This window comes from Xyrauchen texanus, chromosome 29, assembly GCF_025860055.1.
Source record: "Xyrauchen texanus isolate HMW12.3.18 chromosome 29, RBS_HiC_50CHRs, whole genome shotgun sequence".
Lineage (NCBI taxonomy): Eukaryota > Metazoa > Chordata > Actinopteri > Cypriniformes > Catostomidae > Xyrauchen > Xyrauchen texanus.
In genome coordinates this window covers 29163388-29285096 of record NC_068304.1, presented here as the reverse complement: position 1 = coordinate 29285096, position 121709 = coordinate 29163388, and the positions used below count along the sequence as shown (strand labels likewise).

At 37.5% G+C, this 121709-nt stretch overlaps 3 protein-coding genes across 3 annotated transcripts; 1 reads left to right on the top strand and 2 right to left on the bottom strand.

The window, feature by feature from the left end:
• Positions 1–12134: 12134 nt before the first annotated feature.
• LOC127623160 (rho guanine nucleotide exchange factor 26-like) lies at positions 12135–54460 on the top strand. Its single transcript, XM_052097448.1, has 15 exons — positions 12135–12320; positions 12684–13875; positions 15584–15635; positions 16125–16270; positions 18693–18749; positions 19419–19579; positions 28331–28483; positions 28729–28858; positions 32151–32213; positions 32307–32396; positions 34940–35094; positions 42387–42596; positions 50191–50261; positions 51620–51721; positions 53478–54460. The coding sequence occupies exons 2-15, from the start codon at positions 12727–12729 to the stop codon at positions 53618–53620; spliced, it is 2682 nt and encodes an 893-aa protein (XP_051953408.1). The 5' UTR covers positions 12135–12320; positions 12684–12726; the 3' UTR covers positions 53621–54460.
• Positions 54461–54579: 119 nt separating this feature from the next.
• Positions 54580–91664, bottom strand: LOC127623159 (ATP-dependent DNA/RNA helicase DHX36-like). The gene is made up of 25 exons (XM_052097446.1): positions 91085–91664; positions 90455–90594; positions 89654–89885; positions 89523–89561; positions 87513–87683; positions 86786–86865; positions 81246–81320; positions 80346–80512; positions 78202–78283; positions 77777–77917; positions 77037–77142; positions 73094–73181; positions 72560–72615; positions 72335–72399; positions 70623–70766; positions 67804–67921; positions 67046–67144; positions 66555–66728; positions 66318–66404; positions 65148–65231; positions 64522–64621; positions 62879–62969; positions 60278–60401; positions 54901–55053; positions 54580–54747 (listed from the first exon to the last, which is right to left on the bottom strand). Exons 1-25 carry the CDS (start codon positions 91370–91372, stop codon positions 54580–54582), a joined length of 3072 nt encoding a protein of 1023 aa, XP_051953406.1. The 5' UTR covers positions 91373–91664.
• A 14351-nt stretch (positions 91665–106015) lies between these two features.
• LOC127623046 (probable G-protein coupled receptor 149) lies at positions 106016–118756 on the bottom strand. The gene is made up of 4 exons (XM_052097253.1): positions 117851–118756; positions 117167–117350; positions 116515–116960; positions 106016–106727 (listed from the first exon to the last, which is right to left on the bottom strand). Exons 1-4 carry the CDS (start codon positions 118754–118756, stop codon positions 106137–106139), a joined length of 2127 nt encoding a protein of 708 aa, XP_051953213.1. The 3' UTR covers positions 106016–106136.
• Positions 118757–121709: the final 2953 nt, after the last annotated feature.

Genomic DNA, 121709 nt, shown 5'->3' with positions numbered 1-121709 from the left:
GGCATTTACCTTATTCTGATGACTTGCACTGAATGGAATCAGACAGTTTTGCATAATCAGGGCAGTAGCTGCTGGTAGCTAGTCTCAAACACTGCTAGCTTTGCAATTTCGCGCTCTGTTCTCAGAAGCCCTGAGGGGCGAACCTAGTTGTCATGGCAACTGAATAAACAAAAATCTGGCCTGGTCACAATTTACTCGTCAAGTCAGACAGAAACTAAAAGAAGGAAAGACATTATATTTATTTTTATTAAAATTTAACGAAAGCACATTTCAATTTTGTGCGATCTACCAGCATTGCCTTTACGATCAACTGGTAAGATCGCGATCGACGTATTGGGCACTCCTGCTCTAGGGTGAATGCATCCATGTCTGTCTGCGCTGCCTCGTTCTAAAAAGTGGCGCGAACAGCACTCTTGATATATTTTCAGCGATGTCGAAAACTATTCCGTAACAATAACAAATATAAAAAAGTTCCCCATTCTACAGAGTTGTCAACTAATTTATAATTCAGTAAGAAGTATCGCATAATCATGACCAGTCATCAGTTCAAATTACTCAAGTACTCCCATTATACTCGTGCCCATCAAAAAATATACATTTCTATATTAATTAATATGCAACCAGTCAGCTAATTTTACAGATATGAAGCGGGCAAAGACTAGTTTTTACAGAAATGCCTTCAAATAACACGTAGTGAATAACGTGTTTCTAAATTCTTAACATGAGCTAATACGTCACACAAAACAGCATGAAAACAACAAAGTGCAAAAATAAAACCTCTAACGATAATTAAGAGTATCAAACATATAAAGCAGAAAAAGAGTTTTAAATTAAAATATATTACCTTGCATTTACCGAAGAAGAGCGTCGAATCCTCAGTCCATGTGTGGGAGGGGAAATTGCCGCCCAGTGCGCATGCCTAACAGCACGTCTTGAACATTTAACTTAAATTACGTAAATATGGGAGAGCGTGTTCGGAAACAATTAACATTTTCTAGTAAACTCAACATTTTGGTTAAATTCAAGTAAACATACTAATATTTTTTAAGTAAGGAATACTATTACATTTTACAGTGTAACAATAACATTTATATTGCTACTGATATTTTGAATTTTGATAATTTACTGAATTGAAGCAACATGTGCTAACTCTTTTTGTACATTATTATTAGAATAATTGTGTTGAAAATTTGATACAACGGGGTTTTGAGGTATGTCTCTCTTAATCATCATTACATACATGCCAACCATAATAATAAAATAAAAATAAAATTATATATAGGCCTGTAGAGAGAGAGAGAGAGAGAGAGAGAGAGAGAGAGAGAGAGAGAGAGAGAGAGAGAGAGAGAGAGAGAGAGAGAGAGAGAGAGAGAGAGAGAGAGAGAGAGAGAGAGAGAGAACAAGCTTTGAAAATACTGACATAATTTTATAAGAAATATTTAAAGTGTGGAAATCTAGTTACTTTACACATGCAGTTTGTTCTGCCATAAAGATATCATGGTTTTATATCACAAGCTATTATGACATTATTATGCCATTTACTACAACCTCTTGAGACAGCAAATGTCGATATAGTTTTTGGTTTATAAAAACATAATAAACATAAAAAATAATATTGTTGTAAAGGGATTCATGGAAAGGAGGAGGCGAGAACCAGCTTAATAATATAAATAATAGTTTCATATAAAACTTATCCAAAAAACACAAACACACACACAGGTATCGGACAGCTGCCCGTAACTCTCTCTCTTTGTCGCACTGCCGTCACTGGTCGGCCTTTATCTCTCTTGGAGGCTTGATTAGCCTGATTAGGGTCTGTGTCCGGAATCAAGACCTGGCCCTGCCCTCCGCCCTGCCACAATTGTATTTGATGTGCTGAATTTTAATGTCATACATTTCTATAGAGCAAGGCGAGGAAATTATCATGGCCAAACTCACTAATATTTGGTATCACTGAAAATCCCAGGGTGTTCCCTAAACATACTATATCTGCATGTTTTCCCTATACTACAAATAAATAACTTGTCTTAGGTGGTTTGGAAAAATACATTTTTTGATTAAACTTTGATATGTAAAGTTTGTTGAGACAAATCTTGGTTTGAAAAATATATAAGAACCGCTAACATGGTATAGTGTCTCTTTAGGAACTGCGCCTGCTCAGCAAACTTGTTTCATTTGAGCATTTTTTTTTTTTTTTTTTTTACCACATCAGCCCTCTGTGATTAGAATTAATCTGACTGTAAATAACAGAAAGAGTATTGAAAGGGGACTTAAATCAATGAAAATGGATGGCGTGTATTTCAACTTTAAAATATAATTCAATCTAAAAGATAATTGGTCCGGGGCTAAAGAATATTGGACCCAGGGCCCTCACTAGTCATAATCCGCCCCTGGCTGCCAACTAAACTTCCTCATATAGGCTACTCAAATATTCATTAGATGAATTTAGGTAGGGAAGCATTTTCTGACTAATCATGAATAACTCTGGGAGTTTGAGGGAAAAATACTCTTACCTTTCTGAATTAAGAATATACTGCTGAACATGACAACCTGCAATTGTGACCTTAAGGAGCTATTATTCTTTTTACTTTTTTACGTTTATGATTTGCCTTGTTGATGTAACCTAATGTATTCATTCAGTTTGATTCAAATATTGTAAAATTTAGATTGTATGATATGAATCACATCTTTAAGTTAACATTTTTATTTTATTTCAGTGTACTTCAGCTTAATCCAGCATCCACACACACACACACACACACACACACACACACACACACACACACACACGTTGGTCTACCTATAACTTTCCATAGACATAATGATTTTTATACTGTACAAACTATAGATTCTATCCCCTAAACCTAACACAACCCCTAAACCTAACCCTCACATGTAGAAAACTTCCTGCATTTTTACATTTTTAATAAAACATAGTTTATTATATTTTTTAAGCTATTTATTTTATGGGGACACTAGAAATGTCCTCATAAACTACATTTATAACATAATGCCCTTGTAATTACCAGTTTGTAACCTAAAAAAATGTCCCGTAACCCACATAATCATGCACACACACACACACACACACACACACACACACACACACACACACACACACACACACACACACACACACACACACACACACACACACACACACACACACACACACACTTGTTTTTGTGGGGACTCTCCATATACTTCCATGTATTTTACCGATCTAATGATAATTTCTATCCCCTAAACCTAACCCTCACAGAGACCTTTTTGCATTTTTAAAAAAAAAGCATAGTTTATTATGTTTAATAAGCAATTTCCCTCGTGGGTGATCTCAGGTTTTACTATCCGTGTGGGGACATTTGGTCCCCACAGTGTAGGACAAACATTTACGCACACAAACACACACACACACACACACACACACATACACACACACACATACACGTACGCTCACTCTCTTGCTGTATGTTTCTGTCCTTCAATCACTGGCATGACTGAAGAACCCATTCAGTTAGCAGAAGGGGAATAATCAGGATTTCAGAACACCATTCTCTTTGAAATTATAAAAACAACTCCCCAATGAGGTGCAATGGAGTAATACAAAAATATCATATTAGTTAGAATAAGATTAGCAAAACAGCCTGATAATGAATGTCTTTATTTGGCTTTTCCCTCCAGAAGGCTCGACTTTGCAAAGTTGAGTTAATACACACATTTCCAAGCCCTAAAGGCCCAAGATGATAAGAATGAGAGAAAGCAAGAGAAAGAAACACACACAGAAAGAAAATTCAGACTCCAGTGTCAGACAAGGATTAAAAGCAGTGAACAACAATTCTTGCCCTAGGGATTAAATACAGAGTTTCATTAAGGAATGAAAAATAATACTAATTCATCTTCCTCCTATCTCGAATCCGGTAGTTATTATGCCTAGTTATTGGTATTCTCACTGAAAAGTAACACTCTCTAGTAATAATACAGATATAAAGTATCTAAGGATTACCAATTTATTAGGTAGGAAAGGTATTTTTAATGTCATCCTTCCTTTTTAAAATTGGTAGACATAAATAAATTAGCTGTAATCTTATTTGAGCATCTCACTGGTAAAAAAGAAGAAAAGAATATATATATATATATATATATATATATATATATATATATATATATATATATATATATATATATATATATATACACACGCTTAAAATTACATTTTAATAAATGTAATAAATAATAAATATTATGTTTGCTTAAGCATTCATGACATATTACACAGTCTAATTTGCTGTTTAATAGGCATAATACAATGCTTTAGCAGGACTGTGGTGCATTGCTTTAAAATAGTAATACAGTAACAATAAAACTATGGCTACAAGCAGCAATTTTGGGCAAAGCATTGAAGAGATAAGAAGTACATTACAAAACTAGAATAGTCCATGAGTGGCCTTATGCAGTATTCAAACCAGCAACCTTCCAAGCTCATATTTAGCCACTGTGCCACACTGCCACAACTTTGACAGTAAGGTGCCATAAATTAGTTGAGAGTAACCACACAAAATAATTGTTGATAAAACGTATTTTCTAATATTTCCAAATGAGTACAAACAATTAATAAAATAACTTAATAACTTCAGTCCAGCATAATCTGAGCCAAATTTGGAGAGTGGAGTACTGCTCAGGTCAGGTCCAGTGATTTACCATAGTTCTAGGGGCAGCCATAGAGACAGAGAGGAAAACTAACAAACACAATAGGTGCCTATGCTCCTTCAGTGTCCCTAATAATAATAAGAAAGAACACTAAAAAACACATAACTGTGCCTGCACACCTTAAGTGCATGGCCCCTTAAAACACTCACAAGTAAAGAGCGTGGTCATTATGTATTGTGTATGTATTGTATTAGTATCTGTGTGTGTGCATCACCCAACTAATTTCTGATATTGCCTTGAAAACTGCATCTGTTTATGTGTCTTTGTCCATAGTAATCAATGAGGACCAACTTAGTCATCTGCTTATAGTGTGGTTTTCAATACCAGTCTTGGGAACTCACAGCACTACACATTTTAGATGTCTCTTTTAATTAGCACTCTTTCAGCTCATCAGCTTGTCAGTAAAGGCTCAAAATGTGCAGTAATGTGGACCCCCAGGACTCGAATTGAAAACACTATTGTACACACGCAGGCTTGAGAATGTAAACAGACAGAATGTCCATTATATCCATTATTTATGTGAGGAAAATTAGGATGTGACTTCTCTTGGCTTGCATTGTTTTTTGTTTTTTTCTCCCCAATTTAGAATGCCCAATTCCCAGAGCGCTCTAAGTCCTCATGGTGGCATAGTGACTCGCCTCGATCAGAGTGGTGGAGGACGAATCTCAGTTGCCTCCACATCTGAGACCGTCAATCTGCACATCTTATCACGTTGCTTGTTGAGCGTGTTACCACAGAGACATAGCACGTGTGGAGGCTTCATGCTATTCTCCGTGACATCCATGCACAACTCACCACGCTCCTCACCAAGAGCGAACCACATTATAGTGACCACGAGGGGGTTACCCCATGTGACTCTACCCTCCCTAGCAACCGGGCCAATTTGGTTGCTTAGGAGACCTGGCTGGAGTCACTCAGCACGCCCTGGATTCGAACCCATGACTCCAGGGTCTTTATTCACTGAGCTTTTTTGTAATATATTATATATTTTAATATTTGCAGGGAACAGAGATGTATTGGATTGAAAGAATACTAAAACAGGATGACAAACAGTATTATCCCAATACCCTTTTTATGATGTTCCATAATTAGGAGGCATTTTTTTTTGTGATGGGATTTAGTGTCAAGAACAAAACCAAAATATTTGATAGCTTGGTTATGATACCCTTTCATCAGTGGCTCAACCTCATAGGAACTTCATCACCCCTTATAGACTACTCTTTGTGATGACATTTCTCATATTCATTGGTGCTTTTTAAGGCTTCCTTGCATATTGCTCAGGTAAACATTTTACACATTCATCAGATATGAAGATACAATATAATAAATAAAACAAGTTTATTTAAAATAGAGAGAAATATACACTGTTCAACAATTGCAGGGCAAAAATATTGCCAGATATTGTTGGTAAACCATCTAGGACTCTAAGTTTTCTTTATTTTTCCTACTCCTGTAATAATTTTTCTCTCTAACTTCTTTTCATTGTTCCACAGGGGAGGAAAGATACTTTGTCCTTTTTTTAAGCAGCTAGTCTTGAGTGTTTAACAATCTGTGCTTGTTCTCACAAAGTTTATCTTAATTGATGCCCTTTGTGAGTGTGTATGTAAAGACAAAGCAAGAGTGTATTTTAACAGTCCAGAAGAGGTTCAAACTACTGAGTGTAGGAGCAATATGCAAAAACCGGGGGTCCTATTTTACTGAGCGCCCTCCAAACCAAGACCTCTACTGGGCCACTGCTCAAACAGCTTCCAACAGTCCGAAGGGAAAAGACTGTTTAAACAATAATGACCTCTGCTCACCCTCAGACCACCAAAACCTTACTGTGTGAAATGAAGAAGCTAGTGTCTTCAAATGAGAAGAGCATACTCAGACCTCGGTGAAAACAGAGAATGACCGTAATAGGCACAGTATGTTCAAACGATCTAAAGATGGTGCAGCTCTATTTTGGGTAACTGTTGAGGGCTGAATTTAATTGAGACCTGTCAAGTATATTAGGGGATCTCAGAGGTGCTCTCACTTCAACTGTTTTCACATTTTCACAAACTGTCCACTCTTCCCACCTGTTCCTCAAAGTTTTGACCCACATAGAAAAGTGTGCTTAAGAATAAATGCCTCTGATTTCCCTGGCACTTTCCATCATTTACAGATCTGTTTCTATAACAACCATAAGAGCTCTATGAAGTGGTTGTGAAGCTCTGGGCTACTTTTAGGAATGAATGGGATGAAGAAACATGGAAATGTGTGATGGCACAGCCAATCAGTCTGATTTCCAAGTGGAAGTCAATATGATCTTCAATTGGTCAAAACATTCTACATTGTAAAAAGATTTTTAAGGCATCTTTTGGGGATCCTAAGATTCCACATTGTTGAATGTATCTGATGATCCTCTAGGCACCCTCTCTTCTGATAAACATACTCTTTATTTCCTTCAGTAATAAAGGAAAGGTTTTGAAGCACTGGAAAAATACAGAGGAGACCGTGGCTTGTTGTCATACTGGGAAGTTATAAGGGGTATATCTATATAACGATGAGATTTGGAGTCAGAATTCCAATTAGACAAAAGTATGTATTCTCTAGCAAAGGTTTTAAATGTGTTCTTAGGACAAAGGCAGCTCACCCTTTTTATTTTCTTTATTTTACAAAAGCACAAGGTTTTGTTGTTATTGTGAGTGTACACAAATAAAAGTAGATCCTTTATAGTCTCTAATGATGTCTTACACTTATCTGTATGCCCCAAAATGACAGAGAATTTTATGTTGTTTCCGCTGTAATGACGAGAAAATCCAGCAGGACACGCTGGTGTGTCTGTCGACCCCAGAGGGTTAAAGAAGGTCAGGTCAGGTATGTTGTCTAATTTTTTTCAGGGCAGGTTGTCACATAAATTGCCAATCCTTTTTTACGGAGTGTCTATTTGTATCTCGGTGTAAATAGCATCTGCCACACAGTGCAGCAATTTGCACCCCAATAGTCTGGTGGAACCACAGAAATATACAACAAAACAAGAGATGTCACTGCAGTGGCATTGGGTGTACAGATGGTGTGTGAATGTGTACTCTTGTCCTTGCGACTGCAGTCCTAATCCGCCTTTTCTCCCATTCTTTTTCCCATCCGATTTCCTGTTTCCACTCTTAATATTTCCTTTAATATTACTTAAAATAATAGATAAAAATTAACATGAATGTTGATTTCATCGCAGCGATTTGGTCACGGTGAATGTCGAGGAGTGCAGAGAAGGGTTTGATCCGGAGGTATGGTCTGTCGATTGCAGTCTTTCCCAGGCCTCTTCATCCCTTGTGTGTAGATTGCATCACTATATTACTAAAATTGTAGTAACCATGTTTTTGGCAGAAACCATAGTTTTAATGCCATTAATCATGGTGTTCGTATAGTAATTTAGTGGCAATATATTAATCATGGTTAATTTTGTGGTTAGTGTTAATTAAAAATAAATATCTGCCATTTTTTTTGCAATTATAATATTTGATGGGCAAACATATATTTTTTAAATATAGAAAAAAATATTTTTGCACGTAAACCTTTCCATTTTTGTTGCTTCATGAACCGCTTTATGCCTCATGATCATTTTAAATTAGAGTGTTTAATGCAGGTGTAGATTTACAGAGAGGCGTAGATTTTGTTTTGGTGGTGATGGGGTGATGGGAGAACATATCCCCCTCAATGTTCTCATGAAACCTGCGCCACTAGCTACTAACAGCCGGTTCCACTGTGACAACTTACCCCATATAGTGTGACAACATGCCCTGCTATCGAGACAAGTTGTCATCAAATGGTCAATGTGTGTTCAATGAACTGTATCTTTTTTCCTGGTCAATGATGGTGGAAATGTTCAACACTGTTTTGTAGCCAAGACTTTAAGGTACTACCGTAGCTATGCACAAATTTACTTTCAAAAACATACTCCATAAAAAGTGTGACAACTAGCCCTGGTTTCCCTTAGATATTGAAGTTCCTTATTGAGTACAGGATATTTGAGATTCCTCAAATGGTGCCAGGTTCTCCAGAGGGTACTACCAGTGCCACGCTTGCATTTGAGGAACCCCAAATTGTGCCTCAAGTATTGTTTTTATTTTTACAATGATAAAGAATAATTTCCTTTTTTAGCATCCATAGATAATTATCAATTAAAATGAGTCAGAAGATTTGATTGGCTTTGCAGCCTTAGCAATTATCTGCTGTAATCTCTGAATCCTGATGGGTTTTAAGGCAGGCAAAAAGCCTGATCGTCAAACTTATTTGCATCCACTTTGTCAGACGTTCAGCCCACGCTCAATTTAACTGCGACTGCATGATAAACACTCTTGGGAGAAACGCAATGTCAGTCCCTTATGAACACTGCTTAATGACTCATCAGCATCGCTGCAAGATGCATTTGCCAATTACATATTCTTTATTGTTCAAAACTGAAGTATATATGTAAGAGCCAAAATTACACTTTTATTTTGTAGGACTGTCTCTTAAACACAGACAGCTAAAACAGTACTGAGGAGGCAGGAAGAGCAAGGCAAAAAAGAGACCCATGTTTAAAGAGTAGCTTAAGATGACAGGATGAACAGAGAAAGCCTAGCAGGGGGTGATGTGTGGGCGTGCTTAGTTGTCTTTCCTCCAGGCATATGTGCCCTCTCTCCAAACACTACAAACACATATAGCCCACGCATGAAAAGAATGAGTGGGTCCTCGATATTTACAAGCCTGCAGTGCACACTGTGGACTATTTTTGCACAGAGTGGAAAAGATGAAGGAAGGAAAAGGAGATGGACTGACAATTGGCTATTAAGTTAGAGTGAACACTTCAGACGATTTCGAGGGGATTAAAATTATAAAGCAATTGTTGTCCTCATAAGGACCTTTAGTGAACCCGTGTGGTCTTATTTAACGCCTGGTTTGGTCAATAAAGTCATGTAATCTAAAAAAATAAAAACTGTAAGTATGTAGATGTCACTCTAATGAACTGAAGCAAACTATTTGTATTTATAGGTATATGTGGGTAGTAGACACATAACATGCAAATTGTTGGTTTAAACTTAGATGGCATAAGAGAAAGTGTATACATTTTGTCCTTTAACTATAGTCAAGTTTTTCCACAATTTTTTTTTGTGCCTTTTTTAAAAGAACACATATTCTATGTGGCCATTAGTACACTAATCCTGTCATTTTTACTCCAGAAAAATATTATTCCAGTAAATATTCAAAATATTACTCCAGTAACTCCAGTAAATTCAACTCCAGTATTACGCCAATAAAAGTTCAATGAATCCTTTAAATTAAAATTTTAGTAAAAGTACAAAAGTAGTTGCTTTCAAATGTACTTAATGAAGAGTAGAAAGTACTGGTTAGGGCTATTGTTTATTTATTTTTTTGCAATTTAACATGCTGTATTACAGCACTTATATATATTTAAGGAGAGCATGGTCTAATGTCACAGACACAGATAGTTCAGAGATTTTATTAAGAGAAACTGCCATTCACAGTAACACTGTGTGTTTGTGTAACAGTATATGTTTATATACATATACATCCATTATGCTTGAAAAAACTGACTGGCAAATTTTAAACATCAGAAATGAACAGGAGAACTAAGAAAACTGCAGCACACTATTTAAACAAAGTTGCACTTTCATAATTCAACTGCATTAGTTTTTTTTTAGTCCAGTTTTGCTCACCGTGGACTGAACAGAAGTCTAGCTGTGCTAAACAGCCTCTGAGGCAGCTGAGCAGGTAAGGCAGAATACACCCTCAGATATAATTTACACATTATAAAGTGACCTCCAACTGCCTAGCACTTTCCTGACTGTGTGTTTCATACTTGAGTAGTCTTCTTCATCAGATGTGTTGGAGGTATCTTCTGGTGCGGACCAGGATGTGATCTCTTCTCCCAGATGGTCTCTGATGTAGTCCTGACCTGAAATGGGACGATCTTTAATTGCTACTAATCCGTTCAAACTTGTTTGCAAACACACAATGCATTTTCCCACATTAAAAATGTAAAATGACACTGTACTGTACACTACAACAGTAGTAAGTATGGTTAAACTAATGCAACTTGATGTGAATGCACTGATACAGTATGCTTATTCCTTATAAAAGAAGATTGCATTTGTTTGCACTGCATTTTTACACACACACACACACACACACACACACACACACACACACACACACACACACACACACACACACACACACACACGTGCGCGCGCACACACACACATATATGCATACAAATGTATTTTATTTATTAAAGAAATTACAAAAATATTAATATTAAATAACTTCTATTTCTTAATACAATTACCATTTCACAGTCGAATAATTGGCGGTGACTGAGATTAGTTGTCACATAGGGAAGTTGTCACAAGGGCTATTGTATATCTCACTAACTATAAGTTGAGACAAATGTGTTTTATCTGTGTTTTTTGTACAGTATGTTGGTCTCAAACAACTCTCTTAATTTCTTTTGAATTCTATCCTCTAAAAACCACAATATAGTTATATTTATATGACTACATTATAAAGCTATAATTATAAATTATAGCAAGGGTCACCTAAAAAGAAGGCATTAACCAAAGGTTTACATGTGTTCTCAGGATGAATATTCTTCATAAATGTCAGTGCAGATTGTGTAATTAAATTTTTATATCTGAAAAAGAATGTCATTCACATCTGGGATGGCATGAATGTGAGTAAATTATATATATATATAATAATAATAATAATTTTTGGGTGAACTATCCCTATAACCTCCAGGTGCATGATAAACATTTCCAAAATAAACACAATATTCACCGTCATTCCTGTTAAATTCATTTGCCAAATGCATCTTCTTTGATGTAAAAAACAAACAAACAAACAAACAAACAAACAAACAAACAAACAAAAAACTACAACTGCTAGGGGCAAAATGGCAAAACAACAAAATATCACAAAGAATATATAATTGAGTACAGTGTACAGACCTCTATAAGTTAACAATGCACTTTTCTACAACAACAATAACAACAAAAATGCATCGATCTTGTCCACATTAGGAAAAAATTAGGCAAATTAGACTTTTAAATCCATTATTTGAATCCATTTGTATATAGAGTCAAACACCATAAGATGGCGCTAAGAAACTGCTGTTTTCCACACCCGCAGTTCACTCAATTCGCAGAATTGAAACATCGAATACCAATTTAAAAAAGAAAATAAGCTAAGACTAAAAAAAGGCAGACAAATTGAGTTTATTATTATCGTTAATATCTATCATTACGTATTACCTTTCCTCGAAATGCAACTTTTCTGTCTCAAAGTTTACTGTCACAGCTGACAGACCGAGAGCTCAATCCTCTACGAGTGCACGTGACGTCACATGAACTTGGGAACTCTTGTGCCCTCCCTTCCAAACATCACTCTGTCTGCACAACCACAGTCCCAATCTGACCACACAAGCGACAGAAGCAACACAAACGATACACTGCGATGAGAGGAAAACAACGCAGATTTTCTGGAGTTTAGAGCGCTTATGTTTTTAAAACATTGACTACACGAATTCTCCTTCACACGAGCGGGAAACAGGACTAAAGAGCTGGATTATAATTAATCTTCACACAGAGGTACTGTATTGTACGCTGCGTTTCTTTTATCCTGTTTGTGCGAGATAGAGTTTAGGTCCTACTATAACTGCGCGCGCCTCGTGAACAGTGCGATGATGACGTGAATCATATTGGACTATTTTCTCCTGATAAACACGTACAAAACCCTCATAAATCCTTCACTAAACTTAGCAGTGTTCATTTTAAGTCTTTTCCCATGCGAAAACCAGCCGAAATCTCACTTGTAATCTTAAAATTGTGGAGTTTGTCAGAAAGATTCGTTTAAACTTGTCACTTGAACTTTGTTAATAAGTGTTCAATAGATACTCTGAGGGCACAGTTCACTTTCCACTCATGCAAACTTTTCCCTCTTTTCCCGTTCAGGCAAGGGTCAGGATGATCGTTGAGTGATAGGAGTACACTCAAAATGGATTACGGTAACGAAGTGGATCTCTCCAATAACGATATCACTCCTCTCTGGAAGAGACGAGGCGCAAATGACACGAAGCCCAAGCCCAGACCTCTCAGTTACCAAATCGACGGAGTTCTCATGACAGACTTTCCTGTAGATGATAGGTGCACCATCACTCTCACCCAACCTGCCGAGAAGATCAGCATCGCTGCACCAAACACTGCAGTGCTGAAACACACTCTGAATAAACCCAGCAGAAAGACTCGGGTTGTTAGGAGTATTAGTATAGGACATTTGTCTAATGGACGTTTCTTGCTGTCAAAGTTCACTAAAACAGAGGATGCCAAGAATTCAAATGCTACAGCCCCCCCTAAGTCAGCAACCCTGCCAACCAAGAATGGGAATGGCCTCAGTGAATGGCATGATAAAAACATAAGAGAGCCCCTTAGGCGTCTCTCTAGTCAGTTTACGCTCACCTCTCAGAAGGATCAGATTGTTTTTGGGGATGCGTCTCCAACATCCGACACGGTTTCCCCAAAACCGAGTTTTTCCCCTCTGAACTCCAAACGTCAACTTTCACCATCATTCCAATCCCAGGATGTCAGTGGGTCACCTCTCAGCCTCCGTAGCTCCCCGTCTCACAGTTCCATCTCCAGCATACCTTCACTTTCCTCCTCAGACCCCCTGACCCCCTGCACCCCATCCCCTGCTGACAGTTTTGGGGTAGACCTGTTGCAACAACAGAGTTCAGGGTCTTCACAGGGCTCTGAAGGCAAGCAACCCTCTTCCCTAATTGTATTGAGCACCCACAGTGCCACAGCCCAGAAGATGGGCACCCAGCAGATCATACCAAGGGGTCTGGCCTCTGACACACGCTTCATCAAGCCCTCTCAGAACAATAAAAGTGCTTTCCGACCTCAAAGCATGTTTGAGACTGGGTCTTCTTTCTCCTCAAGAAAGGAGGATGAGCAAAATGGAGATGAGAGCACGGGATTACTCACAAGAGGCTTACGCTCCAAATCATATCGCCGGGCACAGGTCAGTGGCGTAGATGTGGATGTGCCATCTTCAGACCCAAAAGCCAAACGGCTGTCCCAGCCTGTACTGAAAGGAGTTGCAGAGGACAAGGAGAGTCCATCTAGTCCGAGTCCATCCAAGAGCAAGGTGAGCAGCTAAACACTGAATATTAACACAAATCGACGTCATAATAATATTAATTGAGATTTTTTTTTTCTGTGGTCTGTGTCCTGCAACGGATTGTTTTTTAATACAGTAGTCACACATGAGACAGTTGATTCTGTGAAATACTAAGGTGTATTGTTTTGTGATAGTGCAGGATTGTGCATTGAAGGAAAGGCAAGCAGAAAGTATAACTTTATGTAGTATAATGGAGATGATTGATTTGTTTGAGAAAACTCTTCAGCTTTGCCAAAAGTTATACTACTCTTATACTACTCTACCCATATTGTTGCACAAGAAGGGCAAACAATTTATTTTATCTTTATTTTCTTTTCGTGTGATCTAGCTTGACATTGAAAAACAAAGAACTGTAACAGATTTGTAGACTGCAACAATGAGGGGTATTTAGGTCTGTAACCATTCCCAAATATCACTGCTCTCAAATTAACCATGTTTAAGGCACAAAGGTCATCTTTACGATCAAAGAGGTAAAAGGCTGCTTGCAAGTAACAATAGGCTCCCATTACTTAAGTCCATCCTTCAGAATTTGACAGGCTTGTGTGAACAATGAGAGCACACTATGTTAGCTGACCTAACAGCTCAATAAAGTCTCCAGTTGATTGCCTTTAGGAATAGAGGAAGATGGGAAAGGATTGGACTTTGCAAGTGAATTTGCAGTATACTGTCATGTGATCTAGGCCTACACGGAATAAAAGCTCTTAAAGGAATAGTTCACCCAAACATGAAAATTCTCTTATCACATACTCACCCTCATGCCATCCAAGATGTATTTGACTTTTTTTTTTCTGCACAAACACAAGTATTTTTAGAAGAACATCTCAGCTCTTTAGGTCCATGTAATGCAAGTGAATGGTGACAAAAACTTTGAAGCTCCAAAAAGCACATAAAGGCAGCATAAAAGTAATCCATAAGATTCCAGTGGTTTAATCCATGTCTTCATAATCGTTACAATAATTTTTTTTTGACAACTGAATAAAATGTAACTCCTTTTTCACTATATATCATGACATCAGCAGTCTCCTTGGCGATCATGATTTCAGTGGCAATGTCAAGATGTACAGTGAAAAATTAGTTATATTGTTTTGTCTGTTCTCACCCAAAACTGTCTTGGAATCTTATGGATTACTCTTATGCTGCCTTTATGTGCTTAATGATCATCAAAGATTTGTTCACCATTCACTTGCATTGTATGGACCTGCAGAGCTGAGATGTTGTTCTAAATATCTCTGTTTGTGTTCTGCTTAAGAAAGAAAGTCATACACATCTGGGGTGGCATGATGCAAGATTTTTATTTTAGGGTGAACTGTCCCTTTAAGTGAATACAACGTTATTCTGCATTTATTTGTTTTCCCTTATAAGTGCTTTTGGAAGCAATGTTGAATAAATATTTGTTAATTAAAAGGCAATATTTCAATATTTGGCTAAATTTGATAAAGCTTTTAGCTACCAGCAAAAGTTACTTTCAGCTTTAATGCATTTTAATCTATTCCACAACAGTCCATTCACAGATTTCCCCCCACAATCTGTTCTGTTGTATTCTGATGAATACAAATATATATATCACTATTTATAACCTTTTATAACTACAACTTTGTTTTAAAATGAGGAACTGTGGTTCCTAAGAAATCCCATTTATCAAACTCAACTAATCAATCACCTGTGCTTCCTGCAGAATATGGAGAGGAAGAAAGGCCTGCCGACCCAGCGGACTTTTGACAGTGAGGGTAAGCATAGGTCATCCTGCAGACCTTTTTGTGGTGTTTATATAGTGCGCACTTAACTGAAACTAGGTTAACATCCTCCATCTTTGTGTACTCTTTAGTTCCTTTGTTAGGCATGATTGAACATTTTGATCTTTGGAGAATAGTAATTCTTCTACCATCTTATCAATAATATCACTTGCGAGTAAAGAACCTAGCATGAATACATTGAAAGCACAGTGATAAACAGCAGTACGTGTATTTAACAAAATATTTATTTTGCTTAAAGAACAAACATAAAATGCTGCACAGGGAAATTTTTTGAATTCCCTATGCATTGACTCGAAATAAATGTTAGCCATATGAATTTTAGAAATGAGACAAGCATGATAAAGTATTATTTATGCATATTAACCACAGGTATGTAAAACATTTCAAATGTGTGTTCAAACTTGCTAGTCAGATGATAATTTCTTTTCACAAAGTATTAATGTGTGTGCTTTGCTGTATCAGAGAATGAGGTTCTGTACCAGAACTACCAAGAGAAAGCTCTACACAATGATTCTGATGAGGACGCAGAGTACAAAGAACCCCAGCTAGATAAAGGCATTGTGGTCCAGTACAAACCCATCCGTACTTCCTGGAGTCAACTCAGTGTGGTGAGGAACCATGGAGACAAAAACACACACTGGCACACCTTTCAAAATTTTAGAGTTTTTAATGGATGCCTACAGTTATACATTGAACACAAAATATCATTTGTCTTTGAACTTTAACACAAACACCCTGGCAGTGTTCGGGAATGCTTGTATCCTAAGGAATGTCGTCTGGTCCTGTTGTGCCTGGTGGTTCAGCCCCAGCCTTGCTTCACAGACAGAGAGCGAGTAAGAGAGGGAAAGAAAGCTGGTGGTTTTTATCCAAACGTGGGAGGGAAAGAGAAGGAGAGTGGGCTGGGATAATCTGGGCCATTGGGACTTGGTCAGGCAAGATGCCAAATCCTTGGCAAATACTAGAGGATTCTTCCCCATGGAAATATGAAGAATATGTAGAGGGAAAGAATGGTGTGGTGACTCCAGTTATGGAATTATATCATCGAGTTTTAGAGGCTATAATACTATTTTTCAGTTAGACGTTATGTTTCCTTGTGTGTTTTTTCCCCAATATCTGGGAGTGTTAAGATTAAGAGTGTAGCAAACTGGATTAGTCATAATTAACACGAGTAAAGAACCAAAATCAGAAAGAACCAACCAGAGTGAATATACTCCCCCAAAACTAGTTTACTTCAGAAGACATGGATTAAACTACATCAATTGAATGGATTAACTTTATGCTGCCTTTATATACATTTTTGAGCTTAGAAGTGTTGGGCATTATTGACTTGCATTGTATAAATATATTTATATCAAATTTCCATCAAAACATTTTCATTTAATTCTGCAGAAGAAAAAAGAGTCACATGAGTTTGAGACAGCTTAAGGTTGAGAAAACGATTAAAGAATTAGCATTTGTGGGTGAACCATTCCTTCAAAATAAGAGAGGGAAATAGAGATTGGGGGTGTGGAGGCATACCAGAAATAAGAATCTAGGCAAACCATCTGAGAAATTGAAAGAGTGTAGCGTGATAAAAAAAGTGAGGACAAACTGTACAAAAGAAAGTATAAGCAATCTTAAAAACATTCATGTGCAGATGAGAATTTGCACTTCAACTCTAAAATGCTTTGCTCATGCTTGGTGCTTGCTAAATAAGTCAAGAATTACTAATGCTTTGCTCATGCTTGGGTTTAGGGATTAGGAAACACCCTAACCCTAAATAGGGACCTGAATATCGTTATATACCAAAATATATTAGCAATTACCAAGAACACTCTAGCAAGCTGCTTGCAAATACCCAGAACATCCTAGCAACCACATAGCAGTGCTCTGACCCCCACCCACAACCCTAGCATTGGGACGGCAAGTTTTGCGCACTAGTTAGGAGTTTCGAGACGGGAAGTTGTATTTACACATCTTGAGGTCATGTTACATCACATCATCTCTTTAGTGCTCCTCCTATTAGCCTTTGCATAGAAACCTGATAAAAGCTGAAGTTGTCTGGGTGGAGTTGTTATCAGACTTTTTAGACCACTCCCAGTTCTCTCACTGTTTGCCCTTCATGTTTGCTCTACAATCTCAAGATTACTTTCATTTTTCGAAATCTACTGCAGATAGACTATTTTATTTTTAGAAACTATGGCAGAAGGGATTGGAGGAATATTAGAGAGAAAAGGATGAGCAAAAATAAGCTGTTTACCTTTTGTTCGTGCAGGCTGGGTTTGGGATCCTAGATGGGCTTTGGTCATTTAAGCCAATTATAGGACCCGAGTCCCCAGCCTTATTTCCTCTGTTAGTGTAAATTTGATCCCAGCTATGGGTGTGTTGTGTTCTGTGTAAGAGGTTTTTCTTGAGAGTAGATTTACTTTTCCTTGGCCTGTATGTAACTGTGCCTTTATTACCTTGTTTTTCTGACCTGGGTAAAAATTATTAGAATGTGCCTCAGGTGTCTGCAGTCTTGGAGGAGGAAACACAATTAGGTCAATTGGTTTTACTCAAATTGACACACACAAGCTGCACACAATCACTAAGATTTATTTTCTTAGCATCATACCCTAATGCTACCCCAAGGCACACACACAGAAGACCTCACATGTAGTCATTAAGTAGTATTTCATTCATACCAATGATATATGAAAAAAAGAAAAAGTATACACGTTTATTTTAAGAGCTATGCCATTTTTCTTGCACACAGGACAAACACATCTAGTCTCTCTTCTTGAAAGAGTTCAGTTTGGGAAGGTAGTCACAGAATGAATGTTGACTGGTTGGAAAAGAGGTTATTTTTTAGAGTAGAGCGATACAGAGATTGAGAGTCTCTTTACTCCACCGCACACACACGCTCTGTCGGAAACAGCAGCTCCTTGTATTAAAACATCACAATCATACACAAAGATCTTCTGGAAGTGTGTCCTTAAATTTTATGCATAATCCAAATTCATTTCTAATCAGAGAGATGCTCATCCTTGACACATTTCCTCTCTATTCCAGGTTAAAAAAAGTGGAATGTGTGAGACATTAAGCCAAGAAGAACGAAAAAGACAAGAGGTAATGTTCCACATTATTTCTTATTCTGCATTCTCTTCCTTGCTTTCACAGTTTCGCTCAAATCAATTTTGAGCATATCTAATCTAGTAGTATCTATTAGGAGGGGCCTGATATTTGGATTCACATTAAAGACCAATTTTTTATGTCTCAATTAGTTTTTCTCTTCTCTGCATCCCTTGACCCCTTTGTCTGATTAAACTGTTAACATTTTGTCCATTCACAGATGAATCCGTGCATTCTTTTTCTCAGTATTATATTAAGTACACAAGCCATATTTACTCCAAAAACATTTGGCTGATTAAGGACTCTGAAAAAGAGGGAACTTGGACAGAAACACCCACTACATTAGACATTACTGATTAGTAAGCTTCAAATAGATCCTTATTTAAATAAATAAATAAGTCTGATGTAAGGGATGCTTTCTAAGTTTGGTAGTAGAGGAGCTTAAGGCAAATACATTCGAACAGATCATTGCTAATATTCCCAATGCCTTTTATATTAGTCAGATATGTTTGGTATGTTAATCAGTTCCTTTCAGCTCTGAATTGATTGTCAAATGTTATTATCCTGCTTTACATCAACTAACAGAGCATGGTATCTGTAAAGATTAAAACCACAATGACTAATGGATAAGAGGCTCTGTCAGACATCTGCATCTCTCTTTCTCAGGCCATATTTGAGGTCATCTCATCAGAGCACAGTTACTTACACAGTCTGGAGATCCTCATCCGGCTCTTCAAGAACTCAGTCGAGCTCAGCGAGACCATTAACAAAACAGACCATCACCATCTATTCTCCAACATCGCTGATGTCTGTGAGGCCAGCAAAAAGTAAGGACTCTTGTCTGACTAAAGCCTCACCTGAGATACATTGTGCAGTTTGCTGATAGACATCTCTGTTATCTCTGACAGTTTGCTGATATGTGCAAATATCTTACATTTCATTGCTTTTTATTGTTGCATAAAGACAGCAAGCAGTCACACTCTCAGGCTTGTTTCTGTTTGCACCAACCTTTAAGTGTATATTGTTCTAGCTCAATTTACAGCTTGCTAGACTTTGAGAAGTTTAGAAGTCTCAGTATGAAAACTTGAAACCTCTGTGAGCTGACATTAGGGCTGTACAACTAATCGAAAAATGTATTATGATTATGACTGCCACGATTATGTAATTGTGAAAACTGACAATTACAGCATTCAGTTTAAGTCTGCTCCTGTTACGTCAATGGTTTCTATTTAAAACGTGTTTTTGCAGCGGTTGAGTAATCTGACAACACACACATGTCCGTTGAGCAATGAAATGGCAATGGCCAATCAGAGACACTTAAATGAATCCTCTGTCCTCTCAGTAATCACAACTGATGCTAATGCGCAAGTTTTAAACAGTCTGATGCCCAGATGTTTGCTGTATGTTTCACCTCTGTTCACGGTGGCACACGAAATTGAAGAAACATCCCCTCACACTTGAAAAAAAGCTGTCGAACAAAAGCGAAAAGCACTTTGGAATTATTGTGGATTCACTGCATGTTGCGCAGCTCGCTTGCAATGATGAGCAATGCATCAATGCTCCTGTTCTAATCAAAGCATAGACACGGTGTATATAATTCATTTTTGCCTATTAGACAGTTTTGTTTTTAATGAGCGCATTTGCGAGAGTGCAGGAATATGCATGAATGGCATATTTAATGAATCACAGTCATTGTTATCGAGTCTTCTCTAATAAGACCCATTTGCCTCACTGCTGGTATTGGTAGATTAAAAATTTTCACGAATCGCACAAACTCTGATTGCAAATTTTTTGTGAGGTGTTTAGTGTTGTGTTTGGGGATGTGAATTTATCAACCTGTTAATGTCACACAGGCGTATTAAATCGAGTAAAACTGGTTTTATCAATAGTTCAGAAAGAACCTACATTTATGTATTCTATATTATAGATATCCCTTTAAAATAACTTTTATTAGGCCTAACATTAACAAACATCTTTACAATATTTAATGCTTAAATGAAAATGGAGCGCAGCTCATATGCACCATTGAAATCTGCTTCTCTGAAGAACAGCGTGGTTGCCTACTTTGTTTGTGATGTCAGTAATTTCATCTTTTAATCAGCATTAATAATCGTAACTACAATATCAAGGGAAGTAATAGACAGTTATGGTTTTTGTCATAATTGTGCAGCCCATCATCACATAGCTGACATTAGCCACTGATTTTAGCTGAAGGTCTTGTTCTGGCTTGCAGAGGGTTACCTCATTTACCAGAGTTACTTTAAGTGCTCAAGGGAAATAGGAGTTTGCCAGTGCATGTTCGATATAGAAAACTGAATCCTCAAAAATATGTATATGTCATCTGAGACAGGGAATACTGGGAGTGAAATAACATTAGCAAAACCTGATGATATTTATGATTTCAGAAACCTGCAAGTACTTTGTACACATTTTTTAGTTTATTGTACTTTTTGCAACACCTTTGTTAATGTACCATTTTCACAGACTGTGATGATGCTTTTCCACCTTATTTAGCAGTGTAAATGTAAAATAAAATAAAATAAAACCATATATATATATATATATATATATATATATATATATATATATATATATATATATATATATATATACAGTATATATATACAGTATATATATATATACAGTATATATATACAGTATATATATATATATATATATATATATATATATATACTGTATATAGCTTCATGCAGCTTCATGCTGCAAGTTTCAAATACAGCTACTGAGGGATCTTTCTTTCTCTTCTGACTTTCTCTTTCTCTTCTCTTCCATCTCTTAAGTATTTTGTTCCTCTTTGGAAAGCTGTGGAAATGTATTTTTTCTTTTGCTGTTGGAGGAAATGTTAGCACAAAAACAATATTTTCTGTGGTCTTCCATTCACCGCTATAGATGTTTACCCCTACAAAGGGTCCATTTGCTCAGCCATGAGCAATTCCACCATACAGTGGGTAAGTGACCAGAGTACTCCTGCGTGAAAACTTTAAATTCTCACATGTGAGACACGTTTGCAAAATCACTGCCAGGAGGTGCAAAGGGACACTTTTGTCACCATCATTTAGTATTGTGAAGAAAGTGAGAGTTGTTATGATTAAATTGATAATATTATTATTTGCATTGTATTTTTTACATTTTGATCTACTGTAACAATGCAAAATTAATGGTAGCATTAAAGTTATAGCTTAGTTTGCTCATGCTCGAATGTCAGCCTTTTTCAATAAATTAAAACAGTTGCTTCATAGATATTAGCTATTACAAAAATACATTGATAACATTTATAATTTAATTTGTTAGCCCTAATGAAAAAAAAAACAACAACATTGCATTTTATTAATGCTGTTAACCTGTGTAATAATTGACCTTGCTATAATTGACTTTGTGAAGATCTGTGAAAATGAATAGCTAGCCTTCAGACTGAATTATAGTGCCTACTGTTCTCTGATCAGGTTTTATTGGGTTGAATTCAGCTGAACTGTTCAGTGCTTGGAGTGGATTATATAAGACCTATAATTAGGAGGGTTTTTTCCACTGTGACCTTAGTCATTGATAAAATGTGATTGTGCATTTAGTTTAATTAAAAACATTTGCATCGTACATTTTCCCTTATATTAATTGCTGTATATCTATTGCTATGTAACGGTAGCCATCTGCTATGTTATAGCCGTGCAGCGTGTAAACCTCACTCTCCTGGCCTTAAGAGATGCACTAGTGGCCTACGCTAGAGGCCATGGTTTTTCTTGCCTCCTTGCTAGCATGTCTGACTCCATGCCGTGGATTGCCTTTTCAAATCCTGCTCAGGGCGGGTTGAGTAGGACCGGTGACACCTGCCAGAGGATGAACATCAGTAAATCTCTTTAAGTCAACATTAAATCAAAATTGGCCCTATGTACTTTATTAACACACATTGCTGGACTTGTTGTGCATGATTCATCATGGTTTGTTAGCTATTCCAAAAGTGACTTTGTAATCTTTCATCAATAGTAATAACTTTCTCCACTTCTTAAACAACTTCAAATTTTGTCTGGCGTTGCCTTTGCAACTTTTGGATAATGTTAACCATTAGCCATATAGCTACAGAATTTGCACATTGTAAAGCTTTCATTTTGGTATGGAACCCCTACAATTTATTTTATCCTGAAGGATAAAATCGAATCCCATCCTACTTTTTTTTCTAATTTAAAATCCAATGTCATTTGGAAATATGTCATATTATGGAAGTAGAATAGATTACAAATTCAGTTTCATGTGGACTTTCAGCAGAAGGAGTATCTATGAGACATCTTGGAAGACTTCCAGGACTAGAAACCTACTTACCATAGTACCCTCATTGTATAACCATGGTTACATGCTGCAGTCTTCAAGTCTGTAGGACCATTGTTTTCATGCAGACACTATCTAACCCCTGCACCCACCAAGCAGAAAACAGGAAAAAGACCAGAACCACAAAAGTGTGTTTGTCTCTGTAATTTGTGCATGCGCACATACAGTATGTGCTTCACGTCTGTGTTGTCCTTGCTACATCCCGAGACTTATATGTCTTTGATCCCTTGTGCCCAGTGCCCACACTCATAAACACATGTTTTGTTGTGAATTATAATGCCCTGAAGACAGGATTTACCCCTGTTGACTCCCGTATAGAAGGACATGGCTGTAATTTACGAATACAAAAATCGGAGACCATGTCAGCCTAATTTACGGGAATAGCTTACATGCTTAGTCCACATTAATACTGGGATGTTTTCCACTTTCAAATTGAATGGGCTTGGAAGTCAGAACGGCAGATAGATCTGTATGCAGAATCCTACACCCCAGTGCAGCCCCAGCCTTTTTGGGACTTGTGGGAAAAGAGTGCACTCTTGATAGATAAAGATTAAATTAGGTAAATTAGACAAGGATGTTTGGCAAATGATATAAATTTTTTATGCCTGCTGTGCAGCAGCTTAATTTATATAGGCCAGGTGTTGCTCGCTTAATGCAGGTTACGTCATGCTGAGTACAGTGTGTGTGTTTAATGGGACTTTGGACTTTTCAAGAAGCAAAACTCTCTTTGAAGACACACAGATCCAAATACAGACAGTCTCTTTGTGCAATCAGGGACAGCATGTCCACATGCATGACCATCCGTTACCATGGGCTCACTAAATTGACCAGCTGTGTGAGCGTGTGCTAGAGAGATGTCCTCATTCTGTAGTTCCTGTCTACAATGTGCCATTTCTTTCCAGTAAACATGCATAGCTGTTATGTTGCTGATGTCAAGGATTCTGGTCTGCTTGTCTTCACAAAGGTGCTTTAGGGCTCTTTACAGCTGTGGCCAGTGCATTTCCAAACCTGATGATCAAAGTTCAGCAGGCTAGAATGACAGCAAAATCTATTTTTATACAAATTGATTGAATATTCACTAGCTATTGACATGGGAGTGGTGTCATAAAATTGATTTGTTTAAGCATAGTTTTATAAAAGAAAGTATGAAAATGGGGACAGGCTCATTTGTTCAAACTTCCTTTCTTTAACATTTACATACATCTGGCAATGAGCACAACTCTCGTAAAACATAATGAACTACATGGAGTTGAACTGTATTCAATGCATACTGTCTGGGGTTATTAAACATGGCCCCTCTTATTAAATGTGTTACACTACGTTGTGTCTGAAAGTGGGGTTGTGTGAATGTTAGTCTAAACTGAAGTTTAGAGCTAGTATTCATGGAAAAACTATCATATTTCATATATTATCATATATGCTTAGAATCTATGTAATACCAGATTGGAAAGAAATGCAGTAAATGAGAGAAGTATCTTTTTGCTTTATCATTTATGTTAGACCATTAATCTTTATTTAAAGGGGTCATATGTGTTTGTCATATGCTAGGGTATCTGACTTTCATAAATTCAGAAAGCCATATAGGGGGTATTTACACTACCTGGATTTTGACTTTTTACTGATTGATAGCTATCTGATCATGAAAAAGAAAAAGTGTATTAATGTCCTTCAAGACAGATTTGAGACAGATATAAATCCGATCATATTATTACATAGCTCTCTGAAATTCTTGATTCTGGTTGCTAATCCTGAAACTCCGGCTTTTTTCATGTCTTTACAAGTGAGATAAGAAATAATTTCAACCCAATTAAATATTGTGTCCAACTATTTACTTTTCCACATACTTTTCCCCAACTCATGCACTGAGCTAAAAGTTAACTTACCTTGCATGCACTATGAAATGATGGATGGTTCTCACGAAGATGACTCGCCAGATTGTACGCGTTGCCCCGATTCGCAGCGACTTTCCTCTGGCAAGCTCTGCAGACAGGGTTACCATCTTCTACTAATTTTCCCTCAACATTCTTATAAAATCCAAAATATTACCCCACTTCTGATTTGGTCTTCTTGGAAGGCATGGAGTCCGTGAAACCGGTAATCGTTTCATCCCTTCTAAACACTGATAATGATTGCAGCTGACATGCATGAACATTCCATACCTACGAAAAGTATTTTTATAACGCGCGGAAAAATATACCACGTGCATGCACACAGATACAAAGTTACACAAATTTGCTTCTCGGCATTAGCATTATCAGGGAATTTAACTCTGTTTTATTTGCATAAACCATGGGAACGGAAGATTGACAGAAACACATTTATGTGACCAAGTTTAAATGGAATGTGCTTTTTCAATTGTATGTCAATTCGATCAGTAAAAATGAAATGAACAAGTGTAAATACCCCCATACATTTTTCCATTTAGTTTCAATAGATGTTGTCATAGTGCATCAAAAGTGCATCATATTTCAAAAGTTCAAGGGAAAATTGATTTCTCATGATATGAACACTTCTACTTGGGTTCTGGCATGACCTCCAAAGAATGGAGACTATTTAGATGTTAGTGCCAACTTCCACGTCTTGCAGTAGTCTGACAATAGTGCAACTATTTAAATCATTCTGGCCCTGTGTTAAGAATAGATATGTTTACATTTGACTGATCAGTCACTCTTTATAATGGAGGCTATACACTGTCATAACAATAGTGAGAAAAGACCAAGCACATACAGGTATGTGAGTGTGTATTGGTCACTATCAGATCAACTGTATCTGGGTGTTGACAAATCAAAAGCTGAAAGTAGTAATTTAGCTGAAGCTTTTATCCAGAGAGGCTTCCAGTTCACATATCACAGGGACTAGCCCCCTAGAACAGCATTGTTCAAGAGCACATTGTAGATTGCTCATGTCTCGTTCCTTTCAGTGATTGAATCAGCTACCTTCCGATTATCAGCCTTAAGCTTTAACCACTAGGCCAAACCACTACATAGCATGCGTATTGTACAACAGTAATACTGTAGATTCCATATAGTAACCATGATTTTACTATAGTATTGTAACCATGAGAGTAACCATGTTAATTTTGTGGCTGCTATGATTTTACTACAAATACAATGGTTAAACTATAGTTACTGTAGTAAAACCATGGTGATTTGTAGTGAGGCAAATCTCTTGAAGTGTTTGTTACCAAATAGAATATTTTTTTTTCTGAACATAACAAATACTATACCGAAACCTTGAACCTAAAACCATGATACAAACCGAATCGTGAGAAATTTAAACTGTTACACCCTTACTTAAACCTGGTTGTGCTTCTGAAGAACCAATCTGCAAATACTCTCTCTATTAAATCTGACGCTTCAGTCCACAACGGAAATATCTGTTCTCAGAGCTATGATGTTGATTGGATTTAAAGCTGAGTTAGGCCCAGCAAACCACAGACTGACATATTGAACAATATGGTAATTGCTTTCTTCTGTTACTGGCATGATAAGTGTCAGCAGTCAAGTAGTTTACAACAGCCCATAGTGTTTCAAATATTTAAACACAAATACTCATTCACTGACAGTCTTTGGGGAAAAGTCACGCTCACTGACTTCTGTTTTTAATAAATAATAATTTACTCATAACTAATATTGTAATATTCAAAGTGTTTAAATATACTCTCTTCTCCACTTTCCCATAACAATAAAAACATGCAGCTTTAAAATGTGAGTCAAGAGGTCAATCTGTGAAGTTCTATTGGCCACATGTCTTCTCGACATACGAATTTGCAGGTTTTCGCAACTTTTGTGCACAGCGGAATCAAATATTTCTGTGCATGAGCTTGCGTTTCCAGTATTCTATGTTTGAACATGTATGAATGGAAGTGAAAAGAGTGAAAAGTCTAGTGTGACTATACCTTAAGTGGGTCTAGTCCTTGAGCTGGAATTGGTTGATGTGATGTCAGAGTAAATGCTACTACAGTGATGTTATTGTCTAACAATGTCATCCAACTGCCTTCTTCAATCTGGCTGTTCTCAAAACGGGACTTTCCTTTCTGGTTCTTCATGTGTTCCCATCTAAAAAAATGACACATCAGTCTCCTTTGAACTGACACTGAGGCTTACTGTACATGAAAGATGAAACATGCACACAAACACACATTATAGCACACAGAGTGGCCCTGATTCTGTGCTGATTCTAGTGTCAAGCATTCCTGAAATTCCAAACTGCATTTTTATGTGTGCACATGTGTCTGTGTGAGTGTGTGTGGGTTGGGTATTGTGACAGATTGCTCACATAAAAAACTCTGCTGTGGTCACTTTATCACTGTGGATAAAGAGAGTTTTGAAAGGGTACAAAAAAAAATAATTTTTGAAAATCTCCTTTTGCTGGATCTGACAATTATACTGTACAGTAAGTCTGTCTATGTGTGACACACACACTCCAAACCTGCGTGCCTGTCATACCATAAATCATTTCAGTATTTTCTTGATTTTATGAGTTCACGACTCTTAAAATACACACACTGACAAGGCAATACAATCAGCTGATCTCTGCCTACAGTTAACTTTCTACCCTTTAGACACAAATAGATAATCTATTGCAAAAACAAAAAACTTTGCTGAATATATGTCAAATGTATGAAAACATTTATTTTTAGTTGTGTTTATTTAGAATCCATTGGGTAGGCCTAACTCCTGTCCCTCATAAAGCTGATTGAGCACCAAACACCTGTAGGAAAAGCCTGGGGCCACGGCCCCTGTGCTAACCTGACTGACATCATCTCCAGATTTAGCCTTAGGGTTGTGGCTGTCCTTGTTCTATTGTGAAATTGTGAAACCAAAGGTCATGCTGGGTTCTACCACAGATGGCTCTAAGCTGCATCCTCTGGATCATTGTTAAAATTGGGAATACCCTACATAGGGTCATAAAGTGTGACATATGTGTGTCCTGTCTGGAAGAGTGTGTGTGTATTTTTTTCGGGAGCGTGAGGAAGGCAATATGTGTGATTCTGTCCCCTTGTTGGTAATTTGAGGAACTTTGGGACATCCTGTGCTCTGATGTGATCACAGGTTTGGGAAGGAGGTGTTGGAACAGCTTCCTGACTTTATGGTGCATGTATGTATGCGTGTTCGTGTTAATGCATAATGACTAAAACAGTGGCTTTGACTTATGTTGATGTTATGTGAGGTATGTTACGCTATGACTCTAATGTAATCGTTTTCTCTTTCTGTCTTGTATTTTTCCCCTTCTCTCAGGTTTTTCAAGGAACTCGAGGATCGGCACCAGCAGAACATTGTGATTGATGATATTAGTGACATCGTTATAAGACACGCCCAGTCGAATTTTGACCCCTATGTGACTTACTGCTCCAATGAAGTGTACCAGCAGAGAACCTTACAGAGACACCTGTAAGTACAGCACACACATACAGAAGTCACTCATTAAAGCTCTGTCATTGCAACAGAGGGTGAGTCACCTCTGGCTTTTAACCTTTAGCTCAGCAGATCTGAAGTTTTTCCTGGAAAGAGATCAGGTTTCCTCTCTTACCTTTCTCCTAGTTCCATGGCTCAGTGTACAGAGCAGTGCTATGCCACAGTGATCATGTGACAATCTGCAACCAGATGCTAGTTTAACACTCAATTTATCTCCTCAGAAATAAAAGCCCGTCATTTAAGGATGTGTTGTCACGGATTGAAGCCCACCCAGACTGCCGGAACCTTCCCATGATCTCCTTCCTCATCCTTCCCATGCAGAGAGTCACACGACTGCCCCTGTTGATGGATGTGAGTGACATTATCCCTCCACCTTAACCCTTAAACCCAGCCTTTAACCTTTATACACATCTCCCACTCGGATATAAACATCCAGCTCTCACATAACCGCTTTCTCAGTCTTTGAACGTAATGACAACATAAAACAGGATTCATGTAATACACTTAGTTTCAAACATTCAGTATGAAACCATGTTGGGCATGGCTTTACTTTTATCTCTTGGGATTTAATTTTATTAATGGTATTTGTTAAATCAAATTCAGGGTTAGGGATTTCAGCTTTGGTGCATAACTCATCCCTAACTGTTTATGCTATTTACATGAATTAATACATCAAATTGTGTGGAGTGTTGAGGAGAGGCGTGCTGTTACATTTGAAAGTGACCAGACATATGTTTTTTTTCCTGGTGGAGGATAAATGGCGATAGAATGACCATAGACATACCCTAAAGGAGGGACCCAAGCCATATTTAAGGACCAGAATATCATAGGGACTTTGGGGGTGGGCCTCTTTGATTTGGGCCAATAAGCAATTACCAAGAACAACCACAAACCAGCTGCTAAAAGCCACTCAGTACACCCATCAACCACAAAGCAACATGCTAAAAACCACTCATAACACCTCAGCAGTCACATACAGTAGCAACATGCTGAAAACCACTCAGAACACTCTGCAAACAAGAAGCAACATGCTAAAATATCACTCAGAAAAACTTAGCAACCACATAGCAACATGCAAAAAAACACTCAGAACACCTTAATGTGGTACCTCAAGAGCCAATTTTTCCAATGATTTTTAGGTGTTAGCTTCATTAACATAATCAACAGCCAAGCAGAGGGAGACTGAGTTAATGACTTCAAAGACTGAAAAAACACATCTGTTTTGTTTGATAAAATAATTCTGTCACTGAGGCGGGTCTTGTGTTCTCGTCAAGTGACCAATTATTTTCTTCTTTTACTGAAGAACTGACAAGGCGTCAGGCTGATGTGAATGTTTTCATCGCACTCTGATTCTGTCACCAAGCTTTTTTCTTGCACTAAAATGAGCCACAACAGTCTGTTTTTATTGGATGCATTTATTTACTCAATGAAAGCTGCATGTGGACATGCATTCTATGACAAGCCTCGATTGGATAAATAAACAATCATGCACTTTCACAAGGAAAAGTTACTCCTTCATGATCACTTCTTTTGTATTGCTGCAGAAATGACACAGGATAGGAAGAGAGGGAGTAAGCTCTGTGACTGTGAGAAAAGGTACTTTTCAATGCAGAAATAATGCAAAAGCAGCTAATGACTGATAAATATAACCTCAACGTAAAAAGCCGGCCGAATCTGCATTTGGCTGAGAAGCTTATTGCTCCTTGGAGTCAACAATTATTTGTATGATATATCTAGTATGTCATATGACAGACTATTAAAAGAAAAGCATTTCTGCTGCCCTTTGCACAACATGAATATTAATGTGTAAAACCTTTTACATTTAAAACTTGGGTCTTATATTATTTTATATAACGTAAACATAAGCTTAAATTTTTGTATACAGCTTTAGATTATATAAATATATGTATTGTGGTCTACTGTACATTTATATAAGATTATGTATAAATATGCATACCTTACACATTGTGCTTTAATATACTTTTGAATAGTTCACTTTCTACCAAATGGCACACGTTTGTTGCCCAGCTCTTTGCACAATGTGACAATAAATGTGTGAAAGAAAAGGATGCAATTTCTTTTTGCTATGCATTCTCAATAGGACATGTCCTTATCAAACAACGAAACATAGCAGATGCTGCTGCTACTCTTGGAGTAATATTGAAAAATACCTGTGTATCCAGGTTGATTGGCTGCAAAAATGGGGTGTGACATTGAAGCCTTGAGAAAAGTCAATGGCAGTTGTTAAGTGTGAATCCTTCCCTCCGTTTTTAATTGGTAAGTGTGACAGGCTCACTGACTAGGAGGGCAAGATTAGCAAAAACAGTCACTTAGTGTGACACCCCCCACCCAAATCGAGTTGTTTTGAGTCTGCTAGTGTGGAGCCAGCTTTAGCAACCACATAGCAACACCCTGGCAAACATTCTCAACATCCTAGCACTGTGAGGTTTGAACGAGAATGCACCACTCACATTTCCTTCAGAAGATGTAAAAATCTTGTTTTCAATAATTTAATATGAATTAATATTTCATATTTCGATTTTAATATCTACCACAAAAATGCACGACAGTGTCATTTATTCAGCGATGTTGCTTATAATAACAGCTGCATTTAAACAGAAGATTGAGTAAGAAGTGTCCCAATGTTCTGTAGATGAACACCCTTGCCAGTGCCTGAATTTGTGTTCATGATATACTGATTCATGACAAAGGAAGCACCACTATCTTTTATAACATTTGTAGCATCTCTGTGTCTGATGGCAGCTATGAGCTGGAGGACATTCACTGTTATAACACACCAGATTAAGCTAATTGAAGTCTTATGCTACTCTCTGTTTTTATTTTTAACCCCCCCTTCATACTTGCCTCTCAGATTCCTCATCTAATCCAGTCCATTTCTGTTTTTACTGTTGAAGAAAAATCGTGGGATGTTGTGTTTTACTGTCATCCTTAACTTTATTGCAATGTACATTGCTTTTTGTGCCAAATTTCAGCATATTTTAAAGGGGTTGGATGGGTTTTGAATAATTTAATAATATTTCACAGTTGGTTTTCTTCCCTCTTTGTCTCATTTCATTTCTCCAGAGGATTGTATATGTAAAAAGAAGCGAGGGAATGGATGAGGCGTACTAAAGATGACCTAGAAACATCTCCACGCTCCCTGTCCTTACAACTCGTGATTTATCACCATCCTTCTCTCCTTCCTGTAGACTGTTTCTCACTTTCTCACTGTCTCATCTTTCCATCCCTCTGTCGCTTTGTTTGTGTGTCCCCTGAGCTTGTCAGTGGGTTTCCTAGCACGGGACAGTAGAGCTGGGCTGGCTCTGAGCATGAGAAAGTTGGGTTTGGTTTTCTTTCTTTCCTTTTCTCTCTCTCTCTCTCGATCTCTCTCTTCCCACATCTGAGGATCAAGTGAAACTCTAACTGGGAGAAATCAGACAAGCGTGAGAGAAAGTTTGAGAGCAGTCTATTAGAGATAACATGTTCGGAAAGCTTCATGAATTTCATGAACAATAAACCACAAAAAGCCATTCTATGAAAACGAAAATAAGTTATTTATGGACTCTACTTTGCCTTCACAGTATATTACAAAGTTTACACAAGCAGCAACAGTTCAAAGATCAGTTGTATTTTTCTTTTCTAGACCATATGCCAGAAGACGCCCAAAGACGAGGCCTGTAAGAAAGCTCTGCACGTTGTCAGCAAGGTGAGACATACTGGAAAATAAAGTTTTCTCAAGTGTTGTCTGAGTGAGACTTAGTTAATAATCACCATGTCTTGTGTTTGTGTGTGCACACAGCTTGTGAGGAAATGTAATGAGGGAGCTCGCACAATGGAGAGAACAGAAATGATGTACACCATCAATTTGCAGCTGGATTTTAAAATTAAGGTAAGAGAATAAACCAAGTTTAATCCATCTCTTGAGTCTTAAGCATACAAAACACAATAACAGTTATGCTTCATTTCAAGTTGGCATCACTGAAAATAATAACTTGCAGATCAGTGTGTAAGTAAAAAAAAAACAACAGCAATTCTCAGATTGGTTTGTGAGTCTTTTTGACTTATTTATCTGGTTCTTGAGAGTCGTTTTTTCCACAAGTTGGACCATGCAACCAACAAGTATGATTTCCAATCTTGAGAGAGAGATGTGTGTATTGGTGTTTCACAGCTCCCAGAGGGCAGTGAAACAAGACTCTCTTGTCGCTATCTGGCTGTCAATGTGTCTCTATCTCCAGCTGATGAAGAACTTAAACAACAGCTGCAAAGAGATGCAGCTCACTACGCACTGTCATAAGTTTAAAGGAAATATATCCTTAACACTGTTAAGTAATATCTCTCCAAACACATGGACATATACGTATATCCTGTCTCGGCTCTTTACCACAAACCATTTTATTGTGTTTGCTGTAACATCCACATCACAGCTAAGGTCCTTCACATATTGTCTAACTAGAGTTGCACAAATCCCAGTCACATTGAGAGGTTAATCCAGCATGCTCTGTTTAAAGCCCTGCAGAGGGAAAGAATCTGGTTGGATATTGTGTGAGCGCAGCTATCCGCTCTCTTTTTTTCTCACAGAGATTAACAAGAGTTTAGACTGTCAGTCTTGTAATTATGGCATTTACACTTCACATGCATGTATGCTTTACAAATGTACTTTCTTACTGTAGTACCTTATACCACAAGCAAGTAGAATTTGTCTTGTTTAGTAGTTTGTTTTTTATCTTTTTTTTCCATTACAATAAGCTTTCTTCACACACAGACCGCATACATACATGCTGCTTGCTTGCTCACGGTCTTCATGTCATGTTCATCTTAAATTCTTTTCCACTATAATATTCACAAATGCACATTCCTGTATCTTAGGCCAGGCACAACTGTGTCTATTAGTGAATGTGCATGTCAATCTTTTACTTTGCATGCACACAGTGATGCACTGGACACCCATATGTCCAGCCTTGTGTGTGAACATAGTGGGAAAGTCATGTTGGCACATATGGTTCAAGCAGATGTCTAACGGGTTCTGCATAATCAGAATACTTTGCTTTGCCAGCTGTTAGAAGGTCAGCAGATCTCACACCGGTCTGTTCATTCTCAGACAGACAAACACACACAGGCATGCATACAGCTGAATTTTCATGATTTGACACAGTAGTGTTTTGGATTACAATGTATTCAGTGCTCAGTAATTTGAATTATTCGATATAAAGAGCCTTAACATGCACCCTCATAATGCAATTACAATGCATTAAGGCAATACTGCGATTAAACTGTTGCTCATGTAAACAGAATATTGCGATTATTATATTGCGATTATGCTAATAATCAGAATAATAATAATCGCAGTAAGATATGTGCAGTACTTATATTTTATTCACTTTATACTGGCATGTAAATGCTTTATTCAGAGAGACTTTAAATATCTTAATCTAATTATTCATTATAGTCTGATTATTGCAATAATCAGAGTATTGGTGTACATGTAAACATAGCCAATCAGAATCTAAAAGTAGGAAGCAGAAGGCTTTTCAGTCAAGGAATAATCAATCTTTTTTCAAAACATTTCATTGAAATTTTTTGATGTTAAAAATACTTTCTCATATTCAAGCTTAATATGCAAAGACAATTAAAAGTAAACCATTCATAAGTTGATTTTCCCAAAAAGTGTCTACGACTTTCAAACATTGACCTGTTTGTTTGCGTGACCCATCCAGCCCGACATAGCAACATTGGCTTAACCAAATGGCTTGAGTTTGGGGCAGGACTATAAGTTTGGAAGATGGAGGGTGTATTCGGAAATGTGTGTGTGTGTGTTTTTTTGTTTTATGCAATTATGTTTTGTGATGCTAGTGTTGCTGAAATTACAAATTTCAGCTTTAATCATTAGTTTGGGTATGGTGGCATTGTCTAAGGTACCTTGGTGGTCCAATTGGTTATAGTTGCGGCAGCAACTGTACACATACCCTGTACACTGTTTTTGAGATAAAAACACCTGATGGAATTCAGTGGAACAGATCGCAGCGATCTGAATTCACATTTGAGCTACTGTATATTTAGCAGGTTTGACACACCATCATAAAAATTTATTCTTAATAGCACCAGCTGCTAAAACAAAAAATTTTGAAACACAATGTAGCATCAAAAGAAATGAATCATGTACAAACAAACACATGTACTGTAAATAGACCAACAGTTTATAAAAAATTAAATTAAAAACCTCTGTTCCACCCTAGTACTTGGCTGATTTATCTGTTGAGTGCTTGAGCAGTCAAAATTTCCAAAATACACTTTGAGAGGCCATCTGTGCATTATGCTTATTAATGCACAGATGGTTTATTTTACCACTCTTAAAATCTATGATTTGTTTGAACGTTTCTTAGCGATTCTGACAGTCTGACTCATATTTTATCCTTCAACACTTTCTCTCTACAGCCATTCCCACTGGTGTCCTCATCTCGCTGGATGGTGAAGCGTGGGGAGCTAACAGCCTTCGTAGAGGAAAATGGGATCTTTTCCAAGAGGACATCCCGCCAGCATGTCTATTTCTTCCTCTTTAACGATGTCCTCATTGTCACAAGAAAGAAAAGGTGAGCTGAGACCACAAATGAGAGCCCTCATACTGTGTGCAACATGTTCAACTGTTCTTCCCCTGCTGTTATTTTGCCCCGGAGGACAGTATAGAGAACAGGAAATTGTTGAGCTGTAGTGGACCGATATGGAGGTATAACCTGGTTGTGTTTAAAAGTAGGACAAAGTTAGCTACATCACTAATACCGGCATGGGTATGGGTGTTGAAAGAACCAAAATAACATTTGCTAAAAGGAAAGAAATGGAAAGGAAATAAAATTACTAAGTAAGCACAATTTTGGCAACTATTTTAAAATAAACTGACAGGTGATGAAAAAGCCTGCTAAGGCTGAGTCCTTGTGGCCTGTTTTTTTTTTTTTTTTTTGTTTTTTTTGTCTGAACCTGTGAAATGCTGCATGAAGCATTTTTTGTTATTTTTGTGCCATTTTTAGAGCTGGAGATAGTGAGTAAAAAACAAAGGAAATAGCATATTGCAACTACCAATAATTTTTTTAATATTATGTGAAGAGTCATTTGAACAGTCTTTAAGAAATTTCCTTTGTGGGTTGGTTATTTATTCCCTGGAATGTAGCAACAATTTGTATCTTTTTAGCAACAATGCTGTGCTTTACTATAGAGTGATCTGTGTTTGTGTCCTGTTAAGCATGTTTGTACAAAGTCTACTCCCTGCCACTGCGTATTGTCAGACAGTCTGATTTTGTTTTTGTTCTCATAATATTTGGGAACATTCTGCACACTGTGAAAAGGGGACAACCTAGTGGAAAAAATATGGTTTTAATTTCTCCTCCTGCTTCGGCCCACACAGCCCACAAGATCTCTGTCTGGGATTTAATAAAAAAATAAAAAAGAGGGGGGTTCAATCATCTGAACGCAAGGAGTACCACAAGGGACAGCATGTGTATTTGTGTGATGCTTGTTCTGATATGTGGTCTTTACAGTATGTGTTGGGAGCCTGAGTCACACTTCTTGCTCAGATCTGGAGCAAAACAAACAAACAAACCTGTGTACTCCATCATACAATCTCCACTCCATCACTCTTCTCATTTCCACTCCTTCTCTCTTTACTATTTTCACTCATTTTCTCTAGAATGGTTATGTAACTCACTCTTAAAAAGCAGCTGGCTGTTTTTACTCCTTTCTCTCCCTTCCATTCACACACGCAGAACAACCTGTTGTACTTTGCAGATTATTTTAGGGGATCAATGTTTATCAGTGAAACAGGAAATACAAAGGGACACAGTGTTCCAAACTGTGTTGTTAAGTAGTGAGTGATGCCATTGTGCAAATACATCAGGGACAATTATCATAAAATAAGAGTGTACAAGAGTTTTAACATGAAAGTTTTAAGCTCATTCAGTGATGACATCATCCTACTCTCAGAGGAGTTTATACCCAGATACAGCATGCTTTTCATTCCAGCACAGAGGCCTGTGTGTGTTTGCATGAATGAGAGTGTGTGTACGTGTTGGGATGTTTTGTCCCTGGATCTGGAACATCTCTTGGCTGCTGGAGAGGATGTCATTACAGTGATAGGAACATCAGATTGCTGTCCCGATAGAAACTTCCCACTTGCAGCTGTAATATGCAGCTATAATATACTGTATGTCATCAATGGTGGTGTAATTTTTTGTTAAACTTGTTAAAAAAATATAACGGAATTAATGCAGTATCCTTTTTTTAACTTCCTGAAACTTCACTCGATAGGAGAAAGGTGTCCTGAGTTGTTCCTGGCAGACTACTCAGCCTTACAGGCTCAGATTAGGGTGGGGGGTTAGGGCGTCAACTGCCTGCCAGGAATAAACCCAGGCACCTGCACCTTTGATTGATTGATTGATTGATTGATTGATTGATTGATTGATTGATTGATACTTTATTGTCTGATATTTCAAAAAGATTACTTTTGCCAGATGTACATGTTTCTCACCATCACATAAACACAATATAACACAAACACTCATCTGGGGGTGTAGCAGTCATTTTAAATGTGGGGTGGGGCGGTGGACACAGCTGTCAGTAGGTGGCTCGCACAAACACTTACAGTGCAGTATTAATGTATTACAGCAAAATTAGCTGCAAAAATAAAGGGCATCTGTTAGCCTGTTAGCTGTGTCTTGTCTATGTTCACCAAAATTCGTTCAGATCTATTTAATGATTAAGTGACCATTTCTGGTTATGCCAGAAGGTGGTGACAAATGAGTGTCTTGTGTGTAGTTAGTCACTGACTCAACAATCAAAATACAATTTTAATCCTTTAAAATGTGTATGTTTACAGACCTACAAAGAGACTTTAGTAGAGGTTTCAAGCATTATAAGAACAAAGCAAATCTATCATTTCCCTACAGTTTGTGAGCTACTGAGCATGACTTTTATCAAAAGACAACAATAATAGTCTTATAATAATTATGAGTTTCAATAACAATAGCATGTCTACATATCTATTCACTTCAGTAAAAGTGTTCTAAGAATACAGCCGATCTGTCTTTTTTTCTACAGTTAGTCAACATATACGTAAAAAACAGGAGCTGAAATGAAAAATGTAGCTTTACGTATTTAACTCAGATATAGTAATCTGCTTAAATTGGCAATAACCCATCAAACTATAATCTTACAAACATAATGTAAAAAGTATAACTTAATGAAGACTCATGCACTGATATAAACTCCACTTACAATATGTACTTAAAAGAAGGATTGTCCTTTGTTATTAGTCCATTTCACGTAATGCTGCCAATCAAGAACGATATGCCGATAAATACCTCTCGTTTGTGTGTTCCTCATCTCTAGATTATTCATTTAGATCAACATCAATGCCGATAAAAAACATGAATCTGAAGTCAATGACTGAGAGACATAGCCTACAGCTATTTCAGCTTGAGTGAGTCCTTGATCAAAGTAATGACGTATTCGGTCATCCTTTATGCAACGGATCCATCTGTCTGTCTGTCTGTCTGTCTGTCTGTCTATCTATCTATCTATCTATCTATCTATCTATCTATCTATCTATCTATCTATCTATCTATCTATCACTCACTCACTCACTCACTCACTCACTCACTCACTCACTCACTCACTCACTCACTCACTCAGGTCAAGACAAGGCTTTGCCTTTTGCCAACATTAAAATTTTGTCTTTAACAACATTTTCTTCTTCTCTCTCTCCCTCACCCTTCTTGATCTCCTGAGTCTCAGTTGGCCTTATGTAAGAGAAGATTATTCCTTCACGTTCATATTTATATTTATTTCTTAGTGTTAGTACATCTCTCCACAGATTTACAGTGACAAAAAATGTTGTATGTGTGTATATATATATATATATATATATATATATAGAATTTCAATTCTAATGAGATAGATATATATATATATATATATATATATATATATATATATATATATATATATATATATATATATATATATAAACACAACTGCTGAAACCCCTATACAATATATATACAATATATATATATATATATATATATATATATATATATATATATATATATTTTAAAAGGGTTGCAGCAGTTTACAGGTATACCGTGGTATGAAAATTGACGGTTATCATACCATGCACATTTGCTTATCTACAGTATTGAGAAAAAAATGCAACCCGGTCTGAAATAAGTGAGTGTGTGTATGAATTAAAGCAGTTGCTCTCAACTGGTGGGTCTATTCAGACTGGGTCGCGGACAGAACTATGCCATGGTTCTCCCATTGAATATATTTCAGCGGTCATCCAAGTGATAGCCTATTTAGGAGTGCCGAGGCAGATTTAATGATAATCTTGCAATCAGCTAAAGGCTTCACATTTGCACTTTTGCACAAGTGTAACGGAACCAGCTCATGATATACTCTGCTCGCTGACGCATGCAGGCAACAACCGTGCTTCTCTCGATATTGCGGAGCGCAGATCTCAAAACTGATTTGACCAATTTCAATTCTAATGAGACTTTTCTAGTTTAAAGCGTTATGGAGAAAGTCAAGTCAAAACCATCAAACAATAGGTGGCCCTGAAATGCCAAACAGCACTGTGGAGGAAAAGAGCAACACTGTGCTATGCCCTTTTTTATTTTTATTTTACATCATCACCTAAAAAATAGTTTCATGATTTTACATGTTTACATTTGTTATATTTTAACAAAATGTTATAGTTTCATATGAAATAATCTAAAGGTAGAATCTATAAGACATCATTTTATATCAACAGTGGCAGTTGTGAAGTTTCAAGATGTGTTTCAGTTAGTACAAAGTTTTTCATAAATACTATAATTTGTTGTAATATTACTATTATTTAAGACTAGCTACACTGATTTAACCATGGTAATGAGGAGCCTTTCCTCCTGTGAAATATGTATGTTTGATATTAGGAAACAAACGAGATAATAATGGGCTCATAAGTAAATATGCTATTGAATTTGTAAATGGGGGAGAGAAAACTTCTTTAAGGGTCATTGTAACTGACAATAATAATTGTGTAATACCGTGAAACCATGATATTTTCTGAGACGGTTATCGTACTGTGAAAATCTCATACTGTTGCAACCCTATACTGAATATATATTTATATATATATATATATATTACACTAATACAGTAATATGAATGAATATTTTTCATTACAGTAGTCTACTGAAAATTAGAGGTGTTTGCTTAATGGTTATGAAAATAATGTCACAAATCTCCTAAAATATGCTTTTCTTCATGCAAAATATAACATTTTATATATGTTTTATTTTGATTTTGGTGTAAAATATATCCTTTACAATTTTCATGACATTCTCTCAATATATCTATACTCTTTTTCATGGAATCGCTACTGCACATTCCGTTCTGTGGATGTTTTGATTGATGTTTGGAGCAAGCGTTTGATGGGAAACGTGCACTTTAAACCCACAGCTGTTCCCAGTAGTAAGCTCTGGGGTATGATGAAATGTGCCTGTGTGTTTGCATATGTCAAGGTTGGCCAGTAGTCCCCAGTCAGTGATATGGGGTTGCTGTAGGCAGAGCACATGTGTGTGATATTATTGCTGTACAGTTATCTGGAGTTGATGAGATTCTGCTGAGACGAGAGCCCTATGCCTTAGTAGTGAGGGGCCAATAGACCTACCTAAACCAAATCTCACAAGCACTTCCAGATGGTAGGAGTCGTCTCGCTCAGGGAAACATTAGATTGGTGACAGAAAGAAGATGCAATTATCATGGAATGTGTTTATATATGGATTGAAATCGAGTGTCTTCAGAATGTTGAGTCTTGTGAGAATTAAGGAAGTGCTGTAAAATGTGTTACAAAAACAAAAGACCTTCATTGACAGTAGGGCTGCAACTAATGATTATTTTGATAATCGACTAATCTAACGATTAGTAGAACGATTATTTTACTATTTGGGTGATTATTGCAATGATTAATCGTTAGCTCTTAACCAACTATTCAGCTTGTGCCTTGACTTAAAATGTTTTATTAAACATGCTTGCTAACAATAAAGTGGACAAAATCATCTTTTAAAAATACCTCTAAATGACATTCATGACATTCAATGACAAATTTAATTCAGATTAAATGGAAAAATAACTTTTTGTTAAGTTTAATTCAGTAAAAAAAAATCATATTGTTTTGAAGTGTTTTTGTCTTGTTTTCCATTTAAAATAGTTTTAAAATACTTAAAACATGATACATTTACTTGAGAAGCAAAATATAAGATATTTAGACTTGCTTTAAGAGACTGCGAGTGCAGTAAAGACAAAATATACTTATATTTAAGATCTATTCTCTAAAAGCAAGTCTAAATATCTTATATGCAGCCTTTCAGGTGAGTGCATCTGTTTTTTTAAAGAATTTTTTGATATTTTAAAATATTTGTATTTTTAATATTATATTCAACATTCTCAGATAACAATTTTATCTTCTGCAGTATAGCTGCTAAAGTAAATATACATTGTTTTAAAGGAGTTTTAGATATTTATATGAGAAAACAAGCCAAAATAAAAATAAATCAAATACATATTTTGTTGCAGTGTATAAGTTGGTGAAGACTACACCTCTCTCACCTTTTTGTTCACTTCAGTCCATCTTTAACTCACAAAAAACAAACTCTCTCTTATTAATTAAGCTGCATATTGCCAATTTTCTTCACGAAAAGAAATGCAAAGTGAAATCGTGAGCCATCACGTTATAATCTAGCTGCAGCAAGCGTGCATGCTCGAGGGACGAGCATCCCCGCGACAGAGTGTGCATCAGCAGGGTGCAGGTTCAGTCTCCCCCCTTAGATCAGGACACTTTGCGCAACTCATAGAAGAGCACTGACGGCACAGAGAAATAACAGTTTCTATTGACATGATCTGCTTCCATATTATTTGAACTTTATTAAAGCTATAACACATTAAATATAACTGCATTAAAGATGTAATGCCTTTTGCTTCAGCAGGAGCTCCGCTCCACTTATTCCACAACGAGATTTACTGTATTACATATACTTCGCGATCTGCATCACCTGAAGCATCTGGACTGTGAGCTGTGTAATTCTTCCTCTCCTCAGTCAGGCGCAAGCTGCAGTGCTGCTCTTGCTATCATTAGAGTTTCATGTGATCTCATGTTACATTAAATGAGATCAAATGACTATATGACAATGAAAATGTTTGTCAGCAATTTGTTATTGTCGACATTGTTGATAACATCGACTAATACCCAACAGTAAGTGTTGTTTTTAGCATCTGAGCTAATTCCATAAGCTAAACAGCCCTTTTTTATATAGTAAAGATCTTTAACATGTCATGTGTGTGTGTTGATTTTAAAAGGATATTTTGGGTTAAGGAAAGTTTAACTCTACTGACAGCATCTGTGGAATGCTGTCTATTAAGATTCCTGCTGAATAGAACAGTATTTCTGGTCACCAGTTTATGTAATAATAAATAATTTTCAGTGCTGTTGTGTTGGTGTCCCCATCAGGCTTTATAATTACAGTAGCTTTACCAGCTTCATCCGAAAGATTATTCTGGTCAACCAGCTTCACCATATAGGCTTTGCTTTTTTTTTTAAAAGCACGGCTATGCATAAACCAGCCTAGACCATTATGAGAAATGCATGTTGCTTAAGCTGGTTTTATCAGCAGGGATTGAAAATCTCTTTGACTCGTACGGTACATCTGTAAATACTGTATAAATGAACAAATATGGACTAACAATAGAAGTCTAAGACTTTTGCATTGTAAGTGCATTAGTTTAACAACTGTCGTAATTTAACATGAAACGTTCCTCTAATGTGTCTCTGTCTTTCTCTCTGTCTGTCTTCCCTTAGTGAGGAGAGTTATACGGTGATAGACTACGCACTTAGGGATCAGATCTGGGTGGGGTCATGTCAAGCAGAAGACTTGAATCTCTCTCCAGTACGCAGCACTACAGGAATGCTGACATCACGACAAAGCGTGGCCAGCCACCTGTTTAAAATCAGGTTCCGCAGCAACCACTCCGGAGACAATGTGACCATGGTCTTGGGGGCGGAGCTACTGTGAGTTCTTGCATATTAATTGGTCATTACTCATGCATTTGTCTGTTTTGCATTTTCTTTTCGTTTTCTAATATTCTATATCTATTAAATCATTTTTACAGGGTTTCCCACTGTCATTAAAATTGTGATGAAATGTCATGTAAATTAATAAAATCGGAATAAACTTTTTTCAAGTTATGTTCAGTTCTAAAATATTTAATTGGCTAGAAATGGCTCTATAAAATAGATTTCTTTTTTAAATACTGTAATAGTAAACAATTGGAAAAGTAATGGAAATGCATTGGGTTGAGCAAAGTTGTGGGAACCCAAATTTAACAATTTAATCAGTGTATTTCCAGATCAGATAATTTCTTGATTTCACTTTCTCTTTAAGATACAGTTATAGTGTGATACAGCTAAAAGATTTATCACGCTATAATGTTTCATATAATTCGGTATCGATAATTATAGATACATTTTAATAACCTTTTTTAAACATACAACAGTAGAAAAAAGGTTTGAATTTTACCACTGGATTTGTAATTTACCCACTCTATTAATGCAAACAAAACATAATTTTAGTTTTAACAGTCATAAAATAAAATGTGAACAAATATCTTCTTTTATCTTATATGAAGATTAAATACACAAGTGTTAAATACACAAGAAACTATTGAAATTAATAAATAAAATGTTTCAAATATCGTTTGGAGGATTTCTCATAAGGCATTGTTGCTGAGTACCTCTCCATCATGGACTGCTTGTGGGTTGTTTGTTGAGGTAAGGTAGATGTAGGTTGTGGCGGACAACGTGCTGCATATTCCAACGGGTGAAAGAGGTTAAATTGATGAAATAATTAGTTGCTTGTGTCTCCGTACGTATTTTTTTTTCAAAGCTTACACGCAACGGTGTTCTGATGTTGGCTTACACTCAGTGGTGTTCTGATGTTGGCTTACACGCAACAGTGTTCTGATGTTGGCTTACACTCAACGGTATTCTGATGTTGGCTTACATTCAACGGTGTTCTGATTTTGGCTTACACGCAACGGTATTCTGATGTTGGCTTACACGCAACGGTGTTCTGATGTTGGCTTACACGCAACGGTGTTCTGATGTTGGCTTACACGCAACGGTATTCTGATGTTGGCTTACACGCAACGGTGTTCTGATGTTGGCTTACACGCAACAGTGTTCTGATGTTGGCTTACACTCAACGGTGTTCTGATGTTGGCTTACACGCAACGGTATTCTGATGTTGGCTTACACGCAACGGTATTCTGATGTTGGCTTACACTCAACGGTGTTCTGATGTTGGCTTACACGCAACGGTATTCTGATGTTGGCTTACACGCAACGGTATTCTGATGTTGGCTTACACTCAACGGTGTTCTGATGTTGGCTTACACGCAACGGTATTCTGATGTTGGCTTACACTCAACGGTGTTCTGATGTTGGCTTACACGCAACGGTATTCTGATGTTGGCTTACACTCAACGGTATTCTGATGTTGGCTTACACTCAACGGTATTCTGATGTTGGCTTACACGCAACGGTGTTCTGATGTTGGCTTACACGCAACGGTGTTCTGATGTTGGCTTACACGCAACGGTGTTCTGATGTTGGCTTACACGCAACGGTGTTCTGATGTTGGCTTACACGCACGGTGTTCTGATGTTGGCTTACACGCAACGGTGTTCTGATGTTGGCTTACACGCAACGGTGTTCTGATGTTGGCTTACACGCAACGGTGTTCTGATGTTGGCTTACACTCAACGGTGTTCTGATGTTGGCTTACACGCAACGGTATTCTGATGTTGGCTTACACGCAACGGTATTCTGATGTTGGCTTACACGCAACGGTATTCTGATGTTGGCTTACACGCAACGGTGTTCTGATGTTGGTCCGACGTAAAGAAACCAAAATACTGCCACACTGTCGAGCTGACATGTCTTTTTTGTTTTCATAATCTCCTCATCGCCGGCAGGCACGGCATACATTTTCGCTTTTGTTTGTGTGTTCTGACGTCACATGGCGATAGTGCAACTGAACCCCACAGCAACGCAACGCAATGCAATGCAACTTGTTATTGGCTGTTTGCTTGTCACTCGTAACACTCTCCTTTATCAAGCCATATGATGTTGTTTATGATCAAGGGACAGGGCATTCTTGAGGGTTGTTCATGCAACCAAACTTCATGTCTATTTACATTTAAATGCATTTAAATGAAAATATCAAGCATTATATAGAATATTTTTATATCGTTATCGATAAAGGTCTACCGTCAGTAAATACCGATACCGTTTTATCGCCCAGCCCTATGTTTACATTTTTACTTGTGCTCACATCAAGATGTTTCCACATTTATAAATCCTTTATGCCGTATTATGATGTGAATCATTCTGTACCTCTGTCTGAGGTTAGATCATACTGTAAAGTAAAGTAGACATGTGCTGACATAACCTTTAATTGACATTACAGATCGTAACTGTTTCTTTAGAGGGAGTTTCCGTGTGTTCTACCTCCCCATCAGTCATCATATCATATAAGTGCATTAACCAGCTACGGATTTACTGGAATATAATCCCATTTCAGGCTTTTACACAATCTAATAAACAAACACTAAAAAAGATTCTGAGATATTGATTGGCTTTTCTGACCTACCACACCCTTTCTTCTTTAAAAGTGTGTTTTGTTTTGTTTTGTTTTGTTTTTAAATGGTAGCTGTAGGTAATGTACATTTCTTGCCAAGTACTGCTCGTAAATTACACTAATCATGTTGAACAGAGGCGTCGGCACAACAAACTGTGAGTTGTATATCTCTGCGACAACATGTTTGGTGAAAAGCAGGGATTTTACTCTTGTTTTGAGGACTGAGGTCAAGAACATTGAGGAGAAATTCTAAGTGAACAGAGAATTGTGAATATTTGACATAGCTGCACATTTGTGTCATTCCTTTAATCTCTCTAAAATAATCTTCCTCCTAATTTGAAAGGCAAAAAATAATTAATTTCAGACCTATCCAGACCTATCTATACTCTTGAAGGATTTCAAGAAAAACTTTGTGTGTGTGTGTGAGTTTTGTTTTGTTTGTTTTGTATGTGAAAACTACAGGTGTAATTCTCACTGTTGTTCATCTGAGTGGGCCAGGTTGCTGAATGCTGAATGTGCACATGTTTGATGTCAATACAATCAAGTGTGCAGCTTACTTTACAAAGATGGAGGAAATGTTTTGTTGTAAATGTTAGGGTTAGGTATGTCTATACAGAACATCAAGCAATTTTATTTAAAAAAGCAAGAAAATCTGTGTTTCCCCTTGAATTTGGAATTCTATTTTTCTGACATGATCTGGCATCTTGTGCTGTGTCCTTGGTTTAAATAAACTCTTCATATGTTTGTGCAATCCAACAACAAATCACAGTGGTACAGATACACTTAATGTAACCAATAGAAATCACAGCCCTGAATGCATGTGCATGAGCCATCCTGACATCAGATAGTGCAACCGAATATGTGACTTAAATAAACATTCTTCCTTTCAATTTCCTCTCCCAAATAGCTTTGGTTTTCTTCCAAAGAATTTCCTCTGCTGGAAAGTTTCTTATATTCATACAGTCCAGAATGAATAAAATTATCATTTTATTTTATTTTTTATTTTATTTTTTCAGGCAAGTTGCTGTAAAATACGTCTGGCTCCACTGCGCCCATAAACCTTTTTACTTAAAAGCTTAAAGAATGACATAGATTTTTGCTGCACACTTAAAGACCTTTTGTATCCAATTAAATCAGGTATGTGTCAGTTCAATTTAACTGGTTATTTGATATATGTGTGCAGTATGTAGAAGTGCTCACTTTTCATTTTTTTTAGAATTTATGATAATTGCTTGGTATGGTGAATGATTTTAACCTGGTGGATAAAAAAAGGCAAAACAAAATCTCATAGATTTACATTAAATGAGGCAGGGCTGCACTCTTACATAGTTTGATTTTTAAAAATCACAAGTCGATTATTGCCCTTTTTTTTTTGTACATTGAAAAATGAATTAATAAATGTTGAAATTACTATAACATTTACAATTTTTATAAATTGGACATAAAAATCGAGCAATGCATACTAGTTATTGTCGTGTTTCTGGTTTGCAGTATATTTACCGTGTACATTGCAAGTGAGCAGCTCGACATGTTATGAATCCAAAATAATTTTAGACTAAAGGCTAATTTAAGTGCCTTTGATTCACCGCTGCAATTTCATTGCTCATCGTAAATGTCTGGGATTGGTTAGAAAACTTGACCACTGCAAAATATGTTGTAAACAGAAACCTTTGACACAGAGAAGATTTTAATAAAAAGCTGAAATTTTTATTTTATTTAAGCATTTGTTTCATAATTTGTTTATCTCGACAGCCGTAATTGTCATCTTAGCAACTGCATTGTCAACCTTAGCAACTGCATAGTAAAATGCAAAAAGATACCCTTGCAATGTCTTTGCAACCACCACCAACAACTCCAGCATCCCAACACCCACGCTTTCTTCAGAAAATATACAATTCTAGTTTTGCTTCATAGTTGGACACCAAATATGCAGTTTGCTCCCCCCTCTTCTGTTTCACTCTCTCTCTCTTCTGTTAACAGATTCAATGCTTTTCTATTGAGCTTTTCAGGTGAGTGAAAAAGTAGCTGCAAAGATGCTTGTCTACAGTGGCTGTTGGCAAAGAGTCAATATAACTGTAGTTCTTTTTAGGAACTTTTGTCAATAGAAAACAAGTTCTCCCACATTTCTAGACCTCTGTCAGACTCCACTCTATTTAGTGTCTAAAAAACATAGCCTAGCACTACTAAATCAGCAATTCTCTGTGGTACGAGATGCATATTATACATGTAGTTCATACCGGAGTGTGTGATTCCCTGTGTGTATGAGAGTGTCATCATCATGGAAAACCTCTGATTCTAATTCTCTTAGAAAACTGAACTGCAGTATGGACCCCCATTGTGATGTCATCAGCTAAATGTTTTTGGTGTGTGCAGTGCTCAGTCAACTGTAGTGCGATAGCAACACTGCATTGTTCCCGCTGTTGCAAGACAGCCAAATACCATCAGGAGCTTGAGTTGTCTTGCCACTTTGCCGCCTGGCCCACTAAGTGTCTCTTTTAGTATTCAGGAGAAGTAACGTCTCCACTGTACTTAAAAGGTGTCCTAAATCTGCAATTAGAAATGCTGTGCATCAGATAGCTTGCTCTCTGCTCCCTAAATGGGCAGTATAAATAATTAAGATTATGTATTGGTTTTATCAGAATATGAAGAAGGCAGAATGTTGACATATTTCTTGAAGATGGCTCATTTATGTTCATGTTTTATGGAAATGCCTTCAGTTTTCTCTGTGCCTTATGATAGAGTTCAAATTATTCCTTAACTTCTGGTTCTCAGATTCCTTCATTGACATTTCACCTTAAGTAAAATAATATTTAAAGGAGGTGATAGGTCTGGAAATATTGCCCTCAGCTGTAGTAAAGCTTGTGGGAGCCTGTTTAAGCAGAGCAGCATGCAGGAGACTGAGTAACTCAAGAAACTTGATTGTGATTGTGAAGATGTGAGGTATTTTTGGGGTTGCTGGTCTCTATAGTGTTTTCAAAAATTAGTATCTGTAAAATTATGATCCGACCAGAGTTGATGAAGTTGATGAGGGTGGAGTGGCGTCATCAACTTCATCAACTCTGGTCGGATCATAATTTTACAGATTTTAAGCACAAAGCGCTTACAGTTTTCAAGAATATTAACCTATGAATGACTTGTACTTTTTTCTGCATATTAAGGTTGGATAGTAGAAAGTATTTTAAACCAGAAAAAGTTACATACCTCAGCTTTAAACATCCGTCACGCATGTACTAATGATGCATGATCAAACTGTATTGATTTTTTATAACAGATGTGGCGAATCTAAATTGGTCATTTGCACAGTCCATTTTAATCCTAATTTCACAGCACCCCAGTGAGAAAAGAAACCGTAATCAAACCAACAAGCTGCCAGCATGGTTTCGTAACAAGAACCATCCCACCCAAAGATGGAAAAGCGCTTTTGGGGAATTGTGTGTGGTCTCTTTTGACATGGGCCAGTTCGCAATACCTTAGCAACCATCCAGAGGACCCTAGCAGCCACATATAAATATACTTAAAACCATTTATAACACCTTAGCAACAATAAAGTAACCCTAGCAACCGCCCGCAACACCCTAGCAAAGTACTGGCGAGTTTGCATTGGCAAATGTAAAATGTAGTTCTACTTTAGAAAGATTTTGTCAGTTTAGCACAACTTATTTTACAAGAAGTAGTTGGTTAGAATAGTCCATTTTCAATGAAAATAGTAAATGGGATGTAATTTACTTAGTCATTTGAGTGTATAATTGTATTTTAACAGATTACATGTATAATGGGAGTTTATGCTCAAGCATTTGTCATGTTCCAGATTCCCCTTTTCTTCAATGACTCTATTAAACACTAATTGGTATTTAAATAGTAATTAGACAATGAATGAGTCACACCACACTTACGGTCATTAACGGTCCCAGTAATGAAACAGGCGAGAGGCCTTTGTGACCCTCTTATTCTGTAAACTGGACCAGAAAGCATGAGCCAAGCATGACTCACACAACTGGCCAGCTATGACTGTCTACTCAGATTGTGAAAGTGGAAGAGAAATTCGGCTGGCGTCTGTGAGTGCCGTGGTCAGGCTGAGCATCCCACGGGCCAGCTGACTCACTTTAGGCACTTTGTATCTAGTGCACTTCAGATTTGAAAACACTGTGAGTGTCCTCATTCAGCTGCTTGGACGTTCACTCAGGACATGTGTTTGTGTTTGAGTCTCAAGGCATGAAATAAAAATGCACTGAATGAACAGCAAGACATGACATAAAGACGTCCAAAGACGTCCATCTGACACATGTACACAGACAATTAAAAAATACAGTAGCATAAAGGGAATGCAGGAATGCATCCTGTGCAAACAGCATATGTCATCACAGATTTTCAGCCATTTACATTTAATTTGATTTACAGTAGTTGCCATCTTGTAGCAAACCTCTTCCCAACGAAAAGTCGTTTCTGAGAAACGGCGGCCTCATTCCTTTCTACCGCCACATTCTGTTCTTTGACTTGAGTGATGTTTGTGTTGCGTTTGACTCGTGTACGTCACAGCTCAAATTGCTCAGGAATACATTTGACAAATGACAAAAAAAGGACAAAAATAGAGTCATCAGACTTGTATTTATTTTCTATGTACATCTTTCCTTTCTGTGAAAGCTGTAGTGTGTTCTCACTGAAACTGAAACACAAAACGGCTTATAAGACAGAACAGAAGCTTCTTGTATTATGAATGCTTTGGCACCAAGGTCAAGTTTCTCCTAGTAACCTTACCTGCTGCTGTACCTGAGTGCAGAGGTGTGAATCTGTGAATGGATCAGAATAATGGAATGTAAAGAAGTGGAAACAACTAGCTTCTCTTGCGGTTTCTGTATTATTATTATTATTTTGCCGTTGACAAAGACATCACAGATATATGATGTCAAAATGGATTCTCTTGGTTATCATTTAATCATGTACTTGTATGTTGTTTTTTTCTGGCAGTAATGATATGGCACGCTGGGTGAGTGCTCTGGGACAGAACAACAGTGACAACAAGAATGCTGACAGAAAGAGTGAGTAAAAACAGACTCAGTGAAACGGCACCGCCCTCTGGTCATATGGTATATTAGTCACACGACTTGACTGCTTGTAGTGGTGCATGCTTAGGCAAGCATCACTGTTACTATTGCTTATACTTAAGGTTAGGGATTTGAACAAACCCATAACCCTACATATGAAAGTTCAGTGTTTGTGCACCTTGTTTAGTTCACAGCCACTTTTCCACCATCGGGCCAAACAGTTCTTGCTACAAAACTGTACCCATTCCATGCCGATCTAGGCCAATTAGCATGGTTACGCTTTCTTTTTCCACTGTGGTGCCGTGAAACCAGTAGAATGGTCGCATGTTCCAGTTTTGATGACTGCTTTTTTTTCAGAGCCATAAAGTTGGCTTGATGTTGGACGTTCGATATTCAGCTTTTTGTCATTGGTTTTACCCTGCTAATACACAGCAAAGACACAGTGTGTGTCACAAAAAGGAAAGTACATTTGCTGAGGGCTTGTGGATGCCACTGGACAGAACACACATAGGTAAAGGTTCCCAGACCAGCTAAAAATGATATTTATTGACAAATTGTCTAAATATTATATGAAAATAGTATATGAGAATATACTGATACATTCTGAGTTTTAATAAGCTTTAATATAGCTTTTATTATTTTCAGCCAAATCTTAGTGAACTTGCCAAGCTAGAAACAACTAAATGCGCTATAAGTTACCTTGGCGTTGGCAAATTTACAATTGTGAGTCGACACGTACTAAAGCCATTTCACCAGCACGGTTGAGAATGGTTCAGTATGGTTAGCTAACCATGCTGAGAATTCCAGGCTGAGAACGGTTTGGAATCATACCATGCCGAACCATATCTAAGTGGAAATGCTACTGCAACTGTTCCGTATTGTGCTCAGCCCGATGGTGGAAAAGTGGGTACTGTTTTTATAGAGCTTTTCACCAGACATACGATAAAACAGGTGCAAAAAAATCACATACACTTACATTTGAGGTACTCGAGCCATATTTAGACTTGAGGGTGAGCTCTTTTTTTCACCCTGAACACTGTGGATTCTGCAATGCAATTTGCTAAAAGCTCTCATATTGACCAGATGGTAACACCTTGGCAACCATGTAGTTGCAACTTTTTTCACTCCAATAATTCATAATTTTCATAAGAAAATGTAAAAGTCAAATTTGTTTATACTATTTATACAAAATGATCCAATTTTTAGTAGCTATGACATTGTTATCTTTAAATTGCAATGGATAAATTATTTAAAAAAACATTACATTAAAATGATAGCATGGTTGTTTTTATTTTATAAGTTATCATGTTTCCACTCTAAAAGCACTGTGCCCTACTATTTTTCTCCACTAGATGCCATGCAGGTGGAGGTGACAAGGACATACCCAGCCAGGCAGCCGGACGAGCTCTCTCTGCAGGTGGCTGATGTTGTACTGGTGTCCCAGACAGTGGACGGTGAGATCAAGACCCTCGTGCTTCCCTAAATTCTTTACTCTGAAGTGCCTTTCCTCAATCTCAGACACAAATCTGATCTCTCACATCATTGCGTTAGAGTTGCTTAGAGAGGACCAGTTTTCTTTTTTGTCTTTGTTATTGGATCTGTAATGATTATTATCTAAAAAAGGAAACGTTTTAAAACCGCAGGGATGTGTTTTTCATGTGAGGCTTAACTGAAGGTCTTGTTTTTGATGCTGCTGGTCAGAGGGTCAAACAGTGGTCTCGCTTTGGCTGGTGCTGATTGGCTGGCTTTCATGTTGAAAGGGCAAGGCTCACGGGAGCTTCAAAGGCCCCTTCAATTTTTCAATGGCCATTAAATATACAAAAGACAGTTGAAAGTGGGCGGTTTTATTTTAGAACATCTCATCCAGCTCTAAAGAAAGATCTATCCACAAAACGGAAGCTCTCCACAATAATCAAAGGAGAGCAGTTTCATGCAGATATTATTTCTTCAGTACTTAAAGGGATAGTTCACCCAAAAATGAAAATTCTCATCATTTACTAACCCTCATGACATCCCAGGTGTGAATGACTTGCTTTCTTCACCAGAACACATTTGAAGAAAAAAAATATTTCCTCAGTAGGTCCTTAAAATGCAAGTGGATGGTGATTTGACTTTTGAAGCTCCAAAAATCACAGCAAAAACATCATTGATACGACTCCAGCGGTTAAATGAATGTCTTCTAAAGCGGCATGATCGCTTTTGGTGTGAAAAAGATATGCAAGTAATTTTAACATCTAAATAATCGCTTCCGGTCAGCAGGCGTGTACACGTGGGACGTAATCTCGTTGGCACGTGAGACATGCGAGAACTGATGCACGTGTAAAACACATGGAAGGACAGCACTGTTTACAAGTGAGTAGAAGGAACACTGTACAGAAGCTTAGTTGATCGGTTTCTTTCCTCACAATGGTGTGTTTGTGTGCTTATTCTGGGTGTCTCAACTGAGAGGATAATGTGAGAATACATCCGTATCATGCCAACGCAAACGCGTCACTCGAGAGGCCGCATGATCTCCACCTTCTCATGAAACTTACCGGGAGTGTTGGATTATAGTTAAAAAGTACTTGAATATTTATCTTTTTCACACCTAAAGCAATCGTATCACTTTAGAAGACATTAATTTAACCGCTGGATTCGTATCGATGACATTTATGCTGTCTGTGATTTTTGGAGCTTCAAAAGACGAATACCCATCCACTTGCATTTTGAGGACCTACTGAGCAAAGATTATTAAATTAGATTATTCTATAAATGTGTTCTGTTGAAGAAAGTAAGTCATACAAACCTGAGATATCATGAGGGTGAGTAAATGATGAGAATTTACAATTTCTGGGTGACTTCCCCTTTAATGCAGTTCATCAGATCCATTACTCCCGTCCAAATCTCACAATGATTGCACATACTTAATTAATCAAAATTTCAAGACTGTGGCATGATTGGCATTATTCTTCTGATTATTAGATTGACATTTTCCACTTTTATTCATCAGTAAAGTGAGCGAGCAGAAAATGTTGGAGAGAAAATTGGGGAACGGTATAAAAAGAAATGATAGTTAAACTCGCATCACCCACATGAGCATTGGCTAATATTTCAAAGCTAACTAGGCCATGGCTCCGTCATAGGCTTTTATTTGTAGTTTAAGTTTGTTCAGTGAATGGTTTGTGTGTATCAGCGTTAATATTGAGGTTTGGCTTAATATTGTGATTTCAGGCTGGTATGAAGGTGTGCGTCTGCGGGATGGTGAGAGGGGCTGGTTTCTGTCTGAATGTGCTGAGCCAATCACCTGCCAGGCTACTATTGAGAAGAACATGCAGAGAATGGACCGTCTGCAGGGCCTAGAAACAAATGTCTGAGCATGTTTAAAGAACTCTGTCTCCCCCTTAGGAATTAACTACACATGAAGACTATTGATGGACTCCAATTCAAACCACTACAGAGTAGGAACAGCTTGCAAAAGAGATAAATCAAGTGATAGTGAGGACATATACATTAAACCATATGGAATGTGCCTTATTGAAGTTTTATGCTAAATAGAATGGTTATAGACTGAGCTCAGGGATCATTTGAAAACCATTAAATTCTTACTTTCACTGCAATAATGTGCCATTTTTGACTTCTCCAAAGTGACCCTGTTTCACTTTAATTTCAATTTGAATTGAGCACTCCTGCACGGTATGTACTTTTAAAGTGTTTAATTTTTGTAAAGTGAAGATAAGTTTTATAGCAACACAAAGTTCAGTATGTTGGTCACTCATTCAATTTTTTAACTGACTCTCAGGAAAAATGTAAACCTGAATCATTGTGAATCATGCCAAATGTAAATATGTATCAAATAATCTACATTTGTTAACATTCAACTAATCAGCATATAGATTTAAACTCCAGAAGCTTTTATGTACATTTATAATTGTAAAGATATATTATTCCGTAATGGTTTCCAGGTGTGTTTTGATCCACTAAAAGTTGTATAAACTATAAATGTTTATCTGTGTACAAGTGTGTGTGTATATAGAGAGATACGAATGGAAGTTCCCCATGAACAAGTAGACAATATTATGGCAAATTTAATGAATTGCTATGAAGACAGAAAGCCTTCTGTTTTAAATGTATACAAACAAAATAACAAGCCAATGCTAAAATTAAATTACCCAGAAGACCTGTAGTAGCTACTTTTACACCTTTTTCTGTCTATTTATTCCAACACCTGCATGTGCTGATAAAGCGTATCTACACGCTGCTATGACAGCAGATCGATCTTCAGTGTGTCAAAGCTGAATGCCATTCAAATAAATAAGCTACTGATGGTTGGTGATCACTGGCTGCCTCTCCTGGGGCCTCCAGCAGGGGTTTCCTGTGTGGTGATGAGGTCAATGATGGCAGAGATTACATTGCAATCTTTAGATTGCCAGTCATTCCAGTCTACAGGTCGAGGGCTCTTGATCTTCTCCTCCAATAATACGTCCAGCTCCTTCCTCAGGTCCTAATTTAAACAACAAATATGAAGTACACCTGCAACCAAGAGTCCAATTCAATTCCAATGTCAATCTATCCCCAAGTCCCCTCTGGCATTTGATCTTAAATTTCAAACACATCATTAACAATGAAACACCCTGTATTCCTGCTTGATGCTCACCTTGACCAGGTGAGCAATGCGTGCTGGGGACTGAAAGACGATCCACTCATCCACGGCGATGGTCTCTTGGTCCTGGTCTTTCTGTATAGAAATGTCTCCTCCAAAGAACAGCAATGAAAATGGGGACACCTCAGTGCAGTCATAAAGGAAGATCTGAAGAGGAGAGGGGTATAAATAGGGAACCAATCAGAGAAACGGGTCTGATGCACTTGCACTTGACTTTTATCAGGTATGTAAACATCACTCAGAATGCAGTATACTAATAGAGCATTTTATATTAAAAACACTATTACTAGTGCGCATACTAACAAAGTAAATACCAATAGTTATATTAACTTGAAAAAAACAGTTAACTCTCTAAAACATTTAATAAAACATTTTAAGTGGTCCTAATTAAACAGTACTTGAAAGGTCAAATTTTGGAATCAGAACTCAAATATATATACATTCTTTAATCTTCGGCTTAGAGTACAACGAACTCCATGGAGCTTGTTAAATTGAAACCATTCTTCTTAACTCAACTGTAGTTTAGAAAAGTGCAGATGTGTGCGTTAAAAAGTATAGAGTAGAATCCAATGTGCCATATGGCTAACCTAGAGTCCAGTCATCATTTCCTTTATACTGTATAAGAAGTGATATAACTCTATTAAAATAAAAACAGTGATACTTTAATCACAGATTAGTTTACTTGTAACAAGTTAACATTACTTAAATTAAGTTCAGTTAACTTGAGCCAAATAATTATGTTAATGTTTTTTCCAAATCGCTAACACAAGTATTAAACTTTGGCACGAAACCAAACATGACTTGGGGTTTGGCTCAGTTGACTTGAGCCAGAAACCAACCACCCGCCCAGGGCTGAGTTTCTTGATGACAATGAATCTTAGCTCTTCAGAGCATTCTCTACATGCAAGGTTACAAATGTTGGTTCCTTTTCTATGTGCATTTTCCAAAAGTGCGCTAAACATGAACGTCCGAAAATACGCTTTACTTACTACGTAAAATAATATTACGGGTTCAATACAAGTTAAGCTCAATCTTAGAAAGCTTTTATAAAAATAAAAAAATAGGTTACAGAGAGGCACTTAAAAACCGAATGCAGGCAATCTGTAAACATTCAAATACATTTCTAAAGTATAGCCACAAGATGTAAACAATATGCATGTTAGCATGATTTTAGTGTGGAAAAATAGCTTACTAACCTTTTCAATGCAATTATTATACCCAATGTTAAAACTTTGTTACAATGAGACTTAACGCCATGCCTAAAACGACAGTTAAAAAAAATGTAAAGCTTAAATAACAAGTTCTAACCGAAGAAATTATGTAAGTGCATTTCTGCCTTTTATACCCTCAAAAATGACCACATTCACTTACATTGTAAGTGCATCACCTTTAGTTGTCTTTAAAACTTTTTAATTAAATTTTTTTTATTTTAAGAAAAGGGAAGGTTATTGAACCCGTAATATTCCTTTAAAAATGGCTGTCCATTTGTTAAGTGCTGAAATGTCACCTTAGAATTGCATGTCCATTTACTCTGCTAATGGAATGTTTAAAGTATTTTTTTCTTAAATCTTCAATTATTTACATAAATAAACATTATTATATGGGCAAATTCATCAGTCAGTCAAGGTGCACATTAAACATTCGGTTTTCTTTGGTGTGGATGACATTGTTGGTGGTAACAGCGTTTTCTAATATATATATATATATATATATATATATATATATAAAATTGTTTTTATTCAATTATTATTCATTAACTGTTCATCCATTTATGTGGATTCATTATCTATTTTAAGCATTTATTACATAATTTTACTTTTAATTATTTATATAAAATAATATCAAATATTCAGGTGTAAGTGTTGCAATAATGAATGTATTAAGTATATGTGTAATTTTTAGTCTCCTGACGATGCACTTAAGCACTCCAGATTACTCTAGAGCAGTCGTAGCTCTACGAAGATTTTCAGGTACTACTGAAGTTAAAATGTTTTGGGGAAATGGTCTGTAATTCTATGATGATTCGTACAATCGTTTCTACGATCTACTTAGGCTTGGGATGCTTTTGAGAAATGCAGCCATGGCACAGTGGTCATACTGGAACCACTCACATTTTCCTTAAAAATAGTACAAATCTAGCTGCAGTTAGTTTAGGAAAACTACAAACAGCAGCCTAGTATGCAACAAATATATGCATGAGGAGGAGGAACACATGCATGCACAACGCCTGCATCCTCAAGCTTTCTTTCAGGTCACCTCGGACCATAGAGGTAATGGGTCTCATTAGATAGTGTGCCGAGAGCTGGTGTGTAGTATGTGTGTGAAAATGTCACTTTGCCCTATGCAAGAGCTGTACTTTTATATCCACACAAAGAAAAAGAATGGTGTGAATGTGAGTGAAACCAGCCCAGTGAAAATGGAGAAAGAGAAATAAGTGAGAGAGGAAGAAGACACTGTCCTTGCCTCAATTCAGCTTCCATGCTTGCTGGAACACAATACAGAGTCCTAATCAGGAGCCCACGGGCCTAATGGAGGCACAGGCTTAACCGGCGGAGAGATATTTTGGGTCAGCGCTGAAGACTGGGTGTTAGCTCTGACAAGACAGTGTGTCCTCCGAGAATGAAAAGAAAGTGATAATGAATGAGGAAAAGACAGAGCGGCTGGATAGAGGGAGGGACCGAAGAAGCAAGTGCAGACATTAAAATTCAGTCCACCTCAATTCACTCCCTCCAATCAATCAATTTCAATCTTCACACAAACCTTTCTTTCAGCTTTCAATCTGTCTCACTCTATAAGCTCATTCCGCTTTCTCGCTCTACTTTAGTGATACATGTCTTTTCTCTAATCTCTTTTCACTGCTTTAGTCAGCCTTCCTTCATGACATTTTCTTCTCTTCATCATTTCAGTCTTACTATGCAACACATTTCTCTACACTTCTCTCTCGTCATTGTCTTAAAAACTGTTCTGTCTCCCTCTCCTCATGTTTTTCTTAACTATGTTCCTGTGTTTCCTGCTGAGGGAGAACAAATAATTAAGGGATAATGTGCAGCAAGCTGGTCATGATCACAAAATTAATCCTAACAGTGATGATACAACACGAAGCACAGGGCCTCACTAATCACACGGCTACTCACAAATTAGATAACAAAATGGACATGAAATATTGATTTGTTCAAATTAGTTTCTTATGTAAGATGGAAAATACAGCAGAATGATACAAGAGACATGAAACAAGCACAGCTATTTAGAAAATCGGTTGCCAGGAATATTTAATTATACAGATTGACCATGGCATTCTGCATTATTTTTGTATAATTGTATAATTGATTGCTAAGGTTACTAATCAGAATCTGCAAAAATACAATACAAATAACTGGACTACACAACTTTCTAGTGTGCCGCCCTCGCTGACTGCTCACAAAAATTAACACCGCAACATGATGTCACTCGATAAGGGTGGTTCTTTTTAATGAATCAGCCGAACTGTCCAACTCAGGAAAAAGATGAAAATTGTATCCAAATATTTGTATACTAAACGTAGGTAGAATTTAATTTTGGCAAATAAATAAAATTAGGAAGGCAGAATTTACGTACAGTGAAAAACTAAGCGTAGGTAGGCCAAATTTAAGTTTAGTGAACAATTAAAAGGTAGGTGGGTAGAATTGAGTTTAGCAAACAACTAAATGTAGTTTGGTAAAAATTTAAGTTTAGCAAACAATTAAAAGGTAGGTGGGTAGAATTGAAGTTTAGTGAACAATTAAAGGTGGGTAGAATTTAAGTTTAGTGAACAACTTAACATAAGTATGTAGAATATAATTTTAGCAAACAACTATGGAGTGGTGGTGGTGTAGTGGTCTAAAGCACATAACTGGTAAGCAGAAGGTCGCTGGTTCGATCCCCACAGCCACCACCATTGTGTCCTTGAGTAAGGCACTTAACTCCAGGTTGCTCTGGGGGGATTGTCCCTGTAATAAGGGCTCTGTAAGTCGCTTTGGATAAAAGCGTCTGCCAAATGCATAAATGTAATGTAAATGTAAAAATGTAAATGTAACTAAGCGTAGTTTGCTAAAATGTAAGTTTAGTGAACAATTCAAAGGTAGGTGGGTCGAATTTTAGTTTAGCAAACAACTAAACGTAGTTTGGTAGTTGCACGTTTACTTACTGCTTCAAAAGATCTTTTAATAAATAACCATTTGTTTAATGTTGACAAACACACACAAACACACACAAACACACACACACACACACACACACACACACACACACACACACACACACACACACACACACACACACACACACACACACACACACACACACACCCTTCTGAAGAAGACTCTTGAGTGGGTCGCAATGTTAAGCCCATGGGCATTTATTGCCCATTAAAAAGCCACTAGGTGGATTTCCTGTTCTCCATTGTTACAACATTTGTCTGCACAGTATCCCGCTTGTTCATAGAAAGACAATAAGATAGACAAGACCCTGTCTCACTCGGTTGACATGACTGCACAGGACGGGGACGTTAATATTGTTTATTTTCTTTTTGTGGCAAAAACAGCTCCAGGCATAAATTTGAGACACACTGAGTAAGAGAAGAAAGAGAAGCCTGAATTTTCACCCCTTGATTTGGTAAGCAGCTTTGATCTTGTTTGAGAGGACATCAGTTGAAAGGCAGACAGAAACTGAATAAAACTCTTTAAAAAAAAAAAAAGACTCTTAAAATGGAGCCAGCAATAAATTTACAAACACCTCCTTTCTCCTCCTTTCTCAACACATCTTAACAGTTTGTCACCAGAGTGATACACAATACTAAAGTCTTCCCCTTGACATAGTTGAATGGGTACAAAAAGAAGAGGACTTCACCTGCATCCTCAGTGTTTGAGTGTGGGTTAGCTTTATAAGTTAGTTTAGAACTAAATCTGATTAAATCTAATGTAAATAATGCTTTTTGTTATTCTAAAAATACAACTGGTCTTATTTTAGGAATATGTTTAGTCTGTATTAATATATACGCATTATTGTTTACAATTAACTTTACATAAATGCTATAAATCTATGCTAATGAAAATAGTTCCCACCAAAGCAAAAGTAGGATCAACCACTGAATGTCGGCAAGCAACACACTGACTGACAGCCAGTCTGGAATACCGTGAATACAGACAAGTAGAGTGATAAAAACATTGAAGCATCACAAATGTTTTTCTATTAAAATATCAGCACACTTGGAATGCCAATTGGCCAATCAGTTTAGAGGGCTGCAGCTAACTGCTGCATAAAAAGCTTTATATAAAACAACAGAAGTCAGTGGCATAGCTGATAGTCAAGTAAACATATGCGTATAGGTGTATACTGTATGTAAAATGGTACATACACTGGTGGTCCTCATCTTCAGGTGATAGATGAGCCATGTGTAATGGAATTCTGTTTCCTCTGAATTGACAGACTTGGGGTGAATGCAAACCTTCCCATCAGCCTTGGTGTACACTTTCACAAGCCTGCAAAGAACACAGTTTCAAAAAGGATGTTAATTAATGCTATGCTATTAATTAATAATCTTAAATAGTTGATACCCCAACAAAAAACTCAAAAGATGCAACCTTAAGCAGCTCATGAAAGCAAGAATGATTCTTGAGCCAAACGATTTTAAAACTGTCTCCCTGATGAAAAATATATTTTTCAGTTTGTTCACTGTCGGACATCAAAAATATAACTATCTGCTGTGTTCAATGTTCCTGTTATTATGCATAATCCAAAAGTATATTTGAGAGGTGTTGTAGAGGATACTTGTCTTACATTGCTTTAATAAATAGTTTAGCTGTAAAAAAAAGCTGTAAAAATCAAACTGTTGGATGCAGTAAACTATATGTCATGCCCCTACAGTATTTATAATCTAACAGCCAGGGTATTCATGTACAGTGGTGGGTAATTTTGCACATTTATCTACCACGGTCAACAAGAAATGCTTCTCATTTCCTAAATTGTGCATCCTCGTTTCTCATTGCTTTGATTCTTCTATCCTCCATTCCTTCCCTTCCATCCTTTCCATGTTTCCTAAGATGGTGGAGTTAGGAATCAAGGAAAGGAAGTGAAGATGCACAATGAGAAATGAGAAGCACCCAAAGATGCTTGAGGAAACACACATAAAGTTAACTTGCATTTTGTTGCCAACACACACAAATGGTGAGTTCTCACTTTTTTTCCTCGGTCAGTCATCTGGGAGCAGTTTGTAAGACTAGTGTTGTCTATGAGATTGCTGCATAGGACCTCAGACTATCTCAGGATGCATATTCAAAATAACATGCAACGACATTGGGACAAATGGTAAATTGTCATGTGTCATAATTCCTTCATTCACAAAGCCTTCATTTTGTATGTTGCAAAGATATCATTATGATGATATTAATAGCCTATTGTAATATGTTAAATTCTAAAATAACTATATTAGTTTGATAAGTTAAAATGATATATTGTATACATTTACAGTATTTGTTGAATACAAATGGACATACTGCAGCCTTATGGATTTCTTTGCACTAACTAGTCGCCTAGCTCAGACAAGGCACTGACTGGTTGATTGGTAGTTTTAAATAGGTCGTTTTGCACATCTCTACCTTTTACCTGAATTGTCAATTCAGACACAGCTGTTCTTCAATAGACATTTCTAGTTCAAGTTTTTATAAGAAGTTTTTATAATTAAAACACCAAATCGCAACACTTCCGGAATCGCAAACATACTGATTCGGCTAGGAAATATCAATGTAATATCGAATCAGGAGTTCTGTGGCAATTCCCAGCCCTAGTAATCAGACTGAAGCTTCAATGTGACTTTCACACACTAAATATGGTAGCTAATGTACACACTCAATGAGGTTCTGCTTTTGCAGTCTGTGACGCAAATTCATATGAAGCCGTGTTGTGTCACTACTTGAATGTAAAGCAATGTTATTATCGTCCTCAAAAACCAAATGAAAACATTTTTGTTAACTGAAAAATTTCACAACTAAAATACTTATTTATAACTACATAACTGACTAAATTCAAATCAAAGTGCTCTCAAATTAATTTTAGATTACATTTTGTGATACACAGTTTTTTTTTACAATCCAGCTTAATTAAACATTACCAATGTCACTAGTTAGTTAACACAAGACTTAATTTAATGATGTTTGATGCTAGAAAATGATAAAACTATAATTGAAAAACTAGAAAACAAAAACTAAACTAAAACTTAGACGAAGTGTGAAAACGAATGAAAAGTAAACTGGAATGACAAATTGGATATAAAAATAAAACTAAATGAAAAATCCCAAACTATAATAACCCTGATGTAAAGCAGTAACAAATAGAGTGAGGCAGCATGTAAAGGTCTGAATTACAGACAGAACAGGGTTGAATGCAGAACTGTTTGAATAATGGATAGAATGAGGCTGAATGGAGCCGTGTGAATAACGGACAGATTGAGGTGGCGTGTACAGTGGCATGAATGAGGTGTGCGGCACCAGAAAACTGAAAGAGCGCTGATGCACTTTGTGTGCTTAAAAGCTAAAATCAAACATCACTACAGGCCTCCTCAGCGTCACGACCATGATATCTTCAAACTGCTGCTAATAATAGAGCCAGACGAAACCAGAATTCAATAGCCAAAAGAGGGAGAGGGAGGGAGAGAGAGAGAGAGAGGTTTCTACATGAACAGTTTTAACTCTTTTGAAAAACACAGATATGTGGTGGATACCTTTATGCCACGTCTGTCATCCAAGATCATTTTCATCTATTAATTTTTCACAATAAAACAGAAGAGTGTAAAAATTTCTAAATTGGGAGGATGCCATAAGCGATACTCTTCCAGACTAGACTGAAGTTTCGGAAGAGCGGAGGACTTTTAATGAGAAAATTACTTCTAAAATTGTGAAAAAAAAAAAGAGGCCACAATCAATAAAAACATTAATAAAAAAGAGGAATCTATGCAGCTTACGTTGGTCTCTTCCTACTGTGGTTGGGGCGGATCTTGGCCACTTTGGGGTACAAACCAGCTACAATCACTGCCTTGATCAGCTTCTCATTCTCTATGAAATGTAAAAATGGTGGGAAGAAATGTGTAGAGCTGAATAATGATACTTCAGAGAGAAGGTCATAAGTGTTATAACAATAAAAGTACTAGGAGCGTTGGGTAAATTACTCAATATACTCTCTAAATTGTTTTCAGATTACTTCATATTACATGATTACATCACCTAATACTTCAAAGTAATCACATCATTACTTTAAGGTTATTTTCAAAAAATAATTCCACCATAGTAATGTTCGTAAAAGTAATTAAATTATTTGTAAGTCAGTAACTGATTACGAGAATTAAAAATGTATAAATTTGATTACAGTAACTAATTACTTTTATGCAGCCAAGTTGAATACTTAGGGTTAAGGGGTTGTTTAAATCCTTATCCTCAAATGCCAAAACTCAGCACACACAGCTTGCTTTAGTGTATGTTTAAAGCAGTAACGCACCACTTATGGGGCTTATCCACTGCATGGTACAGCTCGACTTGTCTCTGCTCGCTTTTTGGGGTTTTTCAACTTTGGATAGTAACTGTTACTTTTTTTTTAGTACCACCTCGGTCGAGGTTCCAAGCGAGCCGTGCCAATACTAAATGTGATGTCAAACCCTGCAGATCACTGATTGGTCAGAGAGAATCGTCACTACCGGCCTCACTGGATTTGCGACACGGGACATCAACCCGCTATTTTAAAGTTAGTTAACAGTGATAGCAGTATGATTTGTTCATGCAACATTCGAATTGTAAAAAGAAATGGCTGTGCATAAAACCACGGCATGGTCAATAAACGAGGTGCAGACGTTCCTCTCGTTAACGACAAACGAAACAACGCAAAATGAAAAAGTCTTTCCGGAAGTGTCTCAGCTGTTGGCCCCACAAGGCTACCAAAGCTACCACAGTGACTACAGAACCATCAAGGACCACAACAGCCAGAGTGGTTCAAACAGTAGAAAGTGGAAGTGGTTCAACCAAATGGACACCATCTATGGCAATAGACGGACAAGCAATGTGATGGAGAGTGCCCTGGACTCGGTCACGTCGGAGGATGGTAAGTTTTGTTATGTTAACTCTATAATTCTGCTTGAAAGCTTCACTTTATTTAGTTTACCAGCTACTGGAAAGCTTGCTTCTAAAACAATCAGGCCAATTTAACTGTTACACTTGTGTAAAATCACCAGCACATTGAGCTAGTAGCTAACAGCTAGCGGTCATGTTATTGTTTATGATCAGTACTGTTTGTGTCGTGTTTAAGATGATGTCACGGAAGTAGAGGCGGCATAACTATGACGATCAGCCTATAATCCCACCCATGTTGAGGCGGCACTAAACTGCAGCGGAAAAGCAAGCTCAGAAAAGTGAGCCGAGTCGAGTAGAACCGTAACGTACAGTGGAAAAGTGCCATTAGTAACCACAAAAAAAATATAAACAGCAGGAACAGCTAAATGGCTCCTTCTCTCTAATGGTTACAAGTGGTAATAGAAATCAAACAGACAGTCTGAAAAGCAAGCACATAGCTAGGCCAACAGATAAATAGAAAGTTAGATAGGTACACAAATAGACTTACCTGAGTTTATGTTAGAGCTGGGATCTTTAGGGTCCTTATTATTCACAAACCCTGCTGCCAAAAGATGTTCTGCAAACTGACCTTTCATATTCTGAAGCATCTGTTGGAGCACCCAGCACAGATGGAGGGACAGATGTAGAGGGACAGATTATACAAACATAAAAGTGTCTGGGTTCAAAGAGAGAGTAGCTCAATTTCTAGATGATGCTGATCTGTAAGGGGCCATTCACACAGAATGCGTTCTTGCGATCTATCTGCGCTATTTTTTTAATTGTTAGTTGGTATAATTAAACGTGCATCAGTTGGATGTCTTTTGGTCTTGCACCACATCTTGCCATCCAGCGTCTTTGTGCTATGAGTACCATGTTAAGAGTTACATTTTCGACTTTTGACTGCGGCAGTTCACTGTCAGTTTTAAAACAATGATCAAATCAGATAAATCGGGATTGGGATGAGCATATTCTATGTATCAGGAGCATACATTAGCAGTTATGGACATTAATATAATAAATGCACCTTCTTACTTAAACTTCCTTTACACTCTATCTAGTTGTTTTACACATTAGAACATGTCCAGAATAAAGAGCCTCTAAGAATGAGCTGATTGGTGGAGAGTCCATACTGACCTGTAGTGTGCTGGCAGAAAGGAAGTTTTCCCAGCAGTACTCCCGCTCATACCTGCTGCCCCGTCCCTTCGCATCCTCCCAGCCCTAAGAATAACGCCAAACGCATGAACGATCATGAATACCTGAACACTGGATCAACTGAAGCTAGACACCCAAGTGTGACAGCTTAGAAAAATGGTTCACCCAAAAATGAAAATTATTTCATCATTTACTGTGCTTCATGTGGTTTCAAACATATAACTTACTTTCTTCCATGGAACACCAAAGAAGATGTTAGGCAGTATGTTAGCCTCATTCACCATTTGCAATACAGCGCAACTGCCCGGCCACTTAATCAGCCAGATGCATTTTCCCATTTCATTTCTTCCATAGACTTTTCATAAAATGTTTCATAAAAGAGTTCTAAGCCTTGAACCAAACCAACCAGCTCAGAGGTAAATCACAACATTACAAACTTTGTTTTGAGGCAAAAAAAAAAAAAGGAAAATCGTAAAAAAGCTAAAGGTACAAGACACTGTATTAACAGTCTTCCATGAGAGCACAGACTACAATCCCATTATGTCATTGAACAAAACACTATGGGAATTCTTAGGGTGGGATCATTTTAGGTTGTTTATTATAAGTATAGAGCTTTTAGAAGTATATCTCAACTCTGTAGGTCCATTCAATGCAAATTAATGGTGATCAAAATTTTTACCTCCAAAATCACATAAAGGCTACACCTTGGCATTCATGATTTCAAGCTAGAATACACTTCCTAGCGCCATCAAGCTCTCTGTGCATGCGTCAAGCACTACGAAGTATAATCAAGCTTGAAATCATGATTGTGCCTACAGATTGCAATGGCAAGTGATTAGTGATACAGTGATTAGATTGCTTCAGAAGACATGGATTAAACCACTGGAGACATATGGATTGCCTTTATGATGCCATTATGTGCTTTTTGAAGCTTCAAAGTTGAGATATTCTTCTAAAAATCTTTGTTTGTGTTCTGCACAAGAAAGTCATACATATCTGCGATGGCATGAGTGTGAGTAAATGATGAGAGAATGATCTTTTTTGGGTGAACTACTTTAACATTTGCTTTTATTTTCTACAGATGAAAGAGGTAAAATGGGTTTGGAACTATGTTATCCCTTTAAAGACAAACTACATTGCCTGAGAACTTACCCAAAATGCATTGACAATTGTGAGATGATCGCTTCTGGAGTGTTTGGAGAGGATTTTTCTCTTGTGGTCTGCTATTTTCTCCTTCCCCTAAAACAAACAGTTTGAAACAATCAGTCATTAGTGAACGCACTTTAGTATTACTCTAAAAGCTCTAGATTAGAGATCCTACAGTCTTGGGGACTGATGATTTGCAGGTGTTATACTTGTGTTCATGTAAGAGGGTGAGCTTGTATGTACCAGCGGTATGAAGAAAGGGTCTTTAAAGCTAAGGCTGGCTGCAATGGTAAGCACAGGGTCCAAACAGCCCAATAGAGCCCCAAACAGAATCATTTTTCCTATGTGAGGTTCTACAGGCAAACGGGCCAGATGAAATCCTAATGGAGTCAACTCCTCATTCCGGTCCAGGGCATTCTACGTGGGCAAACAAAAACACACACAATTGTTGTATGCTATAAACATTGTGAAAAAAAAATTATAATTATATATGTCCTCAGTTTGGAAGCAGGACAAATTAAACCACTCATTTATAATAAATAAAATAAAACAATTATTTCTTGATTATCAATTAGTTGTTGTGGAACTAAAATAATTTCAACTCAAATGAATGTTACATATCCATTCATTTGTTATGAGCAAGATCTTTCGAGTTGGGGTTGATTTTGTAAATCTAAATCCAACCATCCTTTTTTACTTTTTCACTTTTATCAACCCTTCTCTTTTTCACTCACCAGATCCATCAGATGTGTAATGGCCAGTTCTATCGCTTTGTCTGAGGGAGGGTCTAGAGTTTTTCGCAGAAATGATGCAATGGAGCCCAACTTCAGGATCTGAGAGAAAGCAAGTTAGAAGATTACATTTGAAACTTTTCAATCTTAGCAGAAAAAGGGATCAAGTAAACCACAAAGCTTTGTTTTCCTATGAGTGTAAAAGCCCCGGTTCATCTGGGCCTCGTCTTACAACCAACTGGCAACACGAATTGGGACTGAGAAGCCACATGGAGGTGAAAATGAGCAGTAATTGACACTGCTAAAAGGCCTTGTTAGACGATTACACTGCCTCCCAGATACAATGTAGAGTGATTAATGTCCCTTTTAATCCATTAGTTTGTTTGTGTGCTCAGTTATTAGAGTCACCGGAGACTATTTGTGAAACCTCTGCCTTCAGGCCCCATTAGTCACACAGCTACAGGCAAAAGAGGTTGAGTGTGAGTTTGTATGTGTGTGTGTCTGTGAGAGCATGAATGAGTCACCGGTAGAAATGTTCAGTCCAAATTCATAAAACCACAGCTGTGAGAGGCTATCTTATGCATTTTGACAGCATAAACTTTTTATACTCAACCAGCATGCAAAAACTAACAAGTCTGCAAAGCCAAGTGGTGTGACTCACAGAAAGCTAGGCCAATACTTTATTGACCTCTGTAGGGAAAATTCAGCCATGCATTTAAGTGAAACGTTAACAAAAACACTTTGAGCGTTTGATTGGATACCTTTATTTGCAAGCAGAGCTCTTCCAGTGGGCATCGCTGGATCTCAGGTAACTGGTAGTTATCCAGGAGGCTGGCTCTCAATCCATTATACAGGTGATAGCATTTCCCTGGAGACACCCTGCTCAGACACAAACACAAACAAGACACACAAAATATAAATGTCATAATGCTTCCATTAGCAGAGTCTGTGTGATGAATGTAAATTGCTTTCAATAGTTCAATCATCTGTTTTAGGAATAGTATCAGGTATTACAAGCATGCACACATTTACCAGATGCTTTTATCCAAAATACATACATTTTATCCCAAAAGGCACAATTAAAACCTAATCATATACACAGGAAAACCTGTGTGTAACATTTTTGCTGTTTGGTTTGAAGGGGCAACACAAATGCATATACAAATACAATGCATATTCATAAGCACCATTTTAACCAGAGGGGGAGAACAAATGTGTGCATGCAGACTGTGGATATGAGACTGAGTGAGTGAATGAGTGACTGAGTGAAGATAGAAAGAAAGACACAAGGAAGGAAGGAAGGAAGGAAGGGAGGGAGGGAGTGGACACCAGGACAAAAGGAAGGAAAGAAGGGAGGTAGGAAGGAGACATCAGGAAGAAGGAATGAAGGAAGGGGACACACGGATGGAAAGGAGGAAGGTAGGAAGGAAAGGGACACAAAGGAGGTAGACGATGCCAGGAAGGAAGGAAGGAAGGGGACACCAGGACCCAAGGAAGGAAGGCAGCAAGGAAGGGGACACATGAAGGAAGGAAGGGGAGACAAGGAAGGAGACAGGAAGTGTTCACAGACGGCCGATTAATAGATTTGCGATGATCTTCAGCCTCCGACAAAATTTGGTCAGTGTCTGAAATTTAGCATCGTAGCCGTATAGTGTGACTGCTGTCATGACGGCCAGATGAGATATTCTGCTCCTCTCTCGCACCCTAATTCACTTAGGGTACCACCATAGCAACATTTGTGCCCAGTTATCACTCTACACAAGCACTTTCAATGTTTTTTCTTCTTTTCATTTTATATAAAAAATGCCACATGTCAGCAATATGAAATAATTATTTTCTGAATTAAATACAGAGCTTACAAAACGAAAATAAATAAATAGCATTTTCTCATTTTTTCTTTACATTTATCATGCATTTTCTTTACAACGTTATTTTAATTACTATTTTACTTTTATTACATTTACTTCAAATGTATATAAACTTCTTTAGTTAAGATTCACATCACTCCAATTTTATTCATAAATAAATACAATAAAATAGAAAGATTGAACAATTTATACTGGTAAGCATTTATGGGACGTTTTAATCCAAATCAGCAAATACAGTTGGATCTGCATTTGTGATCAAGCTGTTTTATAGGCCTTTTTGACAAAATCCATCATGTGTTAGCCTAATGGAAATGCTTATATCCTGACTTTTAGAGAGAGAGAAGAAAAAAAAATGCCCGTGGTGGGCTTTGTTTCTATTCCGCAACACTCCAGTAACTTGAGTCACGTTCACTGATCGGGACGATTGGGACCACAGTCGGCTACGATGTATATCTTGCAGTCTGACATCACGTCGCACACTGTGCCATGACGATATCAATGCGTTCATATCGTCTGACAAGCAACAATCGTAAAGGACTATTATAAATCATAAAGTATGAGACCGCCTTTAGTGGCATCAAATCTAAGAAGCACTTGGTAGCATCTTAAATAAAAAAAATTTGATAAACAAGCCGCAAAATGGCACATAAAAACTAAAACTGGTTGCTCACTTTGTGTCGATCAGTCTGTCTTTTCCTGTCTAAATGAGTGGTTCTTGGCTTGAACAATTTGTAATGTGGATCAGACTTTATGCCATAGTCAAACATCTGGCTATGCAAGACTAGACAAAGCTTGCTGATGTGAGAGTCAGTTTGCTTTCCCAAGAATAATGCAGTGCTATGGGGTTACTGTGGCAAAGGGGCGGAGAATGCTTGCCTGACAGTGTATGCATATACAAAGGCAAAATGAAAGTGCAGGTGTACATTTAGACGTTTAAGGTGAACGAGTGAGAAATTGAAATGGTGTGTCAGAGCCTGTGCTGAGCAGCAAGGCAGATTCATTTAATAGCGAGTCGGTCTAAAAAGTATGACTCACTGTCCCAATTTAACTCCAAACACATAGACACCAGACATAAATGGGCATTGATGGTGCTCTTTCGCTCATACCTGAAGACAATCTAAACATCACTACAAAAGATATTTAACATAAAAAAAAATCATCGGATTACAGTAGAAAAAAAAAAAAAAAAGCAGCAGCTGAACAGCCTTTCTTCTGTGGCCTTTAGCCTCAGTAGAAGCCAACAGAAAGATATTTTTTTCCCTTTCCTATCAAACGACTGATATAACAATGAAGCTATTCAAGGCCACATCTTTTCTCTCTGTTTGGACTTTAAAATAAAAGGAGAAATCTTGAGAAACTCTCACGTCAGAGACAGAGGACAGACAGACCTTCAGGAATACACTTACAATAGTCTTGAATAAAAAGAAAGAAACCCTGAGGGTGTGACTAGATGAAAAGAGGTGTGTTATTAGACAGAGGTGAATTAAGGAAATGGGTTTTTCCATCCAATAGCATTCTTGTTATAATCCTAAAAAGGCAGGTACAGTATATCCTGAGAGGTTTGACATTCTTCCGCTGGGTACAATTCCTCCTGCTGAAATTGATTTTGATACTTGTGAATGGATTGAGGAAGAGCTCCTGATATATAGAGGGAATAACACATAAAAGACGAAAAAATTAATGGAGGGAGAAAGTGAGAAAGAGATCTGTACCTGCCAGCGCGACCCTTCCTCTGTTTGGCGTTGGCTAAGCTCACCCACTCTGCAGCCATGGTGCTGATGTTGTTCTGGGTGTCAAAATGAGTTTCTTTAATCTTCCCTCCGTCGATCACATATACGACATCATCTATTGTGATGCTGTAAAAGACAGAGATTGAAAGTACAAGAAATATCACAATGTTTTGATGACAACACTGCAGTAGAGCATAAAAAGTGAAATAGAATGGGGAATAGGATCAGGTTGTGCAAACATACATACATTTACATCATTACTGGTTCATTTACCAGGTGTTTTATCCAAAGTGACATACATGCACGGTGCGCATTCATCGGTGTATGTTTTCCAATAGGAAAAAAAAAACCTTATATGACTTTTCTGCTGCTGTAACCAAGGCTGTGTGGGCAAGGAAGAATTCTAACCAATAATATCATAGCCTGACATGTTTCATTCACGCCCCTCAAACCACCATCCAATCAAATCCAGGTGATGATGAATTCAGGGACAAGCAAAAATAATAAATGACAAATGAAAATGAAAATGAACAATATGTCGCAGATGCTATCCATAGATCTTAATCTGTACTGAGCCCAAAACATTTCTTTAAATGCATTGCAAATGTCATTTCATGTTGTCTTTGAGCAAACATTCATTATCAAAGCCATATGAAATGATCAGAACAATATGATTAATCACATGTGAACTGAAAATCTTAAATAATTCTTTAAATAAGTCAATAAAACTTTTTGGTTGCACTTTATTTTACAGTACGTGTACATTCAGTACATATACTTGCAGTGAACTTACCCAAGAAAGTACTGAATAATATTCGGTAACTACATTTTAGGATTGGGGTTAGTACCATGTAATTACTGTTGTTATATAGTATGTAAATGTAGAAGAGTACAGTTAAATAAATTGCAACCATTTTTTTAATAACAGCTGAAATCAGCCATCAGCATAGACTCCAGATGTTGATAACCAAAGACCCAAAATTTCGCAAACAATGAAAAATACTTTTACAGCATTTATTAATCTTGGTTAATTTTTTATCAAAGGTTGTACTTGTTAACATTAGTTAATGCACTCTAAACTAACATGAACTAACAATGGACAATTGTATTTTTATTAACTAACATTAACAAAGATTGCTGTAAAAAATATAGTTCATGGTTTGTTCATGATACCTAATGCATTAACTAATATTAACAAATGGAACATTATTATAAAGTGCTACCAACATTTCAAATGGCAGAAAAGCCTGATGATCCTGAACTTAATTAAAAAGAGATCCACACATACTGTATTCTCAGAGTATGAATTTATAATGAAAACCCCATCAAAATCTGGCTGCTTTCAACACTTCAATGAGTTTGTTTGTACAGACGGGGCTCGGAGTCCATTTAAAAGCTGGGTCTGCGCGCATATGTATTAGTCAGCTGAGTTTTAATTAGCTGGCTCCATTGCCACTTGGCCATTGTAGGGTTTCAACTTTTACATACTGATGGCGCTAGTTAATTAAGAACAGAAGTGACAACACAGTTAATTATTGATTAGAACCCAAAACTGACAAATGCTTATTTCAATCTTAACAGAGAATCAAATCACATCTTACAGTACCGGGCAAAGAAAAGTACAAAAGGCATGCACAAAAACAAAGGTTCAATCATAAACACAGATACATGCAGTTATGTAAACACAAGCACACCTGGTTTCTGCAATGTTGGTAGCGATTATAATCTTGCGTACTCCTGGGGGTGGCTTTTTGAACACCTGAGGGGAGAGAGAAGCATGTGTCATTCATGTATAGCACAATTGTTAGTTAGAGGCGCTGGACTTCACATGGAGATAAGCAAATTCAATTCAGTGCGGTCTAATATGAGGGAGAGCTGTTGTGGGAGGCAGAGGGCTTGCCACAGCTGTCTACACTCACCTGAGTCTGAGAGACCGTGGGCATCAAAGAGTGGAGGGGGATGATGATAAAGCGATCTGAAAGTGAGGCAAAATATGTGAAAGTCAGACTACAGTATAATGTGGCTGCTAGTGTACATGTATGTGTTGTTAATGCTTCAACAACAGCCACAACAAAACAACAGTGGTGCACAGGGCCCAAAAATGTAATTTTTTGATACTTTATTTTTGCATTATATAATACATTTTAGTTCATGCACAGGCCATAGTTTCAAATGTATCAAAATATATTAGCTAGTCTATCAGTGAAACACCGTCTGTTCCAAAAACTTTAACTTTGCTCCTAAAATGTTCATTTTGGTGGCTTAGTTACAAGAATGTGTCTCCACTTTTTAGAAACAACACTAATAGAAAAATCTAGGCAAGGATCAGATATTGTTCTTTCATTGTGAAACAACACCAAAGCCAATTTTGACTTGCATTTTCACTTATCGAGTGAAAATACTGGAGCCTGGCTGAGCATGTGTAAGTGAGATTAACAGACTTCAACGTCTACCTGATTTAAACATCTGGTCAGCAATAAGAAGGTCATTCAGGCTGCTGATGTTGTCCCAGCCAGGCAGAAAGACTAGAATCGCTCCATTCTGAAAAAGAATTAGCATCAATGTGTCTAAAATTGAACATACACACTTAAGTTTTTTAAGGTAAGTATCACTTAGTCTTGTGTTACCTTTATCTAGGCAATTTTATGTTTCATTTTGGTGGCTTGTAAATGTTTAATATTTCACAACATACTGTTTGTCAAAAACGAAAATTAATTTGAGGTCATTTTAATTTTTATACTTGGGCCAGAAAGCAGCCACCAACAACACAGAAGAAACCTCTAGCAACTGCAAAGAATCATAAACTCTGTTGCAACATTCTTTTTTGGTTCATCGTCCTCTCTGGCTAGTGATGTTCCAAAGTGACTAGCCACTCAGCATTTTCACTAACCAAAATTCCCTGCCCCAAGTTAACTGGAGACTTTAACTGCATGCATTTGTTTGGATATTTTATTTGAATGAGAATGAAATTAGCAAAACCTAGGCCTAATGATTTTAGTCTCTTGGAATATCTTAAGGCAACCAAGGCCAGTTAGAATGAATAGGATTGACAAAGTTTATCTCCTCAATACTTGGAAAGTATTTCAGTAAATTGTACTGGTTTGTAGAATTGTATTGTAGTTTACCATTGTTCTTCCATTGTTTAGAAGTGGCATTTGTAATAAAAAGGCTATAGTCACAGGTAAGCCCATGGATGGAAACTAACTACAGTGGTTAGAAATGAAGATTTGCCCTTATAAATGTATGCAAATTCTTTCATAAAACCAGTTAGTGAAAAAAGTTAAAAAAAGATAATACATTTTAGAAAGGGTGATGTTTAGTTTGAAAAGTCTTTAATTTATCTTTGTGCATTGCACAGTGTTCTCTGCCCTTTTCCTTGTCAGTGGTTTTTATAATCTTGAGGTTGTCTAGCAGTTTAAGATTTTTAATTTCCTCCACAGAGCTGTAATATAGAACAATCTGTGTAGAATTCAAATAGGTTGCATATGTTTTGTGGTATGCGCTGCAATGGAAGCTTGTTGAACCCTGCAAGTGATACGCTCTTTGCTATCCTATCTCTGGAACACACACACACACACACACACACACACACACACACACACACACACACACACACACACACACACACACACACACACACACACACACACACACACACACACCAGTTGGGAAGCATATTTAGTGCTATTAAAGCACTGAATGTAAGATGAATGATTCAATCTGCTTTGGCCACACAGCATTCACAAACAATTATGAGTGGCTAGTAAGAAAGACAGATTTACACGCCCCTGCCATGTTCTACATGTGTTTGGTGGATCTTCCGCATTCTGTTATATTCATTGCACTGTGTCTAGCTTTTTTAGCACAAGAATGTGTTCAGTCTGAATGGCGCCTTACAAACAAAGATGCCAACATGATCTAACATGGTCAAAAATAAGCATATTCAGTTTTGTCATCGGGCAAGAATATTGTTTTTTAAATCTCTGCACTCTGACAAAACCTTCATTGCCACACTGTGAGCTGAGGGGCAATTTCTGTTTCAAAAATTTAGTCACCCACCAGAGCCAGATAAAAGTGAATACAATCTATTTCATTAGCAAAAGCAATCAGAGTATTTTATCCTCATAAAAATGCAGTCTGTGTCAACGGAGGGGAGGGAGATAAATTTTGAAGTGTCCCCAGGCGGCCCTGGTTCTATATTTAACAGTGCAGCAACATCACATCAAGGGTACATGGTAAATTAAAACAGAGACCACTTATTTTTGCAATGTACATTAGCATATAACTGGTTGTGCATGCCAACAGGAATCAGAGAGTGTGTGTGTGTGTGTGTGTGTGTGTGGTGGGGGTGGGGGTTCAGAGCATCCTGTGACCCAGATTCCTGTGTAATGCAAAACCTGACATTAAATATCCCAGTATTCCCAGATGTTATGGTTAATTAACAACACTTAATCTCACGGTTCCGCTATGATGACCCAGATCATCTAGGAGTGGTGGTGGCGTAGTGGCTAAAGCACAGGGCTGTTAATCAGAAGGTCACAGGTTCTAACCCCACAGCCACCACCATTGTGTCCTTGAGCAAGGCACTTAACTCCAGGTTGCTCCGGGGGGATTGTCCCTGCAATAATTGCACTGTAAGTCGCTTTGGATAAAAGAGTCTGCCAAATGCATAAATGTAAATGTAAATGTAGATCATGACATTGATGATGCAATAGCTCCTTTGTACGAAACCTCTGAAAATCTTCTTTAAAACAAAGAGAAGCCAAAGAAGCGAGGACTTTGAGGTAGGTGTTATTGGATTATTTCATATTTCACTTACAGACAAGTTATTTGCCAGCTATTTTAGCACAGTTATGTACAAGTTTGACTTTAGGGTTTGCATAGGGCCAGTTCGAAGACAGTGATGTCAACAAGGGTGCTTAATCTTCAGAGAACACATTCATTAAAACCTCTTTCGATCCTCGACATAATTTCATGGCTGGGCTTCTTACTTAACCAATCGCCATGCTGGGCCCCTGAAAGACAAACCATACCGCTGTATCTGACAGTGTGGACACGGCCAATAAATGCACGATACACTCTTCTCTACTGTCTGTCTCTCGGTCTCAAACGCATTGCACTCTTCAAGGACCAAAAGACTTCGGCCTCCCAACTACTATACAGTAATTATGATGTCTCTGACCAAATGTTAAGGTTTTGACTCATGATCCAATCTATGAAACGCTCAATGTCTCCCATCTATTAAGGCAAGCCTTGTGTGATGGTTCAGGGTCTCCGCCTAGTTGCCATTTTTAATTGACAGGACAGTCCAGAAAGCACAAGAAATGATGAGACGAGAATGAGACTGGGGAATTGATGGGGATTTGCATGACACGACACTCAGTATGTTTGCGTGCACTTCAAAACAATAATTAGTCTTTTTTTTAAATGTCAAAAAAATGCTTCAGTCTGAAAGATTTGTTTGCTTTTTATTTCTTTTTTTAATTGAACCTCAAGCGCCCTCGGCATTGTGTACATGCTCCGTAAGACAAAAGTGATGTGCAACGTGTATTTAACACCTTCTCAGCGGACATCCTTCCTCCAAATATTTGATTACGCACTGCGATATGTATACTTGGACAGACAGATGAAAACTGCAGCACAACTATGCAAAAAACTGATGTAGCACAATTCTAGGATTCAAGGACATTACTCCTAATTATAACTTTGTCTTTGAATAAAGGTGAATTAGCTAATTAAAGTCTATGTCTACCTCAAACGCACACTTTTATAACCCATACACCCACAAGAACATGCTGACAAGTGCCCTATGGGTCTGCACTGGCTTACGTCACCAGTGTGTGCACTTGGGGGAAAACCGCAAGGGCTAAGGGGGCATTTGGGACAGCACTTAAAAGGCACGACTGCAAAAAAAGGCTGATTTAACTAAGTGCAAAAGAGAGGGTGGAAATGTTCATAAAACAAAATTATGTTTTCGGTGCAAAAAACCTTGAATAATGTTATAAACAGACAGAGGAAAAAATGTAATGAAATTACAAATTAAAATAAATTATTATCTGACACCTTTAAAGGGTATAAAATGGGTTATTGAGGTTGTTTGAACACGTATTGATCATTTTTGAGATTTCACGCTATTGTACACATGTAGAGTAAGCATGAACACGGAGAGGTTACAATGGGTGTATGAATGTAACAATGAAAGGGAGAGATAAGTGACAGAAGAGAGGGGAGGAGAGGAGTATCTGCTTAGCAGTCACATTAGCACACATTTCATGCCAACATGATTCTGCTTTACTAGAGGCAAACCATCTGTCTCTGCTCCAGCCAAGACACACACACACACACACACACACACACACACACACACACACACACACGAAGAGGGAGGAAACTCACATCCTCGTGCATCACAATGTGGCGGATCAACGCTACGATCAGCTCCAGGTTGATCTTGTCATCGTCATTCATCATCTCCAGAGCATCAATGGTGCTGTCTGAGAACCTGCAATCGGAGTGCAGGGTAGAGATACTTTATCACAGCTCATAACAGTGACTCAGTGCAAGCACTGTTATTTATGCACATAAGAAATCAAGTTCAGGCAAAGTCACTTTAACAGCTGAAAGATAAACATCAAGTCTAACGTCAGCACAGCAATGACTATTTTTAAACTGCACCAAATATTTTTGTCATAACGTTGGACGTTTGGGCTGCATGATTATGATAAATATGAACGAACATCAAAAGTTTGTGATTGGTTAATGTTCAACCTCTGCAAAAAATCTAAACAAAAAACACATTGTAAATAGAAAACTTAGTTGTAAACAGTAGTAGAGCGGTAGAAGACATAAACAGAATGCTGCAATTGACACTTTTCATATCAAGTTAGTTATGGCAGCTGTAATTGTAATCTAGATTATGTATTCGATTAATTATGCAGCCCAAGTGGACATACAGGTTTATAAATTAAATGGCTCAAACGCATCAAAACGCATATCGTCAATAGTCCATGTAATTTAACAACTGGTGCGTGCAAAGCATGGGGTTTGTTGGGAATAGATTTATTACAGGCAATAAACAGTGCAGTAATAATACAGCTGCACTGTACATAAAACAGAGTTTTTAAAGATTTTTTTGCCTGTCTTTGAGTGTGCGGGCGTAGCAGGGCCAGCTTTCGAGGTATTCAGCCTCTTTCTCCTCTTTTTCTGGCCGTACGTTCTTGCCATGCAAAAAGACTCTATTGTAGCGAGGCCTGCGGCTCTGGTTCTGCGGCCGGAACCTACAACCCAAAGACAAAGTCAAACACTCCCAGCGTTCAGTGGCCATCATGGTAAAAAAACAAGGTGAGAAAATCTATTGTTTGTCTTCTAATATGGATAAACTTTGACCATCTAATGACCAGATTCACATTACAAAGAACTATAAAAAAATATAACTACAACCTAAATAGTTCCACCACATTGTTTGAAACCACGTAAAACAGTAACCAACTTAAGTTTTAAAAAGTCTTATAGAGATCTGGCATATTTTTTTTCCCCCCACAAAATCTCAAAATAAGCTCACCTTAGCATTTCCACCACATCTTCCAGTAAATACTCTTGCACTGGGTATGTGTATCCAGGAATATGGATCATGGGACACTTTTCTGAATGAGAAAGAATCAGTAAGAAAGAAAGAAAGGGGCTCAGCAATCTAGAGTGACTGTCATAGTCATGTCTTTTCTTTAGTACATGGTTGGATTCTCATTGATCAAGATCTGATTATTTTCCTTTGAAAGTTGAAGCTATTATTCCGGTCATTATCACTATGCAATAATCCTACCATTTTGTGTTCATATTTTGCTTAGTAGCAAAATGTCCACGTGAGAGGGCTGGCTACTGATACAGATGTCCTGAAGTGATTTCGATTTCAAATCAAAAGCTCTCGATTTGATCCGATTCCGATTAGATACCGATTTGTATGGGTATATTCAGTTTGAATGTCCATTTTGAGTATATTTTAAAGAAATTATCTCTCAGATAATGCTTTTTAAAGAGGGGACCTTCTAACTAGGTACATTGCAAAAAGAGTTTTATCATATTGCTCACATGTTAACTTTTTATAACAATGTTTGAATCCATTTAATTAAATCAATAAATATGATGTCCTAAAAAAGCATAAATATATCTAGTTACATGTTTGTTGTTTACATGCATACTTAGTACTATTTACAAGTATTTACACTGATATGTATAATAAGTGCTAAATCGGTACGGTCTCTTTACGAATGGCATCTCACAGGAGTGTTTGTTTTTGTGAAGTGCACATAACAAGAGTGCACAGCTTCTTCAGCGCATCCATGCTATGTGTGTTTAGAATTAAACATACATTTTTTGTTGTTTTTGATCAAAAACTGACTGAAAAAAAATAAAAGAATATTAAGAGACATTATTCAATGACAAATGGATTGTGTAGATCTCGTCTTTGGACACACATTTCACAGAACAGGTCAAAACAAACTTTTATTCTCAACAGTGAAAGGATCTTGGTGCTAAAATCTTTTCACCACAATACTACTCAATTACTGGTGAGAGAAATCTGAACATTTACCAGCCAGTTGCATAGATAAAAATTTGCTTGCATTGTAGAGGGTTGCACAAAGGTTGTGCATCTATATTGTCTATACTGAATCTATATTGTTCAAAAGAAAACAGTGAACAAACTAGTTCTCATGTGAAAATGCAAGCCACTGTGAACAAGCTTCACATATTACAAACTTTCTCTTCTAGGAAAATGGAACAAAACTATTAATGAACCTGTTTACAATTGGTATTAACATGCATTTTTGGTGATACGATCATAAGTGGTTAGTGCTAAAAATACAGGTGTAAACGGGGTCTAAAACGTTTAGTAATTGAATCACAAAATCCACATACGAATGTGGTCAAATACGCATGTAACCGCATTACATTTGAGGTGTAAACGCTAATCCATCTTGTATGTGTCCCGGCCGGCAGCAGCGAAGCACCACCCTTCACTTGCATTTACTCAACCACTGCGCTAAAACAAGAGTTTAATACCAGGTGTAAACGGGGTAAATGACTAATCTTGCACAATTTGTTGTCCAATATAAAAGAATCCCCTCTCCCTAATAACAACTAACTCTATCTAGTAATAGCAATATGCCCTAACATTCTATTTCAATAGGAAATACATACTGTACAAAAAATGTAATACATTTTTTGTACAGTATTTTTATTATGTAGTAACCAGGGGTAAAATTGGGATTTTTGAGGTGGGGAACATTAACAGACAGAATGCATAAAAAAATAAATAAACTGGAGCCTGCCTGCAGGAAGTAGAATGAAGTGGCGAATAAACTGCCAATATTTTTTTCGTTTTCGAAATCGGAGGTGCCGGAACGCCATTCCCAATTCACCCTAGTTTAACCCAAGTTAGTAAACCATTTTATTAAACCAATAAGGCACTTTAGGCTGCTTCACATTGTGCCTAACAACACCAGACTATAAATTTACAAAATAGCACAGCATCTTGTGCTTTATTGCTTCAATAATACTGGATGCTCATCTGAAAAATCTTTCTTTTCAAAAGATCTCACCCACAGTCACACACATTTATTCACATGACATTTAAGTATATAAACAGAGCTTAAGCTCATTTCCTTAAAAACACATTATCATGTAAAGGCGTTATTGAAATTCTCTTACTGAAATATTTGCTAAATTTCTCAGCATTGAGTGTGGCACTCATGAGGATGACTTTTAGATCATCTCGAGCAGTTAACAGGTCCTTCATGATGGTGAGAAGAACATCAGATTGAAGACTCCTCTCATGAATCTCATCCAAGACCAAATGACTAATGCTGGACAGATACCTGAACAAACACCCAGAGCACTTTAGCAAGGGACCGACTTTCTACATTTGTGAATGGGTCAACATGTGAGAAGAACGAACTAGAACAGAAAGCAAGAAAGGGAAAGTTTTCTTGAGGCCCTGATGTTCTAAGGCTACACTAACACAGCAGCAGAATAAAATAGTCAGTCCTGTTTTAGATACGTTAACACACAATTAATTTACAAATTAGAGTAACAACCGCATTCTATTACTGAAGTGACTCCCTTAAATTTTTAGGACTCAAACTAATTTTGAGATCAAAGAGTCATACTTGTTGGCAAATATGGTTGTCAATCCAAAACACTGACTGTGTGAACATGGCCTGCAGTGATAGCAGAAATTCTGTCCGAGACTTCTGTGTGTATGAATATTTCAGCAGCAAAACATCAACAGTGCATAAAGTGTTTTCTATGTGGGTTAGAATAAAAGCTGTCTGAGTGGATGAGTCAAGCTAAGAGGCATGTTAAACTGCAGGTATCTCCTTTCTGCAGCCTCTGAGGCAGAACTGATGTGAGTGAATAATACTTGATGCATGTGCGATTATATGTTTGACAGTGCTTTGATAATGTATACTGTAAGTGTGTGTGCCCCGTACACATGCTATGGACTGATTAAACACCGTTGCTTTTTACAGGGTAAAGAATGAGCAAAGCAGACACAGAGGTGGGGTAATAAAAGAGCAGAGCGGAGAAAGGGAGGTGTAAAACACTTACGGATCTGAGCGGAGCCACTGAAGAATAATGCCCGTCGTACAATACAACACCGAGCCTTGTTTCCGTGGTAACCGACTGGAAAGACGAGCCAGAAAGTGGAGGGAGGAGGGAAGGGATATCATAGAGAAAAAGTCATAGTAAAAATGAATTTCATTTTAATTTGAATACTAAAACAATACTATTTGAGGACATCGTATATAATAAAAAAAAAAAAAAGGCAAATCAAAACATTTTTAAGAGGGGGTAGAAAATTATTGGGGAGAGAAAAGGGGAATGGTATTGCTAGATGCTGCAGGTCAGACTTGAACTTGTGTCACCTGCATGAGCACCAAGGCAAAGAGTATGTGCTAGCTAGCTGTGGATTGAGTTAAACATGCACTGAACACAGAACATTCTTTTGAAACAGAGTGAAAAATGATTATCTTATAATATTCCAACATTATTTAGTAGATGAAGAAAAAAAACAAGCCTAACAATAAAGTTTGTTTCAGTAATTCAAATGAAGTTTGTATTTAAAATTTTAACACAGCCAGTTTTTAAATTCATAAAACTTTAAAAGACTATCGTTAAGCATCCTCGCCTGTTCCCACACAAAGACACCTTACATTAGGGCAATTGGGAAAGGTGTCTGGGATTGCCAGAGGCTTTAGATTGATGTATAAGTGAATGACTGAGAATAGAAAAGAGAAAAAGTGAGAGGTCATGCACATATTAACCTCTCATGGCCTGAAGAGACCGTCCGCATCTGTCTTTCTCCTCACCTCTCTCCTCCTCCATTTCTTACCTGCCCTAGGCCCTTCCACCTTATTCTCTCTGGTTCAGTCCTCTTCACTTCTCGCCACAGCAAGACAAGATTAACAGCCCATTCATCTTCTCCCCGGCCCAACCATCCAGACTTTTCAACATTATCACTCCATCTCTCTCTCAGCACAGCTAAAGTGACTAATTCCCCACTGATTCACCTCTCAGTATCCCTACTTCCCTTCTCTCATCTATTGAAAGATGTCAAGTGTGACTTGTGTGAAGGAGGTTTTCGACACTTGATGAGCTCAAGTCTTCGTTCCCTTCATCAACTCTTGTTTTACCACCAGAATACACTGACTGTCTGCTTTTTTTAACAGGTTTAGTTGCGTAACAAAGGGCAAATGGATTTCAACAATGGTAACCAATAGACCTAAAGTCAAAAGTATGCTTCGGCTGGTCATTATCCACTAAATATCAAGCACAATGCAGGTGATATAACTTGTGAGGCTGTGAGGGACAGGTGTAAAGTCCATTAAATTGTACTAATGTTCTAGGTCATGTCTAATTATCACCACCCATGGTTTTTAAGTTGTGTCAACTGGATTGTTTTTTTTTTTGGCATGAATAATTTTACATTTTGTCAGCTACACAAAGGTATTAAACAGTACAACTAACTGAAGTGACTGTACATCCATCTCTCTCTGCCACATTTTCACGCACAAAAAAAAATTCAAGAAAGATGTCTACCCTGACTAGAAGGTCTGACTAGAAGGCCTAGGACTAGGTCTGTAGAGGTGGTGTGGGGGGGTTGCAGGGAATAGGAAAAAGCGTACTATGGCATTAGGTCACCAAACCCTCAATTATTTCTATGATCTAAAGAAAAACTCTAGAATATGTTGCATTTGCAGGACTGTCCATTCAGATCCTCTGTACAACTAAACTACAAGGATTGTCATGTAATGAAAACTATGCTGGAACCATTGCAATATAATCACAGTTTTTAATCTTAATATAAAGATTCGCAATATTATCGATTTCTGGGACGTGGTACGGTATGATATCGCATTGTCTGGTCCCTGCTGATTCCCACCCATTGTAAACAGCAATCGGGTTACAGAAGAATATAAACTGTATTAAATGCTCCATAAACCTTAACGTATTCACATATTATTCTGCTTAAGCCCTGAGCAGATGCACTATTGTACAAGCCAGTTTAACACATAGTGTATAAGGTATGTTACTGAATGTAAGAATGAGCAACAGAAAAAGTGATGTTGGCCTTAGCAGGAACCACTATCAATAAGACTAGATGGAACAAAGGGGGATGGGGGGAAAAAACTAAAAGTTGTGAGACATCTAATCAGTCCACTCTCTTCCCCACTAGAAGAGAGGCTATTAAGCTCTCAGACAAAACATGTTTCTGTGACCTCACTAAATCCACTGTTCTCTCACGCTTGTGTGAACACACACAGAGCAGCACTTTCTTAAATATATGGCTGTTTCTTCAATGTCAGGCCCTGTCAGGAAAGTCAGGAATACTAAAAAGTATTGTGGACTTCTACAAAGAAAAATCTGATTAAAAACATTTCACACTCTCATTTATTTATTTTAATTTGTCTACTGAAATTGTCCAACAGTGTATGTATGCATCACAGGATAATTATGTCATTTTTTCCAAAAGTCGAAAAATCTTACAACAGGGTAATTTCCACCACACCTGAAACGGAACGGCCGAAATTTCAAGCTATGGTAGTAAAATGCATATTTTTGTCTACTGGCTGGTAAATGTTAATATTTCACTCACCAGTAATTGTGTTGTTAGTCTTAATATTGTTCCGCAAACCAAGAAAACCAAAAATGTTCCCCAGAGCTTAAAGCTTACCTAGACAGAAATTTCCAAAGAGCAGTGACAACTCCGTAGTTGATTTCAGGATAAAGAATGACTTACAGATCCATCCCTATACATAGAGTTAATAACTTGCTTATGTGAACAAATTTACTAAAATATGTATTTTGTTAGCCACTGGCGAGTAAATATTCTGATTTTACTCGCCGGATATTGATTTGCATATAGTGGGGAAGAAGAACATGAGTGCCACTATGAAGTCATGGATTAAAAAGAAGCTAGAATCAACCTCGTCTTTTGCAGCGTGTTGTGTCTCGTGAGTGCGCACACTGAAGGAAATTGACTTTATTTGGCCGCAGTGGGTCCAGAGCAGTCAAGATCATTCTGTCACCATAGCTTTAGTTCAGCTGTGAAATGGCATTGACATTGTTTTTAACGATGTCAACTCTGACTTTGATAAAAATTTTCCCAGACTGTTCTCTCAACATTCTCCATTTTAAAGCAAGGCTACAGAATAGTAGCGTGCCTATTGGATGTCTGTTAGATGGTAAAACTCGAGAGCTAGTAGATTTGAATTTGAGAATGTGTATAATAAATATTTGTACCAGCAAGTCATACACATGAGCATTATACAAGTAAAAGTTTTTTTTTTTGCTTCGTTCTGTGTATTTTGAATCCAAAGACAAGACCCAGGCACCCAATTTTCATTTAATGTCTCTTTTAAAATCCTTTCTGCTTTTTACAGTCAATTAATGATTAAAAAAAATAAACATTTCTAATCATACATTGCACGGATGAGGGAAAAACCACTGCTCCTTAATGTGCGCTGCGCTCATTCAACCGTAAACACTTGCTTGTGGAACATCCATTCTCTTGAAGAGACAATCCCAATCTAGCACTTGCTATATTTTTATATCAACGTAAATTCGATGGCTGTGTCTCGTTTCGAAGGCTGCATTCTGCAAATCTCATTCATGGAATGGATGGAATGAACTTTCGACCAAGCGCCAAGAACCAAGCAACACAAAGAACGCAAGGAAACACCACAAACACACGCAAGTACATCTCCAATATTGTGCTCAAAGTGCTGGTGTATTAATTAAATAATTTGGGTAATCCGATAGCAAATCAATGTAGATTAAAATAAGTAGAAATGGTTAAGGTATTGTCAACAGACTCTGTAAAGTTCATTTTCACCAACCTGTCTTATGTATATATGTGTTCGATTAGATTTATGTTTAGAACAGTCGTAAAGTTTGTCTGTGTTCAAAGACGATGTGACTGTGGTATATTTTGATAAATAATCTCATCCCCGTTTCTAAAAGTTTTTGCTTCCAAGCTGTATCTAAATACATGTGATATTATTTTCAATAAGCCATGAGAATAATATCACTCCAATAAGTGAATCATAATTAACTTCTTAAAGCCAATTCCTTACAGTAGAAATTGTGAGCTGATACAACTAGACGTATTACGATTTCAATGGTGGAGAATCTATTAAGACAAATAATCTAGTTATGTGTCATTTATCTAATTTATAATGGCTGTCGAACATGACTAATTCCGTTATACATTTCATTACCTAACAAGGTACAATAAGGACAGTTTAATTTAGTTCATAGCTCACATATTTTGAGACCCTAAATTCCCTTCTAAATTTAGCATAATAAATATCCTTACATATAATGGTGTGAGAATGAGATCAATTTAAAGTTCCCTCCTAAATCTCGCATTTCCTTTATTCCCTACATAATGTTAAATCCCGAGTTGAAGTACCCCTCAGTAGACAGGTGCAGAGTATATAATATGTATAATTATTTTAATAATATATTATTAAAGTAAAAGTATTACAGGCTAAAAGTACAATTGTAAAATTATAACTCTCCTAATATTTACCTCATAAATTCCCTTCCCTTCTCATTCAAAGCGCTCGAACTTGTTAAAGAGTGGCGTGCTGTCATAGAAACCATGTTACGTTCTGTTTCCATTTGTCCTACGAAGGCCTAAACGAGGATTGTTTTAAGGAGGACTCTTGGTATACTGGAGCCTTCAAAGGATGCATCTTACCTAGTGCGCAACCTTCGAAACGAGACACAGCTAATATAAAAATCGCACAAGTGCAAATAAACAAACATGTTACAAAATGTAGTAATGCAGTAAGTGTAATAAATGTATAAAAGGCACAATCATACATTACAAAATATTTTAACTTCACAATAAACACTGTAAATTAGAGTTGCACGTTTCTGGATAAATTGAGAATCACCATTTTTTTTTTTTATCAGAATAAAGATCACGATTCTCTCACGATTCTGAAGAAAAATGCTTATTTCAGTGATTTACAAAACCTGGCCATATGGGTACAAAACAAAGTAACATGTGATGTACAAGAGATTCTGACAAAATATTCTCTGCAAAAATGCAATAAAGTTGTAAATCAAATATATAAATATAAAATGTCATAAGTCCACAAGAGGTTGCAACGAGTATAGCCAGACTGGTTTGAAATGCCAAAGTCTACAGTAACTAAGATAACCGCTCTGTACAATTGTGATGAGAGGATTAGCATCTCAGAATGCTATTCTGATGGGGATTGCTGATGTTTTGGTGGCACGAGCGGGACCTACACAATATCAGGCAGGTAGTTTTAATGTTGTGGCTGATCTGTGTGTGTGTGTGTGTGTATATATATATATATATATATATATATATATATATATATATATATATATATATATATATATATATATATATATATATATATATATATAATGCCCCTTCTCATAATCCTATGATGTCCCCTTAATTTTTTCTTAATCTCTTTTTTAGTTTTCGGTAACATTAAGGTTACATGTTGTCAGAAATCTGGCAAGTAAAAACAAAAATTTACTAGCCAATCGCGATTCTTTCTCCAACATGTCCATAGAGGGTTAAGATCTGATTCACTCACCTCTGTAGACGGATCTGATACCCACAGGACTTCCCCTCTCCCACCGACTCTGCCCGCTCTGCAGCTACTCTCTCTGCAACCTAAACACATTAAAATACAATATCAGTAGAAACAGATTGTGTTTCAACCGACTTAAAGGGGTCATAAAAAAATGTATACTAATAATTTTTTCACTGAGGTCCACTTATAATGTTTGGAAACTTTTGTGTGCATTTGTGCCATAATTAACATTTTTTATGACCATTTCCCACCCTATCACTATTCCTTGGAATTAAATGGACCCGTTTAGACATTTTGCATGTGAAATGGGATACAGCACTTTATCAAGCTATCGAACATTAATTTTTATTGATTACTTAATTATACATTTATTTAAATATGAACTTGCTGCCCATCCTTTAAATAACAGTCTCTATGCAAAGCCTGCATGATATCGTAACAATTTCCCAAAACAACCTGCGCTGAAATGTTGTGGAAATTTAAAACGTGACGTATTTGCAGCTTCGTTTCAATAGATGCACTTTTTTTTATAGGGGAGGAAGTTTTGAGTTACAGTATATTTACATAGTACAATTGTCTCTTTCATCTCAAAAGATTAAGGAACATTTTATTCCCGTTTTATTTATGATATGATATGTGATATATTTAAGCACATGATCTAGGCTGATCTTGAAACTTATCTTAACTTGAGTACTGATAGTACTCCAAGACAATACTCTTTACTTACAGATATGGCACTGATGCGGCGTGGCTGGGTGCAGACCACCCTGCAGAGAGAGCCCATGCCCCTCTGGATATAGTCATCAAGGATGAACTGAGTGACTTGCGTGGTCTTCCCACAGCCTGTCTCTCCACTGATTACCAGTACTTGGTTTGCACTGATCAGCCTAACCAGCTCCTAATATATGACCAAGACAGAGAGGTGCATGAGAGGACAGCACCTACCAAAAAAATAGTAGAGTAACATTCACTGGGTCACCAGCTAACATTAGATTAAATGGTTTCCCCTTTTCCTTGTTAACCATTTACATACAGCTGAAGTCAGAAGTATACATACACTTAAGTTGAAAACTACAGATTTAATATTAGCAAACTATTGTTTTGGCAAATATCTACTTGTGCATGAAACAAGTAATGTTTCCAACAATTGTTTACAGACAGATTGTTTCACTTTTAATTGACTATATATTAATTCCAGTGGGTCAAAAGTTAGATTCTGATTGAAGGTGTACTGAATTGGGGTGTACCTTTGGATGTATTTTAAGGCCTATCGTCAAACTCAGTACATCTTTGCTTGACATTATGGGAAAATCAAAAGAAATCAGCCAAGACCTCAGAAAAACAATTGTGGACCTCCACAAGTCTGGTTCATCCTTGGGAGCAATTTCAAAATGCCTAAAGGTATCACGTTCATCTGTACAATAGCACGCATACACAAGTATAAGCACAACAGGCCTACGCAGACATCATACGGCTCAGAAAGGAGATACATTCGATCTCCTAGAGATGAATGTAGTTTGGTGCGAAAAGATTGCAAATCAATCCCAGAACAACAGCAAAGGACCTTGTGAAGTTACTGGAGGAAACAGGTAGACAAGTATATATATATATATATATATATATATATATATATATATATATATATATATATATATATATATATATATATATATATATATATATATATGAACATGATATGATATATATATCCACAGTCAAACAAGACCTATATCAAAATAACCTGAAAGGCTTCTCAGCAAGGAAGGATCCACTGCTCCAAACCCGCCATAAAAAAGCCAGACTACAGTTTGCAAGTGCACATGGGGACAAAGATCTTACTTTTTGGGGAAGTGTCCTCTGGTTTAATGACACAAAAATGGAACTGTTTGGCCATAATGACCATTATGTTAAGGGGAAAAAGGGTGATGCTTGCAAGCCGAAGAACACCATCCCAGTTGTGAAGCATGGGGGTGGCAGTATCATGTTGTGGGGGTGCTTTGCTGCAGGAGGGAATGGTGAATTTCACAAAACAGATGCATCATGAGAAAGGAAAATGGACATATTGAAGCAACATCTCAAGATGTCAGCCAGGAAGTTAAAGCTTGGTCGCAAATGGGTCTTTCAAATGGACAATGACACCAAGCATACCTCCAAAGTTGTGGCAAAATGGCTTAAGGACAACAAAGTCAAGGTATTTGAGTGGCCCTGACCTCAATCTGATAGAAAATTTGTGGGCAGAACTGAAGAAGAATGTGCGAGCAAGGAGGCCTACAAACCTTACCCAGTTACACCAATTCTGTCTGGAGGAATGGGTCAAAATTCCAGAAACTTATTGTGAGAAGCTTGTGGAAGGCAACCCAAAATGTTTGACCAACATTAAACAATTTAAAGGCAATGCTACCAAATACTAACAAAGTGTATTGCAGAAGTGACAAACTTCTGTCCCACTGGGAATGTAACGAAAGAAATAAAAGCTGAAATAATAATTCTTAATATTATTCTGACATTTCACATTCTTAAAATAAAATAGTGATCCTAACTGACCAAAAACAGGGAATGTTTTCTACTATAAAATGGCAGGAATTGTGAAAAACCGAGTTTAATATATTTGGCTAAGGTGTATGTAAACTTCTGACATCAACTGTAAAACTAAAAAGAATAAAATACATCATCCATCAACATAAAGATAATATATACATGAAGACACCAACAGAAAAATCAAAAGGTCTACATTTACCTCTCTCATCCCATATGATGGAAGCTTTTCTCTGAATTTCTGAAAAAGTAAAAACCACATTAAAGCAAAACTGTGGGCAAACCCCCTTGTTTTTTCTTTGATAAAAGATAGGTCAAAGATTTCTGTCTCACCAACATATCAAGGTATCTAGAGTTCGCTCTTTTCTTCTGCTGATCATTTTTAAGCTCCTCGTCTAGGGAGGGTTTCCGCACCACAAGCTGGGATAAATACTCCAGGTCTAAATTATATGTTTCCTTTTTCACATTTGCCCCCAACTCAACTTCGTGCTTCTCTTCTTTAGGCTCAATTTTTGAGACTTTAACAACATTCTGTGGTTGTGGAGGACCATCACCATCAAAGTAACTAGAAAGTGGAGACACTTCTGTTAAGCATAGCTTGAACTGATAATTGATTGCATAGAGTAGAGCAGGTAAAATTTCTAAAATAGTATAGTAGGGAAATGGGAATACAGTTAATTTACATACAAATGAAGGCAGATTGAAAGGAAACAAGGTAAACTTTTTTGATTCAGGGGTTCAACACTTCGACCATTGAATTTACATGACCTTCTTTTAGTTGTTTGTAATTACTGGCCAAGATATTTTCAAAATTATTCAAATTCAGACTGATTGGCTAATAACTCATTTCAGAATAATTTGTGAACCACTTCAACCTATTCATTGAAAGAACTGACTCAAAAGAAAGATTCTGAAATCTCATGATTCAGAAATCATGGTATGGTTTGCGTGCAAGTTTAACACTAAACAAGAGCAATTTCTAGCCTAAGAAATATTATAGAACAGAGCATAAAATATATAAATATTTCTATGATGTTTCCAAGCCTTGAAAAATGCTGTTTTAAAATTCCATTATATTTCCAGGTTTTCTATAAACATGGAAACATTGTCGATTGTACTATATTGTACTCTCACCTGTGGCCTCTGGGCTCCTCTTTCACCCTCCAGTTCTGAGATGTGGATGAACGTGCATCTCTGCTTGGATCGCTCTGGACAGTGTGTAGCAACTGAGTGATGTGCTGCTCTCGCGTTTCATCCATCTGAACAACAGCCCTCTAAAAATGACACAACCATACTCAGCCTTATTATGGTGTATACTTGTGTTGATTGTATGGTCATATTTACTACATTGTTTTGCCTTTTGTTGCACATGGCATACAACCAAGCACAATTTTTTTTATATATATTGATATACACTACCAGTCATAAGTTAGTACACTTTTTTATGTTAATCAAGATCTTAAAAACATGCAGTAATGTAAAGCTTACGCTTAAATGCTTGAAATGATGGTTAATATAGACAAATATAATTTGCGCACATGTGAAATCCTTTACATTTCTTTTATTATTTTTTATTATATTAGGATAGTGATTAGTAAAGAATTATATGTCATAAACAGCAACTGCAGTACACTACATTCCAGTGAATTTAAAAAATAATTTTGACTTGTGTAACTGCATCATTAGAAAACATAATCAAGCATTGTAAATTAAGTAATTCAAGAGGAATATTGTAACTGCTTGATTATGTGTTATGTTACTCACAGATTTTCTCTCTGCCTCAGATCTTTTAATGCCTCCCCATTTGGCATACCACAATCCTATTTCTCGACCCTTCAGATGGGGTGGGTGTTTGCCTCTTGGACCACCGCCTCGTCCTCTTCGTCCCCCTCCATGTCCCTGGTCCTCATTTGAGTCCCACTCGGAATGCCTCTGGTATCCTCCTCCTCCACCTCTACTGGATCCAGCCTCTCCATCCCACCTCGACCCTCCATCTCCGAACCGCCGGCCTCCACCTCTTCGACCGTGTCTGTTGCCATACCCATGATTCATGCCGTCAGACTACAGCAGCTGATCCACAGCTTTCACCGGAGAAAACATAAATCCCTCGTCCGCATGCATGAAACAGAGCCGCTGCTGTACTTCTGATGCCGGTTAAAACGAAATCAACCAACCACCGATTCAGCCGTTTACACAAGTATACAAAAATAGTGCGAACGAGCGAGAACAGCTTAAGTAAAGTAATGTTCCGTAATTTGACTGTAACCGAGATACTTCTGGGTTTCTTTTATCATAAAAATTCTATCATTTGTTCAACTATCTGGCAAGTCGCACATTTATGACGAAACAGCTTGGCGACTACTTATGACGTTTCAAGGCTGCGTGCTAGGTAGGACGCGTCCTTTGAAGGCTGCAGTATAAGCCTTGTTTAAACAAGACGGCCTTCGTAGGACAAACGAAACGTAACACGGTTGCCATGACAGCACGTCACTCTTTAACAAGCTCGAGCGCTTTGAGTGAGAAGGGAATAAAGTCGCTTTAGAAGGGAATGTATGAGGTAAATCTTAAGGCGTTAAAATGATGTAAAGAGAAAAGAACATAGATTTTACAGGTGTACTTTTAGTCTAATACTTTATTTTAATTATATATTAATATAATTATACATATTATATACTCTGCACCCATCTACTGAGGTACTTCAACTTAAGAATTAACATTCCTTGCGTTCATAACATATTTACGGCAAATTGGCGTCATTTTAAACATTTCCGCTGAAGCAAATAATTGTGGGGATACACCTCATGCATCCTCCTAATTCTAGTGAAAGAAGGTTGCATGCAGGAAATCACGCACAGAACGAGCAGTATGGATGGTGGCATTGTCATGCTGGAGGGTCATGTCAGGACGGGCACCACATGAGGGAGGAGGATGTCTACCCTGTAATGCACAGTGTTGAGATTGCCTGTAATGACAACAAGCTCAGTCCGATGATGGTGTGTCACACCGCCCCAGACCATGATGGACCCTCCACCTCCAAATCGATCCCGCTCCAGAGTGCAGGCCTCTGTGTAATGCTCATTCCTTCAACAATAAACACGAGTCCAACCATCACCACTGGTGAGACAAAACCGCGACTCGTCAGTGAAGAGCACTTTTTGAATGTGGCGACATTGTTGCTGGTGATGTCTGGTCTTATAACAGGCCTACAAGCCCTCAGTCCAGCCTCTCTCCGCCCACTCTGGACAGTCTGAGCACTGATGGAGGGATTGTGCATTCCTGTAACTCAGGCAGTTGTTGTTGCCATCCTGTACCTGTCCTACAAGTGTGATATTCAGATGTACCGATCCTGTCCAGGTGTTGTTACACGTGGTCTGCCAAAGCAAGGACGATCAGCTGTCCTTTCTCTCTCCCTGTAGTGCTGACTTAGGCATATCACAGTACTGATATTGCAATTTATTGCCCTGGTCACATCTGCAGTCCTCATGCCTCAATGCAGCATGCCTAAGGCAAGTTCACGCAGATGAGCAGGGACCCTGCAAATCTTTTGGTGTTTTTCAGAGTAAGTAGAAAGGTCTCATTAGTGTCCTAAGTTTTTATAACTGTGACCTTAATTGCGTACCGTCTTTAAGCTGTTAGTGTCTTAATGACCGTTGCATGTCTATTAATTATCTTTGAACAAGCATGGAAAACATTGTTTAAACCCTTTACAGTAAAGATCTGTAAAGTTATTTGGATTTTTATAAAATTATCTTTAAAATACAGTGTACTGAAAAAGGGACGTTTATGATATGTAACATAATTTGTCACTTATTTTCTATAACTTCAGAATAGACGTGGTTTATTGAAGCGATATGATAGATGTGGGTGAGAAACAGATCAACATTTAAGTCCTTTCTTACTCAAGTTAAAGTCAATGTTTAGATTTACGGTAGATAAAGGACATAAATATTTATGTGTTTCTAGGAATATGGTAAGAAATAATTGAAGATTTTATATATATTGGCTTACAGAGAAGTGAAAAATACACTGTCAACTGAGATTTAAAATTTTTGTTTTCCAACCTTGCTGCCTTATAATTATAATAATTATGCTTCTGACTACATATATTATTCAATCAATTCAAATTCTGCTTTAAATTGAATAAAATTACCTTACAATATTTTCAGTTCTAAGGGTTTGCTTACCATCAATTGATATGCGCTTAGCTGATCAATTTCTTTTCCACAGCATTTTCAGAAAAGTCTTAAATAGTTAATACAAAAAATACATATTCTTATATTTGGCATACAGTGAAACCATATGTGGGAGGCAGGCAAAATCGGTTTATCATAAAAAAATAAAAAGAATCTAAATTCATATCACTCATAATTGTTCAGAACAAAGTTGTCTCATATTAAATGTATATATATATATATATATATATATATATATATATATACACTCACCTAAAGGATTATTAGGAACACCTGTTCAATTTCTCATTAATGCAATTATCTAATCAACCAATCACATGGCAGTTGCTTCAATGCATTTAGGGGTGTGGTCCTGGTCAAGACAATCTCCTGAACTCCAAACTGAATGTCAGAATGGGAAAGAAAGGTGATTTAAGCAATTTTGAGGGTGGCATGCTTGTTGGTGCCAGACGGGCCGGTCTGAGTATTTCACAATCTGCTCAGTTACTGGGATTTTCACGCACAACCATTTCTAGGGTTTACAAAGAATGGTGTGAAAAGGGAAAAACATCCAGTATGCGGCAGTCCTGTGGGCGAAAATGCCTTGTTGATGCTAGAGGTCAGAGGAGAATGGGCCGTCTGATTCAAGCTGATAGAAGAGCAACTTTGCCTGAAATAACCACTCGTTACAACCGAGTATGCAGCAAAGCATTTGTGAAGCCACAACACGCACAACCTTGAGGCAGATGGGCTACAACAGCAGAAGACCCCACAGGGTACCACTCATCTCCAATACAAATAGGAAAAAGAGGCTACAATTTGCAAGAGCTCACCAAAATTGGACAGTTGAAGACTGGAAAAATGTTGCCTGGTCTGATGAGTCTCGATTTCTTTTGAGACATTCAGATGGTAGAGTCAGAATTTGGCGTAAACAGAATGAGAACATGGATCCATCATGCCTTGTTACCACTGTGCAGGCTGGTGGTGGTGGTGTAATGGTGTGGGGGATGTTTTCTTGGCACACTTTAGGCCCCTTAGTGCCAATTGGGCATCGTTTAAATGCCACGGCCAACCTGAGCATTGTTTCTGACCATGTGCATCCCTTTATGTCCACCATGTACCATCCTCTGATGGCTACTTCCAGCAGGATAATGCACCATGTCACAAAGCTCAAATAATTTCAAATTGGTTTCTTGAACATGACAATGAGTTCACTGTACTAAAATGGCCCCCACAGTCACCAGATCTCAACCCAATAGAGCATCTTTGGGATGTGGTGGAACGGGAGCTTCGTGCCCTGGATGTGCATCCCACAAATCTCCATCAACTGCAAGATGCTATCCTATCAATATGGGCCAACATTTCTAAAGAATGCTTTCAGCACCTTGTTGAATCAATGCCACGTAGAATTAAGGCAGTTCAGAAGGCAAAGGGGTCAAACACAGTATTAGTATGGTGTTCCTAATAATCCTTTAGGTGAGTGTATATATATATATATATATATATATATATATATATATATATATATATATATACACACTCACCTAAAGGATTATAAGGAACACCATACTAATACTGTGTTTGACCCCTTTGCCTTCAGAACTGCCTTAATTCTATCTCTCTCTCTCTCTATATATATATATATATATATATATATATACATTCCAGTCGCCTACATTTATTCGGCCATTTACTATTAATAAAAAGAAAACACACATGCCGTTTTCTCGATACTGTCGGAAAGGTAAAGTGTCAGAAGTTAAAATCACCCCAATGCCTCATCTTGAAGGTGGATAAGAAAAATAATTATATCAATAGCGGGAGTTCATGCCGGAAAACGGGTGCAGGAAAATTAACGTATACGAGACTGCAGTGTGCGCTGCTGTCAAAAGGAGATGATGAATTGGAGATGTTTCACATGAGACTATTAATCTGTCCACTCTACGTGTGCTGTTCTTTTTCATTTTTATTTAGCCTAGGCCTATCCATCAAATGTTTGAACAAACCTACTTTATTATTATTATTAAGTAGAAGTAGTGGTAGAAGAGTAGGCTAGGTCTAACGTAATTCATATTTATTTTATTAACATACAGCAATTACTTTCCAATAATACGATGTTATCAAAACTATGAAATAACAGAAATGGAAGCATGGGAATTATGTAGTGGCCAAACTTGTCTCATACTGAACCCGATAATCAATCTAAACCAAATTCATATCTGGGATGCTTTGTAGACAGCATTGAAGGAGATACCTTGTATGCTGGAACTTGACTATTTTCCTTCACAATCTGGTCCAACTCATCCATTTCTACAAATAAATAATTCATAAAAATAATTGTGTTGTAAAGAAATTCATAGGCAAAATGTTTAATTTAAGAAATGAGGCATAGGTCTTTAGATCTCAAGATCATGAGGAACATAAATTCAAGTACATCAAAACTCTTGACCATTAGTATATGTATTTAACAATAAAATTAAACAAATGCCCACTGCACCTTAATCCCATTGATATGGTGAGTTATATGCTCAAAGGGAATAAATGACATCCCTTTATATTAAAGGGTCAGTGGGTGCACTCACCCACATAAACATCTTTTAGGATGTTTGAAGGGAGGACCCAAATGCAGATAGCAACAACAAGCTTTTATTTAAATAAAAAGAAAACAAACATAACTTACAATGGAGGAAGAAGGGAAAAACAACTAACAACTAAAAACTAAAAACTTGAACCAACAAGGAAGGTAGACATAGAACCATGCATTCAACAACAGGAGAGAACAAAACAATCCAGCAAAGGACAGCATACAGGAGGAGCTAAAATAGGTAGAGAAATCAAACAGGTTAACAAGGTGCAGGTGAAACAAATGAGCTAATAATGAGGCGAGGTATAATGCAAGATTGAGACACCTGTGGCAACATGGAAACAATACGCTAATGAGTTTTCATTCACAGGAAGCGGCAATGTCTCATGGTGAATCCCTTTAATGCTCATCTCAAAACCAGAGACACTAATTATCTTCGCTTAGCACTCCGTCACGTAATCTTACAGATACATTTCCTAGTCTAAGTGAATTTATTGTCTCATCCAGGGTTTCCTACAGTTTCTCAGAGTGAAAACAGTATGAACAAAAGGAGTTTTGTATTTACTGCCTTTGAATGTCAAGTCTTCAGGCACTTGTCCTAATGCTAATTGCTCTATGCTCATATTGTCATTAGTGTCTTGTTTAAAGGCAGCAGAGCAGAGGCAGGGATTAACATGGAGTTGAAACAGTGACTGTTTTAACAGAGAGCAAGGAGATAATTAGAACCATGTTGTATTGTGATGGGAGAGCTGTGTGTGGAAGATGCATTTATCCCCCAGAAGCTTCCAGTCCTGTTCATTAAATATTTATTTTACATTTTTTTCATCTTTATCATATTAAGTCCATATTATGAATTCTAGGGCAGTGCATTATAAAGTCATATTGTTTGCAAGGCTTTATTAAAGAATGAAGAATGAGTTAAACAATTGAAAAGAATAATTTTTTTATATATATAATAATTTTATTGTGTTGGCAGTGCCACGAATTGTCACAATCTGTCATAATGAATTGTTCACACACCAAGCTTGACATGGTACAAATATTTGTATGTTGGGTTTGTGTGTGTGTGTGTGTGTGTGTGTGTGTGTGTGTGTGTGTGTGTGTGTGTGTTTAATCATTCATCCTAAGTGGTTAAAATGTGAATTAGTACACAAGTTAATGTAGATTAAATTTTATGGATTCCAGGCTAGGACATTTTGATATGTTACAGCCTTATTCCAAAATTTATTAAATTCATTTTCCTAAAAATTCTACAAACAATAGCCCATAAAGAAGTTTGTTTGAAATCTTTGCTAATTTATACAAAATTAAAAAATCACATTTACGTAAGTATTCACAGCCTTTGCCATGACACTCAAAATTGAGTTTCCACTGATCATCCTTGAGATGTTTCTACAACTTGATTGGAGTCCACCTGTGGTAAATTCAGTTGATTGGACATGATTTGGAAAGGCACACACACACCTGTCTATATAAGGTCCCACAGTTAACTGTGCATGTCAATGCACAAACCAAGCCATGAAGTCCAAGGAATTGTCTGTAGACCTCAGAGACAGGATTGTATTGCGGCAAAAATCTGGGGAAGGGTACAGAAACATTTCTGCAGCATTGAAGGTCCCAATGAGCACAGTTGCCTACATCATCCGTAAATGGAAGAAGTTTGGAACCACCAGGACTCTTCCTAGAGCTGGCCGCCTGGCCAAACTGAGCAATTGGGGGAGAAGGGCCTTAATCACGGAGGTGACCAAGAACTTGATGGTCACTCTGACAGAGCTCCAGCTTTTCTCTGTGGAGAGAAGAGAACCTTCCAGAAGAACAACCATCTCTGCAGCACTGCACCAATCTGGCCTGTATGGTGTCCAGACTGAAGCCACTCCTCAGTAAAAGGCACATGACAGCCCGCCTTGAGTTTGCCAAAAGGCACCTGAAGGACTCTCAGACCATGAGAAACAATCATCTTGATTGACGAAACAAAGATTGAGCTCTTTGGCCTGAATGGCAAGCTTTATGTCTGGAGGAAACCAGGCACTGCTCATCACCTGGCCAAAACCATCCTTGCAGTGAAGCATGGTGGTGGCAGCATCATGCTGTGCTGTGGTCTTTGTCCTGTTGGAAGATGAACCCATGCACACAGCCAAGATAACAAAGGAGTGACTACGGTAGAACTCTGTGAATGTCCTTGAGTGGCCCATCCAGAGTCCAGACTTGAACCCAATTGAACGCCTCTGGAGAGATCTGAAAATGGCTGTGCACCGATGCTCCCCATCCAACCTGATGGAGCTTGAGAGGTCCTGCAAAGAAGAATGGGAGAAACTGCCCAAAAATAGATGTGCCAAGCTTGTAGCATCATACACATAAAGACTTGAGGCTGTAATTGGTGCCAAAGGTGCTTCAACAAAGTATTGAGCAAAGGCTGTGAATACTAAGCAAACAAATTGCCCCGGTTGCTATGGAGGGTAGAGTCACGTGGGGTAACCTCCACGTGGTCCTGATTAATGGTTCTCGCTTTCAATGGAGTGCATGATAAGTTGTGTGTGGATCACAGAAGGTAGCATGTGCCTCCCCGTGTGGAGTCTCCAGTGTCATGTATTTCTGGACTAATAAGAAAAACTCCTGGACATATTGATAAAAGTTTCAGCCTTGGTTCAGCGCTTTTTACCGGAGAGCTCCCATTACAAATCAAGTTCAAATTAAATTCTACTTAATGATAAGCAATCTTATCAATCATTAATCCATTGTAAAATAATGTACAACAGTAGTAAAGATAAACTTAAAATCTGTAATTTTATCGGGAAACCCAACACTTGTCTCAAATGTTTCTCCCAAAATGTTCTGAAAAATTAAAAAGGATAGGACAGCAAATCTTGTGTTGGCAGAATTTGATGAGAAATCTTTGAGTTCATAATTAAAATCTGTTATTGTTTTGGTATTTTATTTACATTTTGGTCTCTTGGTAAATCCAAACAGTTTGTGATATTGTGGAGATATCTTCTGAAACTAGACACTTGTGAGGTCTCTATTTGCTCTCCATTTGATCTTATACAGTAGCTGTCTACGAGAAACATTTGATTTTAAAAAGCAACTGCTAAATGAATACATATAAATTTAAAATATCAAATTTGGGATTTTTCTTCCCTGGTGGCCTCCACCAGCCTTCTATCTTAACCAGCAAGACAATGGCTGGACCATCCCCAAACCAGCTTAAACCAGACAGACAGATAGATGGATAGATAGATAGATAGATAGTAAAAATAAGTACTTATTAAAATAAGTAAATATTGATCTGTTTCTCACCCACACTTATCATATTGCTTCTGAAGACATGGACTTAACCACCGAAGTCGCATGTATACATTTATGCTGCCGTTATTTGCTTTTTGAGCTTCAGAGTTTTAGAGCCTGTTGACTTACACTAAATGGACAAACAGAGCTGAGATATTCTTAAAACAAATCTCAGTTTGTATTCAGCAGAAAAAAGAACATCATACGCATCTTGGAGGGCATGAGGGTGAGTAATGAAGAGAGAATTTTCATTTTTGGGTGAACTATTCCTTTAAAGTGTCATTCCCAGTATAATTCAATTCAGTCCAACAGATGATCTTCTTGAACAGCTTTAAATGCTGGCCAATTGCTTTTAACTCCAATGTGGAAGTACTCTCAGCCCATGTCTTTACATTATTAAGCAGGAAAGGGAGCTGGGGATCTGTGACTTTATGTCTTTGGCAGGATGTATCAGGCTGTGAAGAGTGTGTATGTATTGCAGTGTATACTCATATACAGTGAGGAAAATAAGTATTTGAACACCCTGCTATTTTGCAAGTTCTCCCACTTGGAAATCATGGAGGGGTCTGAAATTGTCATCGTAGGTGCATGTCCACTGTGAGAGACATAATCTAAAAAAAAAAATCCAGAAATCACAATATATGATTTTTTAACTATTTATTTGTATGATACAGCTGCAAATAAGTATTTGAACACCTGTCTATCAGCTAGAATTCTGACCCTCAAAGACCTGTTAGTCTGCCTTTAAAATGTCCACCTCCACTCCAATTATTATCCTAAATTAATGCACCTCTTTGAGGTCGTTAGCTGCATAAAGACACCTGTCCACCCCATACAATCAGTAAGAATCCAACTACTAACATGGCCAAGACCAAAGAGCTGTCCAAAGACACTAGAGACAAAATTGTACACCTCCACAAGGCTGGAAAGGGCTACGGGGAAATTGCCAAGCAGCTTGGTGAAAAAAGGTCCACTGTTGGAGCAATCATTAGAATATGGAAGAAGCTAAACATGACTGTCAATCTCCCTCGGACTGGGGCTCCATGCAAGATCTCACCTCGTGGGGTCTCAATGATCCTAAGAAAGGTGAGAAATCAGCCCAGAACTACACGGGAGGAGCTGGTCAATGACCTGAAAAGAGCTGGGACCACCGTTTCCAAGGTTACTGTTGGTAATACACCAAGACGTCATGGTTTGAAATCATGCATGGCACGGAAGGTACCCCTGCTTAAACCAGCACATGTCAAGGCCCGTCTTAAGTTTGCCAATGACCATTTGGATGATCCAGAGGAGTCATGGGAGAAAGTCATGTGGTCAGATGAGACCAAAATAGAACTTTTTGGTCATAATTCCACTAACCGTGTTTGGAGGAAGAATGATGAGTACCATCCCAAGAACACCATCCCTACTGTGAAGCAGGGGGGTGGTAGCATCATGCTTTGGGGGTGTTTTTCTGCACATGGGACAGGGCGACTGCACTGTATTAAGGAGAGGATGACCGGGGCCATGTATTGCGTGATTTTGGGGAACAACCTCCTTCCCTCAGTTAGAGCATTGAAGATGGGTCGAGGCTGGGTCTTCCAACATGACAATGACCCGAAGCACACAGCCAGGATAACCAAGGAGTGGCTCTGTAAGAAGCATATCAAGGTTCTGGCGTGGCCTAGCCAGTCTCCAGACCTAAACCCAATAGAGAATCTTTGGAGGGAGCTCAAACTCAGTGTTTCTCAGCGACAGCCCAGAAACCTGACTGATCTAGAGAAGATCTGTGTGGAGGAGTGGGCCAAAATCCCTCCTGCAGTGTGTGCAAACCTGGTGAAAAACTACAGGAAACGTTTGACCTCTGTAATTGCAAACAAAGGCTACTGTACCAAATATTAACATTGATTTTCTCAGGTGTTCAAATACTTATTTGCAGCTGTATCATACAAATAAATAGTTAAAAAATTATACATTGTGATTTCTGGATTTTTTTTTTAGATTTTGTCTCTCACAGTGGACATGCACCTACGATGACAATTTCAGACCCCTCCATGATTTCTAAGTGGGAGAACTTGCAAAATAGCAGGGTGTTCAAATACTTATTTTCCTCACTGTATGTCCATGCATGATTGAAAGGTGTTATGTTTGGTTGGCCATGGTACAGAGGTAAAATATAATAGGTGTCAACTTGTAACTTGCTGTCAAATAACAATCCTTATAAATGACACAGCCCCTTAATTAATAAACGTGTCCTGTCATCCTTCCCTCATATGATTTGTTCATTTCTTATTCCATCTGTCCTTACCTTTTTAAAACACATCCTGACCCTCTACCAGTGGCAAGCAAAACAATTCTGCTTTTTTTTCATGTCAAGCAGAATTGTGTTCTCACATTCACTCTTTAATGACTACCTCTCTTACTCTCTTCATATTAAACACCCCCCTTTTCTCTGTCAGTAGCCTGTCACACTTTCTCTCTCTGTCTCTCTCTCTCTCTCTCTCTCTCTCTCACCGCACAACAGCTTTAGCTGTAACTCACAGTTAATTGCTTTAAAACACAATCTGAATGTCAGGCTCTTGTAAAGAACTTGCCTTGTTTGTGAGAGCGATGGATGGGGACTGGTACAGTGTCATTCTTCAAAACAACAGTGTCTGACAGATGAAAGAAAAATTGGGGAAAGAGAGTCTTTATTTCAATAAGAGCTGCTCTGCTGTGAGCATGTGATAGTTCACTTACATCCCAGAGTCTTTCCAATACCCTGCGGCTGCAACTCACAGGGTCTGCAGTGTTCTGGAGGTGCTTACGAGAAGGGAAGTATTGGCAATGACCTTGAAGCACACCATTCAAAACAGACTAATCAAATACCACAAGTTAGATGTCATATTTATTAATGATTTAGTGAGACCTGTTGTGCCAGCATAATAAAGATACTTTGAAAAGTGATTCATGTTTCAGGAAAATCCATTCAATTATTTTTAAACATTCTAAGAGTGGAAATATATAGATTATACTGTATATATAGGGGCTTTGTTACACTTTGTACAACATGAATATTATATATTCTAATATTTGTCAGGCTAGGTTTATTTTGCATAGGCACATACCTTAAAGGTCTAGTTCAGCCAAAAATGAAAATTCTCTCATTATTTACTCTCCCTCATGCCATCCCAGATGTGTATGACTTTCTTCACAAATTAAGATTTTAGAAGAATATTTTAGCTCTGTTGGTCCTTACAATGTGAATGGGTTCTAACGATTTGAGAAGTGGAGAAATTTCATGTAATTTAACTCTAGTCATAAACTGGATGTGGCCCATTTAAGACAAGACTTTTGCAACACCAGAGTTCTGTGACACCTAGTTTCCGGCACTCTCTAGTGTTAGATAAGGAAGAGCATATGTGGTGCCGGAGAGCTCCCAGTTTTGTTCATCGGTTGAGAATTCTTTGGGTAAATATAAAATTTATAAACAAAATGCTGTTTAATTGCATTAAATATGTGTTCACAAGAGTCATATGTTAAAGGATACATATGTGGAGTTTGACCACATCTTTGCATGCAAGAACTGGGTATTTAAATTTAGTATTAATCATACCTTATATTTTATAGAGACAGCTTTGACAGCTAAGTGTTTGAAATAATTTGTGACAACATGCCACATTCTCCCCACTGCTATACCTAGACCAAATAATGATTTTAGTGTATCGCGTAGACAAAAAAAATTGCACTGACTTACAGAACAATTATGTTTCTCTGTTTTAATCATTGATTCCCATTAATTAACTTTCTTCCAGACATGTATTTATTTTCCATAATGCTGGGCAATGTATTTGCTATAACATCTCCAATGCAAAACTTTAAAGGCATTATGGACACTTAACTGTTTCTGCTTTAATTGAAAGTTATATGTAAGAGACATTGTTAACTAGACATTGGAATTTCTGTCTCATTTGCAGACATTTTCTCTCTCTCTCTCTCTCTCTCTCTCTCTCTCTCTCTCTCTCTCAATTCAATTCAGCTTTATTGGCATGAAAATTGGAGCATAGTATTGCCAAAGCTTTTTACGGTTATGTAAATACAAACTGTTTTAAATGAGATAATATTACAATAATAAATACAACAATTAGTATTAATGAAAAAAAAGAACATTTAAACATTTAAATACTATGAATGATTAAATAGAATAAAACACACACACACACACACACAAAATAGGAGGATATATATACAGTACATTATGAATTACATGTATACAGTGAATTAGTCATTTCTAACAGTGTGAATGGCACACATATTTAGCAGCTAGTGCAGCTGTGCTGTCATCCTCTCAAGTATATAGGGTTTTTTCTCTGAATCACTGAGTATGAGGAATGATGGATTCAGTGTTTCAAATTTGGGGAAAAACATTTCTTTCACAGTGTGGTACTTGGGACAGAAGAGAAGAAAGTGTTTATCATCCCATTTGCTTTAGGTTGCAGTGTCTGCATATTCTCTGCTCTCTCGGTGTCCAGGCTTTCTTATGTCGTCCTCTATTTCTAGATCATGTTCACTTAATCTGTATTTTAATCTGTATTTATTCCATTTAAATTGTTTAATTGATAAGTAGTTTGCCAGTTTTGTGGTTCTATTTAGGGCCGAATAACGTAACATAAAAATGTTTATGTTTTATCATGAGTTTCTTTTAGATTTTTCTCAATGTCTTTAATAATCATTTTAGAGTTGTAAAACTAGTTTAAGAGCCAGTGTATTTAGAGGATGAGACACTGGTGGAATCTCATTGGCAAGGAGGGCTTTATATTTTATAGATTCAGGATCAGACTGATGGAGGTGATGCACAATTGAACAGATCTCTTCTGTATTTCAATGTTTAGGGATTAAGCCTAATTCAGTCCTGCAGCCGGTATAGGAAGTGCCTCTAGGTACCCCCAAAATATTCTTTCCAACAGATTTTTTTAAGCAGTTTTATCACAATTTTGAAAATGTAAGTCTGTTCCCCATATTTCACATCCATATAATAGCATTTCTTTAATGATTGAGTTATGTAATTTATTCCGGGCTTTAATTGGTAATTTTATATGGCTGAATCGTGATATAACTGCATAAAATGCCCTCCGAGCTCGCTAGCTCTCTCTCTCTCTCTCTCTCTCTCTCTCTCTCTCTCTCTCTCTCTCTCTCTCTCGTGTTTACATACAATATTGCCAAAGCATTAATACACAAAACAGATAATGACAAGACAACAAATGATAATAAAACAGTAACAAATAACAATAAAATATAATTAAAATAAGGTGCCAGGAAATTAATAAAATAAAAACTATATTAACAACATACACTATACATTATAATTTAAAATAAGCATTTAACAAGACATTATGAACATAATTTTTTTTTTTTTAAATATGCTGAACGAAGTACATTAAGGCAGTAATTGGTTTCTGAAGGTGTGAACTTCAAAAATGAATTTAGCTGCAGCTGATGCATGATTGTCCTCCCCCAGTAACACCTGCATTTCATCCATTTCTGCTGAACTGGAAAAATGTGGCATGAGGTTTGTCAAAGTATTTAACCTCTGTAAATTTATCACAGTGAAGGAGAAAGTGTCTCTGTCTCGACCTCACAGTGTCACAGTGAGCTGGAAGCCATGTTTGTCTGTGTCTCCCTTTTTCTATGGTCAGACTGTGATCACTGAGCCTGTATTTTACAAGGAACCGTGTCTCTCTCTCTCTCTCTCAGCAGCCATAGTCATGGATTTTGATACATCAGAACATGTAAAATGCTTTAGTACAATAAAATGAACAAAGTGTACAAATACCTAGCAAGCATACATATAGCTATCAGCATATTCCTGCATACTAAGTGTACATTTAGATATTGAGGAAATACACCAACTGTGTTACTAGAAATTCTTGAAAAGAGCAACAAAATGTAAGGTATTGTAAAAATAAAAATAAAAATGTGATGAACACATTTGGCATCTTTTATTACAGTATGCCATATGGTCTATGCCTGAGCTAGAATACTTAAATACTTAATTTAGTTTAGTTGCTTCTTCTGCGCACACCCTTGCAATCCCTTTCTTTGTCTGTCTCACAACCACCACAGACACACATATACATATAACAACATTTGTAAATACATTTTCTGTATTTAGCTTTTCTCCTCAACCCTCTGTATCTGTGCACTTATATTTGTATTCAATAAATGCCAGAACATCAGAGGGAAGAGTGAAACCTGAGTCCTCAATAACCTTTCTTTCAGCCTATATGTCATTCTCATCAGCTCAAGGACTTCAGACTTTTTCTCCAGTGCATCATTCATACCACTACAGCTCCACTTCTCACCATCACAAGCCTCTGATCTATCCTTCCTGATGCTTGAATCTCTTTCTTGTGAACCTCATCTTAAGATTTGTTGTACTGTACCTCTGAGAACATTTTATATGCACTTTGGCAGATAAATCATCATTAATCTTAAATGCAGTTACAAATCTGAAAACCACATAATGCTTCCAGCCTATTTTTATATCTCAATTGCTTACTAAAGCAAACAGCTTGGCAGAACAATATCTCTGTTGTGATTCTTTGGACCAGGCAGTTTTTTTTTCCCATTTCAGCCTCTAATATTCTTGCTGCTAACTGTATTTGTGTTTTGATGGTAAACAAATCTTTGCGCCTGGGTGCTTTAGAATACCTTAACTTTCAGTTCTATAACCCTTCATCACAAATTCTCTATCCAAACATTTCATACTTCTTTCATGGTCATCTCAGCCCACTAATGTACCCTATTGTATCTGTTAGTGTCAGTTCCCTTGTTCATCTGCCTGCCTCCTATAGGCTTCATTGAGCAGCTGTATCTCTTCCTGGTACCCTCCAGCCTCCTGGTGCTGTCTCCGGCTGTTCTGCCTATGTGCTTCCACTGTATCTGGAATGTGTATGTTGATGTTGTCCGAATCCGGATTACTGGTGGGGATCAACAGCGAGTACGAGGCCGTTTCGCCCAGGTCACATGACACAAAGCGATTCTCGCGGCGAGAGTAACGTAGCGAAGGTGAACGGGCATGTGTGGATGACTGGCTAATGTTGGAAATGATTGAGACACTGTCCATGGCCTCCTCATTGTCACAGATTTCCAAAACCTCTAGGTGGATTTTAACATTGGTGTCAGCGACTCCAACACCCCCACTGCCGGTGTTGGGCTCTTCTGCACTAGGTTCGTGACCCACTGATTTGGAACGATACACCTCGACCTTTTTAGCGTTGTTGGGGGAGATCTTGAGGCCGTCACTGCTGACTTCGTAGGTGGAAAGGGACAATGTTTTTCCTGTGGGGGCATGGAGAGATACTGTGCCCTGGAAGGCACATAACGGTATGGCCAACCCAGCCGTGGATCTCTGCATTGAAACGACATAGTTTAAGAGTCAAATATTGTGACACACAACACAAAACAAATTCAACCACTAAAACTGAAAATTTCATCCTTCCTTAATAAAAATTATTTCTTAAATTGAATGACCCTTATGTCGTTCCAAACCTGAATGACTTTCTTTATGAGGAATAAAAATGGAGAAAATGTAATAAATAGATCTATCTTTCATTACAATGGCAGTTCATAGAGAGCACTTCTGATGTTGCTTCCACGCAGATATAAAAAGCAGCCGCGCAGATGACAGACTCAAGTGTGTGTGAAACCTAGAGATGTTTCTGAATGCGTGCTCAGTGTTTCAACTGGAGTCCATTTGAATATACATTTTTTCCAAGTATGGAGCTGAAGCTTTGAGTCAAATCTTGTGTGAACAAGATGGAAATACATATTATTGAGTCGTGAAACAACACATTAACATACCGCACATACCACAGGTTCCAGCGCTTTTGGTGAATACGGAAATATAATCTGAAAAGTTAAATGTGCTTCATGGTTAATGCCTGTCCCGCGAGTGATAACAAAAACAGTCACTTATGTCTTATGTGAATGCAAATAGGTGCAACGAATCAGGTAGGTGTCAAAATATTGGATCTGTGCATATTGCAGTGTAAACACCAATGCAGCCTTATAAATCTGCTGTACAATATTAAAAAGAAAGCCACTGACTGCACTTTATTTATTTGTTATTATTAACCAAATATGTTCTTAGTTTATACATATATATATGCACACACACACACACACACACACACACACACACACACACACACACACACACACACACACAGGTTCTACCCAATAGAAATAGGATTTGCTCAGCAAGAACAAAAGTTGCAAACATTGAAAGTGACTCACTTTAACAAGCACCCAAAAGTATCATAAAAGTAGTCCATGTGAATCAAGTGCCATTTTCCAAGTTTTCTAAAGGTATACGATTAGGTTTTGGAGAGAAACAGCCTGAATGTACGTTTTTTTCTTTCTCTCAAATTTTCCTCTGAAACTTAATGCGAATGAGAAAATATTTACTGTGGCTTGCGTTCATTGAATTTAGTTTCATGAAATGTTCTTCTTTTGTAGTACATACAAATATTTGTCATACGGGTTTGAAATGACATGATGGTAAGCAAATTATGATAAGATTGACATTTTTTGGCAAACCATACCAAACCAAGTTTAATTTAAGTAAAATCAATCAAATCAAAGTGACAAAGGGTTGTGCTTGTTTTTTATCATGGGGTATCTATGCCCTTGACAGTATGTGACAACAAAGATTTGAACTGTGCATGATACATAGCAACCAATAATAATATGATCCCCTTAGTTTATCAAGCATCAAGTATGCATCAAGTATGCATGAAGTATCAAGTATGCAGCTAGAAGTTTATCATTGCACACACTGACATATTTTATTAAAGTGGTCCAGTACAGTGATGTTTAATGTGTATACAAATCAGTCTCATAGGGTGATATTTTTGTTGGACATGGAGACATACAGTTATTAAAAAAAAACTTGAATTTCAAAGGTCAAAAAGCTCTCAATTACACACAAAGTCAATGACATTTAAAAAGCAGGCTGATAAATGTGATTCCATTTTGCCAGACATTTGCCATGAGTTAATGAGCCTTGTGCATATCAGGCCTATTGAGGTTAAATTAAGGCAAGGACCATACACTTCCATGATTCCTTTGATAGATCTTTCTCTTGGCAGCAACTTGTATCAGTCACCTAACTTCTCACTACAGAGACATTCAGCTGAGGCTGTATTTTTGTGGGGTCATTATCATTGCAATGGTCCTTGCATGGAGCCTTTGTGTAATTGATTGAAATGCCACGCTTGACTGAGGACTGTGAATAATTCAAGCATTTTGATCTGATTTTATCTGACCATTCAACACGGCAGCCTTAGATAAGAAACTTTCTCTCTGACTCTCTCTCCCTCCTTTCAATTCTTCTCTTGTTACATTAGGAAGGCTTAGGAATGAGATGTCAACAATATGATGTGTGCCTTCAGCAAGCTATACCCAAAATGCAGCGCATCATTCAAATGAAATAATGCTCATCAGTGGTCGTGCATACCACGTGACATGGGGGAAAAAGTATGGATGTGAGTATGCCCAATAGAACAGCACAGCTGAATGAGTTGGCGGCATGGGGAGATTAAGGATTGTAACTACATCATCCAGCCTGCAGAGTCAAGGCAGGAAAAGCAGATGGAGAAAATGGCAAATGCAAACATGGCCCAGGCTTTTCATGATATTTATGATTATGTATGCGAGTAGCCTAGTTTCACATAATTCTCCTGTGTGTTGGTCTGTGTGCAGTGAGAATGTTTAATGCAGTCTTAAAAATGCAGATCTACATAGACATGGATACTTGAATGTTATATCACACCTACAGAAGGGATAATGTACAGGCAGCTAGTTATCAATGTAAAATAAACCCTGATAGTGCGATCGGGTCTTGTATCACGCTGAAAGGGTTTATTTTGTGCAACATGCTGCTTCCAAATTTTCATGTACCCTGAAATCGACCCACCATCCCCATCAGATATTTTTGCATCAATACGTATTTATCTTTTCTTGTGGCGCTGCTGTTAGCATGTTGCGCATCACCAAGACCGGGGTTCTGGTTCACACGTTCACATAAACAACGGTGAGCATGATTTGGATGTTGCATTTTCACTCTAAAATAAAAACTTTACTCCACTGACGGTTAGGTTTAGGACTGGAGTTAGGGAGTAGAGTTAATACAAATTGCTTTAATTTACTACAAAAAAAAAAAAAAAAAACTCGCTTTTGGCACCACCATGTGAACATTTCACCACAAAAACACTTCCAACTTCGGCCACTGGGGGTAGTGGTTCAAATTTCGGTGAGCACAGGCCGATTCCAGCTGCAGAACCTTCAACCTCCTGTTGCAGAATTCACAATGTGATCAGTCTTTTTTGTGATTTAACAGTCTGGCTGTATTTTATCCTGTTGGACATGAAAAATGTATCCATAAGTTGAAATTATTTTATTATCTTACTTATAGACTGCAGAGAGACAAATGAGCACAGCTATATAAACATATATTTCCCAGATGAGTAGTCAATTAAACAGTGTTGCTTTAGACAACTGTCATCATTAAGAAATGTTTGACCACTGAATGTTATGATTTACCAATCAGAATTAAGTATTCTAGAGAGCAGTTTTAAAAAAATATGTATAAACTAACTAACAGCTATCTTACACAAATGACCTCTTGCAAACTCACAAATGACTCAAGTTCCCAAAATACTCTGCCCCAGGTTAATGGGTGCCAGCAGTATCAGTTATGACATCTCCTCTTAGGTCACTGCCACTGGAAAATGTTAAAGTTTAAGTCATGATCTAGCTTCATGCTTTCTTTGGAGAGACACAGTAACAGTAGCTGATTTCTGTAGCAGATATGTTCAGCAGCAGCCCTGTGGGTTTTTTCCAAGTCACAAGAGAGTATTTTGTAAGTCTGCTGTTACTGCTCCCAGCTTCCCATGTGTCTAAAGCAACCCAACAGCATTTTTTGTTTGCAACACCCAATTACCCACTGTTTCAAAGTGATGGCTTGCAGTAGAGCTCACTGTAGCAAGGCAGGAGGAACTTCCTTTGTTATCATAAATCCTATATACCTCATAGCAAGGAAGGCATTTGCAAAAAAAAAAAAAGAAAGTTTTTATCATACTTCTTGCAATACTACAATGATAGAAAGGGTTAGGAAGCATGCACTGCTTAAAGGCACTACAGAAAGGAGATAATGAGATAATATAAGGAGTCGTTTCATTAAAACATGTCCTCCTAAGTATTGAAACCAAGCCGCAAAATGGCTTATTGTGAAATCATTACATTTCTGTCATGAGATATCCAGCATTTGGCATATGTGCACACCACTATGTCCTGTACCACTATTCCTGCTGCAGTGATCCACCGCTACTGAATCTGAATGCACAACAGCAAAAGAAGAAACTCAAGTTCTGAGCTTGCAGTCTGAATTGAATATGATGAGATAAAATTAGTGCGTGCTGCGAAATAATGCAAAAACAACACGTCTTTCTATTGCATTGTGTCGGGCTGAACGATGCATCGAAATAAAATCAAAATCAAGATATGACCTTGTGTGATTATTAAACCACAAAGGGCTATTATGTGATTTAATCAAACAGTCTGCACGCGATGCTTTTGTACAGCTTTGTTCTGACTGAGTGAGCACACGTGAGGTGGTTCTGTGCTGCTCCACAAATTTTATCTCGTGCACAGAATAACAGACGTGTTTCGTTCTTTTCAGTTTGGTAACGTGGGCTGACCGTATTATACAGCACTACAAATTCACTTTAATTGTTCACTACAAGTTCATATGTTAATCTTAAACAACCTTATGACAACAGGTTTTTGTAGACAGAAGAGGAGGTGAGATCATCTAAAAGATTTAACCAGATCACATAGCAATCCCTGCCCTCATCACTGCCTATGCACTTCATTGTTCTCACCTGTGGTTAATTTAATCATGATTGAATGAAGTGCATAGGCAGTGATGAGGGCAGGGAATTATGGGAAGTGTAGTTTATGACAGGGCAGACAACAGGGGATTGTGACAGCCGTGAACAAGTTTATTAAATTATTAGATAAATATTACTTGGGTAAAATAATAATAATATGAATATATTTGTTATTAGTTATTATAATACAACTGTAGGCCTAATATAATTCTGTAATCTCTTAATGTAGTAATAATAACCATTATTATTATTAATATTATTATTATTATTATTATCAGGGCCTGAAATTATGTGTGGATGCGGGTATTGCACACAAATGTAATCAATCCTGCATGTTCCACGTTCATAATTTGGGGAATTTTCAAACTATTTTTTACATTTTAACATGTAGCTGAGAACTTGTTAACCAATGCAAATCCAAGTCACAAGAGAGTAATTCCACATTTGCACGAATAAATCATCTCTTCCACATCTCTCTCTCTCCCGTGTACAGATATCAGCTGCTCAATAAACGCTTTGTAACAGGTAAAGGATGGGCAAGGAGGAGGTGGAATGGCTGAACAGTCAACTAAGTGAATTTAAAACAACATAAAACATAAGGAAACACAGACACACATGCAGCGTGGCCACGTGTGTCATTCTCTCTCAAACTGGTATCTCCTGCCCCCCTTTATCTCGCTCTTCCGCTGATCATCTGATTCAGCACTGGCCGTGCACCCTCACGGCCCGGCCATGCACTGCTCCTTGTCACATGCTTGTCAAGTGCAGTGTGAGCAGTGAAGATACACATATTTACTGAAATAAGATGTTACAGATATATAAATCTGTTAATTTGACATGCAAATTGCATTATACTGCGTCTCTGTAAGCGAGCAATTAATTAAAATTATCGCCCTAGTTTATAATCAAAAAGCTGTCAACATTGCAAGTGTGCGATGCTGGAGCTATCTAATTTAGCCGCTTTTCATACAGTGGCTCCCAGTCATAAAAATGCAGTACAATGAAATGCAGAAATGGCAAAAAACAAACAAAAAACAAACAAAACAAAATTGCATTATGTGCAACCACACAACCCTTACCCTTATACTTGAAAACCATGAACAAAACTATGCAAGATAAAAGGAAATGTGACCCAGGATACATTAAATACAGGTCACATTTTTACTATGGTGGATCACCACTTGATTTCCAATGTAAAATCTGGGTCCCAAAGCAAAACCAGTTGAGAACCACTGACTTAAATTATGGTCTGTTAATCATATAAAGTGATCATATGCCTTCAGAAAAAAATTGTAAATGATGCATGAGTCACATGGAATGCTTTTATGACACACTTGAGTACTTTATTATGCCGTAACATGAGTGTCTATGAATTACTATTATATTAAATTCAGCCAGTGGGACAATGGGACACAATATTTATTTAACCTCATGTGACCCCCAATTCCTTATGCACATACATTGTGTTTTACTTTAATGCGATACGATCGCTTTTGGTGAGATAAAGATCAATATTTAAGGACTTTTTAAACATAAATCATTGCTTCTGGTCAGCATCAGTATACGCATGTGAAATAATTGTGTTGCTGTGTTCACGCAAGAACTGATGCATGTGCAACATACCCAGAAGAGCACTATGGGACTAAATTACCTTAGAAATCCTATATTGTGTATACATATATAATCCTATATGTGCATTATCACATTGAGAATCAATTGGTGCATTCAAAAGCTGGAAAATGTTGATTTTAGAGGCTGTATACAAATATAGGATGAAAATAAGGTGCCTTTCAAACTGTTCTGAGAACAGTGCAGTCAGACAACACACTGTAGGTTAAGTCATCTATTAATGAGGGAGGCATGGAGCATCCTATAGCTTTCCTATGCAGACAAGTGGTAAAATGCTTCATCACGGCTATCACTTGTTTGTTTGAAAGTGCAAAGAGAGAACATTGATATTTTGTTGTCAAAGTAGAAAATACCCATTGTAACATAAGTCAAATCAACACAAAATCAACACTTTACAATAAGGTTCCATTTGTTAAAATTAGTTAACAAAATTAGTTAAAAATATGAATAACCAACACACTAATTTGATTTCACAACTTAGACCCACTGTCCCCATATGAAGACATACATTTATAGGAAAACTATTTGCTCTTCAATTTTGTATTTAATTACATTTTTTGCATGTTTATTAGGTGCTACTACTAACAAATTAAAAAGGGAAATTAAAAATACACACAGCAGTCGTGCTTGGGTCCTAGGAGGTTAAAGGTACAGCAGCTAAAAAATACCCTGTTTAAGGGTCAGAGAAAGGATAGACAATTGTCATGTAAAACTACAAAGGATGCTAACAGCTGTTTTTACAGAAATACAATATTTCTGTAAAAGCACTGATAATAAAATATAAAGCAGTTGATGCAATTTTAGCCTAGAATTGTGAATCTTAAAATCACTTTCCAGGTAGTCATTATTAATTAAAATGACAAAACAAGACAAAGCCAATTATTTGTGCAATCATTTTCATCCTCTACTGCAGCAAATGTGAGAGCACTCTTAATCAAATTAAAGTTCACTGGTTGGAGGTAAGAGCTATGAGCAGGTTTGATTAAGAAAATTACATTAATCAGAGATAAATACATTCAATAGAGGGTGAATACCCAATGCAGTGATAGACTGCCTATTTCCAGCCCAAGTCTCTGTTTGAAATTGAGATTGAGGAGGAGGAGTAAGGGGACCTTACTGAGGTAAGAAGGTCATATGGGTTTGGAAGGGCAAACCCAGTAGATAATAACAGGATTATTCTGCCCTTCTCTCCATTCGTATGACGACTTCAGTATACATGGATGTAATTTTGTATAAGCATAGATATGATTGCTTGTTTATATTGAGTAAAAGGTCAATGGCCATGAAGGATAAAAAAATGCATTTGAGCTGGGAAATGAACATAAATAAAAGAGCATGTGCTAGGTGCTAAGGTAAGCCCCAGGGCCCCGCAGTACCTTAAGGCAGCCCTGGTAAAGAGAGTGACCTTGACCTATGGTCATGTGGTAAAGAGGTCCTTTCTGTGATATAATGTTTTTGTTTAATAGATTCCTCATCACATGAAAACAAAATCACTTCCTGCATGTTGGTGAGTTGTCAGACACAAGTTTTTTAAATATGAACCTTTTCATGAGTAAGTTCTAAATTCCCCTGCAGTGTCCCCCCAGAGAGAGTTATTTCATCAAATGACACTACACAGCTGGTAGAGAGGGGCAGAGTGTAGACGTTTATTTGTGACAAACGCTAATGTAAACAGACGTGGCTGCATGCATCGAATGATCATGATCATAGATGTGTTGACTGCGAGTATATGAGTTATAAACTGTTATCGTGGTGACTGCGAGTATACGAGATATAAACTGTTATCGTGGCGCTTTGTGATAATTTGGATGTCTGTTTCAGAAAACAAATGTATCATATGCTTGAAAAAACTGTTTGACTGCATTGAAAATGAATTTAAGATTTTTCAGCATTTGTTTTTTTTCATTATGACCATGACATTTTTACTTTATCGGCCAAAACAATTTAAAAATGTATTTGAATTCAGAAAGGTAAAACTTGTTCTTAATAGAAGATGTGCATTCAAGTCATTGCATTGCAGTGCCTTTGGTTGAAAATGAACAAAATACCAATATTGATTGAGTACATAAAAAAAAAACAGTGTTCAAAACAATGTCCTTACCTTACCCTGATTCACTATGTTAAGAAAATAATTTGAGCTGTCGGGTCGGATATGGCGTGAAATCGCAGGCTTATGTTGTTCATCCTTATGTCATTACACAATGTCTGTATCACAGTATCAGCTGTCACGTTTTCTGGATGGGGAAACAACTGTTCAGTTCAGTCAGTCACTATAACATAGTTCAGGACGGATTCGCTGGCTCCAGTCTGGACGGATGTTTATCTGTTAGGCGAATTTATTTACTTGCTAAAATGCTTGGATTTGTTGTCTTGTAGGGTTGTTGAAGCTTATATTGCTTGTCATGCTTGTATTATTCGAAGTAATAAGTATTTTATAACATTACTGTAGTTTTCAAGTTCCCTATATTTTTGAGCCACTGTTTTCTAAAAATAAAAAAGTTTGCCCCAGTCACAGAAATGCACAAGCTATCACTTATTGTCTTTTTAGCAGATGTCTGTTTACAAGTCTGTTTAAAAGACACTATAGGTAGACTACGAGTAATATACAGTAAGTTACTTCATGGTAGTTTTACATGAATTGTACTGTATAATCACCTCAAGTTGCTTAAAATCTGCCAATTTCATAACACAGTAATGTATACATTCATTTGTTTAGTGTGCAACCATCTATCTATTATAACTGTACTGCCAAAGAAATTATTAATTACATATATTATTGTAAATTTTATATTGAATATTTCTGCATATTATTTTCAAGTTTAATAAAGTGTATTTCATCCCCATCATTATTAAATCCTTGATTTAAGTTTTTAGTTTACAGTGTGATTGTGTGCAGTGCATAGACGTACTATTGTAGTATTACAGTTTTACTTGCATTATCAACTGAGGATAATATAAAAAAATAAAGTCTTTCTTTGAACTCATATCAGCCATATCACGAGTTTTCCCTCTTAAATTGATAAGTGTACTACAATACAAACATTAATAGTAGATCAAACACTTGAACAATCATATTAAAATACATTTATTCAAAATATGTATTTAGGATTGTTGTTTATCTTTATCAAAGTGAGTAATATTTTGGTTTTAAATGTTTAATAGATTAACATAATATCAACATGAAAATAGAATTAATGGGATTAAATATCTTCCAGTCATGATCAAACACAGGTGATGTCCAGTTAAGCGCACAAGTTGAGATCCATCCATCTAAGAGCAGTGCCAAAACACAACTCACGTAAAGTGTTCTTCAGCAAATTGCTTGCAATTTTAAGTTTCAACCACAGATGTCACTAGAGAGCACAAAGTTCCATACTACAGCTTTAAATTGAGTAATAGATCTGGACACAAATTACACATTTCACACTGTTTACCCAATAAGCTAATCCACTAAATAATTACACATTAAGAAACTGTAATTCATTAGAATTACACATTGCTTAAGTAAATACACGACAACTTAAACACTGTAATGCAAAATGAGCTAAAGTTTTCTTTAAACAAACTCCGCCCCTTCATTTTGTGTGTTGGTTGGAAGCTTGAATGTCATCCTACCTGTCTCGGAGTCCTTTCTGATTTACTCCTGCACCACTCCCAGTCCGTCAGCTCGATCTTACGACACTCCACGTGGGACAGCCTCCTCTCCGGGCCGTCGAATACGGACGAGTTGTCAAGGTTAAGGTCTTCATTGCCGCAGGCTGAGACCTGAGGTGAGACGCTGCATGGTAGGCCTACATCCCGTTCAGCGGAGCTCTGAGGCGGGCCGTCCGATCTCTCCACCAGCAGTAGCTCGCTGTGGAGGGAGCTGTCCTCCGCTGCTGTGGTGCTGAACTTACCGATCCGACCGCTGTCCCGTACGGCCACCCTGCTCTCCGAGAAGTCACAGCTGTATAAACTGTTAAACGAGGGTTTCTCAATGGAAGGCGAATTGGCCTGGGAGATCTTATAAATGGCATGGCCTGGCTGGAAGGAGAAGTTGAATTCAAATTTCCTTTTCTTTGCTGTAAAGAAGAAAAAGAAAAAAATTGCGCTTGATACATGATCATACATATAGGCTAAATACGTTTAAAAATCAAACAGACGTGTTTGTATTTTTTCACTGCAAGACCTTTTTAGATGTCACCGTGCCCTTTAAGTTGAGGAATTGAGGGCATGAGTGCGCAGGCCTACAAATAAATGATTGGTAAAACCTTACTGTAATACCAACCGTCAGAGAGCTCTGATCCTAAACCTCGGCGGCAGTTGATGAAGCAGCCGCATGGCAGATGAATCCAGCGCTCGGAAAGCACGAACACCGGGGTGACTGCCGCGGAGATCAAGGTCAGGAAAAAACAGAGAGTCTCCAAGGACGAGCTGTGCATGTGAACAGCATGACTCACCAAGATCTGGGTCTGCAAGGGCAACATATACAAGCGAGAATGAAAGGTAAATCACTATGAATCACCAATCATTCCAGAATGCTTAACACACGATATGGACAAAAAGAAAGAAACACATTAAAGGAAATGTAGGTTGCATTAACAGGTCAGCCTATGCAATGCCTTAAGGCAGTGGTCCCAACCCTGTTCCCGGAGGCCCCCCAACACATCTCCCTTTTCTGACACCCAATTCAGGTCTTGGAGTATCCACTAATGAGCTGATGAGTTGAATCAGGTGTGTTTGATTATGAGATATCCAAAATGTGTAGTGTTGTGTAGTGTTGAGGTGCCTCCAGGAACCAGATGCCTTAAGGCATCCCCTGACTCACACAAACAATACATAATGAATTCAGTACAAAAAGACAATTTATGTGTTTTGCATTGTGCGTTTGTAGTGCACTTTTGATTGATATGATTATGATTAAGACACCTAAATAAAAAGGCACATTGCTTTGAACATGAAACGCTCTCACCATCATTGGCATCCACAAAACCATTCGAGCCATGGCCAGAATCATGGAGAAACGTTTCTGAGAGAAAAACATACGGGAATGACCGGTTGCCGGTGAATATGAGAGGGAACATGCCTCTGTTTTGTTCTTGAAACTGCCTGTGTTCGAGTTGAATTCATTGTATGCTCCCAAACTTTTCTCCAAGCTATCCCGTGACAGAGAGGGGATCTCACACTGCGCCGCCGAGCCGGCAATTTCAAAATAGCTTGGGTAAAACGTCTTCAGGGCCTCCGTGGAGCACATGAGCTGATATATGAGAGGAACCGAACACACGACCAGCCCGCAGAAACATAGTGTGTAAACAGCGAAGAGAAGCAGCACGTAAAAGCTATCGTTCTCCGGGAGACAGCCGAGAGACGCGGGGGCGAAGCGACCCCAACCGCACACGGGCAGGATGCTGACCACAAGACTGACCGTCCACACCGCGAGCACCGCCACAAACACTCCGAGAGGCCGGTTAGAGGTCTGATACACTCCAAAGCGCTTTGTCACGTAAAAAGTGTAGGCGACCATGAGGCAGGCTTTCATATTGCTCGACAACCCTTGGAAAACATAGAGAAGTCCGGATAATGTGCACATTACGCCGGACCGGTTCGCTTCTCCGCTCCTCCATTGCAGGATCATGAAGAGCGTGAGTGGCACGACGCTGATCAGGTCGTCTATGGACAGAGAAGCCACTATAAGACACAGGGAAGACTTATTCCTCATCCTGAGCAGCGACGTGAGCGAGTACAAACCTCCTATGCAAGTGACAGTGGCAATGGCAAAGGATAAGCCAAAGAAAATCTGCCAGTTGTCCTCAACCTGGTCCACATCCTCATATTGGTTGGTTTTGTTAGGCAAAGGTGAGGCATGAGTCGCCGACATTTTAAGTTAGTCTAACTTTTCACTCGTCTCATACCCCCAGTGAGCATATTCAGTGATCGGACCGAGCGCGTGAAGTTTCGTTCAGCGACCGCGCGCCACGAAGTGTATGCAGTTGCCCATTGCGCGGTATGTTATCCATTGGTCTTCATGCACTTGTGCTCAACAAATTTAGAGCATAAAAGAGCCAAGGACGGCGCATTTTCCTTTTTAACTGCTACCCTCACATTATTATTTCCTCTGCGTGAAGGTGTAGATGACTGTATCGCGCGGTAGATAACTACCAATTCAGTGTGTCTCGCGCAGTAGCTTGCTTCAGTATGAACGAGCTCTCACACTGAAGCTGCTAGTAGAGGGGTGGAGCCACCTTCCTTTTCTCATCTGTCACTGCTGCTGGGTGAGGAACGTGCGCTTTGTGTGAAAGACTAACACTGTACATCACAGTATCCTTGTATAACATATCGCATGTTACAATAATTAATAAAATACTGTGTAAACATATACGGTGCCATAAAATAGCCTAAGTGTTAAGTAAGGTACGTCATGGTTCCTTTTGAGATATACTTTACAGTACATTACAATGTTCACGTTACTGTGTATTTACATCAGCACTTCAAAATGTACTGTAAAAAGTTAAATTCAGAAGCATGATCCTAAATATTACTTTAATTGCTTGCTGAAAACAAATAGATTATGCTTCATGCGGAAACCTCTAAATTAGCTGCTTAGAGTCAAAAATATTATCTGATTCTACTTGACTACATTAGGTTTCACCAACTAATCTAATTTAAAAGGTTAGATCAAGTCGAATTAGCTCCATATGGTTGTGATTGCATGCAGGTTACCACTTTTTACAGTGCACTGCTGGTAACTGCAATTGTTACTTTAAATGTTCAGCCAAAAAAGAAAATTCTCTCATCATACTCACCCTAATGCCACGCCAGATGTGTATGACTTTCTTTCTTCCGCTGAACACAAATAAATATTTTTAGAAAAATATATAAACTCCATCAGTCTATTCAATGCAAGTGAATTGTGGCTAGAACTTAGAAGCTCCAAAAAGCACATATAGGCAGCATAAATGTAATACATATGACTCTTGAGTGTTTAAATCCATATCTTCAGGAGCAATATGATATAGGGTGAAAAAACGGATCAATATTTTACTATACATATCCACTTTAATCAGCACTCCTAAGTGCATTCTTCTCTTTTAAGAGTTATTTTTTGGTAATTCACTTTCTTCATGCATATTGCCACCTACTGGGAAGGGAGAATAATTTATAGGAAAAAAAGGACTTAAATATTGATCTGTTTCTCACCCACACATATCACTTCAGAAGGCATGGAATAAAACACTGGAGTGACATGGATTAATTGTATGCTGATTTTGTGTGCTTTTTTGAGCTTCAAAGTTTTGGCTTTGTACAAATACATTTGAGATATTTTCTAAAAATCAATGTAAATGATAAATTATGAGAGAATTTTCATGTTTGGGTGACCTGTTCCTTTAAGGAGCTATTTCTACCTGATCTAACCTTAGCATTTGTTTTGATGGTTTAGCCTAATGTTTAATGTCAGACTGATTCAGTGATGTAAATGTAAATTTATTTTTGACTTGAATAAAACCAGTTAATTTGGATGTTACCATGTGAAACATATTTTTTGGTCAACATTTACATTTTATCCTGAAAAAAAAATAAAAAATGCTTTGAGTACATGCCGGAGGTGGGTAGTAACACGCTACATTAACTCCAGATCAGTTACTTGAGTAACTTTTGGGGGAAAAAAAAATACTTTTAAAGCAGTGTTGAAAGTGGGTACTTTTTACTCTCATTATTTCTATTGAATTTCTAATGACATTTTTGTACCTTTACTTCATTACGTTATGTTCCTGTCATTACATTATAGGGTTTAATTTTAATTAATGTGTAATTTATTGAGAGATTGTTGAATGGGACTTTTCCGACAGCAGATGTTCACACAGCTGCTCGCGTTGACACAGAATGTCACCCAAAACCAGTCCCTCACTTCTGCAGCATCAAGCTCTTCTAACAAAGTGAAACACTTTTTTTTGCTCTGCACAGTGAAAAAAAGAATAGTTTCGTCATGCAGTGCCTTCATTTAACACCAAGACAAGCTGATATTTCAAGATTGAAAATAATCCCATAATTTACTCACCCTCAAGCCATCCTAGGTGTATATGACTTACTTCTTTCAGCCAAACACAAACACTGGATCTTCCAAGCTTCATAATGGGAGTAAATGGTTCCTTAGATTTTGAAGCCCAAAAAAGTGCATCCGTCCATCAAAAAAGTAATCCATACGGCTCCAGGCGGTTAATAAAGGCCTTTAGCGAAGTGAAGTGATGCATTTTTGTAAGAAAAATATCCATATTTAGAACTTTATAAACTATTATCACTGGCTTCTGGTAACGGCCATCCACGCGTTCACAAGAGAGTCGAGTTCCGGCATATGACGTAGGCGTAGTGTAAGCTCCGGAGATAAGTGACGAACGTGGAAGCACAGAGGATAGAGCAAAACAAAATGCCGGTCACAAATTAGAAGACAAAAACTAGGATTTTTAAAGAAAAAATGACAGAGGATTTCGATCTAAGAGAAGAGGAGATTACGTTTTTTTTGCCCAGCCCTATTTGTTTGAACCAGAGTACACCAACCAGGAACTCCGGGAGATGAAGGAGGCTGCAGCAGCGGCACAAACAAAATAATCTGGTACACAGAGTATGAGAGACGTGGTGGTGCTCATGCAGGAAATATGAGGTAATGCCAACAGAGGCTGAGAGTGTTTGCTGCCATGAATGGATGATTGGAATGACTGATAGATGCACAAACACACCATTTTAAGACTAATACAAATCTACAGTACAGGTAAAACAACTGACTTCTTTTCACCATTTTCCTTTGCTGTAAATAATGTGCACCTCCACGTTTGTCA

What these genes read in the sequence shown, in the direction of transcription:
- LOC127623159 (XM_052097446.1), bottom strand. Translation starts at nt 91,372, where the DNA reads ATGAATCATGGGTATGGCAACAGACACGGTCGAAGAGGTGGAGGCCGG. An exon ending in CATCATATGGGATGAGAGAG is followed by an intron (nt 87,684 to 89,522) that starts GTAAATGTAGAC and finishes GTCATATATTAG; the next exon opens with GAGCTGGTTAGGCTGATCAG. An exon ending in GCATTGCTCACCTGGTCAAG is followed by an intron (nt 54,748 to 54,900) that starts GTGAGCATCAAG and finishes TGTTTAAATTAG; the next exon opens with GACCTGAGGAAGGAGCTGGA.
- LOC127623046 (XM_052097253.1), bottom strand. Translation starts at nt 118,756, where the DNA reads ATGTCGGCGACTCATGCCTCACCTTTGCCTAACAAAACCAACCAATAT. An exon ending in AGGATCAGAGCTCTCTGACG is followed by an intron (nt 116,961 to 117,166) that starts GTTGGTATTACA and finishes TCTTCTTTACAG; the next exon opens with CAAAGAAAAGGAAATTTGAA. An exon ending in CAGAAAGGACTCCGAGACAG is followed by an intron (nt 106,728 to 116,514) that starts GTAGGATGACAT and finishes GTTTCAATGCAG; the next exon opens with AGATCCACGGCTGGGTTGGC.
- LOC127623160 (XM_052097448.1), top strand. Translation starts at nt 12,727, where the DNA reads ATGGATTACGGTAACGAAGTGGATCTCTCCAATAACGATATCACTCCT. An exon ending in CGAGTCCATCCAAGAGCAAG is followed by an intron (nt 13,876 to 15,583) that starts GTGAGCAGCTAA and finishes TGCTTCCTGCAG; the next exon opens with AATATGGAGAGGAAGAAAGG. An exon ending in AAGAACGAAAAAGACAAGAG is followed by an intron (nt 18,750 to 19,418) that starts GTAATGTTCCAC and finishes TCTCTTTCTCAG; the next exon opens with GCCATATTTGAGGTCATCTC.